The following is a 144,179-nucleotide window of genomic DNA, read 5'->3' as shown; positions in this document are numbered from 1 at the left end:
TTTTTTTAACCACTTCAGCCCCGGAGGATTTGGCTGCCCAATGACAGGGCCATTTTTTGCGATTCGGCACTGCGTCGCTTTAACTGACAATTTTGCGGTCGTGCGACGTTGCACCCAAACAAAATTGACGTCTTTTTTCCCCCACAAATAGAGCTTTCTTTTGATGGTATTTGATCACCTCTGCGGTTTTTATTTTTTGCGCTATAAACAAAAAAAAGAGCGACAATTTAGAATTTTTTTTTTTTGCTTTAACCACTTCCCGACAGCCGTACGACTATATACGGCCGCAGGGTGGTTCTACTTCTCTGGGGCGCTGTGTTTTGACGTCTGCCCCTTTCCGCGTTCCCCGCGCGCACTCCCGAGCATGCAGCGGGGAACTTCTGTGTTGGCCGTGTCCCTTGGACACAGCCAATCACAGATCACCGTGAACGGCCAATCGGAGTGGCCGTTTGCTAGGCGATCTGTGCGGCCAATGAGAGATGATCTCATATGTAAACATATGAGATCATCTCTCATTGCCGGCTCTCACAATGACAGCGTGCTGTCAGGGAGAGGAGACCGATCTGTGTCTCTTGTACATAGGGACACAGATCGGTCACCCCCCCAGTCACCCCCCTTCCCCCACAGTTAGAACACTATATAGGGAATACATTTAACCCCTTCCTCACCCCCTAGTGTTAACCCCTTCCCTGCCAGTCACATTTATACAGTAATTAGTGCATATTTATAGCACTGATTGCAGTATAAATGTGAATGGTGCCAAAAATGTGTCAAAAGTGTCTGATGTGTCCGCCATAATGTCGCAGTCGCAATAAAAATCACAGATCGCCGCCATTACTAGTAAAAAAAAAATAATAAAAAATACTAATTCTGTCCCTTATTTTGTAGGCGCTATAACTTGTGCGCAAACCAGTCGCTTATAGCGATTTTTTTTTTTTTTTTATTTTTACTAAAAATATGTAAAATACGTATCGGTCTAGACTGAGGAAATTAAAAAAAAAAAAAAAATGTAGCTATTTATTATAGCAACAAGTAAAACAATTTTTTTTTTCAAAATTGTCGCTCTATTTTTGTTTATAGCGCAAAAAATAAAAACCACAGAGGTGATCAAATACCACCAGAAGAAAGCTCTATTTGTGGGAAAAAAGGATGTCAATTGTGTTTGGGAGTGTCAGTTAAAGCGACGCAGTGCCGAATCATAAAAAGTCCTCTGGGCAGGAAGTTTAAGTGCCCAGTAAGGAAGTGGTTAATAAATATCCTCAAAAAATATATAAAAAAACTATTTTTTTCTCAGTTTAGGCCGATATGTATTCTTCTATATATTTTTGGTAAAAAAAAATCACAATAAGCGTAAATTGATTGGTTTGCGTCTACAAAATAGGGGATAGTTTAATGGTATTTTTATTATTATTATTTTTTACTAGTTATGGCAGCGATCTACGATTTTTATCGTGACTGTGTCATTATGGTGGACACATCGGACACTTTTGATGCTATTTTGGGACCATTTTTATTTTTACAGCATTCAGTGCTATAAAAATGCACTGATTATTGTGTGAATGACACTGGCAGGGAAAGGGTTAACCACAAGTGGGAGAGGAAGGGGTTAAGTGTGTCCTAGGGAGTGATTCTAACTAGGGGGGCTAGGCTTACTGTGACACGACAGTGATCGCTGCAGCTTTCAATGACAGGGAGCAGTAGATCACTGTCCTGTCACTAGGCAGAACAGGGAGATGCCTTGTTTACATAGGCATCTCCCTGTTCTGCCTCTCCGTGACACGATCGCGGGCCGTCGGCGAACATCGGTGTCGGAGTGTGCGGTGGGCACGCGCGCCCACCACATGGTTTCTTAAAGGGGACGTACCTGTACGCCCATTTGCCTACCGCTGCCATTCTGCCGGCGTATATCGGCGTGCAGCGGTCGGCAAGTGGTTAACCGGTAAACGCCAGCCGCATGTACATGTAGTCCACAGAATGGCACGTACAGGCATATGGGCGTACATGTACGTCCTCGCCTTTCCGCGGGTCGGGTGTCCGATCGGGCCCCCCCCCCCGGTACATGCGGCAGTCGGTAACCCGCGGGGAGCGATCCAGGACGACGGCGCGGCTATTCGTTTATAGCCGCCCCATCGCGATCGCTCCCTGGAGTTGAAGAACGGGGAGAGCCGTATGTAAACACGGCTTCCCCGTGCTTCACTGTGGCGGCTGCATCGATCGAGTGATCCATTTTATAGGGAGACTCGATCGATGACGTCAGTCCTACAGCCACACCCCCCATCAGTTGTAAACACACACTAGGTGAACCCTAACTCCTACAGCGCCTCCTGTGGTTAACTTCCAAACTGCAACTGTCATTTTCACAATAAACAATGCAATTTAAATGCATTTTTTGCTGTGAAAATGACAATGGTCCCAAAAATGTGTCAAAATTGTCCGAAGTGTCCGCCATAATGTCGCAGTCATGAAAAAAATCGCTGATCGCCGCCATTAGTAGTAAAAAAAAAAAATTAATAAAAATGCAATAAAACTATCCCCTATTTTGTAAACGCTATAAATTTTGCGCAAACCAATCGATAAACACTTATTGCAATTTTTTTTACCAAAAATAGGTAGAAGAATACGTATCGGCCTAAACTGAGAAAAAAAATATTTTTTCTATATGTTTTTGGGGTATATTTATTATAGCAAAAAGTAAAAAATATTGCATTTTTTTTCAAAATTGTCGCTCTATTTATGTTTATAGAGCAAAAAATAAAAACCGAGGTGATCAAATACCACCAAAAGAAAGCTCTATTTGTGGGGAAAAAAGGACGCCAATTTTGTTTGGGAGCTACGTCGCACGACCGCGCAATTGTCTGTTAAAGCGACGCAGTGCCGAATCGCAAAATCTGGCCTGGGCATTTAGCAACAAAATGGTCCGGGGCTTAAGTGGTTAAAGGGAATGTACAGTATAATAAGGCTGTTTATACATTGAACAGCCATAGCATTGTGACCACTGACAGGTAAAGTGAACAACATTGATTTTCTCGTTACAATGGCATCTGAAAGTGGGTGGGATATATTAGGCAACAAGTGAATGTGTTCTCTCTGAATTTGATGTGTTGAAAGATGAAAAAAATGGGCAAGAGTATTTGAGCGACTTTTGGCAAAGGCCGAATTGTAATGGCTAGACTCCAAAAGTGCAGCTCTTTTGTGAGGTCAGGCTCTGCCAAAAGTGGTCCAAAAAAGGAAAACCAGCAAATTGGCAACAGGGTCATGGGCGCCTAAGGTTCATTGATGCACATGGGGAGCAAAGGCTGGTTTGTGTAGTCCGATCCAATAGAAGAGCTACTGTAGCTCAAGTTGCTGAAAAAGTTAATGCTGTTAATGCTGGTTCCGATAGAAAGGTGTCAGAAGACAAAGAGCACTGCAGTGTGTTGTATAGGGAGCTGCATAGCAGGGCGCTCTCTTGCAGGCCCATGTTCACAGCCAAAAGTGCCTACAGTGGGCATGTAGGCAAAAAAAAGTTGAATCAGGTCCAAATTTTTGCCTGAATTCTTACCTTATTTGTAACCAAAGACGCACAGGACCCTTTTAAAATGCGGACCCCCAGAGCTGTCTGAACCGGTTCTATTGAGAGCTGGTCACACTCCCACCACTGTTATTCAGATAGCTGGCGCTCAGCAGGGGGCCGGACATCTGAATAGTGGGCAGCAGCGGCAACAGTACCCGCGTAAAACGACTAAAAATACCTGCGCATGCTCAGAAGCAAGTTATGAGACGGGAGCGCTCGTTCTGGTAAAACTACCGTTCATAATGGAGTAAGCACATTCATCACGCTATAACAGACAAAAAAAGCGTGAATCGTCTTTTACTAACACAGAATCAGCTAAAGCAGCCCAAAGGCAAATGGAACTTCACCTTTAAAGTGCCGTCGTACGTGTTGTCAGGGCCGGCCCTATGATGGGACCGGGTGGTACCATGGGTACCAGGCGGCACTTTTAGGGGGGCAGCATACGCCCGTTTAGCCCGCTCCGCTGCCTGTGAGGAGCGCGGCGCCGGGGCTGCCTGAGAGGGCACTCGCAGAGGGGAGCAGTCAGCGAGTGAGCGGCGCAGTGAAGAGCCTGGCGCCGCTGCTGTTAGTGGTGACAGGAGCGGGCAGGCAGAAGCGAGTGGCGCAGTGAGGAGCCCAGCGCCGCTGCTGTTAGTGGTGATAGGAGCGGGCTGGCAGAACACTGAAGGCGGGGGGTGAGCAGTCAGTGAGTGAGCGGCAGGGGAGCAGAGAGATGATGTCATCTCTCACTGCCCGCCCTGCATCAGGGCAGTTCTCCCTTCAATGTGCACTGCAGCTGCAGGCAGCAGAGAGATTACAACATCTCTCTGCTGCCTACATTTATTCTGGGACAACCCACAATGGCAGGTGATGTCATGACAATCCGCAGCGTGTGGCAGGTGGCAATCCGCAGTGCGTGGCAGGTGGCAATCCGCAGCGCGTGGCAGGTGGCAATCCGCAGCGCATGGCAGGTGGCAATCTGCAGCGCGTGGCATGTGATGTGGCAAATGACAACCCGCAACGTGTGGCATGTGATGTAGCAAATGACAACCCGCAATGTGTGGCATGTGATGTGGCAGGTGGCAATCCGCTACGTGTGGCATGTGATGTGGCAAATGACAACCCGTAATGTGTGGCATGTGATGTGGCAAATGACAACCCGCAATGTGTGGCATGTGATGTGGCAAATGACAACCCGCAAAGTGTAGCAGGTGACGTAAGTGTCCATCCACAACATGTAGCAAGTGACAACCCGCAACGTGTGGCAGGTGACGTAAGTGACCATCCGCAACATGTGGCAAATGACAACCCGCAACGTGTAGCAGGTGACGTAAGTGTCCATCCGCAACATGTGGCAAGTGACAACCCGCAACGTGTGGCAGGTGACGTAAGTGTCCATCCACAACATGTAGCAAGTGACAACCCGCAACGTGTGGCAGGTGACGTAAGTGACCATCCGCAACATGTGGCAAATGACAACCCGCAACGTGTAGCAGGTGACGTAAGTGTCCATCCGCAACATGTGGCAAGTGACAACCCGCAACGTGTGGCAGGTGACGTAAGTGACCATCCGCAACATGTGGCAAGTGACAACCCGCAACGTGTGGCAGGTGACGTAAGTGACCATCCGCAACATGTGGCAAGTGACAACCCGCAACGTGTGGCAGGTGACGTAAGTGACCATCCGCAACATGTGGCAAGTGACAACCCGCAACGTGTGGCAGGTGACGTAAGTGACCATCCGCAACATGTGGCAAGTGACAACCCACAACGTGTGGCAGGTGACGTAAGTGACCATCCACAACATGTGGCAAGTGATAACCCGCAACGTGTGGCAGGTGACGTAAGTCACCATCCGCAACATGTGGCAAGTGACAATCCGCAACGTGTGGCAAGTGACAATCCGCAACGAGTGTCAGGAGACAACCCGCATCTGGTGGTGAAGTCTGAAGCAAAACTGTAAGTACAAACACACATCACAAGTTGTATGAGACATGAGAGCCTGAGAGGGACTTGCCTTGCCCAGCCCTGATTAACCACTTAAAGAGCGGAAGGATTTGCCCACTTAATGACCGGGCCATTTTTTGCGATATGCCACTGTGTCGTTAAAACTGACTATTGCGCGGTTGTGCGGCATTGTACCCAAATAAAATTGATGTCCTTTTTTCCCCACAAATAGAGCTATCTTTTGGTGATATTTGATCACCTCTGCGGTTTTTATTTTTTTGTTCTCTAAACAACAACAAAAACGACAATTTAAATAAATATATATATAATTTTTTACTTTTTGCTATAATAAATATCCCCAATTAAAAAAAAAAAAATTTCTTCAGTTTAGGCCAATATGTATTCTTCTACATATTTTTGGTACCAAAAAAAACACAATTAGCGTACATTGATTAGTTTGCGCAAAAGACATTGTGGCCCCCGGCAATTTACAGGTCCCTTTATACTCCTGGATATATATAGAGCCCTGACAGGTCCTTTTATATGCCTATATGCATGTATAGAGCCATGACAGGTCCTCTTTATATTCCTTTACATGTATAGAGCCATGACAGGCCCTCGTTATACTCCTTTATACATGTATAGAGCCATGACAGGTCCTCTTTATACTCTTATACATGTATAGAGCCATGACAGGTCCTCTTTATACTCTTAGACATGTATAGAGCCATGACAGGTCCTCTTTATACTTTTATACATGTATAGAGCCATGACAGGTCCTCTTTATACTCCTTTATACATGTATAGAGTCATGACGGGTCCCCTTTAGTTATCGTGATATAAAATAATGAATGTGGGGGCCTTTTGGTTGGCGTGATTTTTGGGGGGGGGGGCAGCATTTAATTCTTGGTCCCAGGCAGCACAATGTCTTGGGCCGGCACTACGTGTTGTACGTCACCGCGCTTTGCTAGATAATTTTTTAAAAACGATGGTGTGTGGGCAACATCGTTTTAATTATGAAGTTGGGAAAACGTCGTTTTTTAGACATGCTGAAAAACAACGTTTTCTTTCATGCTGAAAAATGATCGTGTGTACGCGGCATTACTGACTCGCCTGCCTGCTCTATCTAAATCTAAATAAATGACACTGTCTCTCTCTGTCTGTCTTTAACCACCGCCGCAACACACTACACAAGGCCGCCACGCAGGCGACCTTATATAGTATGGGGCATGTACTAAATCCCCTGAGACATAATTGGTCAAAGTCACCCTGGCTTTGGCCAATTATGGCTCTCCGTTTTTTCCGCGCTGTGATTGGCCAAAGCATGTGGGTCATAGTGCATGCTTGGCCAATCATCAGCCAGCAATGCACTGCGATAGCTTGTAAGAACATTTGTGGTTCTGGGCACCGCCACCAATGGCTAAGGCCCAATTTTTCTGCCCCTGTTTAACATGGGCGTGTAATAACAATTTTTGATGCAATACTTTGCAGCGGGCTCTTTGCTGCGCTCCAACTAGAGTATCTGTGAGGGGTTGCAGTGTTGTGGCACCAGCACCAGTGCATAAGGCCCAATTTTTCTGCCCCTGTTTAACAGGGGAGTGTCTTCTAGGACCTGCCATATGTCCCAGAAGACTTCGGGAGGGAGAGCTTCTGCTTCCGGTGGCCTAGGCGATTGGAGTGGGAGGGGGTACCTGTCAAATTCGGGTACCTCCTCCTCCTCCCCAAAAGCTCAGTTTCACAAACAGGAGCCGGAGAAGAGGCCTTCAAGTGGAAGTTCAACTTTTGGGTGGAACTCAGCTTTAATTGAACAATCTGAAGTTATAAAAGGATTGGCTACTATGCACAGCTGCAAGACCTCCCTATAGCCCTCGGGAGCTCATTTGCAGAGACTGACCCGCCAGCGTTCTGGGTCATCATTGCTAAACTAAAGCCAAAAGCAGCAATGCTGGACATAAACGTTTGTTATCCTGTTTGTTCTGTTTATACCGGCTTATTATAATGCATGACAACCCATTTCACTGCTCCTAAGTGATTTTCTAGGAATGTAAGCATAATAAACAAGTGTGGCACCATGAGTGCCCATGCTTTGTCCTGCACTGGATGCCGCCTCATTACCTGGAGAAAAGGCACTCTTTACTTTTCAGAATAACTCCGCTTGATGAATGGGAAGAAATTGCCAAGCAAATCAGCATGCAGATGGTGCTCTGAACTCATCTATATGAAATCTGTAGGATAAATGTTCTATGAACTGAGTAGCAGACTGTGTTTCCATGGTAATCATAGGCTCCGAAATTGACCTAACAACTGTGGAGCGCAGCGGCTTAATTTCTACACTCGCTTTTTTTCCTCCTTTAGATCCGTTTGTTGTATGGTGTCGGTTGCATAATTTCTGTTTAGTGCATTTGTCTTCTGACAGGACGGTTGGAGTGCGGTGCGGGTATGTTAAACGCTGCGGAATCAAACAACAGCCAGGGAGTAACACGCCAACAAAAAATAAGTAATACTAAAAATAGTTCTAGGAGCTCTGCTGCATGAGGAAGGAGCATTTCTAATTTGCATTTCATGGAGGTTTCAGTTGCAGCTGGCAGCTGGTATTTACATTATACAGAGCAGTCATCTTAGGCCTCATTCACACTGGCACTACTGGGTTTAGCTTTCCTAAACGCAGGAGAGTATAAACAAATGTTATGCTTCCAAAATCACTTTTTTTCTGCATATGGATGTTACTGCTTTAAGGGCTTGTTTATAACACAATCCCCGCGTTCAGTGCGCTCAGACATGTTTAAAATTTCTAAACAGATCCTGGAATTACATAATTCTATTTCCCCTAAACACAGCTAAGTCCTCATGCATACTGGGTGTCTAACGCCCGGGCGCCCCTGTGCGGCAAATGCCAGCATTTTCGTCCACCTGGAAGGCAACGGTGCAACGTCCGGCCCCTCTGCCTGCAGGTTGTTAAAGTCTATGGCTTAAATACACTGCAGCTGGATGCTGTATTGTGTGGTACTCACATTTAAAGCCTCATGCATTCAGAGAAGTATTAGTAAGCCCTGGCGCCAACCAAAAACGACAACATACAAAAAAATGTGAAGCTGTCTCTATAAAGGGGTTGTAAAGGAAAAATTTTTTTTCCCTAAATAGCTTCCTTTACCTTAGTGCAGTCCTCCTTCACTCACCTCATCCTTCGATTTTGCTTTTGTCCTCATTTCTTCTGAGAAATGCTCACTTCCTGTTCTTCTGTCCGTAACTACACACCGTAATGTGAGGCTTTCTACCTGGTGTGGACAAAGCCTCTTGAGGGGGGAGTGGGTGAGCAGGCAAGTCAGGACGCTCTCTACTTTGCAGATAGAGAAAGGAGCTGTGTGTTAGTGGTCGTCCTGACACTCCCCCCTCAAGAGGCTTTCTCCACACCAGGGAGAAAGCCTCGCATTACGGTGTTGAGTTACAGACAGAAGAACAAGAAGTGAGCATTTCTCAGAAGAAATAAGGACATTTAAAAGCAAAATGGATCCCGGTCTCAGCTACATGTGAATTGAGTTTGGTGGTCTCAGCCCGGCTCCCAGTGTGTGTGCTATGCGAGGTAAGCCTGCGCTTAGTATGCCCACCCCCCCTCCCACAAAAACCACCACACTTACATGCACTCAAAATTGGGTTAACATACAGGCACTTTGACCATGCGGTCTCTAAAAAGAGAGGCAAAAGACTAACGGGGCTGGTTGAGCGGGCTAGATCCTCTCACTCCCTTATAGGGAGTCCCTCTGCCCCGTTGGGCTTCAAAGCGGAGCAGGTAGGGCGGGCTGTGTGGGAGGACCCCCTCACACACCCACCATTGCCACCCGGGGCATGGAGAAAGGTGGCAGATTGCCTCTGGGGGAGGCCTGCCTACTCCCAACTCCTGCAGTCCGGCTCCTCTCTCGAGTACACGCACAAAATACACTTAAAAAAAAAAAAAAGCAAAATGGAAGGATGAGGTAAGTGAAGGAGGACTACACTAAGGTAAAGGAAGCGATTTAGGGGAAACATTTTTTTCCTTTACAACCCCTTTAAGTAAATAAACAACCTCTAAAAAAGTAAACCAATGAAAAGCAAGGCACTAACACATATCTGATTATTGCATGTGGACAAAGGATAAAAAAAAAAGAATCCAAATATACTGAGATTCCAAAAGTGAATTTTTATTTATTTATAACAATTATTAATATATATTTTTCAGATGAAAAAAATCAGAATTTCCATTCGTCTGGATGCAATTCCGACGGACTAAAAACCATGCATGCTCAGAATCAAGTCGACGCATGCTTGGAAGCACTGAACTTAATTTTTCTCGGCTCGTCGTAGTGTTGTCGTAGTGTTGTACGTCACTGTGTTCTTGACGGTCGGAATTTGGTGTGACCGAGTTTATTTCAATGGGAAAACCGGTCGTGTGTACAGGGTTAAAATGTAATCTATTGCTAGCAGAGGACACTTCTTGCATAGCAGCTGTAGCACTAGTATAGGCAGAGTGGATCAGTCTATGGTTCATGGCTGGGGACCATGCGGTAGCATGAGCACAAGTAATAACAGACTGGAACAGTCCACGGTTCGTGGCTGGGGCCATGAAGTAGTATGAATATAAGTAATTGCAGACTGCAACAGTCCATGATTCATGGCTGGGGACCACGAAGTAGCATAAGCACAAGTAATAGCAGACTGGAACAGCCCACGACTCACGGTTGGGGACCATGAAGTAGCATGAACCCAAGTAATGGCAGACTGGAACAGTCCACAGTTCGCAGCTGGGGACCATAAAGTAGTATGAGCAAAGGCGATGGAAGACTTAAACAGTCCACAGTTCATGGCTGGGGACCATGAAGTAGTATGAGTACAAGTAAAGGCTTTACTCATTGGATTCTTGTACAGACAGTCCATATGTGCAGCCTCTGGCAAAACAGTTCAGTATTCAGTCCATAGGGCTCCAGGGGCTGGCAGCCCCCCTCCTCTAAGCTCACAGATCCATCCTCACAGAGAGAAAAGACAATCTCCTTAGGGCTCCAGACTATTTAACAGCAAGCTAGCTCCACCTGGACACTCCCCTCCCAGTGATTGGCTAGGAACTGTTGAATATTCAGGCTGAATATTAAAATTCTCCTGCCTTAAACTCTAGACATGTCCTCTATAGCAGTGGTTCTCAACCTTCCTAGTGCCTTGACCCCTTGATGAAATATCCCAAGTTGTGGGGACTTTAAGAACACAGAAAACAAAAACTCCTGCGCACGAGTGGATTGTTCAACAGTCAGTGTTCCATGGGAAAAGTGCCAAAACCGGTAACAGTGGCCTTGCTGCCCTTCATGGATGGGGAATATCCTGGTACCAAAAAAGAGAAAAGAAAAGAAATAGGCGCACCAGCCTAGTGTGTTACCGTTGACAATTTAATAGAATAAAAATGTAATAAAAAACTACTAACAAGAAAAGCAACATAACAGGCTTATCGACAACGCTGTAGTGGATACCCCTCTAAACACACTCCAAATGGGGAGGATAAAGGTGTGTCACTGCCAGCTGACGCGTTTCGAGGCTACAAAGACCTCTTCATCAAAGCCTCGAAACGGGACCCCTAACAATAACATTTTGTAGCGTGGGTTGTCAGCACCCAAGGTAAGACAAGTTATTTGCGCCCCTAACCCACGGACATATAGCGTTCCCCAAGTCTCTTCCACCTGTACAGTATTAAAACCCCTTGTGATACATTTTAGGATGTACCACTCTTTATCTTTGTTCTTTTTTCCATCCCTTTTATCTCTCTCTATCCTAATTTCTTGTTTTTCCCCCCTTATCCTTCTCTAGTCTCCTTTCTCGTTCTCTTATTCTTTGTTCCTCCCCCTCTATTCCTCTCCCTTCCATGTATTCTCTATTTTTATTCCTTCTTTTATTCCCTATTGGGGGGGGGGGGAGTTGGGATGAGTGGCAGTGCTGGCGGGAAGTTGGGATGAGTGGCAGTGCTGGCGGGAAGTTGGGATGAGTGGCAGTGCTGGCGGGAAGTTGGGATGAGTGGCAGTGCTGGTGGGAAGTTAAGATGAGTGGCAGTGCTGGCCAGAAGTTCAGATGAGTGGCAGTGCTGGCGGGAAGTTAAGATGAGTGGCAGTGCTGGCGGGAAGTTGGGATGAGTGGCAGTGCTGGCGGGAAGTTGGGATGAGTGGTAGTGCTGGCAGGAAGTTCAGATGAGTGGCAGTGCTGGTGGGAAGTTAAGATGAGTGGCAGTGCTGGCGGGAAGTTGGGATAAGTGGCAGTGCTGGCGGGAAGTTGGGATAAGTGGCAGTGCTGGCGGGAAGTAGGGATGAGTGGCAGTGCTGGCGGGAAGTTGGGATGAGTGGCAGTGCTGGCGGGAAGTTGGGATAAGTGGCAGTGCTGGCGGGAAGTAGGGATCAGTGGCAGTGCTGGCGGGAAGTTGGGATGAGTGGCAGTGCTGGCGGGAAGTTGGGATGAGTGGCAGTGCTGGCGGGAAGTTGGGATGAGTGGCAGTGCTGGCGGGAAGTTGGGATGAGTGGCAGTGCTGGGGGAGGAGTTCTGATCAGCCAACTTAGGTGCTCTTGATCAAGGTCATCTGCTGATCTGAGAACTGTAGTGGGGACTTTATTGGCAACTATAATCACAGGTAGTGTTATTCACTGCGTCTTTGGCTTCACCGTGTCTCTGACATTGCGGCGTCTCTTAGCAGTGATACATATGCTGAAATCAGGAGATAGTCTCCTCCAGCCCCTCCCACTTTACATTCCTCACCAGTCAGCTGACCTCTAGTCTCTGCCAACAAGCCATGCCAACTGAATGGGCAGCAGCAAAGAGGCAGAGTGGGTGGCTGCGGGCTCCAGGGACAGCCCTGTTGGGCAGCCGCGAGAAGCCTGGGAGAGTGGTGCGGGCTTCAGGAACAACCAAGGATTTGGGGACCCCTGGCAAATCATCATTCGACCCCCAGGTTGAGAACGACTGTTCTAGAGTCAGGGGGAAGTAATCAAACTCTCATGCCGCGTACAGACGGTCGTTTTTTGTGATGAAAAAAAACGACGTTTTTGAAAACGTCATTTAAAATGACCGTGTGTGGGGAAAACGTCGTTTTATGTCTTCTGAAAAACGACAAAAAAAAAATTCGAACATGCTCGAATTTTTTGTGTCGTTTTTCAAAACGTTGTTTTTTGTGTCAATGAAAATGATAGTGTGTGGGCAAAACGACGTTTCAAAACGACGTTTTTAAACCCGCGCATGCTCAGAAGCAAGTTATGAAGCTAGCTTCAATGGAAAAGAGTGCCGTCGTACGTGCTGAACGTAACCACGCTTTGCTAGAGCATTTTAAAAAACGATGGTGTGTAGGCAACGTCGTTTTTGAAAATGAAGTTTCAAAAACGTCGTTTTATTTCATGATTCGAAACGTCGTTTTTTTTTCATCACAAAAAACGACCGTCTGTACGCGGCATCAGCCTGTGAAACCTTGACCGCACTTAAGCAAACGATCACAGCTCTCCTATTACAGAGGGAGCCAAAAAACTAAATTTCCACGGCAGCCTAACTAAGAGCGTACTACACGGAGATTTCCCCCCAGTTCCTGTGTTATAGGATATCAGAGCTGTAGGAAGTGATGGAGACACAGACAACAACAAAAGCACTTTTATAATAGAGTGTGAAAAGTTTGGACACTTGGTGAAGGTTTTTTCTGTCTGTGCCTTCCTGCCCCTTCATCACTTGTCTTGGTGTCAAAGGGAAAAAACTCTGTGGGAAATCTCCCCAATGGAGTCACAGACAGCATTATAAACAGCAGAAGTGCAAAGTCTCCCTGATTTTGTTTAAGATGATTTTAGATATATGTATTAGTGCACTATTGAAACAACACTGTCCACAGGCCCTGGACTTTTGCCTGTCCCATAACTACTTTTGGTATAATCAAGGTTTTTTTTCCCAGAAAAGGGGTGTTGCGATGGGAGCAAAATTTGCTCCTAGCATCGCGAATTTGTTTATGGGGGAATGGGAGGACAAATCAGTATTCGCAAATAAAAAAGATGGACTGCTATTTTATAGGAGATTCATTGATGATTTATTCTTTATTTGGGAAGGTAGTGAATCGTCTTTGTTGGTTTTCTTGGATGAACTGAATAATAACGATAATAATATTAAACTGGAATATGAATTCAGCAATGAACATATTCACTTCCTGGATGTAGATGTTAGAATACAAGGTACAGCTCTGGTGACTACCATTTACTTTAAACCGACGGATAGGAATAGTTACCTACCACTAATTAGTGGACACCATCCGGATTGGTTAAGAAATATACCAAAGGGTCAGTTGATGAGAGTCAAACGAAATTGTACCACTAACGTTGATTTTGTAACCCATTCTAAAACCATAAAAGAGAGATTTATCCAAAAGGGGTACAGAGAGGAACATTTGGATAAAATAATAAATGAACTGGCTGAGACCCCGAGAGATGTCTGCCTTGTAAATAAAGACCGGCCTATTAACTCCAAACAAGAATGGAGCTTTTTATCCAACTTTCATAATCAGTACAAAGATATTGAAATAATCTTCAAACGGCACTGGCATGTCTTATGCTTGGATAGAGTGTTACAACAGGCTTTACCACCAATGCCGAAATTTATCTATCGGAAATCGCAGAATTTTGGCGACAAAGTTGTACAGAAGGTGCTAGATCCACCTAAAAGGAAGAGCATGTGTTGGCAGGTTACTGGGTTTTATTATGCAGGAAGTGCAGTTCTTGTATAACAGTGAATAACCATATCAGAGGCCTGACAGAATTTGTCTCTACTGGAAATAATAATGTCTGCAGCATCACAGAATTTATTACGTGTAATACGACACATGTTGTGTATGTTCTGCAATGTCCATGCAATCTCATGTATGTTGGTCGGACGAAGAGAAAAATGAGGGTACGCATTGCAGAACATCTGCATAATATAGAAATAGGATACAAAGACCACAGTGTCTCCCTTCATTTTAAAAAATATCATGACCAGGATCCTTCACGTCTGAAGTTTTGGGGAATCGATTGTATTCACCCAAATTGGAGAGGTTCTAATTTAGTAAGGGAAATTTCCAAGAGAGAAACAAGATGGATACATTTTATGGACACTCTGACTCCTAAGGGTATGAATGTGGAGTTAGATGTGAACTGTTTTATCAGTGATCTTTAAGGATATGGTCCAATTAACCATCTATATAAAATCTTTTTTAACTTTTTATTAAATTCCTATTGAATTTTATATACAGCTCATTTATTATTTTAATTCTATTGATAGTTCCGAGTATATCAGTTGACTTTATATTCTGATATTCTTATAAAATTGATTTTATTGTGTATTTACATATATACATATATTTGCCTATTTTTATATTTATTTTTATTTTATTTTTGTATCTACTTATATACATTTGGTTTTTAATTTATGCTATTTATGTCATGGAGTGTATAATAGAGGTAATGTTAATGGCGACATTGGAGATTACTGGCTTTATGTAGATATTCAGTTCATTATTTAGAAGCATGATAGTGCTGTGAATAAATATATAAAGAATCTGTGTATTATTAGTGGCATTCTCTGCTTTACCCAGTAGGGGGCAGAGAACGCACTGTTTACTATGTAGCCTATATAATATGCTTCAATAGGAATGAGCTATCAGAGCGGGCGTCGTATAAACTCTGCATTGGCCTCTTCTAATTAGCATAATTGCGAAGGGGGTGTGTATATATACCCCTATCAGCATCGTACAACCACACCCACAGATGAAGTCAACTCTATGACGAAACGCGTCTGGGTTGGTTGGTACGGCTGTCCATCATAGTGACGTCATCACGTCGATCGTTACTGGCGTGTGATTACACAGCGCAGCGGGAGAAACAATTTCGAACCGAGCGGTGGACGCCGCTCTGGATGCTCGTCTCCTAGATCGAATGACGCAAGCTGTTATGTACATTGCCTGACTTACTTTATTCAAATGTAAGTGCACATTTTATATATTTTTGTTTTTTAATATTAAACCAAACGGAATTATGCTATGGGCCATTGTTTGTTTCTTTTCACACATGGGAGAGGATATCTAATGAGGATTGGATTGGATTTAACCCCTACTGTGATTTAAGTTATAATACAACGCTTATTACCCAGCGTTGTCTGGTAAGAGTTTTACTTGCTCATTGCACGAGTGGTGGTGGTTTTAAAGGATATCGCTGGACTGTCTCTAGTGGGGATTTCTTAGTCTTCTCACGGAACATCTTGTTTGGGACTATTCTTTTCACCATAGGCTATTCAAATGAATTTTTGGACTGTCACAAAATAGCATTCAAATTCCATAAAGGAGCGCTGCTGTATACATATATTGTTTCTATATGTTGTTTTTCTATTCCATGTTTTTCTGTTTCCATAACAGAGATTAAGTAGCAGCTCTAGCTATCATTAGCCTGAGTGCGAGGGAGGTGCACTATAGATCTGCATATAGTCTCTCGCGCAGTTTTGGTTATATTTGTGTATTTGTTTAAATTGTTTATCTGTCTCTATAAGCGCCGAGAGCTGAGGGAAGGGCTGAGAGCTTTGGTTTGCAACACTGTTAACCACTTCAATACAGGGCACTTTCCCCCTTCCTGCCCAGGACAATTTTCAGCTTTCAGCGCTGTCGCATTTTAAATGACAATTGCGCGGCCATGCAACACTCTACCCAAACAAAAATGTTATCGATTTGTTCCCACAAATAGAGCTTTCTTTTGGTGGTATTTGATCACCATTGGGCTTTTGCTAAACAAATAAAATAAAAAAGTATGTTATAAAATTTTGTAAATAAGTACAATTTCTCCTTACTGATGGGCACTGATGGGCATTGATGAGGTGGTACTAATGAGGTGGCACTGATGAGGAACTCATAGGCAGCACTGATGGGCACTGATAGGTGGCACTGATATGCAGCACTGACGGGCATTGATAGGTGGCACTGATAGGTGACACTGATGGGCATTGAAATGCCGCACTGATGGGCACTTATAGGTGGCACTTATGGGCACTTATAGGCTGCACTTATGGGCACTATAGGTGGCACTGATAAATGGCTCTGATAGGCAGCACTGATGAGAAAGGAACTGACAGGCATTACTGATAGACACTGATTGGCAGACGAGGTATGCGGAGGCCAGGCTATCTCTTCCTATTACTACAGCGTGCTTTGGGTCTGCACGAACCTTTCCCCAGCCTACACCCTCACTAGTCAGTGGCATCCAATTCATCGGAACTTGTTAGCCCCTAAGCATTTATCGTGGGTCACAACCAGGATTGAACAGTTACTTAAAGTGGAACTAAAGGGGTTAATACTCACTTTTGCAATGGTCCCCCACCAGTGCTAACATCTTCTCCTGTGTGCCTGTCTTTGGCTGTCTCCATTGGCTAGTGCGGTATGACATCACTTCTGCGCATGAGCAGCAGACAGTGATTCCAGCACATGGAGATCAACTTAGTGCTGTAAGCTGAGCTGCGCATGGGCAGCATTTTATTGCAGAAGAGACAATGCATGTCTCTGTCTTCTGCAGTAAAAGCCTGTCTGTTCGCTATTTGTTGCAATGGAACATCAGTTCATAGCAATGCGCACAGCATTCAGTAAACACAATTCTTCCCCAATTGAGACAATAATGAGGCAAGGATTTTCCTTGCTTAGAACTTTTCTAAACTCTTGAAGGGTTATCAAATGACATCAGTCTATACAATAGTAACCCTTCAGTAAATAGTCCACAACTCAGTTGTAAGCGCAAAAATATTGCTTTCCATAACTTGAATTTTGGAGTACTGTCCCACGATGTACAGGAGGGGTGTTGTGGTGCTACTTACAGTTAAGGCATGCTGTCCATTGCTATATAGGCTGTGACAGGAAGTCAGGTAAATCTGTGGGTGTTGTCACAGACGGAACATACATTTCTGCCTTGTTTAGATAATACACCAATCGTTACTAGGCGGCGGCTGGAAAATGTAGCCAGGAAGGCTAAGGGCAGTTGGAAGACTCCAGCTGTTCAGAGTGAGGCAATTAAGGCCTCTATAAGAAGTCCAGAGGGTTACCACTAATTGCTGCATGCTGAGGCTTTCTGAGTGAGAGAGAGCCAGTAGCTGAATGTCTTCTGAGGAGGAAATTGATTTTTCTGTGTTTTAAAAATCAAAAGACTATTATTTTTCTGCTGTATGACCAGCACTGTCTACCCAGCAGTAGGCTGTGCCAGACTCCATAGATAGGTTCCTGTGTGGAAGGTAGACGCCCAGAGTGGCTAGGGTTTATTTTATGTTTGATTTTGTTTATGCTGTTTGGATGCTTGCAATTGTTTTCCAGCAAGATGGAAATGCCAGTCTGTATAAATTCAGTTTGTGGTGAACCCATCCAAGGGGTCACACACCCCGCTGAATGGTGCCCATGCTGAGCAAACAAACAAATGTCTTCAGTAAGCTGTAGGGTCAGCCGCATGGCATTGGACTTGGAAGCTAATGGAGACCACTGGATTAGTGGTGCCTACTAATGTTGGCAGGGGGATCCCACAGGTATGGATCATACATACTTACTGTACATTGGTCTAAGCTGGACCGAATTATGTAAAAATATCCATACCTGGAATTCTTCTTTAAATATATCTATGTATCTTGATTGCACACCCCAAAACCCATAGATATCAAGCAAGAGCAGAAATATCAGATGGAAAATTCCAGCTATACACAAAAGCAAGTGATATTACATTTACATTATCCGAAGATGCATGTTAATGCTTGAGATTAGATCTGATTAAAGGTATTTAACCTTTCCAGTGATACACATGTTCTTCATCTTTCTATAATCTGACTTCAGTCCGGAATAAGAAGTGATAGTGTCTATTGAGACACAAACATGGTTATCTTAATTTCTGCCTTTGTTATGGATTTACAAGGATACTTAATACTTACTCCACTAATCCACAGTTACCATGGAAACATCTCTGATATCAAAATAAAGGTACAGTATGTGTGGGTGTAGAACACAAGTTATTTTAGCTTAATGTTTCTGTTATTCATGCATACAGTACACATGTGTTGCAGTGTTCGTGTTTACATGCGGGCATATACACAGATCAGCCATAACATAATGCATTATGTGAATAGTATTGATGATCTTGTGTCCATGGCACCTGAAAGTGGGTGGGATATATTAGGCGGCGAAGTTGAAGTAGAAGAAGTAGAAGAAATGGGCAAACTTAAGAATTTGAGCGACTTTGACTAGAGACAAATTGTACTGGCTAGACGGCTGGGTCAGAGCTACTCCAAAACTGCAGCTCTTGTGGAATATTTTTGGTCTGCCAAAAGTGGTCCAAGGAAGGAAACCGGTGAACCAACGAAAGGGTCAAGGATGGTCAAAGCTCAGTGATGCATCTGGGGAGCAAAGGCTGGCCCATGTAATCCAATCCAATAGAAGAGCTACTGTAGCTCAAATTGTTGAAAAACGTAACGCTGTTTCCGATAGAAAGATGTCAGAAAACACAGCGCATGAGGCCTCGTACACACGTCGGAGGAACTTGGCGGGCGAAACACATCGTTTTCCTCGTCGAGTTCCTTGTTAGGCTGTCGAGGAACTCGACAAGCCAATTTTCTCCATTCCCGTCAAGGAAATAGAGAACATGCTCTCTTTTTGGCTCGTCGAGTTTCTCGACAGTTTCCTCGACGAAAATGTACACACGGCCGGTTTCCTCGGCAAAAAAATATCTCCCAGCAAGTTTCTTGCTGGTTTTTGCCGAGAAACTCGGTCGTGTGTAAGAGGCCTCACAGTTTGCAGTGTATGGGGCCTACAAAGGGCGTAACAGAACTGAACTTCAGAGCAATGGAAAAAGGTGGCCTGGTATGTTGATGAATCACGTTCTTTTACATCATGGGTTCATGGCATCACTTACCTGGGGAAGAGATGGCACCAGAATGTAGTATGGGAATTCCGATCCATGGAGGTCCCACCCCACAACTTATAGGACTTCAAGGATCTGCTACTGATGGCTTGGTGCCAGATACCACAGGATAACTTTAGAGGTCTAGTGGAGTCCATACCTCGACAGCTAAGGGCTGTATGGAAAGCCCTGGGGCCTATAAGACCCCCAAATCCCTCTTCTGCCTTTAAAAGCATTTAAAACACCAAGATCTGTGTTTTTGAATGTTTTTGATTTTTTTTTTAAATGGCGCCATTAACATCCGGGTAAACTGAAAATTATGTCATGCCATCACTTCCGGGTTACCATAGTGGAGAGCTGATCAAAGCCGATCCTGGCTTTGTTTGGCTGTGTGACCAGTCTCTCACTGCCCTCTTCTCTGCTCAGGAACAGGGGCAAGCTCCTTTGAACCGAGGGGTGGCAGCCTTTGGGGCAGTTATGCCAGGATGTCAGTCAGAATATATGAGAGATGGCTAGCCCTTCATTCAACTTTACAAGCTAGGCATGCAGTCGGCAAGTTCTGCAAAGTTTAGGACAAGGCATATTAATTATTTTTGTCTTTGGCAGGTTTGTTTGCGATTGTCAATGTTTCTTTGCATGTGTTCTCTCCCACCCATTTATTCAGTTGGTTAAATCCCATTGTGTGCTGACATGAGGTATGGCCAGGAGTATGGAAAATTGTTATCAAATAAATACCGTAATTTTCCTTTCCTGGCCTATCCTCACGTCAGCACAGGACTCCCTCCCAAGTGGCCCCTCCCTCACACGTTAGTGAGGGAGGGGCTGCCTTTTATTCTAGATACAGGTGGTCATGTGGGACTCTGGAGGAGGCGTTAACCCATTGTGTGCTGACGTGAGGATAGGCCAGGAAAGGAAAATTTCGGTAAGTATTTGATAACAATTTTCCATAATGTGCTAACAGTTAGGGTACATGTGCAACCAAGCATGGGCATGTTTTTCACACATCACGTGTAGGGCAGCCCATTCATTTTAATGGGCTGCCCTACGTGTAAACATAATGAAAAGTCCAGTTCGGTGTGCACGTTTGAGTGCCATTACCAATCAATAGAACTGCTGTGCATCTGATTAACCACTTAAGGACCGCCTAACGCCGATATACGTTGGCAGAATGGCACGGCTGGGCACAATCACGTACCTGTATGTGATTGTTAAATGCCCAGCCGTTCCGTGACCGCGGGACTCGGGGACCCGATCGCCGCTGGAGTCCCGTGATCGGTCCCTGGAGCTGAAGAATGGGGAGAGCTGCACCTGCAGTTATTCCCTCCAAGGGGATGGTGTGTGTATAGAGCGGGTGGGGGAAATAACTAAAACCGATCTTTTGTGGCTCTCACTGCAGCAGCTGAAAGATTGGTATCAGTTATTTCCCTCACTTGCTGCACTAATCTGGATTTCTCTCACTGCCTGGACCCCCGCAGTATTTCGAGATTTATTCCCCCACCCCCCTCTCTCCAGTAGAGGAGAGAAAAGAGGAAAGGGGAAAGAAGAGTTGGAAGAGAGGGGGGGGGAGAAAGAGAGAGGAAAATTAATGTGATAAAGGATGATCCATTTTGGTGTAAATGATTTGTTTGATTTAAATGTAATGTAATGTTTATATGTACTTTTGAAATTATATAAAAGTTTTATATGTATATAAATGTAGCGCTACCCCCACAGGAGCCGCTGGTTGTTTTGGGACCGGCGCATTATGTTACCTGTTATCGTTGCCTAGGGTGATTGTAGTGAGTAGAGCAGTATCCAATCAGCGAATGAGATTTTCTGAATGCTTTATTCCTCGGCCCAACACGACCAACATCAACATGAGGTAGAGAGAAAAGGTTGATGAAGCGAGAGAGAACTTTGCAGTATCAGGCCTGGATATGAAATGAGCAATCCTGCTCTCAGTAGTAGTAGATACAGGTCGTCGCCACTCCAGCCAGAGTGGGTGAAGTGCCCCCGGACAGACTCCCGCCACGAGTCCGGCAGCCGAAGCGCCACTTTATGGTTGCTGGGAGGAACAGGTCTCTGCCACAGACCTGGCTTTAGGGACCTCTGCCACAGGCCTAGTACTTGGATGAGCTAAATGGATTGAGCGAATCCTCCCAGTAGATTAGGTTAGGGTCACTGGGTGACAGTTGAAGTGTACCTGTCAATGTCCGGTCACCAGATCCCCGATGGTTCGTTCAAGCCCATCCTAAAGGTGGGTGCCACACCTGGTACCTGGAACCCGCGAAGAACCAAAGAAAATGGCGTCTGCCACAGATATACTCTCCCCCAGCATGTCCCGTGAGGGAAAACTCCTCTAATTGGCTGTTGGGGGAAAGCGGCTCCGCCAGAACCCCTTTAGCGCCAACTGTCACCCAGGGGTGGGATCGGCACCCCTGGAGCGCAAACTGACCTACAGGACAGTTCAGGAATGACAGTAGCCCAAATTTAACAAATTATGAATGGGAGCAAAATAACTCTCCCATTCCCCACTAACTTTAGCGTAGTGCCCATACTGAAAGTAAGGGGGCGCTACATAAAAATGTTATAAAAATAATTGAAAAGAAAGAAAATGCCAGAAAATCTCTTTTTTGACTCGAGTTTATCTTTATGACAGCTTCATCTCTTGCCCATACCTTGGCCAAGTCGAGGAAAACACTAAACAAATTAAGTGTGGCTTTGGATTGCAATGATCAGCAGGACATCGAACATGTTATTTTTAGCAGCATGAGCAGAACCATTGGAGTTAACGTACTCTGTCCCCATTTAAGTGTCGTTTTTGATTGGAACATAGATTTTCTGAGAAAGTGTAATTTTATTACTAATATGACAGTTTTGACAAAGAAGTAAATGTAAAATATCAAATGTGTCACGCTTTGACTTTTCAAGACAATAATTGTTAATCTGAAAGTCGGGATTGGGTATTTTAAACACCCACTTGTGAATATAAAGCATTTCATCCACATATTACACCGTGTTCCTGCAGGAGTTTTGATTAGTCATTCGGAATATGATTAGCTGGAACTTGGTTATTTGTAATATAAGGATTCATCTGAATTGTGCTTTATTTGTGTATGCAGCCCAATCCATCATTATGCCTCCCCTGCCTAGGAGGGGGGATGGTAAATTAAAGTTACATGTATGTAAATGAGGCCTCCCGGGAAAGCCAAGCTGATTCTGCTCCCAGAGCTGTGATGTCACCAGCAGTGATTCTAAATGCATTAAATCGGTATTAAACCCAAAACAAAAATGTTATATATTGCAGGTTACTAATCCCTAAATAGGCAAAAAGGCAAGACATTGGCCCAGATTCAAGAAGCAATTGCGCCCGTGTAACCATGAGTTACACGGCGCAATTGCTTACTTGCTCCGGTGTAACGAGTGCTCCTGATTCAGGAACCTCGTTACAACGGCTGCAGCCTAAAATCTGCGCGGCATAAGGCTCTTATGCCTCGCAGATTTTAGGCTGCATTCTTGCGGGGGCCGCTCCCATTGTGTATCAGCGTGTAGTATGCAAATTGCATACTACCACTGATTCACAATCTTGCGCGGGCCCCGCGCAAGCTAGGTACGGAGTTTCCGTACGGCTACTTTAGCGCAAGGCTGCCCTTTCTAATAGCAGGGGCAGCCTGTGCTAAAGTATACCGCCGCTCCCGCGTCGCGACGTTCAAATGTTACGTCGTTTGCGTAAGTGCTTCGTGAATGGCGCTGGACGCCATTCACGTTCACTTTGAAGCAAATTACGTCCTTGCGACGTCATTTGCCGCAATGCACGTCGGGAAAGTTTCCCGACGGAGCATGCGCTGTACGCTCAGCGAGGGAGCGCGCCTAATTTAAATGATTCCCGCCCCCGGTGGGATCATTTAACTTGCGCGCGCTTACGCCGGGCAAATTTGCCGGCGCGCCCTCGCAAGTCACGGAGCTACTGCTCCGTGAATCGAGGGCAGCGCAAAATATTCCCGACAGGAAAAATTAGAACATGTTTTCTTTTTTTATTCCTGCTGCGATTCCCGGTGATTTTTAAGCCGGCAGTTTCCATATGGGGAAAGCCTGCGATGGAGCATACACACGGCCGGGTTTCCCGACCAAAGCTCTCATGGCAGTTTTCCTGCCAGGAAAACCGGCCGTGTGTAGGGGAAAAAGATACCAAGCAGGTTCTCGGTTTTCCTTGCAGTTTTCCCAGTGGACTTTTTACCGCCCGGAAAACCGATCGTGTGTACAAGGCATTATAGTCCCTGTCAGTTTTTTTTGTCATCTGTGGCCCATAGGTGAGATTTCCCTTTACTTGCTGTCCCATGGCCAAAACTGGAAGTGAGAGCAAATCCCTCCAAAGTGAGAGAATCCCTGGTTGTCACCAAAACAAATGCCCCCATTGAAAGATTTGCCCTCTATTCCTGCTCTGGGGACAACCCAAAATTTGGGATTTTCTTTCTCTTTCCCTTTCGACGACAAAGATAAACATGACAAATAGGGAGGGTAAAACTCCATAATGGGGCCACAGGCAGCCATAAAAACCTGACAGATGTTCCAATCCCTTTCCACTCTATCTAAACAAACATTTTCCCTTAGTTATACTTCAAATGTGGTGGCTGATTATTATTTTTTTTCTTTTAGGCTTTGTTTCACTTATTTTCACCTGGTGATCCTGCTAGTAACACACTTCTTGTCTTAGGGTGGTTCCACTCTGGATGTAGGAGCATCGAAAACACCTTTGGACAGCAGCATTGTCAATCTATGGAAAGGGTAGTAGTGTTAAATGCACTAGACGATGTAGATGGACTTGACTGTCAAATCAAAGCTAAACGCCAGGTAACACTTTGTAAGCAATTACAGTGCCTTAAACAATTTCTTCATGTTACAACCAAAAACGTAAATGTATTTTATTGAGATTTTATGTGATAGATCAACACAAAGTGGCACATAATTGTGAAGTGGAAGAAAAATTATAAATGTTTTTAATTTTTTTTATAAATAAATATTTGAAAAGTGTGGCGTGCATCTGTATTCATCCCCCCTGAGTCAATACTTTGTAGAACCACCTTTCACTGCAATTACAGCTGCAAGTCTTTTGCGCTACGCCGACGTAACTCTGAGAGGCAAGAGCATGTAAATGAATTCCCGAACGAACGGCGCATGCTCAGAATCACGTCGCATATACTCCCTAAGATACGTCGGCTCAATGCTTTTGACGTGAACGTAACCTACGCCCAGCCCCATTCACGTACGACTTACGCAAACGACGTAAAATCCGACGGCTGTTCCGACGTCCATACCCTAACATGACTTACCCCTGCTTTATGAGGGATAACTATACGCCGGACGTACGCCTTACGTAAACGGCGAAGCTTACTGCGATGGGCGTAAGTTCTCTCTGAATCTGGCCCAATATCTCCATCCTCCTCCCTCACAGAACAGCAGTCTGCCTTGTTTACATGACCACTGTTCTGCCTCACCTGTGAATGATGGGTGGGGCTTCGGCGGCTTGCAGGACCTGCTGATTGGCTCCCGCTGTGTCCAATTATGGGTATTTTAAGTGTCACCGGCGCAAAAGAGACTGTGCGTGATCTGCTGCTATACTGTATAAACCCTCAATAGAGGGATTAGGTGTGCATGAAAAGAAAAAATGTTATTGCGCTGATCTAGCTCTCCAAAGAAAGTACTCTCTGGAGATGTGTTATATACTGTGAACTATTTTAGTGCACAAACAACCATATATATATATATATATAAAAAATATTATATCAGGTACAGCTATATGCCCGATATGCTATGTGAATAAACTTGTGTGAATCAATCAATCTTATGCCAAAACTAATGGATAAAAAATGCAAATAAAAAATATATACATATAAATGTGAAATTCAATACATATATATAGCATAAATAGTGCAGTGAGCTCAATACTTAGAGTGCACCCCAAAGTTTGATGTCAGCTTAAGCTTCTATACACCATAATATTCCTATATGGGAAAAAATGGCCCTTTATGAGGCTCAAGGCTGGCCACAGTGAAAAAGCCAAGACAAAAATACAAACAAAAAAACAAGAAACAGAAGCGTTGATGTGCTTCCCCCTCCGTGTATGTCCAGACAGGAAGCTGTCTGGACATACACGGAGGGGGAAGCACATCAATGCGCTGGGACCATTTGTAGTAATACGCGAGGTCAGGAGCGGGGCTTGTACACCTCCCGAGACATCACACAAACGCTGGTCAGCGGCTAGAACGGTTGACACTGCCAAAGATACTCAGTGCCGGTCAGAGGCACTCTTTTCTGTAAGTGCATTTGTTTTTAATATTTTAATAAATACATTTTACATACTACACTATGATGAGCCCCTTGTTTTTGAGGAAATAAGGACATCTTGTAAGAGGGAGAAGGAGGAATACCAGTGACGGAATGAGAAAGACACCATTGTGGGGCTTTTTATTATCCGGGGTCTGGTGAGTGTTGAGTTCAACCATTGGTGATGGTGGCACATCTTTGTCGGGTGGAAGAGACAGTTGCACCTTTCTATATGTAACCAGTATTACCAGCATTTAAACCCACATATCCTATTGGACCACATGGGGCAATAGAAATATTGACTGTTGTTTCAGGGTTGGATTCCCCAGTGCAGCCGGTGCACTTTGTATTTTACATTTGAATTTTTTTTCACTTTTCATAGCATATTTTCATAGCATATCGGGCATATAGCTGTACCTGATATAATATTTTTTATATATATATATATGGTTGTTTGTGCACTAAAATAGTTCACAGTATATAACACATCTCCAGAGAGTACTTTCTTTGGAGAGCTAGATCAGCGCAATAACATTTTTTCTTTTCTTGTGTCCAATTATGGCAGGTTCAGCTATTTCACCAGTATAGCCCTTATGAACCAGAGCAATTTTCAAACTTTCAGAGATGGTCTTAATGATTCGCCAATAACTAGACATGTGCAATTTGTTTAGTTTCTAATTCGTTTTTTAACGGAAATTCGGAAATTCGTTAATTTCGAATTTTCGTTTTAACAAATTTTTTATTTCCGAATTTTCGGACTTCCGAAAATTTCGAATTTCCGATTTTTCGGATTTCCGAAAAATCAAATTTTCGTATTTCCGAAAAATCGCATTTTCGAATTTCCGAATTTTCGTATTTCCGAATTTTTCAATTTCCGAATTTTCGGACTTCCGAAATTTCGAGTTTCCGAATTTTTTAATTCCCGAATTTCCGAATTTTTCATTTCCGAATTTTCGGATTTCCGAATTTTCGGATTTCCGAATTTTCGGATTTCCGAATTTTCGGATTTCCGAATTTTCGGATTTCCGAATTTCGGAAATTCGGATTTTCGGAAATTCGGAAATACGATTTCGTTTTTTTTTTTATTTTAAAAATCCTGAATTTTTGAAATTTCGAATTTTTCATTTTTTAGTTTCGATTTTTTCAATTTTTTCAATTTCGAATTTTTCATATTTTTTTTAATTTTCTAATTTTTCATTTTCGATTTTCAAAATTTCGAATTTTAGAATTTTTCATTTTCAAATTTCGAATTTTTCAATTTTCGTTTTTTTTTCAAATTTTTCAATTTCAAATTTTCCAATTTCAAATTTTTCGTATTTCCAAATTTTTCCATTTCCGAATTTTCAATTTCGAATTTTCGTTTTTTTTTTTTTTTTTTTTCGAAATTCAGAATTTTCAAAATTTCCAATTTTTAATTTTTTATTTTCAAATCTTTCAATTTTAGAATTTTTGTTTTTTTCATTTTTTTTTATTTTCGAATTTTTCATTTTCGAATACAGGTTTCTTCTGGATAATGTTGTATTATGTTGTCTTATGTCATATGATTTTTTTTATGCAATCTAGAGACAAAGGGTATGAAAAAACAAACTTTTTTTGGTTTGAAAAGTAATTTTTTTAAAAAGTGGTCCTGTGGATACACAGGTAGCACATTTTTTCTACAATTTGTCCTGTAAAAAATTACACAAACATTATGTTTCAATTAGGGCCCTTTCACACGGGGCGGATCAGTGATGGTCCGCCCCGTGAACCTCCGCTTGCTCAGAGGGGATCCCCGCTGAGCCGGCGGATGACAGGACGGTCCCAACACACTGTGCAGGGACCGCCCTGTCTTTTCTGCGCTCTCCTCTATGGGGGGGATCGGATGAACACGGACCATCTGTCCGTGTTAACCCGATCAGATGACGGATGAAAAAATTGGATTTTCCTCCGTCTGCAGAATCGGAGGAATGCGGAATCGGGCGAGATCGGGTGTCAGCGGATGAACATTTATCCGGGTGAACACGGACACGAACACGATCTCATAGGGACCAATGTATGTCCCTTTTTGAAAACGCGGACATACGGTCCGCCCGTGTGAAAGGGCCCTTTCAGAGCATGTCAATGTTATTTACAAATAAAATAAAGTATTTTTTCTATGTTGGCATTTTTTTTAATGTGTCGGGGAAAAAAAGATCAAGTAAAAACAAAAAACAAAATTAAAAACGTTTAAATATTAGTGGAAAAAAATGGTCAGAAAAATATTATCTAAAGGGATAAGGGGAGAAAGGAATTAATTGGGACTGATTAGTGTTAAACAGAAGTTTAATAAAAAATACATTATTTGCAGGCTTGCTTTAACTGATATATGCAGATCAAAGGACCACCAACTTTGATCTGCTATGAATGAACCAGAATAGTTACAATAAATCAATCATAATAATATCCCTAAACCATTATAGTTAATTATAGTTTCCTTCTTATTATCAGAAGGTCTAATGCTATCTATAGCAGTACTATATTGAGCAGCCACTATACATTTCAGGCAGCACTAGGTGACATCTCCTATATACACACTGCAAGGGTTAAATGCTTGTTTCATCTTAGGCCTAGTACACACGAGAGGATTTCAGCGGATTTGGATCCGATGGAGTGTACTCACCATAGGATCGAAGTCCGCGCCGAAATCCCCTCGCGATGACGTGTCGCGCCGTCGCCGCGATGATGACGCGGCGACGAGCGCGCCGCTGTCATATAAGGAATTCCACGCATACGTCGAATCATTACGACGCATGCGGGGGATCCCTTCGGACGGATTGATCCGGTGAGTCTGTACAGACCAGCGGATCAATCCGTTGGGATGGATTCAAGCGGATAGATTTGAAAGCATGTCTTCAAATTTATATCCGCTTGAAATCCATCCCAGGGGATAAAAATCCGCGGAAACAGATCCGCTGGATTGTACACACCATAGGATCTATCCGCTGAAACCGATCCGCTGAGATTTTTCAGCGGATGGATTCTATCGTGTGTACGGGGCCTTAGGCCTCGTACACACGATAGGATAGCCAGAGAACAACAGTCTGAAGGACTGTTTTCATCAGTCCCCATAGGTTAAGGCCCCATAGGTTAAAAAAATGAGAACTTGCTTTAAAATTTTACCTATGGACTGGTAACCGACAGGTCAAAACCGATCGTTAGTATGCAAAAGCATCAGTTAAAAACCCGCGCATGTTTAGAATCAAGTCGACGCATCCTTGGAAGCATCGAACTTCGTTTTTTTCAGCACGTCGTTGTGTTTTACGTCACCGCGTTCTGACACGATCATTTTTTTAACTGATGGTGTGCACACACGACACACCGTCAGCTTCATAGGTTAACCTAAGACAACGGTCCTTCAAACCGTTGTCCTCTGGCTATCCTATCGTGTGTACGAGGCCTTAGAGTATTGGAATAAGCACAATACTTATATTATGTCTCCCTCCTCTGGCAGCCGGTGCCCGTCTCCGCTCTCCATACCTCTCAGAAGCAGGCCCCTAGAGCCTATTCACGCCACACAACATTGCACCTGTGTTAATGCAGGTTAGCATGTGTTCCAATAAGGCAGTGGTTCTCAACCTTTCTAGTGCCGTGACCCCTTGATAAAATTTCCCAAGTTGCGGGGACCCCTAACGGTAAAATTATTTTCGTAGCGTGGGTTGTCAGCATTCAAGGCAAGTAATTTGTGCCCCTAACCCATGGACATTTAGCGCTCCTTGAGTCCCTTTCACTCATACAGTATTAAAACCACTTATGGTACATTTAGGGATGTACCCCTCTTTCTCTTTGTTCTCCTTTCTTTCCATTTTTCCCCACCCCCCCATCCCTCTCTCTAGACGTCTTTTGCTCCCCTTTTCTTTGTTCCTTCCCCTCTTCCTTCCATGTAGTCTCTATTTTTATTCCTTCTCTTATTTCTTGGTGGGGTAAATAGGATCAGTGGCAGTGCTGGTGGAGAGTTGGGATCAGTGAACTTAGGTGCTCTTAATCAAGGTCATCTGCTGATCTGAGAACTGTAGTGGGGACTTTTAATGGCAACTATAATCACAGGTAGGGTTACTCCGCATTCACGGTGTCTCAGACTTTGTGGTGTCTCGCAGAAGTGACACCTATGCTGAAATCAGGAGATAGAGTCTCCTCCAGCCTCTCCCACTTCACATTCCTTACGTCAGCTGACATCTAGTCACTGCCCCCCCAGCCATGCCATGAACTGAATGGGTGGTTGCGGGCTCCAGGAACAGCCCAGGATTTGGTGACCCCCTGGCAAATCCTCATTTGACCCCCAAGGGGGTCCCGACTCCCAGGTTGAGAACCACTGCAATAAGGAATCCTTTTTTGTTGGAGTTCAGCTTTAAGGACTTTGTAATGGAAAAGTAAAGCTTCTTTTTTTCCGCCAGTGATATCTTTTTTTTCTATAAATATATTAAGCCATCAAGAAGAAAGACAAATAATTGCATACAGTAATTATTATACAAAATGTCATTTATGCATTCTGTCTCTGTGACTGGAAACCCAGACCCATCCATTAGGTATACTAATTATCGGAGATTCAAGTCTCAGCTTGGTGTATTGTGGGCTGTTTTTATTTTAATAACAGATTCCACTTCCTACTCTACTTTGTACATTGCTATGAAGTTTTTTTCCCTTCTTTTCAGAACAGTTAGATCTTTGAATTTATCTTTTCATGTCTAGAGATATTCATTGCCTTTGTGACCTGAGTGATTGCAGTCAAAACACTTGTCTAGTTCTTTTTTTTTTTTTTTTTTATGTTCATCCCTGAAAATATTTAGGTCTTGAAAATCTGATTTTCTTTTATAATTACCTAGCGTTAAGCATGTGTAGCGCTACCCCTGTAGGAGCCGCTGGATGAAATGGGTCCTCCTGTTCTTGGCCTTGACCTCCTTTGAAGCTTCAACATCTCTGACTCACCTTGTGTCGCAGTCTGTATAGCAGCACAAAACCCACGGGGGCAGTGCCTGACACCCAGCAATGATGTTCTACCACAGAGAGACAAACACAAAATGATGGGTGGGTTAGAGAGTGTAGGATAGAGTCAGAAAGTGACCTTAGTATTTGAGACGGAACAGTGTCAAGGAGGCAGGTGGTTAAGTGGGTGTTGAAATTAGTTTAGCAACCTCATCTATAGTAGCAGGGTTGAATAAGGGGAGTGTTGATCGTACCTGTTGACATGGGGTGTTAAGTGGGGGGAGATACCTGTAAAATGGAGATGAGCATTTGTATGAACAGGATCCCTCACACGTGGTTAACCAACTCCATTTTCACATTGGGGACACCTGACAGTTCCATTTCTCACCAATGGGGACAGTCAGAAGGTTTAGGCCTCTTTCACACGGAGCGGATCCGTAATTGATCCGATCCGTGTGTGTCCGTCGGCTCAGCGGGGATCCCTGCTGAGCTGACGGCGGACAGGGCGGTCCCCGCACACAGTGCAGAGACCGCCCTGTCTCTCCTCCGCTCTCCCCTATGGGGAATCGGATGAATACGGACCGTGTGTCCGTATTCATCCGATCCGTTCTGCCGGACGGAAGAAAAATAGGGTTTTCTTCCGTCCGCAAAAGCGGATCTTTGCGGACGCGGATGGTTGCGGACGTTAGCGGATGCATCATCCGCTAACGTCTGCAATCCCATAGGGAACCATTACAAGTCCGTAAACGGACTTGTAATAAACGGACCGTTCGTCCATACGTCTGAAAGGGGCCTTACTTGATACTGTCTGGGGGGAAAACGCTCACTGCACGGAGCCACAAGCAGGAGACCACATAGTGTAGTATTTTTATTAAAAAGTATAGATATCACATAAAAAGGTAAATGGCTTGATCCAAATGCCAGTAAAACAATTGTCCCGACAAATGAAACAGTGTACTTACAAAGAGAGCCTCCAGTTCCAATCAGGGAAGTGGTGGCGAGATGTAAGCATGTAGCTCCTGCCTCATACACATATTTGTACTTTTTCGCTTTGGACTTTATTTACACAAATTCTTTATTATATTTAAGTATTGCGGATGTTTTTTGCACATTATGGTTCAATCTTGTAATATGCGGTTTTGAAGGCGCTGCACTATTTTCCTATCAAAATAAATAAAAGCAGGGTGAAGAGTCCCCTTAGCACACATAACAGAGCTTCAAATTACTTTATTTGAATTCAAATTTGGGGATTTACATAATGTAAAGCTTTCTGAGGAATAATATAGGGGCCGCCATTCTCATCCTACAGTTATCTTTCTAAATCTAATAAAATATATTTAGAGGTGGCCTGAAAAAGGAAACTGAATAGGAAAAGGATATTGACAGTTTGTTCTTTTTAAAGCTTGCTGTTGCCCTCCTAACCTTGCTGCCCTTGGCACTGACCCACAAAAGACTAAAGATAAAAAAAATCCCAGCAGACATGGACCGCTATGATCTAATTAGCATTTCAGAGCTATACAGCACCAGAACCAAAGAGCATTTTCCTATTAATACTGCAATTTTCTTGCATCAATAACAAGAAGATATGTATGCTTAGACTAATATAGGGAATTGGTATGTTGAAATTGCTGTGAAGGACTCAGACCATTTAATTCCCCTATAGTAAATGAAATTGACTGTTCTCTAAGTGGGTAGATTGATAAAATTAGATTCCTAGCATTCACTCATTGACAGTCATTAAACAGAGGGGCCAGTGGGGCTGCATTCTTCAATCTGCATGCAGCTCATCACAGGCAGATAGTTTCATTGGTCTCTTGGAATATGACCTTGAGAAGAAGATAAGTGAAAACAAGCTTCCTGCTGGGGCTTGAACATTGGAAAAGCAAAGGTAAGATGAGAAAGGGTCACTTCTCTACTTTGTTCTATCACCCCAACCCAAAGATTAAAAAATACACATTGATTGCGGAAAAAAAAATATCTTATCTTAGAAAAGTGATAGTCAATGTAGATAAAGAAAATACCAGCAGGTGTCCACCATCCCACAGACCTGCTTGTTTCTGTCACTAAAAACACATTTTCTAGCTTCTTGATGTGACCCTTTTAGGTCAGCTCTTCATATCCTAAACTGGCCATCTGCAGTTGGATTTTGGTTTGAACATTCGTAAAGAAATTCAGAAAAAAACATTCGTCAGAACATTGGGCCAGATTCACAAAGGGGATATGACGGCGTATCTCCTGATACGCCGTCGTATCTCTGTTTCTATCTATGCGACTGATTCATAGAATCAGTTACACATAGATATCCCTAAGATCCGACAGGTGCAATTGTTTTACACTGTCGGATCTTAGGATGCAGTACCGCGGCCGCCGCTGGGGGGAGTTTGCGTCGTAAACCAGCATCGGGTATGCAAATTAGGAGTTACGGTGGATCCACGACGGATTTTCGCGTTCGCTACGTCGCCGCTAGTCTAGTTTCCCGTCGCAAAGTTAGTCGTCGTTTTAGGTGCCCTAACTTTAGTCAGCAAACGTATTGCTGTCTAAAGTATGGCCGTCGTTCCCGCGTCGAAATTTAAAAATGAACGTCGTTTGCGTAACACGTCCGGGAATACGGAAGTACGCTACGCGCGTCGCCGTTCGAAAAAATGACGTCACGGTGCGCAAAGCACGACAGGATTTGCGAAACGGAGCATGCGCAGTAGGTCCAGTGCGGGAGCGCGCCTAATTTAAATGGCACATGCCCATTTGAATTGGCCCGCCTTGCGCCGGAGGCCGCCAGCGTAGTTTTCATCGCAAGTGCTCTGTGAATCAGGCACTTGCGATGAAAACTTGCGGTGGTGTAACGTATCTACGATACGTTATGCCGTCGCAGTTCTATGTGAATCTGGCCCATTTTTTCTTGCCATCACTGAGTCAACTAATTTCCTTTGAAAGCCCTTAACAGTTCTTCCAGATCTGCTATTAGACTGGAAACCCAGATGCATTAACCACTTCACGAGAGTACTAAAGCAGATTTATTGCTACAGGGCAGCTGTTCTGTGCAGAATCACGTATATATATATACACATGATTCTGCACTCCTGGGTAGGGGGCGCTACTGCTGTGATTAGTCACAGCAAAAGCCAATCAGCAGGTGCCAGCCAATGGATGTCCCCCAGTACTCGCTGATCCTCAAGGAGAGAAGCTGAATGGAGCTCTGCATATGTAAACAATGTAGAGCTCTGTCCTGACAGCAGGGATGTGATGGATTTTCTTTGCCTGCAAAGCATCCCTGGTTGGGCACACATTTAACCATTTGATTGCCCTAGATGTTTAACCGCTTCCCGGCCAGTGTCATTAGTACAGTGACTGTGTATATTTTTAACAACGATCACTGTATTAGGGTCACTGGTTCCCCCCGAGTTACAGTTAGTGTCCGACTGTCCACCGCAATATCGCAGTCTCGCTATAAGTTGCTGATCGCCGTCATTACTAGTATAAAAATATACACACCATAGTTTGTATTTTTTTTCAATATTGAAATATGAATCTTCCGGAGGTCAAGTGGTTAAACGAGCTTCATTACAATATTATATCTTCCCGAATGAAAGCCAAATTCACTGTTATAATTTTTGTTGTTGGAGAAAAATTTTCCATTCTGTTCCGTCAAATTTTCTCATCACTACAGCTGAAAGTGAACGTCGATTTATACCACTAACCATTAGAAAACCGAACAGAAATTTTTGAACAAAGTTCTACCAGTGTTAACAGCTGTCAGAATCACCAAACAGTGACTGTACCTGACTGGACCTCTCTGTCAAGCTGGGTGGTCCAACTCCAGTGTCCCTCTAGATGTGCAAAGTACAGTGCAAGCACCTCAAAAAATATGCAATTTTTAGAGTATTAAAACCTAAGGAACCTATAATCTGGCTTCTGCAGATTTCCTAGGTAGTGAAGGTAGTGATGCAGTTAAAAAACCAAGATGATGTGGACTGTGGGGAATCCCATATACAACTTCAAGGAAGAGGTATCTGAAATGCATAGTTTCTGAAGGAATGCAAAGTGTTCTCTGATAGGATAAGGAGGAGAGGCAGAACAGTGACATCACACTCTCCACGTTGTCCAGCTAGAGAAGGCTTTGCATTAATCCAGAAAATGCAAAGCATGCTCTGATTGGCACCAGTACTGAGTGGCCAATCTCCTGTGTTCAAAATTCATCAGGCTGGCCCCTCAACGCAGGATCCGTGAGGCCTAGTACACACGAGAGGATTTATCCGCGGATACGGTCCACCGGACCGTATCCGCGGATAAATCCTCTCAAGGATTTCCACGGATTTGGATCCGATGGAGTGTACTCACCATCGGATCGAAATCCGCGCCGAAATCCCCTCGCGATGACGTGTCGCGCCGTCGCCGCGATGATGACGCGGCGACGTGCGCGACGCTGTCATAAAAGGAATTCCACGCATGCGTCGAATCATTACGACGCATGCGGGGGATCCCTTCGGACGGATCGATCCGGTGAGTCTGTACAGACCACCGGATCATTCCGCGGGAGCCAATTCAAGCGGATAGATTTGTAGACATGTCTACAAATTTTTATCTGCTGGAATTGGGAAATTTCCACGGATAAATATCCGCAGGAATGTACACACCATAGAATCCATCCGCTGAAAAATCTCAGAGAGTCTTCAGTCATTTCCAGCTTCCAGGATGGCCGCTCAGCACCAGTGGCAGGTAGTGTTTTTTTTGGGGGGGTTGCGGAAAACAATGCACCCACAACCACCCCCCGGTTGGTTTGTCTCCTCAAAGAGGCCATGCGTCTCCTCCCTTCTCCTCCTAGGAGGCCAATAGGATCACCTGTATTTTCAGCCAACTGGGTGAAGGGTCTCAGGTCCTGCTTCCTGATTGGCTGGATAGAGATTCGCTATTGTCACACAACTGGGTGGGCTCAGGGAGCAGTGCTATTCACCTTGAGCCCACCCCTTTTTTAAGCCTATAAGAGCCTTTGGTTCTAATCAAGTGCTTTAAAAAAAAAGACCCCATTGGAATCTATGCGTCCTGCTCCCCGCATGTAGATTAGGGGGCCGGACGCATGGATGGGGGGAGGGCACCCATGCACCTCTAATGGACTGGCCGCCACTGCTCAGCACGAGACCAGGAAGCAAGCAGAGATCACTGGAGTAGCGGTGTCTACTTCAGTGACTTCCAGCTTCCAAAGGTATCAGTCAGGTATAGAATATACATAGTTATATTGATCCAGCTTGGTCAGCATGCCACAAAAATAAAATTCCTGGATTTATTCTTTAAAAAAAGTTGTATTTTCTTAATGGTTGTATTTTGCTGCTCCTCCATTTAACTCTGTCTATAAATATGTGTTTTTTACAACTATTACAATTTTTTTCAGAAAACTGTAAAAAGCATGAGGAAGGGAACTAAAGAGCTTGGTAAGCTTGCATCTTTAATAGTTAGCCAATAAAAGGTATCCCCTAAACGACAACGTTTCTAAATAAATTGATGGCCAATACAGTACAAGACTCTACTACTACTTTTCGTGAGAAAATTCTTTTTTTTTAAGACACAGAGGATCACTGCACAGGATAATAAGCATACAGACCTAGCTTTAGGGTTAAAAGGAGAGTTAGTGCCAGAGTTACAGGGAGGGCTAATGTGAGGGTTACAGGAGGGCCAGGTCCAGGCAGAGACAGTAGAGGCATAGCCTTGGGCGCCGTACTGGGTGGTGGCAGCTGATGCCTTTACATTACAACACACTACAGAAGACATGACATTAGCATACAAAAAAAACATTAGCATACAAAAAAAAAGTGTAGCTTGTCGTCCATCCTTAAGTAGACAACAATGACCTGTGATAAATTGGCAACTGGGATGCAGACGTCCATCGGAACTCTGTCCTCCCACCCAATTCACTAAGGGGCAGTTAATACCGCCTCATAACCGTTTATTCACAATCAAAATAAAATAAAAGGCAAAAAAGAAAACAATAAAACGAGTTGCAAAATGCATTGCAAGAGGTAAGAAGGAAGAAAGAAGAAATGAGGAGGAGGGAAGTGCACCGACCAGCCGATAAATATCATTCTATGCTTAGAGAGAAGGTGAAGAATAGGTGATCCCAGGTTTAAAAAATAAATACCATCTTGATATTTAATAATGACCGAGAGTCATTTGTTAATCATTATCCATGAATGCTTAGACTTCCATAGCTCAACGGGGATTTTGGGAGATTTCCAAGAACTGGCAATGGAAATCCTGCCCACTGTAAAAATAAAAGCAATTACAGTAGTCTCCTAGTGCGTCTCGGTAGTCCCTCTGGTATGCGCCCAAATAGTGCCTGCTGAGGTGATTTCACCAAATTCACTTGCGTTAGTGAGTAGATAAAATTATACACCTTAATCCAAAACCTCTGCACTTTCCAGCAGTGACCAGTGTGCTGCACCTTTTTCACCTGCAAAGGTGTTCTATTGAGATGGAAGAGGACTGATCAGGCTCGCATTTCAGAGAGTGCAGGAAATTCATCAGCTGCAAATATCGAAACATTTCCGAGTCCGGAAGTTGATACTGTTCACGTAGCCAAGTCTGTGACAAAGCACCCCTATGGTTATATAGGTCCGCAATGCAGAGTAAACCTTTGTTCACCCACCAGGAGAAATTATTTGGGTGGAGACCTGGGGAGAATGCTGCATTATGCAACAATGGAGCCAGAGGAGTATGTGGAGACTTTAAGCCATGTCTGGCCACCAATCTTTTCCACAAATCAAGGGAAAATAACAAGGTGAGGCATAGAATAAATGTTCTATCTTGTGTTTTGACTGAATTTGTGGTGCCCAGTTAAACAGCTCTTGGGTGAGCACAGTTTGGCATCCCCAGCTTGAGTGGCAGAGAACCTTGTCCCGTCAATAGTTTCAGGGAGGGTTGTAGGGAGGGTTAATTTTCGGGTTACAGGGAACATTAGTGTTAGGAGTACAGGGAGGGTTAGTGCGAGAGATAAAAGGATTAGTGTGAGTTACAGGAAGGCATGTGCTGGAGTTACAGGGAGAGTTAGTGTTGGGGTTACCCAGAGGATTAGTATGAGGGTTATATGAAAGGTTTATATTGGGGTCAGAGAGTTCATTATGGGGTTACATGGAGAGTTAGGCACACCTAACAGCTGAGGTGCAGTACATTAAATAATACACGTTTTGTCACACATCAATGTGCTCTGCGTTACACAACTCATTTAAAATAATTGGACTGCCATAAACCACAGTGGACCAGTACCCGGACCCTAATCTTTTGCCAGTGCACCACACTACAATGCACATAACAGTGTTGTAACATGTATATGCACATATTCATATAACATAAGGTTGATTTATACAATAAACAAATATAATGAATATGAATAACATATATAAAAAAATATTTATTGTTAGTCTGGCATTCTGTCAGTACCCTCAAGGTTTGATCATATAACATGTAATAATTTATTATCATCAATGGGAATCATACCGCAGGTGCCATTTGTTTTTTCCTCTGCAGGTGTCAAAAGTGTGGCTTCTTGCAAGCTCCTTTGGACTGGATTACGTCTTGGGAGGACGAGGATTGATCATGGATCCATCGGGACTATCCAATTTATTAAAATTTTCTGGTTATAGGATCTCTGTTCCAATTCCATCTTTTAGTGGTAAATATACCATTGTCGTGTACATAGATGTGTGTGCACTATGAAATTTTGAATTTTGCGTTTCTTAATGTATTTATTTTCTTAGATTAAATAACCCCCCCGAAGACCATAACAGTACAGGTCGAAACGCGCCTGAGTATCTATGTGGCTCTCATTCTGTAATGTAATGTTTTGCTCCACTGTTTAAACATCACTGTTTATGATGAAATGTGTTTTGTATTGTATAGCCAGACCTAATTTTTAATTCATACATGCTATTGGAATTTCATATGGCAATAAAAATAATTTTACAAATGTTTACCTCTTTTGATAAATTTTAACCCCTTTTTGCTGCTGAAAAAAAACCTTGGGGGAACTTTTCAATATTGCAATTTTTCGGAGTGTGCAGCCTCTTCATTTCTAAATGTGTGATTTCTCTATTGGGCGTAGTGTTACAGGGAGAATAAGAGTTTTGGGGTTAAAGAAAGGGTTAATATAAGGATTATAGGGCAGGTTAGTGTTTCCAGTAAGGATAATTTTGCTGTTACAGAGAGGTTTAATATTATAGGGGCCCACTCTCAGAAACAAGACCTCTATACAAAGAATTACTTCACACAAAAAAAGGGTAAGGCGGCAAATAATCCATATTCTTACCTCCCATTAAAAAAGTTCACATAAGCCAAAAGGGAATAGACAGCGTAGACCACATGACATTAACATTTATAGGTAAAGTTGATCCAGGGAATATCCAATTGCTTCTCAGGGGATCAGGAAGGAATTTTGGTTCCCTTACTGTAGCAAATTGTATCATGCTTTGCTGGGTTTTTTCGCCTTTCTCTTTATCAACTGTAGGTAAAGGATTGTGTATCTGAAAATAAACCAGCCTATACAGATGACTCACAGTGAAAATTAGAAATAGGTCAGGTCATAAACCAAAAGACCATAAATATGTATCGATCCCCTATTCAGGTGAGCAGAAATACTGTTACAACAAGAATGCAAATGGGCAATAAAAGATACATAGAAAAAAGAAAAAGGAAAAACCTTTTAGGCATCAATTGGGGCCATGTGTCAATTGTATAGGGCTGAAAGCGAGGTAAAAGGGTGTGTATTCTGGGATTGTATGATTTTTTTTTTTATATATATTGATTGAACTAGGTGGACTGGGGTCTTTTTTTAACCTGACAAACTATATATTGGCATGTAACCTTAGACAATGTGATCAAAAATACATCCACGTAGACCCAAATGTATAAAAATGGGTTGCTAGCTAACATATGAAAAGTGATTCCACAGCACACAATAGTAAAATCAATCTATAAACTGGTGCAGCGCTACTGTATTAAAGTTGTCCAAAAAAAGAAATTAACTTAATGACAAAGTAAAAAAATCCCCCAAAACATATAATAACGAAAACCCTCAAAAATGAGGCACATATACTGTATATAAAAGCAGATCCTCTATAAGAGTGACTTCATATAGAAACCTAGATACAGTCTCATAAAAAATTCAGTGATAAAAGATAAATACAATCTTCTATAGTAGTGACACCCCTAATCCACAAAGTGCCAAACACTCTACACCCAGTGTACTGTGAGTCTGCTTACCTCGATAATTGACCTCAAAGCTGCTTAAGAGGTCTATACAACTTTTCGCATATGTGGGTATATCATGCAGGTCTGCTTTCCATCTTTATTCCTCTGAGATACATCCACCATGGACCATGCGAGCATTAACAACATAGGACAGAAAAGGAGACTAATATTTCTCACTGTATATGTTCATTTTGTAAAAAGAAAATAAAAATACACTCACATAAAACCGTATGAATAATTTGCGTATTGCATATCAATTCCAAGCTCACCATAAGCTTCTGGTACCAAGACAAAACCGCTCCTATGTGCGTTACGCCCTAGAATGGGGCTTCTTCAGTAGGACAGGTATCACACTTCTGCCCTTCCTCCGCCTGCCCCATGCCAGTCACAGAAATGTTGGTAAAACAAATTACCATGCTGAAGCCACTCGGGCCGGGGATACCATTATTAAAGCTGGACAGAAATCAGTGGCACAGTCAATAATTTCCCTTTCGTATTATTTAAGTATTCTGAATTATGAATTAATTCTTTAAACTAGAGTTGAATTGAGGACCCTTTTTTTCCCGAAAACGGGCCACTACATTCAGGGACTGTCCTCTAAAACTGGGGACATCTGGTCATCCTATCATTGGTGGATGTTCTGAGCATTTTCCCTATGCTCCCAAAATAAATCAAGCTAAACACCCCTTTTATCTAATCTCACCAACACTGATCTAGAGATGAAACTCATTTTGCAACTCTTTTTTTTTTTTAAGTTTTCATTGCATAGCAATAGACATTTAAACAAGTGTTTATAATCTTCTTAGTGGCACTGAAAAGTAATTTAAGTCCTATCATAAATCAACAAGAAGCTAATAAAATATAACCACCAGAATCTAAAAGCCTCCATAGTGATTTTCATTTGTCTCTCATTTTCGCTTTCTTTACTTTTAATTACCTCTTGTTGTTTCAGAAGAGCGGAGTGTCATATTTACACTTTTAGATTGATTAGAGATGTAATGAAGTGGAGCTTTTCCAAAATGCATTTCTTTCATTGCTTTAGTTTGTTTTCCAGGCTGCCTTGAGATTTTAAAATCCCATTCAGGGTACTGACATATTGTTTCACAAGGGCAAGTTCATTATGCCTCAGAGCTGTCAGGGCTCGGCAGAGACACAGAAGAAAAGAAGGACATAGTGTGACAGAAAAGAGAAAAAGTACAGTACTTCTTAGAACATGTCTGCTGTACCAAACTTCTGTCAACAAATCAGAGTTTCTAGAACTATACAGACATATTAAAACAAAGGCATGGGGGTCGCTAGGCTGAACCAGGTCTGGCAACACCAAAGCTTTTCTAAACTTTTGCTTACCAAAGTTTATATAGTTCTGGTACCAATGACACTAGGCAAAACCAGAGATGGTGGCATTGACGTAGCTGGGAACTTTCTGGTTTGACCCAGCAGTATCGGAATTGAGCTTCAGTTGCCATTACTGGATTGCTTACACCCCTGAATTTTTATGTAAACAAATTCCAACATGTGAGATAAAATTTTTCTGAGTTATGCATGCTGTGCTTTGCTGGTAAATGCCAGGAAAGACAGTGGAAGATAAGCTGTGTCAGAGCCAAAGCAAGGGACACCGGGTGGGGGTGAGCTTCCCCCAGGGGGAAACAAACATCGCCAATGCCAATGTTTGATTTAGATCCCACTAATCATAAGGGGACACTTTACCAATGACCACCATCAAAAGGTGTTTTTCATCACCAATGTATTATGTGGGTTGTCTAGCTCAGAGATAGATGAATTTTTCAGTCAGTCCACAGCAGTCGGCTATTAGGTTTAAGGGCATAGAAGCCTGTTTTTATTTAAAAGGAGCAGAAATAATAGCCCATGCACACATGGATTGCCCACACAGGGGTTCTTCTCCAGTAAACACAAATTAATAATAAATACAGAGCCACCTGGTTCTTAGGCTCATTCTGCTTCAATTTGCTGTTCCTTGCTGAACAGGCCTACTCCTGGCCTTAACGGGATTATCCAGCCCCCCCTGGGGTTGCTCACTCTCCCTGAGACTTCAGGACTTCCTTCATCCCCCTTGGACTTAAAAGCCACTTCGGCTTTCCCAGCTTTCCAGACCCTCTCTTAGTTATCCAGGCCCATGTAGCCATCGCGACCTTCCCCGTCCTTTGGGCAAGAAGTCCCCCATACCAGGGATGCAGTCTCAGACAGACACAACCAGGTCTCCTGACACGGCTCTGAATCCAAATGGCAGCCACTGCACCAACTCCAACTTCCACCTCACACTGCTCTCACAAGCCCATCGTTATATGGGCTGTGTGCACCTGGGCACACACCCTGCTGGCTGTCCACAACACCCGGACACAGAGTTGGAGATTCCACCCCACTTAAGACTCTTAGGAATCTCCAAACTACAGAGGCCCATCCAGATATAGTAAAACCTGAAGAAAGCTGACAGAGCAGTTTTATCCTCTCAAAATAAGTGCTCTGTAGCCCTGCAGTCAGAAGACATGCAAACTCTGTCTTTTTCCTGGCCATCTCCATAGTGACAAAGCCTCATACTGTCACACCACCCAACCAGAAACTCAGTAAATATTTACAGTGGTTGTAAAGGTAAAAGGTTTCTTTACATTAATGCATTCTCTCCATGTCTGCAGCAGCTCTTCTTCCCTGTCTCACAGGCTTTGCTGAGAGCAGAGGGACAGTCTGATTAATATTCCTATCGTACACGTTCCTGGTAGATATAGCTCATAAAATGGTGGGTGCTGCAGCAATTACCAGTTGGGTCCTGGAAATATGTACACTTAAGAGCAGAGGGAGTCATTGAGCAGAGAGCAGGGGGTGGGACTAAGCTGAACTGTGTGTCTGAATAAAACGCCAACAGCCCACATCGGAATTAAGCATGCACGAGTGACCCCATTAGAAGCGGCTTCTTATGGGGGTCACTCGGTAGGGGTCTGCCCCCGGCAGAGGGCGAAGGTCTGCTTTAATCAGAAAGCAGAGGGACTGGCAGAACACCAGGGATTTCACACAAAGGCAATACAAAGAGAACTGGATACTTTCTCATACAAGTACATGGCACAGCAGGCACATATCAGGAATATGAAATTTTGGGCTTACATACTCTAAGATCCATGGAACTAGCCAGCTGACCATGTTGTCTTCAGGGTCCCTAGCACCAGCATGTTTAGTATGGGAAGCTGGCTGTGACTTGCAGCTTCACATATAGCTTCTCACTGCGTTTATCGTAAGCCACGCTTCGCTTGGTGAATTGTCCCGCAGCTCTCTGGGACCTGGGATGTGTCCCAGAAAGCTGCAGGCAAAGAGAGAGAGGTCCTCGATCCAAGCAGAAGAGTGAGCAGGTACCGGTAAAAAATGAGTAACCCCCCACAAAAAATAAATAAAGTGTCAAGTATGTTGAAGGCGGGGAGGCAGAAAAGTGGAACTTCCCCTTATGGGTGACGTTCCGCTTTAATGTATTTCCAGACACTATAAGGTACTTGCTTGTATCCATTTTAATTTATCTACATAGATATGTTACCATTATGTGACATGCTATGGTTAGGTTGGCTGTACCCGTAAAAACATGTAAAAACTCATATATTTATTTCCTTGGGTCACATTTTGTCACAGCTTTCTAAAATATTCAGCAGCCCCCAAGACTTATATCACCACCGGGATAGACAGTTCAAATGTTTCTTAAATTCTCATTTCCCTATTTTCAAAACTCATTTAAAAAAATAAATTAGCATAGTGCTAGAGGAATCGATTGATTGAAAAAAAATCTAAAATTGGAAAACAAAAAAACATTAACATATAAGATGACAAACTAATGAAGCTAAAAAACACATTACAAGAACAATAGTTACAAGAAAGCTTATTTAACACCTGATAAATGTGAGATGTGAGGAGCACAGTCTCTGATGAAATTGTATTTGTAAGAAAAGAACCCATTGCAGTAGTAATAATAATAATAATAATCATGTAATGTCTTTGCAATCATCTTTTTTTTGTAGTTTCCACACTTACAACTTTGAATGCCCTTGAGTTTCATATTCTTTGCAGTGACAATTCACTCTTTATTGAAAACGAGTTATGAGTTATTTATTAGCTCCAGAATGAATTCTGTCAACCAAAACAGAACCATCTTTTGGATGGAGCTAATACATTCGGGCATTATTGTTTTCAAGCCTTTACTGCAGGAAAATGTTTTCTTTTCAATTGTTGCATTACAAAGCAAGGCGACTCTATTGTCCCAGCAAGTCCCATTGGAACTCTGTACGGTGTAAGAAAGCAAGATAATAGGTGGTTTGTGGTGTGTAAGTAGGAATCTTGCGATTTCCATGTCCCAGACGCAGTAATGGAAGATGGAACTATTTGGGCTTTCTCTATTGTAAAAATGTTATAAGGGACTTCTGAAAGTGGTTAAAAATGTTTAATTCAAGTATGTAGTCTTAGGCCTCGTACACACGATAGGTTAAACAGAGGACACCGGTCTGATGGACCGTTTTCATCGGTAAAAAACGATCGTGTGTGGGCCCCATAGGTTATTTAACCATCGGTTAAAAAAAAGCCAACTTGCTTTAAATTTAACCGATGGATTCCTAACCGATCGTTAGTAGGCACAACCATCGGTTAAAAATCCACGCATGCTCAGAATCAAGTCGACGCATGCTTGGGAGCATTGAACTTAATTTTTTTTTAGCACGTCGTTGTGTTTTACGTCACCACGTTCTGACACGATCGGTTATTTAACCGATGGTGTGTAGACGCGATGGACCATCAGTTAGCTTCATCGGTTAACCGATGAGATTGGTCCTTCAGACCGTTCTCATCGGATGGACTGATCGTGTGTACGCAGCTTAAGTGTCGGTTCACACTACAGCGCAACATTAGAAATTCCATTGAAGTGAATGAGAGTCGTTTTAATGTACTAGTTTACTGAAGTAGCTCCGACTTCAGAAAAGGTTCCTGTACTACTTCAATCCAACTTGTAGGTAACTTGTACCCATTGATTTCAATGGAAGTCGCCTCCAAAGTCGGATCACTGTCTTAACTGAAGCAACTTTACAGGAAAATAAAATCGTTTACTCAGGCAAACCCCTCCCTCCCACAGAGCTGATTATTCTGTGATTGGCCACAGCCAACGTCACCTGTCCTGGAGGCAACTTTAAGTCGCGTTGTAAGTTGCTACAAGTCGCCTTGCAAAGTCGCGCTGTAAGTCGGGTTGTCCCTGTGTGAACCGGCACTTACCTCAGAAAAGTCCCTTCTATAAATCTCATACCCCCCCAAATTTATTTTTTGCTGCTGTAATTAAACTTCCGGTTAGAGAATGGTTATGTTCGTTCCTCATGATTCCAACGTAGCCACCCCACTTGCTTGCTTCTGAAATAGACTATGGGATTTGTAGTGTGAGTAAAGAAGTGTACATGACTGCAACTATTGTGCACTGCTTGTTCCAAACAAACAGAAGTGAAGAGGAAAAGATAGGCAACTCATGAAGGACATTACGAGGAGGGAGAAAAACATAGTAAAGACTCATTCACGTACACAGCAGTGCTTAACACTTTTCTGAAAAGCGATCCCCAGTTGACCGCTTTTCAGAATAGATTGACAAGCAATGGGGTTGATTTACTAAAGGCAAATAGACTGTAGTTCAGAGCTTAGTAAATGAGCTTAGTAAATGAGGTAAACCTTCACTTGTAAAGAATAACATAAAAGACAAAAACGGAGCCTTCTAAGCGTAGCAAGTAAGGAATTTATTTTTAAAATGGCAAAAGGTGTATAAAAAACCTACTCATTCGTGTTTCTTCATCATGCCTGATGAAGAAACGCGAATGTTTTGAACGCGCGCATCCTCCTGCGCCCGGAAGTGACGTCAGACACGCAGCACACCGTGGAAACAAGCTCCCTTCTCTTTGGTTCCGAAAGCGTTCGGTCCCCACCGCCGCCTGTGGCAAGGACACAGCTAGTTTCAGCACGAGTGATTACAGCCTCCACCGGGACCCTCGCGGATGACAGCTCTTATGTTCCCATGCCTAACCTAACACTCGGTTTGTGAGTAGGTTTTTTATACACCTTTTGCCATTTTAAAAATAAATTCCTTACTTGCTACGTCTAGAAGCGCCGCTTTTGTCTTTTATGTTGTTCTACAGATTGCTTCATCTGTCAGCTGGCTGCCATCTAGCAAAGTTTCAATTTGACTATTACATTGTTATGGACATTTGACATGGATTAATGCACATCCATTAACTATTTATCTGGACTCTTGTCATCTCATCACCCATTCCTCTGCCTTTCTCCCCCCCCCCCTTCCCCCCCAGTATGTATCACATACAGGTACACTTTGGGAGTGCGCTCAATTATCCGTTTTTTTTTTTTTACTTGTAAAGAATACCCAATCACAAGCAAAGAAAAAAAAAAACAGCATTAGTGCTTGCACATGATTGGAAGTCAGCAGTTTCTGTTAATTTACTAAGCTTTGGAGCAACTGCTCTTGCAGAGTGCAACTGCCTATTTGCCTTTAGTAAATCAAACCCAATAGACAATAAAAATGCACTCACTAGATAAAAGTAAATCAAGGCTTGTCGTAGACCCATATAGACCTCCAAAGGATCACTGTGAGGCTGCAGCGCTCAGCAGGCATGTGGCTAGTTGAAGTAGTTCTTGATGAAAGTGCAGCTGTTAGGCTTCAAGCCGAAACATAGGCAACAGCAGCTTCCAGAAGTGGCAAGAGGGCTGTGGCTCTAAACAGCACTTCCGCTGGGTAATGACAGAATGTGGAGGGGATGTGGCTACATGTTTCAGGGCAGACAGGAGGGCCTCTTTATTAAACCATAGGCTTGCTCTAGCTTGAAGCCTGACAGCTGCACTTCCATCAAGAACTCTGCTTCAACTAGCCACATGCCTGCTGAGCTCTACAGTGATCCCATGGAGGTCTATATGGGTCCATGACAAGCCTTGATCCCAATATTATCTAGCGAGTGCATTTTTATTGTCTTTTATACTTTTTTCTAATAAATCTCTACACCAAGATGGAGGCAACCTTTTGTATTTGTTTTTTTATATGTGCATTAGGATCTCAAGACCTACTCTGAGAGGAGCAGCATCCACTCCACCCGATGTTCCCCTGGCCCTCTTACAGTATGTGCCCCATTTATTGACAGTTGGGTTTCAGTCAGTGCAATAGCTTATTCTTTTCCCGGGGCTTTAATATTACCTAAGCCATTTATTGTAGTATGAATACAAATCCTTTAACCACTTAAGCCCCGGACCAATATGCTGCTAAATGCCCAGAGGCGTTTTTACAATTCGGCACTGCGTCGTTTTAACAGACAATTGCGCGGTCGTGCGACGTGGCTCCCAAACAAAATTTGCGTCCTTTTCTTCCCACAAATAGAGCTTTTTTTATGGTATTTGATTGCCTCTGCGATTTTTATTTTTTGCGCTATAAACAAAAATAGAGCGACATTTTTGAAAAAAAAATCAATATTTTTTACTTTTTGCTATAAGAAAAATTGAATAAACTAAATTTTAGTCGAACATTTAGGCCAAAATGTATTCAGCCACATGTCTTTAGTAAAAAAAAATCGCAATAAAAAAAAAAATTTGCTTCCTAGCGGCAACAGTGACACTAATACAGCGATCAGAAAAATGATCGCTTAGTGACACTGGCAATAAGGAGGGAAAGGGTTAACTAGGGCGGTGATCAAGGGGTTAAAACTTTATTAGGGGGGGTACGGGGCTACCCTGGACCTAACACTAACTGGCTGTCACACTAAGGCCCCGTACACACGACCAAACATGTATGCTGAAACTGGTCCGCGGGTCAGTTTCAGCATACATGTTCGGTCATGTGTAGGCGCGAGCGGGCAGAATTCCAGCAAACATTTGCCCGCCGGGCCTTTTCCCAGCGGGAAAATATTCCTGGACTTGTTTTAAAACCGTCCGCTGGAATCCTGCCCGCTCGGACATGTATGGTCATCAGTACAGACCTACCGTACATGTCCGAGCGCCCGCCGTCCCTCGCATGCGTCGAATGACTTCGACGCATGCGTGGAAGCATTTAAAAGGCAAGCCCGCCCACGTCGCCGCGTCATCGCCGCGTCATCGTCGCGGCGACGGCGCGGACACGCCCCGCGGATTGTTTACGCGCGGACTTCTGTACGATGGTTAGTACAGCCATCGTACAGAAGTCCCCGGGCAGACATGTACGGTGAAAACGGTCCGACGGACCGGTTTCATCGTACATGTTTGCCCGTGTGTACCCGGCCTTACTGTCACACCGACACTAAATGCAGTGATCAGTACATATATGATCACTGCATTCAGTGACAGTGTGACAGGGGGGTGAACGGAAGGGGTTAAATGTGCCTATGTGTACTGGTGTCAGTGTAGTGTTAGGTGCGACTTACTGTGACTCTTCTCTCATCTCGGGGGTTTGAAAATACCGCAGAGATGAGAGCTGCATCACTTCCTCTGCCTATGTTTACATTTTACAGGCAGAGGAAGTGACACGGCGGCGGCTCACAGGATTGGCTGGAAGCGATCACGAGGGAGCGGACAGAAACGAACAGCCGTCCCCTCGAGTCGGATCGCTCCCGGAGGTAAGCCGCCCGCCGCATGCAGCGGAGGGGGTCCCGATCCCATTCTGTGGACGTAAATAGTCGTGCGGCGGGCGTTAAGTGGTTAAAAATGCTAAATTATTGGCTTGCATTGAAATCAGAAAAAGGATAGAACATTTTACACATGAAAGTCTGATGATTTCCCTCTGTCAGTGATAACCAAGACTATTCTATATTTGGATGAATGACTCATACAGAAGATAAATGAGATATATCTGAACACGATAGGGATGTAACCCAGTTTAAACTGTCCAATTCAAAGACTGTGTAGCTGGATCTTTTCTTCTGGAGGGTGTATAGGAAAGATAGATTTCCCTTCTTCTCTTGCTCCTGGGGTGTATTTTAGTGTGAAGAATAGATGAACGAAGCTTCATTGGGGAACTTAGAATGAAATCCTTTAAGCAGTGAGGAGAGATTATATGATTAATGATGTTCTCCCTGAGAATTTTGTGCTGTATTTGCAGTTGGATACAATTAATGTGAACATTTAGACTGACCTGTTTTTTTCCAGAATAACACAGCTGTAGAATTACTAATCCTGTTGGTGGCAGATGTCTTGTGCATTCACACACTGGAATTACAAACACAATCATCGCCTTATCACCTTAAAGTGGACCTTCTCCCTCTTTAATCAGTTTATACAATTTTCCTCTTTCCCTCTTTCTGTTAAATAATTTTTCCCCTAAATACCTATTTAGTGGGACTTAACCTCAGCTCTGGCTTTCTCCCCTAGGCAAGAATGACATCTCCCATTGCCCCCCTGCCCGGTGCCTTCTAGGATACTGTTACTACACATCACTGGAGGCTTTTTAGGCATCTCCAGCACACTGTCCATGTGTCATCAGTAATTTGAAAGAGACAGCCAGCCCCCTGATGACGTCAGATGAGAAGATGGTGGAACGGAACCCAGGTTACATAGGTTATTAAAGAGTAATTTCAAAAGGTACAAACCATGTGATGATCTTATGACACATAAAAGGTACAAAATAAATAACCACTTAGCAAAGCAGTATAGTTAACATAAACATAAGGGCCTCGTGATGGAGTATGGACCGGTCACCCCAAGTGGGATTATACTGTGACCAAGCCATCTCCATCAGGATGGCCCCAGTTTATATACTAAAAAAGTCTTTAATATCTGAACATATAGTTATAGTTTTTTTTTTATAGTTATAGTTAGTCAGGTTGAAAAAAGACACAAGTCCATCCAGTTCAACCACAAAAAATAAACAAAAAAAAATAAAAAAAACACAGTACAATCCCATACACCCAACTTCATACCCACAGTTGATCCAGAGGAAGGCAAAAAACCCCAGCAGAGCATGATCCAATTTGCTACAGCAGGGGAAAAAATTCCTTCCTGATCCCCCGAGAGGCAATCGGATTTACCCTGGATCAACTTTACCTACAAATCTTAGTACTCAGTTATTTTATGTACATTTAGGAAAGTATCCAGGTCTTTCTTAAAGTAATCTACTGAGCTGGCCAGAACCACGTCTGGAGGGAGTCTGTTCCACATTATCACAGATCTTACTGTGAAAAAACCTTTCCGTATTTGGAGGTGAAATCTCTTTTCCTCTAGACGTAAAGAGTGCCCCCTTGTCCTCAGTGTTGACCGTAAAGTGAATAACTCAACACCAAGTCCACTGTATGGACCTCTTATATATTTGTACATGTTGATCATATCCCCCCTAACATATGTAGTTACTAATAATTGAGGAGGAGATTGTGGGAGGAGATATAATAGAGGGAAAGTGGGGGGGAGTAAGGTGTCACCTTAATGTTAGTCAATGAGTGGCAAAGGAAGAGTTCACCGAAGACTGAATTTTAAGGGTAGGTCAGCATATGTTGGGCCCTGAAGGGTCCAGTGAGGACGAGAGTGTGTGTTCCAGGAAGACGCTTGGGGCAAAAGTTGGGGTTCGCTGCTCATGAGAGTAACAGAGTATAATCTTGGAGTTGTAGGGGAGACAGCATATGTTATAGTGGTATAATATATAGCAGGAATTGAGTGATTATAACCGGAAGGAGGGCATTTCCAACTTAGGCAGGTAGGTGGGTAAGAGTTGCGGAAGATTAGTAGAATGAGAAAGATGATCCAAAAGTGCGATAATAAAGAGGTCAAACAATAGTAGAACTTCTGCTGTCTTTGATCCAGGGTTCCCAATTCTACTTGAAAATGTTTTTTTGTTTTATAAGTTCTTTAAGTCAAATAACCACTTGACCTCTAGAAGATTTACCCGCTTCAAGACCAGATCATTGTTTACTTTTTGGCACTGCATTACTTTAACTGAGGACAGATAGAGGACAGTGATATCCGAGTTAGAAAACTATCTGAACAAAGAAACTTGTTATTAATTTTCAATAATTCTCATACAAACATTAAAAGAGAAAATTATCTTCCAATAATAACTGTATACTAATCCCTATTTTCTTCTTTTCCCCCCGGTTTCCTTCTGCAATCTTCCATATTTACTTCCTCTACTCCGATCTCTTCAGTGCATTTCCTTGTTCTTTTAAATTCAATCCAGCTTTTCCAAATGTACCCTCATTTTCCACTCTCACCCCACTCACTACATCGCAGTTGTTCCATTTTATATCTATATACAACTTTTCTCATTTATTCACATATTACTGGACCCTCTTGTTCCTGCCCGTGTGGTGGGATTAAACTTTTAGCAGCATTTAATAAATGTGGTATCAGAGTATTTTTATAATGTTTGATTGGAGTCTCTGTACTGTGGAATAGGCATACCCATGGATCTTCGGGTATTTCTATTTTTATAATCTCCTTAATCAGAGATAATACTTCTTTCCAATATTTTTTAATTTTGGGACCGTCCCACCAAATGTGGGCCATATTTCCTAAAGTATTACAGCCTCGCCAGCAGTTTAGTGATATTCCTGTTTGATACTTGTAAACATCATCTGGGGTTGTATACCATCTAGGCAAACATTTATAGTTAAAGCGGTTCTCCACCCTAAAGTGAAGTCCCACTGATCGGAACCCTCCCCCCCTCCGGTGTCACATTTGACACCTTTCAGAGGGGAGGGGGGTGCAGATACCTGTCTAAAGACAGGTATTTGCACCCACTTCCGGCCCGGCATTCACGGGCAAAAGACGGGCATTCCGTCACATCCCGTCGCCCCCCCCCCCCCGTTGTGTGCTGGGAACACTCGGCTCCCAGCACACAGCGGGAGCCAATCGGCGGGCGCAGGGCGACTCGCGCATGCGCCGTAGGGAACCGGGCAGTGAAGCCGCAGCGCTTCACTTCCTGGTTCCCTCAGCGTGGATGGCAGCAGGGTGACGAGCGATCGCTCGTGCTCTGCTGCGGACGGCGCTGGACTCCAGGACAGGTAAGTGTCCTTATATTAAAAGTCAGCAGCTGCAGTATTTGTAGCTGCTGGCTTTTAATATTTTTTGGGGGTGGAACATCCGCTTTAATTTCTGTATTGTTTCTGTTCACTGCAGAACCATGTACCATTTTTAAATATTATTCCTAATTGAAACCCATACACTTGTGGTCCCAATTCATTTTCCCATTCTTCGATGTATGGCGGTTTCTCAGTTCTGGCTAACATCAGCAACATTTTATAGATTCAGAATATCCCATGTCTGGAATTTTTAGATGTACACAACCATTCTAGTGGTAATACTGCAACCAATAAGATCCGGAGAAAATGTAACAATGTCACAAAATGCCTCAACTAAAAATACCACCATTCATCGATCACCACCCATCCTTTTCTGTGCTTAAAGACCTGTAGTGTGAGTAATTCTCCATTTTCCATTATGTTTACCAACTGTGCGTTTCCTTTTCTTATTCATTCCCCAAATAATCTCCCTTTCCCAGGTGAAAAGTAACTTGTGTCCCTTAATGAGATTAATGGTGAATTAAACTTCCAATTAGCTTTTTTGTGTATTAAATCCAGAGTTTTTAATACGTCTAGTGTCAATCCATGCGTGTCTATGCCTAACTCTCTATATTGTGGAGGAATCCATACAATTTTACCCAATGGTGTACTACTCAAAGTTTTCTCTATTTGCACCCATCTTTTTTAAATTCATATTTTTTTTAGTCCACTCTATTAGTCGCAATATTAATATTGCTTTATAGTATGTTTCAACTTCCAGTAGAGTTAAGCCTCCTTGCAGTTTATTTTTACTTAAAGCGGAGTTCCAACCACAATTAGCATTTTTTAAATGTATGTCCTTTCATCCTGCGTTTTTATAATATAAATCTGGTCACTTACTATTTTACAATCCGCCGCCGATCCGCATAGATATTCAAAAAAGATAGTTTATAAAACTACATCTACACCGTTGTCATTTTGCTTGTGGGCATTGTGAAGCCTACAGGCACTTACTTCCTGGAAGTCTTGGATGGGGAGTGATAATTGGACAGCGCACTGCATCCTGGGAAATTATGACACACATTTCCCAGGAGCATTAGAGGGAGATGATGTCAGAATCCTAGGTGGTTTCAAAGGCAGATTTCGTGGGACCGCATAGCAACAGGCATTTCCAGATGAGTAAAAAAAAATAATTATTTTTCTTATTTAGTCATAAGCTACAGTTTAAAGCAAAATAGTTTTTTTGATGGAACCTCCACTTTAATACAGAGAACTGTATACTGTATATAAGCCGATTTTTTCAGCACATTTTTTTGTACTGAAAATGCCCCCCTTGGCTTATACTCGAGTCACCTTTTTGCGCCTGATCTCCCGGACTTTGGGGACCCAGTACCAGTGTGCAAAGTTTGTTGGCCGGGTAGCACCGATTTTTCAAATACTGGGCACACCTTCCATAGACTCCAATGTTATACGGTCATTTCTCTGGTGAATTTGGGGACGTGATACTGGCTGGTCGTAGGTCCGCTGGACCGGGAAATTGGCACACATGTAGCCCCACTCTTCCTCTTCCTGTGTCTGTGGGACCTACGGCTGGGGAGCACCAATTTTTCAAACCCGGGCACCCCTTCCATAGACTCCCATGTTAAACATCAGTCTAGGCATGGGCACAGTGAGGCATGCACATGGACACAGTGAGGCAACATGAGGCATGCAGATGGACACCCTAGGCTTATACTCGAGTCAATAAGTTTTGCCATTTTTTTTGTGGTAAAATTAGGTGCCTCGGCTTATATTCGGGTCGGCTTATACTCGAGTATATACGGTACTCTGTTTTCTAGTCTGCCAAATATACTTTAATATAACTGCTTTCAACATCTTAAAGTATATATGAGGTAAGGAAATTGCCAATATTTGGAATTTGTACAAAAACTTTGGTAGTATTATCATCTTTACCATGTTCACGTGACCAATCCAAGATAGTGGTCTAGTTAATAAACTTTTTATTACTGTTTTTACTTCATTAAGGAGTGGTATATAGTTGGTTTGATAGTTTCCCCAAAGATGGTGTCAGTTTTATTCCTAGGTATTTCAATCCTGTTGTCTTCCATTCTCGTTTTAATTTTGTTTGTGCTCTCTCTAGAGTCCTTATTAACAAAATATATAAAAAGGTATTAGGATTAGGGACAAGTAGCATAACATAGCGCATCCGCTGATGACGTGTTATTCTACATCTCTTGTCCTAAGATAACATTACCAAATTTAATGAAATTACTAAAAAGCTATGGAGAAATGTCAAACTTAACTGGTTGCCGACCAGCCGCCGTAGAACAGTTCTACGGCGGCAGTTTGGCTCTCCTGCGCGAGAGCCCGTAGCTCTACGTCGGCAGGCGAAGCGGCCACTAGGTGCGCGCAGTCGCCCCCCCGCTCGCTCCTGGCTCCCGCGCGCGTGCCTGGCGGTCACGATCACCGCCGGGCACCCACGATCACTCGTTACAGAGCGAGAACCGGGAGCTGTGTGTGTAAACACACAGCTCCCGCTCCTTTTAGGGGAGAAATGCCTGACCGTCTGTTTATACAATGTATGAACAGTGATCAGTCATTTCCCCTAGTGAGTCAACCCCCTACAGTTAGAACACACCAGGGGAACATACTTAACCCCTTCCCCGCTCCCTAGTGTTAACCCCTTCCCTGCCAGTGGCATTTTTATAGTAATCAATGCATTTGTATACCACTGATTGCTATAAAAATGCCAATGGTCCCAAAAATGTGTCAAAAGTGTCCGCCATAATGTCGCAGTACCAAAAAAAAAAAACCGCTGATCACCGCCATTACTACTAAAAAAAAAATATTAATAAAAATGCCATAAAACTACCCCCTATTTTGTAAACGCTATAACTTTTGCGCAAACCAATCAATAAACGCTTATTGCGATTTTTTTATGAAAAATAGGTAGAAGAATACATATCGGCCTAAACTGTGGAAAAAAACATTTTTTATATATTTTTGGGGGATATTTATTATAGTAAAAAGTTAAAAATATTAATTTTTTTCCAAATTGTCGCTCTATTTTGGTTTATAGAGCAAAAACTGAAAACCGCAGAGGTGATCAACTACCACAAAAAGAAAGCGCTATTTGTGGGGAAAAAAGGACGCCAATTTTGTATGGGAGCCACGTCGCACGACCGTGAAATTGTCAGTTAAAGCGACGCAGTGCCGAATCGCAAAAAGGGCTCTGGTCTTTGACCAGCAATATGGTCCGGGGGTTGAGTGGTTAAAAATGAATTTGGTAAAATCAGAGATTTTGAATATAAATGCAAGCAAAGAAAAAGAACAGAGGAATTAAGACATTCACACTTATATGTACAGTATAAGTGAGCCGTAAATGTACCCTTTTGCCATTTAAAAAAAAAAAGTATTTTTTACTAAATATTCTACGGGGGCCATGCTAACTATAATGCAATCATCACTCCTCGCTGGTTTCACCCTGGTGTGCTATAAATAGACGCTTGCTGTCCATGGATGGGCCATTATTTATTAAGATTCTATTCTGGTAATCCTTGAGTGAATAAAACACAGCTACTGTCCATGCAAAGGCACACAATGCCAGCGTCAATTAATACAAACACAAAGTGGATGGAATAGAATTTGTTTGGGTAGGGAGATTATAAATGTTTTCTATACATTTTACCCAACAGAGATTCTGTGTATATAGTGTACATTTCTCTGTACATTTTCCATCTCCTTAATGAAACATTTTCTATAGTTTGTGTTTCTCTTGGAGAGTTTCCATGGCAGCAAAGGTTATTCAATTTTTATTGCTTTGTCAGGCTAAAAAAAAAGCTGTATAATATATACACTGGCCCAGATTCAAGAAGCTATTGCGCCCGCGCAACCATAGGTTGCGCGGCGCAATAGCTGTTTTGCTCCCGCGTAGCGAATGCCCCTGATTCAGGAACATCGCTACGCGGACTGCAGCCTAGGATATGACAGACATAAGCCTCCTTATGCCTTCATATCTCAGGCTGCATTCTTGCGTTGGCCGCTAGGGGGCGCGGCCATTATGATCGGCGTATAGTATGCAAATTGCATACTACCACCGATTCACAAAAGTTGCGCGGGCCCTGCGCACGCAAGGTACGGAGTTTCCGTACGGCGACTTTAGCGTAAGGTTGCTCCTGCTAATAGCAGGGGCAGCCAATGCTAAAGTATAGCCGCCCTTCCCGCTCGTGAAATTTAAATTTCACGTCGTTTACGTGAGTGATTCGTGAATGTCGCTGGACGCCATTCACGTTCACTTAGAAGCAAATGACGTCCTTGCGACGTCATTTGCCGCAATGCACGTCGGGAAAGTTTCCCGACGGAGCATGCGCTGTTCGCTCGGCGCGGGAGCGCGCCTAATTTAAATGATTCCCGCCCCGGCGGGATCATTTACATTAGGCGCCCTTACGCAGGGCTAATTAGCATAGCGCCCGCGCAATTTACGGAGCTGCTGCTCCGTGAATCGCGGGCAAATCGAAATATTTGCGTGGGCGCAGAGCAAAAATCGTTGCCCTTTGCCCACGCAAATATTGCGCGGATCTACCTGAATCTGGGCCACTGTTGTTAAAAGGTATTTGCCCCCTTCCTGATTTTTTTGCATATTCCTCACCAGTAAATTATCCAGATTATCAAACACATTTTAATATTACACAAAGATAACCCGAGTAAATCCAAGATGCAGTTTTTAAATTATTACTTCATTTATCAGGGGGGAAAAAAGTTGTTCAAACCTGCCTGGCCCTGTATGTTAAAGTAATTGCCCCCTCCCATGCTGAATCATGAATGAACTTTGATTACCCTATTTTCCAGCGTATAAGACGACTGGGCGTATAAGACGACCCCTTAATTTTCCAGCCAAAATATTGGTTTTGGGATATACTCACCGTAGAAGACTACCCCCTTCCTACTAGTCATGCCTCGCCTCACGGTGCCACCATTACATGCCAGACTATGCCACTACATGCCAGACTGTGCCCCATTACATGCCAGACTGTGCCCCATTACATGCCAGACTGTGCCCCATTACATGACCAGACCGTGCCCCATTACATGACCAGACCGTGCCCCATTACATGACCAGACCTGCCCCATTACATGACCAGACCGTGCCCCATTACATGACCAGACCGTGCCCCATTACATGACCAGACCGTGCCCTTACCTTATCCTAAGACATGCGAATCACGGCCGTGCGTTTTTTCAAAAGTCGCGCCTTCTACGTCTTCTGTTCCGTGATAGGCGGAACATTCAGCTTCCCAGGAGGCACTGTGTTCAGTGTTCGCCTATCACGGAGGCCCTCTCGTCCGAGGACGAGAGGGCCTCCGTGATAGGCGGACACTAAACACAGGACGAGAGGGCCTCCGTGATAGGCGGACACTGAACACAGTGCCTCCTGGGAAGCTGATTGTTTCCGCCTATCACGGAACAGAAGACATCGGACGCGTGGCTTTTGAAAAATCGTACGGCCGCGAATCTGGGATAAGGTAAGATGTTAGGTTACCGGCGTATAAGACGACCCCCGACTTTTAAGAAGATTTTAAGGGGTTAGAAAGTCGTCTTATATGCCGGAAAATACGGTAACCACAATTTTTGGGAAAGTACAATTTCACTTGCCACACCCAGGGCTGATTACTACCAGACCTGTTGAATCAAGAAACCACATAAATAGAAGCATGCTAACAGATCACAAAAAGCCACACATCATGCCACAATCTAAGAAAATCCAAGAACAGATTAGAAACAAAGTAATGTACATGTATCGGTCTAGGAAGGGTTTCACAGCCATTTATAAGGCTTTGGAACTCCTGTGAACCATGGGGAGAGCCATTATCCACAAATAGAGTTAACTGGGAAAAGTGGTGAACCTTCCCAGTAGTGACCGGCCTATAAAAATGACTCCAAGAGCATGACGACGACTCATCCAGGAGGTCATAAAAGAACCTCTAAAGGACTGCAGGCCTCACTTGCCTCAGGTAAGATCAATGTTCATGATTCAAGAATAAGAAAGAGACCGAGCAAAAATGGCATCCATGGGAGAGTTCCAAGGCCAAAGCCACTGCTGACATAAAAGAACACAAAGGCTCATCTCACATTTACCAAAAAGCATCTTGATTACCGTATTTATCGGGGTATAGCGCGCTCCCGCGTATAGCGCGTACCCCTAAAGTTGCCCCCATTCCTGTGGAAAAAAAGAGTTTTTTGTACTTACAGTTTTGGTGTCTTGCGCGGCGTCCATCGGCGGGTCCGGCGTCCGTCTGCGGCTTCGGGTGTCCTCTTCGTCGGGTCCGGCGTCCTCCCCGCACCGAGTTTGAATACTGCGCCGGCATATACCGAGCGCAGTACACTCGGGCAGGCTCGGCAACTGTCGCGCTCACGTCCTGTACGTCCAGGACGTGAGCGCAGAAGAAGCCGAGACTGGCCGACTATACCCGAGTGTACTGTGCTCGGTATATGTCGGCGCAGTATTCAAAACTCAGCGCGGGAAAGCGGGTATCGGCGTATATGGCGCACCCACGATTTTGCCCTGATTTTCATAAATAGATAAATACGGTATCCCCAAGACATTTAGGCAAATATTCTGTAGAATGATGATACAAAAATTTTACTTTTTGGAAGGTGTGAGTCCCGTTACATCTGGCATAAAACAAATACAGCATTTATTAACATGAACATCATACCAGCAGTCAGACGTGGTGGTGGTAGCGTGACAGTCTGGGGGCTGCTTTGCAGCTTCAGGACCTGGACAACTTAACATAATTGATGGAACCATGAATGAGCTCTTACACCCCTTTCACACTGAAGCCCTTTGCAGGCGCTATAGCGCTAAAAAAAGGCACCTACAAAGCGCCCTGAGAACATTTTCCAAGGATGAGGGCTGCTCTTCAGGACTTAGTTCTTCCCACCCCTGTGCGGTAGGTGGCAGCGGTGGAGTCGAGGTTTGGGTGCGCTTCCCCAGCAGCCAATCGGGAGGGTTGAGCCTTCTTCGTCCAGTGTGGCGCCCACCTTTGGGGTGGCCGCATCATGGCGCCCCGGCGTTGTGGCCTGCCTGGCCGGGGCGTGCGTGCCGCGCGGTGTTCCTGGACCGTGTTGGCCTGGGGCGGGGACCCAGTGAGCGACTGGGTTCCCACCTTTGAGGATCCCGGGCTGTATTGCTGTTCGGTGGGGAGTCCGTCTGGGGAGCGCCATTGAGAGGCTGGCGGTCCAAAAGAATCTCGACAAACCACCGGGGATCAAGGTAGCTGGACACTGAAGGATTGATCACCTGTCAGTCGGTACCTGGGCGACATTAAGAAGATCCATGCGTAATTCACCTAAGGAGGATTACCTCCGTAACTACAATCAAAATGGGCCTGTGACAGAGGTGTCTCCCTGACGTTCATTCAGGAGGGTCTGTGGCAGAGACTTTTCCTCAAGTTCAAGTTCATTCTAAGGAGGGTCTGTGGCAGAGACTTTATCCTACAAGTGTTTGAGTGATACTCCGGCTGCCAGGTCAGTGAGAGAGGCCTGTCCGGGTACGCTAAGCCCACTCAGGCAGGAGTGGTGTGGAAAGTGTTATATATGGGAGCAGGACTTTTCCAAATACTAAGCCGGAATCTACTGTTCTCCTTCTTCTTGCAAACTCTATCCTTTCATCACCGGTTCATTGTTTTTACCCGGCTGGGTAATAAAGAGCACAGCAAAGACACTTGTTGCGGACATTCTTTTACTATATGCATCATTCACCCCTAGGAATTCGGAAGAGCCACGAGGTAAATGTGCCACCCAAAACAACCAGCAGCTCCTCCGGGGGTAGTGCTACATATATATTATTTTCAAAATTTTCGGAGTTTAATCCATCTCAGCGCTTTAGTCATTTACATTTTTTGTCATCTCTATGTAAAGCCTGGTACATACGTTCCTCCTGAACAGGCCGACTTTTGGTACATGCGTGCCACTCTATGTTCAACAGACGGCTTCTAACGACCGTCTTAAAACCAGCATTCGATCAGCACTTGCTGCCAATCGCTGCAAGCACCAATCTGTGTATTCTGGTGGGGGGAGTCAGAACACAATAGCACAGCAGCAGAGATCCCTACATCACACATCATCATTTGTTGATACGGGATCTGCAAGTCTTTTTGTTCAACCCGCTGGATGAACAACAAAAACTGAAGGTTTATACCCAAGCCTTATGCCGCGTACAGACGGTCGTTTTTTGTGATGAAAAAAAACGACGTTTTAAAAAACGTCATTTAAAATGATAGTGTGTGGGCAAAACGTTGTTTTATGTCTTCAAAAAAACGACCAAAAAAAAATGCTCTAATTTTTTGTGTCGTTTTTCAAAACGTCGTTTTTGTTTCACAGAAATTGACCGTGTGTAGCAAAAAACGACTTTTAAAACGACGTTTTTAAACCCGCGCATGCCCAGAAGCTAGTTATGAAGTGAGCTTCAATGTAAAAAAGTGGTGAAACGTAACCTCACTTTGCTAGAGCATTGTGAAAAAACGATGGTGTGTAGGCAACATCGTTTTTGAAAATGATGTTTCAAAAACGTCGTTTTATTTCATGATTTAAAACTTCGTTTTTTTTCATCACAAAAAACGACCGTCTGTATGCGGCATTAGGCTGCGTACACACGATCAGTCCATCCGATGAGAACGGTCCAAAGGATGAAGCTGACTGATGGTCTGATGTGCCTACACACCATAGGTTAAATAACCAATCTTGTCAGAACGCGGTGACGTAAAACACAACGATGTGCTGAAAAAAACGAAGTTCAATGCTTCCAAGCATGCGTCGACTTGATTCTGAGCATGCGTGGGTTTTTAACCGATGCTTTTGCATACTAACGATCGGTTTTGACCCATCGGTTAGGCGTCCATCGGTTCAATTTTAAAGCAAGTTCTCATTTTTTTGACTGAAGGATAACTGACCGATGGGGCCCACACACGATCGTTTTGGACCGGTTTTGACCGATCGTGTGTACGCGGCCTTACTCTCCATCCTATCATGTTCCTTGTTGGTACATGTTTTGATTGGCTGCTTGTGCTGATTCTCCATCTCCCAGTCTGATTACAGAGCTGCGACCTTTATATTTCCTAGAAATTCATCTATAACAAGCTATTTTTTATTTCAGCTGTAGCAATACACAGAACTGTTCACATTAGAACATGCGGCATTTCACATCTTTCCCTTCCACAATGATTGACTGGCACTCTTTTAGAAATGTTGTTCACTTTTTATACACAGCAGCCAATGTAAAATGTAGGTAGGTAAAGATGGGAGATATAATAAAGGACTGGCCGAGGTTTTATCTCTCTCCTTCCTGTATTCAGTATCAGATTTCTAAAGATACTATAAAAGGAAGCTGAAAACAAAAAACTGGTAAATGCATTTCCCAGAAGGCAGCAAGCTTGTAATGCATTCTTTTGTGGAATCCATTTTCAATCACAATCGGACATGTCTGAATCTTTAGAGACGTGTATGTACAATATACATTTCTTCATGAATTCATTACTGTAATAAAAAAAATCTCTCTCTGCATCTCTTTGCAGTAGTTGTCATGCAAGGAGAGGTGGCAAGCTTTTTAAGGGACTACTAATTAGATATTGTGGTGAAGATGGCCTTCCTGTATGTTGTAAATCAGAAAAACAAACCTGTAGTTTACAAACAGAGGCCCGGATTCACGTAGAATCGCGTATCTTTGTGTGGGCGTAACGTATCCTATTTACGTTACGCCTCCGCAACTTTTACAGGCAAGTGCCGTATTCTCAAACGAAAGTTGCGGCGGCGTAGCGTAAATAGGCCGGCGTAAGCCCGCTTAATTCAAATGTGGTAGATGTGGGCGTGTGTTATGTTAATTTTATGTGACCCCACGTAGATGACGCTTTTTACGAACCGCGCATGCGCCGTCCGTGAAATTAACCGAGTGCGCATGCTCCAAATTAACCCACAAGAAGCCAATGCTTTCGACGTGAACGTAAATGACGCCCAGCCCTATTCGCGAACGACTTACGCAAACGACGTAAAATGTTCAAAATTCGACGCGGGAACGACGTCCATACTTAACATTGGTATGCCTCATATAGCAGGGGTAACTTTACGCCGGGAAAAGCCTAACGTAAACGGCGTATCTGTACTGATACTGATTTACATATTTCTAGGCGTAAATCAGCGTACACGCCCCTAGCGGCCAGCGTAAATATGCACTTAAGATACGACGGCGTAAGAGACTTACGCTGGTCGGATCAAATACAAATCTATGCGTAACTGATTCTAAGAATCAGGCGCATAGATACGACGGCTCGGACTCAGAGATACGCCGCCGTAACTCGTTTGAGAATCCGGGCCAAAATGTTTACAATAGAGCACCCCACCTTCTATTATGTGCCTATGAGGATTTTGGTACTCGAACATGCTCATAAAGCTCATAAGCAGTCTTTTTATTTTCCTGCAAGACCCCGTTAGGGCAGTCCAATCAGGCCCGCCTCTCAGTTTTTCACCAAATCAGAATGGATCAGGGGAATGTGATAGGACAGTGATGGTGAACCTTGGCACCCCAGAAGTTTTGGAACTACATTTCCCATGATGCTCCACTACACTGCAGAGGTTCGCCATCACTGTGATAAGATATCTCCTTTTTGGAGGAAAACATTCTCCATCAATAATGAGATGTATGGCGAGTCCCTTACCCTTTCGCGCGATATTGCTCCAATGTCCATATTGCCAGGGACTTACAAATCTCGAAAAGTTAGCCTGTTGCGGTACTTCTCATCTGCAGCTCGCCAATTGACTGCTTCGTAATAGAAAACTTCCAACTCTCCCCCCATTAACCACTGGGTTTACATAGTAAACAATATCATGCAGATGGAGGAGCAAGTAGAGCAGGAATCGGATACGTGGGACAAACACAAAGTTATTTGGCTGATAATGGCGCACTACTCATCCTCTGGTTTCCTAAAGGCTCTAGCATCTGTAGATACTGCCCTAGCAGGTTCCCTGTGTGACTCAACCTCTGAGTTCTTGGGTTGATAATGGTGCAGAAATGGAAATCCTCAGATTTCCTGAAAGCTCTAGCATCTGTAGATACTTCCCTAGCAGCTTCCCTACTTTACTCAACCTCAGAGTCAACCCCCCCCCCCTCCCCCCAGCAGTTGCACAAGGACCTTTCTTAGGTCGGACATTGGTCTCTTCACCCTGTTAGCCCCTTGTTCTTTTTCTGCCTAAACCACTTTTCCCAGAGCATCCCATTCCCCCCATCCCCCCTTTTTCTTTGCTCCTTTCCTGCTTCTCCATGTTCTTCTCCACCCTCTCTTTTTGCCACCAGTATGTCATACCGAAATTGCCTATTTTCCACTACAGCTTTATCTTTAGTAAGCGCAGCTGCCCGATGTATCACAGAAAGTATCTTCAGAAATTTCTTAGGATTCTTTTATATACAGTACATGTTTATGTTGCTATAATTTTTGTATTCCTATTTCTGTCTTGGGCTTCATTCAGATGAGGCGGATCCATTCGCTACGGAGTCCACCAGCTCAGCGGGAGATCTCGCCGCTGAGCCGGCAGATGACAGGTCCCCTCTCTGCTCACTGATCGGGGAGGGGCTTGTCCAGCGCCGCTGTCTCCTATGGAGAGATCAGATGAAAAGGACAGCATGTCCGTTTTCATCAGATCTCACCTGATCCGATCCGCATGGACGGATGGGAGGTATCGCCATACGTCTGATTTTAGCCGATTGGATCGGGTCGGATTTCAGTGGACATGTCACCGCTGACATCTGACGCTCCATAGAGATGTATGGAGTGGCCGTTCAGGTCCGCCGACAAAACTGACAGGCAGACCTGAACGGTCTGACCGTGTGAAAGGGGCCTTACTGTGATATGCTTTAAGATTGAAATAAATATTCAACCTAAATCAGAAAGCATCAGTACATGGATCAGAATCCACATTAGTCTATGAGGGGGGGGGGGGGGGGGCGGGGGGTGGTAGAAAAAAAAATTATTATTATTATACACGATTTATATAGCGGCAACATTTTACACAACACTTTACAATGAATAGGGGGGACAGCACAATTCAATTCAGAAGGTACAGGAGAGCCCTGCTCGTAGAGCTTACATTCTAAAAGGAGGGGGGGGGGGTGGTACAAAAGGTAATAGTTGCAGAGAATGATTTGATAGGTGTGGCTCGGAGACAGCTGTTAGGTGGATGTGGGATAGGCTTCCCTGAATAAATGAGTTTTCAGGGATCTCCTAAATTGACTCAGAACATGGATCAGAATCCACATCAGTCTATGGGCGGACATAAATGGACTCAGAACATGGATCAGAATCTATGTTAGTTTATTGGGGGGTGGATATAAATAGACTCAAGACATGGATCCGAATCCGTATTAGTCTATGGGCTGGTGGAAAAAAACGAATTTGCAATTCTCTAAATCTGGTTACCTTTGGGTCCATCCAGATACGAAAAAATGGAAAAGGTCTGCATCCTATTCCATTTTTTTTGGACCTAAACATGACAAAGGTAATGGGATGAAAATGCACCCAAATCCGTTTACATCTGACTGCCCCCAGATCTGATAGAGAAAGCTCTAGTTTTTAAATGCACATATAAAGATGTCACAAAAGCGACATCTGTTCTAATTGGACCAGACAAAGCCAAGGGTTATACCTGCAAATATTGGTTACCTATTACCAAAATAAAACAAACTAAACCTTAACCACATGCCGACCGCCCGCCTTCATTTGACAGAAGCTCCCCTGCGTGAATCTCCATAGCAGCCGCTTTAAGGGTATAGGGGGTGCGCGTGCTGCGTCACTGAGGAGCCGATGCGCGTGCCCAGCGGCCATGATGTCCGCCGGGCACCCACGATTGCTAGTGACAGAGCAGGAATGTGGATCTGTGTGTAAACACACAAATCCACATCCTGTCAGGGGAGAGAGGAGACAGATCGTGTGTTCCTAGTATATAGGAACACTGATCGGTCTCCTCCCCCAGTCAGTCCCATCCCCCCATAGCTAGAACACACAGTGAGGGAACACATGTAACCCCTTGATCGCCCCCTGCCAGTGACATTTATACAGTAATCAGTGGCTATTTATACCAGTGATTGTTGTATAAATGTCAATGGTTTAAAAAAAAGTGTCCGATCAGTCTGCGGCAATCCGGATAAAAATCTCAGATCACCGCCATTACTAGTAAAAAAAATCAAAAAAAATCCATTAACCAATCACCTATTTTGTAGGCACAAACCAATAAAAATATGTTTATTGCAATTTTTTTTTTTTTTTTACCAAAAATATGTAGATTACAGTTTGACCTAAATTGAAGAAAAACATATTTTTATTTTTTTTGGTATATTTATTATAGCAAAAAGTACAAAAATATGTTTTTTTCAAAACCATTGCTCTTTTTTTTGTTGTTTATAATCGCAAAAGATAGAAACCGCAGAGGTGATCAAATACCAGCAAAAAAAAAAGCTCTATTTGTGGAAAAAAAAAAGGACATCAATTATGTTTTGAGTACAACATTGCATGACCGCGCAATTGTCAGTTAAAACTACGCGGTGTCGTCTCGCAAAAAATGGTCCAGTCAGGAAGGGGGTAAATTCTTCCGGGGCTGAAGTGGTTAAAGCTGAACTCCAGGCACAAAAGCATTATTTTAAATATCTACAACAGGCTGGCTGCAGAAGACTACAGGTGTGGGTGGAGACAAGACCAGTCACCCTGCATAAGGAAAGAAAAGCAGTGACCAGTCTTTATTACAGGAAGCTTCTGTACAGGGGTAAACATTCACACTGGATTAGTGCACAGATCTGAAAGAAATGCACAAAGAATAAACATGACTCCTATATATGGATAACATTTGCTAATCCCGGAGTTCAGCCTTAAAGCGTAACTCCACTTTTGTTGGGAAACAAACATTCCCCTCTGGGTGATCTATGTACGTTGCAAGGATTATAACAAACTTTGTTGAATATTCCTACCTTTTGTTATTCTGAAGAAATCCATGTGTGTTTGTCTTTGTCTCTGTGCTCAGTGTGTCTAATGGGAGTGGTTTCATAATTATCAGTCAGCTGTGGCAGCTGCAGGGCACTCCATGTAGCCATATTGCTTTGTATTTATAGAAAATTACAGCGGCTGCAGATCGAAAAGGAAAGGTAATTTTTAATAACATTCAATTACAATATGACGTGTGTCGCAATTGTACACGCTATATTATTTATTTGCTATTTTTTTCCCACACAAAAGAGGAGTTACCCTTTAAAGTAGAGGTAAACCAATCACTAAAATTGTGAATAAGCTCCACCAGGTTAATGTAATGTTAATAAAATAATACCTGCCGATGATTGTTTATGCACTTCCTATTTTAGCATGATAGGGCCCCATCCCTGTCTTTTGTGCTCCAGTGTTGTCACCCTGCCACACAGGCTTCCAATGGAGACAAGGGACTGTTGCAACACCAACTACAAAGATCAGGTCCACTGTTGACACCTTAGAAAAGAAAAAAAAACAGCCCTGAAGTGCATGTAGGCAGAAAGTGGTTGCAAAAAGCTGCAGGCGATTAGCAGCACTGCATGTTTGATGTCAGCACAAGTGATGGCAGAACACCTAATTGACTCCGCGTTCTCCCATTCTATATGGTGCTATATGAATATACTGTATAACTTGATTTCGTTTTTTTTTTTTTTTCATAGCCTTATAGTGGATGTAAACTCGATTCATGAAAGTTGAGCTGGGCACATACAGTGGGGCAAAAAAGTATTTAGTCAGCCACCAATTGTGCAGGTTCTCCCACTAAAAAGATGAGAGAGGCCTGTAATTGTCATCATAGGTATACCTCAACTATGAGAGACAAAATGTAGAAACAAATCCAGACAATCACATTGTCTGATTTGGAAAGAATTTATTTGCAAATTATGGTGGAAAATAAGCATTTGGTCAATATCAAAAGTTCATCCCAATACATTGTTATATATCCTTTGTTGGAAATGACAGAGGTCAAACGTTTTCTGTAAGTCTTCCCAAGGTTGTCACACACTGTTGCTGGTATGTTGGCCCATTCCTCCATGCAGATCTCCTCTAGAGTAATGATGTTTTGGGGCTGTCGCTGGGCAACATGGACTTTCAACTCCCTCCAAAGGTTTTCTATGGGGTTTAGATCTGGAGACTGGCAAGGCGACTCCAGGACCTTAAAATTCTTCTTACGAAGCCACTCCTTCGTTGCCCGGGCGGTATGTTTGGGATCATTGTCATGCTGAAAGACCCAGCCACATTTCATCTTCAATGCCCTTGCTGATGGGAGGAGGTTTGCACTCAAAATCTCACGATACATGGCCCCATTCATTCATTCTTTCATGTACACAGATTAGTCGTCCTGTTCCCTTGGCAGAGAAACAGCCCCAAAGCATGTTACCACCCCCATGCTTCACAGTAGGTATGGTGTTCTTTGGATGCAACTCAGCATTCTCTCCTCTCCAAACACGACAAGTTGTGTTTCTACCAACCAGTTCTACTTTGGTTTTCATCTGACCATATGACATTCTCCCAATCCTCTCATGGATCATCCAAATGCTCTCTATCAAACCTCAGATGTATGTCTTCCATTTTCTAGTTATTACTCTCACAGTTGATTTCTTCACACCAAGCTGCTTGCTTATTGCAGATTCATTCAGTCTTCCCAGCCTGGTGCAGGCTTACAATTTTGTCTCTGGTGTCCTTCGACAGCTCTTTGGTCTTCACCATAGTGGAGTTTGGAGTGTGACTGACTGAGGTTGTGGACAGGTGTCTTTTATACTGATAACAATTTCACACAGGTGCCATTAATACAGGTAATGAGTGGAGGACAGAGGAGTCTCTTAACCCTCCTGGCGGTATCCCCGAGCGTAACTCGGGGTGAGTTTTTTTGCTATAATCGGTATCCCCGAGTCACGCTCGGAGTAGATATGCAGAGCCTGCAGCGTGCGCTGGCTTACCTTGTCCTGGATCCAGCGATGCCACCGCGCTGTGTGAGCGAGCGGGACCTCTCTCGATTCACACAGCGTCCTCCTGTGCCGCCGATCTCCGTTCCCTGCGACGTTACGACGCACGGGAGCGGAGATCGGCGCCAAATTCAAAAACGTAAACAAACACTATACATACAGTATACTGTAATCTTATAGATTACAGTACTGTATGTAAAAAAATACACCCCCCCTTGTCCCTAGTGGTCTATCCAGTGCCCTACATGTTCTTTTATATAATAAAAACTGTTCTTTCTTTCTGAAAACTGTAGATTGTCCATAGCAACCAAAAGTGTCCCTTTATGTCAAAAATGGTTTTAGATCAGCTAGAAAACAGCGATAATAAATTATAATCACTTGCAGAATTGTGCGATAGTGATTTGTGGGGAAATTCGTCATAAAAAAAAAATGACAGCAGCAATTCTGCAACTGAGCAAATTTCAGTGATTTTGATTTGATTACATTATTGAATAATTTTTATTAGAATTATATTATTTTTTATAATTATTTATTATATTATAATTTATAATTTTGTTTTTTAAAAAATGTCATACCCTGGATGCCTACTAGACTCTTGTTTGGTCAGATTTAAGTGAGTTATTCCTAAGAATTACAGGCCTACAATATAAAACGCCAAATTTCCTTGCAAAAAATTGTACCGCTTTTGGTACGTAATTCCAGACAGAATCATACCGCCAGGGAGGTTAAAGATACAGGTCTGTGAGAGCCAGAAATCTTGCTTGTTTGTAGAGGAGACCAAATACTTATTTTCCACCATAATTTGCAAATAATTTTTTTCCAAATCATGTGATTGTCTGGATTTGTTTCCACATTTGGTCTCTCATGGTTGAGGTATACCTATGATGACAATTACAGGCGCCTCTCTCATCTTTTTAAGTGGGAGAACCTGCACAATTGGTGGCTGACTAAATACTTTTTTGCCCCATTGTATATCGTCAGTGTTTTGTTATCTCTCTTCAAAGAGCCAAGTCCCGTGGCTCTCTCCTGAACCATTCCTCTGTTATCAGCCTGGTAACTCCTGACAAATTCTCGGACACTTTAGACAAAAACAGCCTGAAATTTCGGTCAGGGGAGGTTGCTAAAATAGATTAGCAGGGAGCTGTGAGAGTCTCTGCCTATGATGAGAGGGGGTGTGTGCCTTTCCTCCAATCAGCAATGTTAGCTATTTTGGCTGTATGCCCAGACATCACACTCTGTGTTAAACAGGAAGAGAAGAATTTCCTAAAATGATCTGAACTTTCTAAACAGTATATAAATGTGAAGACAGCAGATATACATATAAAACCTGTGTATCATCTGAGGCTGTTCACGTCACTGGGTGTATGGAGGGTTTACATCCACTTTAAGGACATATGCACAGACTTCATTCATCCTGAACATACACACATCAAAGGAACACAATAACAGGAAACTCTACATGGAAAACACATTTATTTACATCGTCAATGATTTAAAACTTTTAACAATGCCAACTCGTATGTCAGCATAAAATGACTTCCTCACATTTTCTACATATAATTATAATAAAAAAAAATTATGTGAATAGATATATACAGCTAATCTGCAAATCTGAAAGTGATTTTATTTTTGCTCCAGTTTTGTTTGATCCAGAAAGACACTGGGGTTAAAAAAAAACACTGCTCTTACAGGCATTTGGCTTTTTTTTGGGGGGGGTTGGAGTCTGTAAAAGCACATCTATGTTGGCCTTTGTGCCCATGCACACAGAGGTGTTTACAGGCAGAAAAAAAAAAAAAACACATGGCACACCTAATCGCATCTAAACATGCGCACACAGATATACGTCTGCAGCATGGCACAGGCACGCAGACTGATGTACCTGTACGTCCCCTTTAAGAAGCGGTTGATCGCGGGCCGCGATCTCTGTGAGTGCGCCCACAGGTCCCGCAGACTCGATCGCAGCAGGCATACCCGCGATCATCTCACGGAGAGATGTTAGTGTAAACCCCGTTCTGCCTTGTGACAGTCACTGATCGTGTTCCCTGTCAACCGACACACGATCAGTGACGTGTCACAGCAAGCCACGCCCACCTACAGCAAGAATCACTCCTTAGGGAACACTTAACCCCTACAGCGCCACCTAGTGGTTAACCCATTCACTGCCAGTGTCATTTTTACAGTAATCAGTGCATTTTTATAGCACTGATCGCTGTAAAAATGACAATGGTCCCAAAAATGTGTCCGATGTGTCCGCCATATCGCAGTCACGATAATTTTTTTTTCAAAATAATCGCTCTATTTTTTCTTATAGCACAAAAACTAAAAACGGCAGAGGTGATCAAATACCACCTAAAGAAAGCTCTATTTGTGGGGAAAAAAGGACGCCAATTTTGTTAGGGAGCCACGTCGCACGACCGCGCAATTGTCAGTTAAAGCGACGCAGTGCCGAATCGCAAAAAGTGCTCTGGTCTTTGACCAGCAATATGGTCCAGGGGTTAACCACTTGCTTACTGGGCACATATACCCTCTTCCTGCCCAGGCGAAATTTCAGCTTTCGGCACTGCGTCGCTTTAACTGACAATTGCGCGGTCGTGCGACGTGGTTCCCAAACAAAATTGACGTCCTTTTTTCCCCACAAATAGAGCTTTCTTTTGGTGGTAATTGATCATCTCTGCAGTTTTAATTTTTTGTGCTATAAACAAAAAAAGTGACAATTTTGAAAAAAAAACACACAATATTTTTTACTTTTTGCTATTATAAATTATCCCATTTTTTTTTTTAAAAACAATTTTTTTTCTTAGTTTAGGCCGATACGTATTCTTCTACATATTTTTGGTAAAAAAAAAAAAAAAAAACGCAATAAGTGTATAGTGATTGGTTTGCGCAAAAGTTATAGGGGACAGAATTATGACATTTTGTTTTATTTAATTTTTTTACTAGTAATGGCAGCTATCTGTGATTTTATTGGGACTGCAAACATTATGGCGGACACATTTTCGCGACCATTTACATTTATACTGCGATCAGTGCTATAAATATGCACTCATTACTGTATAAATGTGACTGGCAGGGAATGGGTTAACACTAGAGGGGTGAGGAAGGGGTTAAATGTGTTCCCTAGAAGTGATTCTAAGGCCTCGTACACACGACCGGACATGTCCCCTGAAACTGGTCCGCAGACCAGTTTCAGGGGACAGATCCGATCGTGTGTACAGGCTAGCCGCCACGTCACCACGCTGTCTGTCCGCGGGGATTTCGGTTTGATGGTGTGTACAGCCATCAGACCGAAATCTCAGAGCGGACATGTTCGATGGTCTGTACGAGGCCTTACTGTGGGAGGAGGGGACTTACTGGAGGAGGTGACCGATCTGTGTCCCCTATGTACAAGGGACACAGATCGGTCTCCTCTCTCCCTGACAGGACGTGGATCTGTGTGTTTACACACACAGATCCATGTCCTTGGCTGTGTAACGGCCGATTGCGGGCACCTGGAGGACATCGCGGCCGCCAGGAATGCGCATCCGCACCTGAGTGACGCGGCGCTCACGCGCCCCCCAGTGGCCGGAGGAGCCGAGGACGACAATAGACGTCCTTCCGGCATTGTAGAGCCACCTTGTGGTCGTCATAGTGCAGTGGCCTGGGCTCCAAGTGGTTAAGCAGTTACGCAATATATTCAAATGTTAACCTAAATCTTACTGCCCCAGGACCAAAAGTAGATCCAATATCTTATCACTCCACCTTCTGGTGGCTATGATGATTTTGTCCACATCATATGACAAGTGCAATGTCATGTGTGAGCAGACAGCTCCAGCTACCTAGTTTCAAGAAAAAGAGGAGCAGTTAATCAGCTTTTCTGTATTTGATCCCCACTATACCCCTTAGATAAAAGTCGCACCAGGAATGTCTGTATAGGACATACACTTGCCTACTCAAGACAATACAAAAGCACATATTTATGAAGACGTGGGTGGGGTTACATGTGTACATTATGACATCACACTCGTGGAGAAGTGTGGCATACACTAAGCTTCTGCAAATAAATATATGTGCACAATTCATTTATAGAAGATCCAAATCGGTTATTTTACTTTATTTCACCTAAAATTAAAACCTGCCACTTTATCACCAACAGAGCAGGTCGCACTAAACCAGAAATAATTATTTGCATCAGGGACAACCTAGAAAAGAAACCTCCCTCAAAGCTGCATGTTTTTGTAATATTTCCCCCCAATCTTTGTTCTTTCTTGTCACTTTACATTTTTATGCATTTCAGGTCGACATTGTGACAGTTCATTACCAACAATTATTATTTAGGGAGACATTCAGGAAAATGCACCAAAACAACAGTCTCTTTTTTTCTAATCTTCATAAGCAAGCTCCAAAAATCCAGCAAGGTTGCAGGCTTCTGTCATGACTTTGATGATGGCTTGGCACTTTGGCGTTGGGGAATCTCCTGTTTGGAAGTAAAGCTATCCCAATAGCTGGGGTCTTCATCAGACAGTGGAACAGCTGAGGCCATCAGGTCTTTGTAGGTGAGAACTGTAAATGGCGCAACTGATCTCTTTACATTCTGGTTATAAACAGAAAAAAAAAACAGTACAATGACAAAATATCAACCACTTTGTAGGCAGCTTAATTGCAAAAAACAAATCGTATTCATATTTAAAATGAGCCGTTTCGGTTAGAATCTGATCTTCCTGGCCCGGATTCACAGACACTGGCGCATATTTATGCCGTCGTAGCGTATCTCCTTTACGCTACGCTGACGCAGCACAGAGAGGCAAGCACTGAATTCACAAAGCCAGTGCTTCCAAATCTGCGCTGGGTACCCAAGGCGCAAGTCGGCGTAAGTGGAAGTGCGCGTGAGCCATGCTAATGAGGCGTGACCCCATGCAAATGATGGGCCGAGCGCCAGACAGATACGTATCGCCAACTGCGCATGCGCCGTCCTGTGGTCACATCTCAGTGCGCATGCTTACAATCACGTCGGAACAACTGCCTAAGATACGTCGGATCACTGCCTACGGCGTGAACGTAACCAACGCCTTGTCATATTCACGTCCTACGTAAACTACGTAAAATACCTGGTGCAGCCCTTTGCATGGATGCTGCTGAGTTACACCTCCTTTATGTGGCATAACTTTACGCCGGACGTATGACTTTACGCGCACTGCGTCGGACGGACGTACGTTCGTGAATCGGCGTATCACCCTCATTTGTATATGTGAATAGAAAATCAATGGGAGCGCCAAATACGTCCAGCGTAAATATGTGCCCACTACGCGGGCGTAGGAAAGTTATTTCGGTCGGATGCAGCCTATTTTCAGGCGTATCTTAGTTTTGTGGGCACGGTGCACAGATACGACTGCGCATATTTGCACTTACGCTGCGTATCTCGAGATACGTCGGCGCAAGTGCTTTGTGAATCCGGGCCCCTGTGTTTTTTTTTGTAAGATGTCACCAGGACTAGATCAAAAAAAAATATCAAAATCCCCAAAAAAGGTTAGGGGGTTTTGGCAATGTGCCCCTTTAAAGCTGAACCCCAGGCAGATACACAGGACATTATTTTTCCCCCGTTGCATATTTGTTATGTTTTATGTGCAATAGGGTTCAATATTTTTCCATGCACTCTGCATTTATTGGTTAACATTTTGATCTCTTTTACTGTGAACTTGCTCAACATAAATGTATTTTATTTTTCTTATTTAATATATATATATATATATATATATATATATATATATATATATATATATATATATATATATATATATATATATATATATATATATATATATATATATATATATATATATATATATATATATATATATATATACATATATATATATATATATATATATATATATATATATATATATATATATATATATACACACACACACACACACACACACACATACACACACACATACACACACACATACACACATACACACACACACACACACATTTTTTTGCACTTTTGTAGGAATATATGTGTTGCATGGTGTATTGCATATTCATTGTTGACACTTATATAGGAATTTATCTATGGGTTAGGTCAGTAAGTTATATAGATTCACACAGCTCTGCAAATTATTGATTTTTTTTTTACTTTTGGCATACATACAGGTAAAATATACAAAATGAGAGCCGTTTTACATGGCAACATTTCTGTAGTTTGTCTTTCCATTCCTGAGCTTAACACAGATCCCACACCACTTACAATTAAAGTGCATGTAAAAACGAATACCTCGTACACACAAGCGGGTTTTCAGTCGGATAAAAAACCGACGGTTTTCCAGACAGAATTCCTCTCAGCCTGCCTTGCATACACACGCTCAGACAAAATTCCACCCGTCCAAAGTGCGGTGACGTACAACACGTACGATGGAACTATAAAGGGGAAGTTCCATTCCAACAGCGCCACCCTCAGGGTTGCTTTTGCTGATCCTCGAGTTAGTAAAAGTTTGGTGAGAGACGATATGCGCTTTTCAGTCTTCGTGCTTTTCAGTCTGTTACAGCGTGATGAATGTGCTATCTCCATTACGAACGCTAGTCTTACAAGAAAGAGCGCTCCCGTCTCATAACTTGATTCTGAGCATGCATGGTTTTCTGCCCGTCGGAAAACCACACAAAAACGGTTTTCCCGCTCTGATTTTTGGCCTGATGGAAAAAAAAAGAGATCCTGATCTCTTTTTTTGTCTGGCAGTTTTCCCGTCGGAAAAACTGCGATGGAGCATACACACGGCCGGGATGCCCGCTGAAAAGCTCTCATAGCAGTGTTCCCATCGGAAAAAACGCTTGTGTGTACGAGGCATAACAATGAACTATAGCTATACCACTGAAAGGGTTTTGCTTGCTTTCTTTTAAAAATGCAACCATTTGATTTTGCCTGATATTTATAGGACATAAACACTTATATTTCTGCATTTGCAGCATGTTACATGGATAAAACATAAGGGAATGTGAATGTAATTGCAGAGATGTATAAAATATGCACTTTTAAATTTTGCCTTGAATACACTTTTAAGCGTTAGTAAACTGCATTAAAAAAATAAAAAATTCTCTCTGCAAGTTGAATTGGAGTTCCTACAAAAAAAAAAATATTAAATGTCAGCAGCTACAAATACTGCAGCTGCTGACTTTTAATAAATCGGACACTTACCTGTCCAGGGTCCAGCGATGTAGGGGAACAAAGCCCCGCTCGTCTCCCCCTCCTCTCCGCGACGCCGGCATTGTCACTGTGGGCGCTCCGGCTATGGCTTCACTTCCGGGCACGTGACTGGCCGAGCAATCATCTGGGACCTGTGACGTGTCCCAGATGATTGTCGAGAGGGAGTGGTGAAATTCCTTTCGACGCTGCGGTGCCCAGGGAAGAAGTGGGAGCTGGAACCCTCTAAAGAGGGTTTCCACTCCCCCCCCCCCAAAAAAAAAAAAGAACAGGGCTCCCATCTTCACCCGGTCTTCCTTTTGCGTTTGTGTGCTCCAGCTGTTTGAATGTATGACCCACGCGGGAGTCACGGTCGCGGCATAGCTCTCTCAATGGACGGCACGCACATGCACCGGGTGACGTCACTGGCGCTACTAAAGTAAATGCCTTCTAAACAGTGCATGTTTGGGAGATAGTTACTGTACCTACAGGTAAGCCTTATTATGAAAAATGTATATGTCCTGCGCTTAAGATGTTTGTATGAAAAAGGCTGCTGCCCCCCCTTTTAGATTCCCCAAAGGGGAACCTGTGATAGAAGGAAAAAAGGGAGCTGCGGTGGCTCAACGCGATTGGCACTGCGCTGATAAGCCATTCACCTCTGCAGCTAGGGGTTCGGATCCCGGTCTCGGCCACATGTAAATTGAGTTTGGTGGTCTCAGCCCGGCTCCCGGTGGGTGTGCTATGCGAGGTAAGCCTGCGCTTAGTACGCCAACCCCCCTCCCACAAAAACCACCACACTTACACGCGCACTCGAAATTGGGTTATAAACACAGAGCTCCATGTCCTGTCAGGGAGAGAGAAGACCGATGTGTCCCTTCTACATAGGAACACAGATCGGTCACCTCCCCCAGTCAGTCCCCTCCCCCCACAGTAAGAATCACTCCCTAGGGAACAAATTTAACCCCTTCCTCGCCCTCTAGTGTTAACCCCTTCCCTGCCAGTCACATTTATACAGTAATCAGTGCATATTTATAGCACTGTTCGCTGTATAAATGTGAATGGTCCCAAAATAGTGTCAAAAGTGTCTGATATGTCTGCCGCAATATCGCAGGCCTGACAAAAATCGCAGATCGCCGCCATTATTAGTAAAAAATAAAATGTCATAAATCTATCCCCTATTTTGTAGGCGCTATAACTTTTGCGCAAACCAATCAATATACGCTTATTGCAATTGTTTTACCAAAAATATGTAGAAGAATACATATCGGCCTAAACTGAAAAAAATCTGCTTTTTTTTTTTATTTTATTTTTTTTAAGTACAAAATATTGTGTTTTTTTTTTCAAAATTGTCGCTCTTTTTTTGTTTATAGCGCAAAAAACAAAACAAAAAAAACCCCACAGAGGTGATCAAATAGGGGTCGACCGATATGTGTTTTTCTCTGGCCGAAGGCAATATTTAGAAATCAGGGCGGCCGATGGCAGATATATGATGCCGATTTGTGCGGCAAATATTTTAGGCCGATTTTTTTTTTTGATAGGTGGCACTGGCACTGATTGGCAGGTGGCACTGGCAAGTGGTACTGGTTGGCACTTATTGGCAGGTGGCACTTATTGGCACTGGCAGGTGGCATTGGATGGCACTGGCAGGTGGCACTGGATTGCACTAGTTAGCATTGGCAGGTGGCACGGATTGGCAGATAGCACTGGTTGGCACGTGGCACTGGATGGCAATAGTTAGCACTGGCAGGTGGCACTGGTGCAAAAAAAAAAAAAATGGTGTCACCCCCCTCGGTACAGACAACCCCCCCCTCAGTACAGACACCCCCCAGTAGTGCAGACACCCCCCAGTAGTGCAGACACCCCCCCTTACAGACCTCAGACAGCGGTGTGTGTGTCCCTCGAGCGCAGGCTCCTCCTCCTCTGTGGGTGTAAACAGAGAGGAGGGCCGCCGCTGGGTGTACCAAGATGGCCACGGCTCCAGAGCTAGACCGAAGCCGCGGCCTTTCCTAATGCTATGGCTGCGGCGGCAGTCCGCGGTCTGCAGTGTGCTGATCCGAAGGGGGTGACCTTCGGATCACGGATCAACGGTGATCCGTTGCACCACTAGCGGGCATTGTTAAATATCGGCCTAATTTGGATAAAAATCGACCGATGCCGATTTCTCCATAATGGCCGAATGTCGGCCGGCCGATATATCGGTCGACCTCTATCAAATACCACCAAAAGAAAGCTCCATTTGTGGGAAAAAAAATGATAAAAATATAATTTGGGTACAGTGTTGTATGACCGTGCAATTGTCATTCAAAGTGCGTCAGCGCTGAAAGCTGAAAATTGGTCTGGGCAGGAAGGGGGTTTAAGTGCCCAGTAAGGAAGTGATTAAGGAGCTTACAATCCAAAATCCCTAACTCACATTCATACACACACATACTAGGGCAAATTTATCCAAGAGCCAATTAGCATACCAGCATGTCTTTGGAGTGTGGGAGGAAACCGGAGCACCCAGGGGAAACCCACACAAGCACAGGAGAACATTCAAACTCCAGGCAGGTAGCATGATAGTTGGATTTCGAACCAACAACTCTAGTGCCGCCAGGCAGATGTGCTAACCACTTAACCACTGTGCTGCCTCCTTATGGTGGAAAATTTTAAAACACATGTGTGCTTTTTTTTTTTTTTTAAATAGGAAAGTCCTCAAATGTTATTTCCCTCCCCCTCTGAGGGAAAAACTTAGACAGTTGGCACTGGAACAGGTGTCCACATTAGAATATGTCCCCTCACTTCTGTGTAAAATGTTCGATTTCCCTTTAAAGGAGAAGTACAGTCAAGTCAGCTTTGGCTGTACTTATTTTGTGGATCACAGGAGTGCAAAGCAATCAGCAGTGAAAGACCAGCTCTCTGTTCACAGAGCACTGAGAACTAAAGGAGTTGTAAAGGGAAAAAAAATGTCACCTTAAAGCGGAGTTCCACCCTATTTTACAACTTCTTTGCATTCGTTTTTACACTGCCCCCTTAACCACTTCCAGACCTTAGGTGTTTTTCAGATTCGGTGTTTGCAAGACTAAAACAGTTTTTTCTGCTAGAAAATTACTTAAAACCCCCAAACATTATATATATTTTTTTCTAACACCCTAGAGAATAAAATAGTGGTCATTCCAATACTTTTTGTCACACCGTATTTGCGCAGCGGTCTTACAAGCGCACTTTTTTGGGAAAAAATTTACTTTTTTGAATTAAAAAATAAGACAACAATAAATTTGGCCCAATTTTTTTATATATTTTGAAAGATAATGTTACGCCGAGTAAAATGATGCCCAACATGTCACGCTTAAAAATTGCGCCCGCTCGTGGCATGGCGTCAAACTTTTACCCTTAAAAATCTCGATAGGCGATGTTTAAAAAATTCTAGAGATTGCATTTTTTGAGCTACAGAGTAGCTCAAGGGCTATAATTATTGCTCTCGCTCTAACGATCGCGGCGATACCTCACTTGTGTGATTTGAACACCGTTTTCATATGCGGGCGCTACTCGCGTTTGCTTCTGCACGCGAGCTCGTCGGGACGGGGCGCTTTAAAAAAATTTTTTTTTTGTTTTCTTATTTATTTTTATTTATTTTATTATTTTTTACACTGAAAAAAAATAAAAATAATAATTTGATCACTTTTATTCCTATTACAAGGAATGTAAACATCCCTTGTAATAGAAAAAAGCATGACAGGTCCTCTTAAATATGAGATCTGGGGTCAAAAAGACCTCAGATCTCATATTTGGGCTTAAATAAAAAAAATAAAAAAAATGTCATTTTTTCAAATGACCAAAAAAAAAATTTGTCTCTTTAAGAGGCTGGGCGGGACTGACGTTTTGACGTCACTTCCGCCCAGCCGAGCTATGGGGACGGGCGAAGGAGATTTTTCCTTCAGTCTCGTCCCCGCTCACCAGCCGACAGCATCCGATCGCCTCCGCCGCTACCGACGGCTCCGGTAAGCGGCGGAGGGCGCGGGAGAGCGGCGAGGGGCCCCTCTCCCGCCACCGATAACGGCGATCTCGCGGTGAATCCGCCGCGGAGACCGCCATTATCGGATTCCAGACCGCGCACACTAAAAATGGATACCTCGGTTGTGACAGCAGCTGCTGCCGTTACCGAGATATCCATCTTTAAAAATAGGACGTACATCGTCGTGCGCAGGTCTGGAAGTGGTTAAATACATTTGGGATGGTTTTTTTTTGTCTTTTAAAAACTCACATTTTTATCCGTGAGTCTCTTATTTCCCCGCCGCAGCGGAATGCCCCCCCCCCCCCGCCGCATCCAGCGCTGCTATGCCTCCTGGGATATGTGTTTCATCAATCCCAGGAGGCTGGGCTGAACATCGCAGCCGTGGATGAACATCTCGGGGGGAGGGAGGGAGGGCAGTGCCGCCCATAGAGGTGGTGTCCTTCCTCTTCTCCCTCTCCAACTCCTCCCCCGTCCTAGCTCCTCCACCCGTCCTAGCACCGCCCCCGTCCTCCTCCCTCCACCACCCGCCCGCCTGCCGTCTGTCTATGGTGCACGGAGATACAGATCATCAGACAGACAGAGCGGATCTCACTCTGTCTGATAGATCTGTATGTGAGAGCACCGAATGTAGTACAGCCCCGCCTCCCTGTACATAGAAACATCGCGCTCTGCACTGTGTGTTACAAGTCTAGTGCAGGGAAGCGGGGCTGTACTACGATCAGTGTACTCACATACAGATCTATCAGAGATACGCTCTGTATGCCTGATCATCTGTACCTCCCCCCACTCTGCACATAATGTTGTCACCGCACTAACGTCACCGCACTAATGTCACGCACTGATGTCACCGCACTAACATCACCGCACTAATGTCACCCACTGATGTCACTGCACTAACATCACTGCACTAACGTCACTGCACTAACGTCACCGCACTAACGTCACCGCACTAACGTCACCGCACTAACGTCACCGCACTAACGTCACCGCACTAACGTCACCGCACTAACGTCACCGCACTAACGTCACCGCACTAACGTCACCGCACTAACGTCACCGCACTAACGTCACCGCACTAACGTCACCGCACTAACGTCACCGCACTAACGTCACCGCACTAACGTCACCGCACTAATGTCACCGCACTAATGTCACCGCACTAACAAAATGAATTTATTGACAGTGCACATGTCTGGTATATGTATACACACCACATATATAACAAGAGATATATATCATCTTGTTATGTAGATATATCTGCACAGGAACAAATTATTTATTATATTTACTGGTTCCTGGAAGGAGGAGGGGAGGAGAGGGGAGGAGAGGAGGGGAGGGGAGGAGAGGAGGAGAGGTTTGCATAGATAAGAGGCGGTAACTTTCTCTGACACTCCCGTTGCTATTGAAACCTGATCTGAAACCATTACACTGCTTGTACAGCACTGAGCATGTGCGAGGCTGAAATCCAGGAAGTCATACAGTCTGGCTTCATGATGCCCACACTTAAGATGGCCCCAGTCAATTTCTGTTTTATAAAGTGTCTAAATGCTGTAACAACCTAACAAAACGGACCTTAGGTTTACAGACTAACTGTAGTAGAATACATTAAGCTTGTGTATTACAGGGGTTTTCATATTTAAAAAGTTTTTATTTTTAAATTTGTGGCCGGAACTCCGCTTTAATGCAATCTATGCATTAAGGTGAAAAAACATCTGCTGCTGCCCCCCCCCCCCCCCCCGAGCCCCCGTTATACTTACCTGACCCCTCGAAAGTCCCGCGCGGTCCCGATATCCTCTTCGCCGCTCAGCCTGGCCGCTGATTGGCTAGAGCGGATGGATTGAGAGCAGCGCAGCCATTGGCTGGCGCTGCTGTCAATCACATCCAGTGACGCGGCGCAATTTGTGACCACCATGCGAGCTCTCGCATGACTGTGGTTACTAATTGCGGGGAGGACCAGAGACAGCCGCCGAGGGACCCCAGAAGACATGGATCGGGGGGCCACTCTGTGCAAAACGAACTGCACAGTGGAGGTAAGTATGACATGTTTGTTATTTTTAAAAAAATGTTTTCCTTTAGTGACCCTTAAGCGATCAGTTGTCTTTAATCGCTCAGTTGTCAGTCTTAGAGCTGGCAGGGGACAGATGCAGCATCTAGGCAAGTATGATTTCTAAAAAAAAAAACAACAACCACCCATACCTCTCTTTTAAGTCTGTCTCAGTGACAATGGTCACTAGGACAAAGAGAGAGAGAAAGAGTGAAAATACCCAGTGTGAACAGAGGTGCCAATAAAAAGTTGACTGCGGTTATGAATCTTCCTTACTCTATTCAAAACAAAAAAAAGTTAAGGGGCCAGATTCAGGTAGGAGCTACGACGGCGTATCTCCAGATACGCCGTCGTATCTCTGGGTGTGAGGCGTCTTATCTTGGCGCCTGATTCAAAGAATTTAGATACGCCAGAATTTGTCTAAGATATGACCAGCGTAAGTCTCCTACGCCGGCGTATCTTAACTGCATATTTACGCTGGCCGCTAGGGGCGTGTACGCTGATTTACGCCTAGAATATGTAAATCAGCTAGATACGCCTATTCACGGCCGTCGCAGTACAGACACGCCGTTTACGTTAGGCTTTTTCCAGCGTAAAGTTACCCCTGCTATATGAGGCGCAGCCAATGTTAAGTATGGACGTCGGGCCAGCGTAGAATTTTCCGTTGATTACGTCGTTTGCGTAAGTCGTTCGCGAATAGGGCTGTGCGTCATTTACGTTCACGTCGAAAGCATAGGCTTTTTGCGGGTTAATTTGGAGCATTCGTAAAAAGCGTCATTTACGTGGGGTCACAATAAATGAACATAAAACACGCCCACATGTTCCACATTTGAATTAGGCGGGCTTACGCCGGCCTATTTACGCTACGCTGGCGCAACTTTGCTTTGTGAATACTGCACTTGCCTGTCAAAGTTGCGGAGGCGTAGCGTAAATAGGATACGTTACGCCAGCACACAAATACGTGCTCCCTACCTGAATCTACCCCAAGGTATGTGGACAGTTTTAAAAAAATGTAGGTTTGTTTTATCCAAGTAACCAATCAGCAATAGTGTCGTTTTTCTGACCAGATTGAGATGAGAAGGTGATTGGAAGTTATAGGTTATCTCACTTTGCACCCCGTAAAATGCACTTGACTGCAATATTAAATAAGGCTGCCAATGTATCAACACCCTGGTAAGACGGCGACAAGCTTTACCTTGCAGCACACGTTTACAGATGTTAGCTTACCTTTGAAGTCTGTTCTCGGTTTGTATTTGTGTCCCCCAAGGCAACAGCAACATGATGCTTGTCATCCAGAAGCATTTCCTATACAATACAATCAAAATGAATTACTGTTCCCTGAACACTGGAGTCCAACTTATCACAAAAATCTACAGTATGGTATTTGCATTTTGATGCAACTTCCGTTATTGCAAAATAAAGCTGGCACTTCTTAAAGTGAACCTGTTAGCCACGGTTTATGTAAAGGTCCTGTCTGATTGCAGAACCCACAAGAGGCCCATTACTTCTTAGAGCAAGAATAACCTCCCCATTACTTTCACTTTGATAAGAGGGGACTGTTTGTGTTCACAATGCAGCGCTTCTAAAACGCATTGCGATACAGCGCAGATGTCTGAATAGCTGGTTATTAAGGATGCCGTCATGTGCCAGCTCCTTAACAACCAGCTATTTATTGGTTGTTAAGGATATGGGCGGGTGGTTGTTAAGAAGCCAAAACCCACCAGCGTCCTTAACAACTGATAATGCCTCCTCCCAGTGGTCAGCATTAGACATGTGCAATTCGTTCTGTTTCTAATTCGTTTTTTTTACAAAAATTCGGAAATTCGTTAATTACGAATTTTCGTATTTACGATTTTTTTATTTACGAATTTTCGGACTTCCGAAAAAAAATTATTTACGAATTTTCGGACTTCCGAATTTTTTATTTAGGAATTTTTGTCTTTCCGAAAATTCAAATTTACGAATTTTCATATTTTCCAATTTTTTTAATTTTTCAAGTTTCGAATTTTTCAAGTTTCAAATTTTTCACGTTTCACATTTTTCACATTTCAAATTTTTCAAATTTCAAATTTTTCAAATTTCAAATTTTTCAAATTTCAAATTTTTCAATTTATCATTTTCGAAATTTGGAATTTTTCAATTTTCGAATTTTTCAATTTTCGAATTTTTCAATTTTCGTATTTCCGAATTTCGAAAATTGAAAAATTCGAATTTCGAAAAAAAATCGAAGTTCGAAAATTGAAAAATGTTTCAAAGTGTAGTGTAGCAGGGTGCTGTGTAATGTAAAGGGGTCCAGAGGTGCAGGGTGCTGTGTAATGTAAAGGGGTCCAGAGGTGCAGGGTGCTGTGTAATGTAAAGGGGTCCAGTGATGCAGGGTGCTGTGTAATGTAAAGGGGTCCAGTGATGCAGGGTGCTGTGTAATGTAAAGGGGTCCAGTGATGCAGGGTGCTGTGTAATGTAAAGGGGTCCAGTGATGCAGGGGGCTGTTTGATGTAAAGTTAAATTAAAACAAATTATTTGTTACAAATATTTTTTTCCTCTTTGTGTATGTTTAGGTGACCAGGGGGTGAGGGGTGAAGATGAGGGAGGGTGGGGGGTGCCACAGGATTAGCTTGCACAGGGCGCCTGAATGCCTAAGGCCGGCCCTGGAGCCAATAGATGTATATTGAGGTGTCTGGTCTTGCAGAGAATATTTACTATAAAAAGTTAGATATGGATGACATTTTTTTCTTGCTTTCTGCATTCATCACTAACTTAATATTGCCTAAGGAAAGGTAACTGTGTTTTTTTACATACTCCTGTACTTCTGACCATCAGAGCGTGTTTACATAATGATACATCACTTATTCTGACGCAGGAAAATATATACTTGAAAAACCAACAAAAAGATTAAAGTTCGAAGATCGATATGCACAGCTACCATGCAGGAATTCCTATATGAATTATTAACAGACAAAATGATTCACTTGGAAAGATGGTGAAAGCAGAACATAAATAAAACACAGAATAATGCTTAGATCTGCTGGGAGACCATCACTTTAACCACTTCCCTACGGCCGTACGACTATTGAAGGCCGCAGGGTGGTTCTAAATCTCTGAGCCGCCGTCAATTGACGGCAGCTCATTTCCGCGTTCCCCGCGCGCGCTCCCGAGCGCGCGGCGGGGAACTGCTGTGCTGGCCGTGTCCCTTGGACACAGCCAGTCACAGATCGCCGTGAACGGCCAATCGGAGCGGCCGTTTCCTAGGCGATCTGTGCGGCCAATGAGAGATGATCTCATATGTTTACATATGAGATCATTTCTCATTCCCGGCTCTCACAGACAGCGGTGCTGTCAGGTAGAGAGGAGACGGATCTGTGTCTCTTGTACATAGAGACACAGATCGGTCACCCCCCCAGTCACCCCCCCTCCCCCACAGTTAGAACACTAATTAGGGAACACACATTTAACCCCTTCCTCACCCCCTAGTGTTAACCCCTTCCCTGCCAGTCACATTTATACAGTAATTAGTGCATATTTATAGCACTGATTGCAGTATAAATGTGAATGGCGCCAAAAATGTGTCAAAGTGTCCGCCATAACGTCGCAGTCCCAATAAAACTCGCAGATCACCGCCATTAATAGTAAAAAAAAAAAAATAATAAAAAAAAAATAATTCTGTCCCTTATTTTGTAGGCGCTATAACTTTTGCGCAAACCAGTCGCTTATTGCGATTTTTTTTTTTTTTTACTAAAAATATGTAGAATATGTATCGGCCTAGACTGAGGATAAAAAATGTTTTTTTTTTTTTAAAAATTGAGCCATTTATTACAGCAACAATTAAAAAAAAAATATTTTTTTTAAAAATTGTCGCTCTATTTTTGTTTATAGCGCAAAAAATAAAAACCGCAGAGGTGATCAAATACCACCAAAAGAAAGCTCTATTTGTGGGAAAAAAAGGACGTCAATTTTGTTTGGGAGCCACGTCGCACGACCGCGCAATTGTCAGTTAAAGCGACGCAGTGCCGAATCGCAAAAAGTCCTCTGGACAGGAAGGGGGTTTAAGTGCCCAGTAAGGAAGTGGTTAATAATATGGCCATATAGAAAATTCCCAGCCCTCCAGATCTAAAATGTCGGTTTTATATTTGTTGTCTCAATCAGTCCTGTGAAGTTAGGAGAATACAAACTTGTCTAACACCTGTCCCTTTCCCCATCAATGTCACCAGCGGTGGATTAAGGCAGAATGGGGAAGCAGCCTGGGTACCCTCATCCCTTCGACCGACATTGGAAAGGCACAGAGAAGCCATCCCATTTGCATTGCCTGTACTGGTCTGCCCCATATCAAACACCAACTGCCTATTGAGTACATCCTCCCTACTGAAGTGACAGGCAGGTTGACTTTGAGGACAATCACTTGGCTCTTGTCTAGGTTGCCTTGTGAATTATCCAGGCTCTATGCCCCCCAGTGCAAATGGTTCACTTTGCCTACAGCGCATGTGTCAAACACAAGGCCTGCAGGCGGAATTTGGCTGCCACCCATTTCATATGGCCCTCGCGCCCAGGGCTTTTTATAAGCAGGAAGATGGCAGAACTTTGTTCCGCCACCTCCGACTCTCACCCTCCGCTTACCACTGTCAATTGTGGAAACAGAAGCCTTCTGTGTCTACAAGGACAGCTTTCCTCTCGACGGGTATTATAGATCCATGCCTGACCTGCACACATGGTGGGTACAAGGGAGATGAAGATGCAGTGTGGGATGAGGGGCATCCCGTGGTAGACTGCACTGTGATCCCTGCCTGGGTGCACAGATGCCAACCACTGATCTCCCTTGGAAGTGAGAGAAGTGGAACACTACATTGCTGGAAGGTACTAGAGCCAGGCAGGTAAGATGAGATGTGAGAAAGCTTTTTTTTGGGGGGGGGGGGGGGGGGGACAGGGCCATGGAGGGAGTTTTATGCAGAAGTGGGGGATGGTGGAGAGTGGTGCAGAGTTCAGAGCTGAAGAGGGGTGGAAGTGAGATGTGGACAGCCTGTGAAAGTGAGCTGCACTCTACATAGCACACCCCTAAACCCTACACTCTGTATGTAGTGCACTCTTCAACCCTGCACTCTGTACACAGTACATCTCCAAACTCTGTCCTGTATGTAGAGCACCTCTAAACTCTGCACTGTGTGCATAGGGCACCCCTAAAACTGAACTCTGTACACAACACATCTCGAAACTCTGTATGTAGCCCACTCCTGAACTCTGAACTCTGCATCGTGTGCATAGAGCACCCCTGAAACTGCACTCTGTGCATAGTGCATCCCTGAACTCCATATATAACACTCACTGGTATTTACTGCCCTTTAAGAACCTCCCACTGTTAGTGCAATTTGGTCACACCCACCGTTCAATGTGGTTCGGCACTGAGGGGGAAGGTTGAGTTCCTGCACCTGCAACCATAATGCTGATGCGTCCTGCGAGTCAATTGAGTTTGACCCCCCTGGCCTAGAGTAATAATTTCCCATAACGATTGAATGGATAGGGGAACTAAAGAAGCTACCTAACCTAAGGTTCCATTATCTGTGCCGGCCGCACTAGTTTTTTTTCCCCAGACTTTTCTTCTTTTTTTTTAACTGGTGATCACCTCCTGTTCCTTCATGTCTACATTGTTTTATCCGTGGAATATTTGGGGGCAGACAAGGTTGTTACACTGGTTGGACTTTAAACAGGTCTCCCCTTTGTTCATCTCCATTACATGGTAGACTGATGGAACCAGTAGTTTACACATTAGAGGTAAGGTTCTTTGTGCTTCTCTTCAGCTCACAGGAAGCGACTAAGGACTCTAAATCTGACAAGATCTAAGGGTGATGTTTGTACTTTTTGTTGCAGTGACCAAGGCTCTTCATTTTCAGTACTTGCTGAAAATGTTCTGAGCCTGAAAAGTGAAAACAAATGCAGCCACCACTTTTTTGTTTTTGGGCTTAGATACAATTGAATCTGTCTCTGACTCTGCATGTTATTTTAAAAGCCCATTCACAGCAGCAGCGTGCACTACCGCACTGCCACTGGAGTGCACTAAAAGGCGGCAATGCTAAAAACCTAACATGGCATGGTTTACTTTTTTTGTATGAACTTTATTGATATGTCACAAAATACATTTCATTACGTTTTATTGGCCACAGTGTGGTGCAATGCAGCGTACTGAGTTGTAACACACTGCCCTGAAAAAAAAGGTACAGTTGTTCAGTACACACCACCAAAGCATGCAGGCCTAAACTGACATGGTGGTGCACAAGGGTTTTTGCAATGTCTATGTTTTGAGACGGCGTTGGTCAAAGTTGCTCAGTACAGTGCAGCCCCAGGGGTAAACTCAGCTCCAGTGATACCTGTAAACAGCCACCTCCTTTCTAGCTGTTATATTCTCTGGTTTTCCTCTTATCTTGACAGCATAAAAATATTGGGAAAGTTAGGGCCCTTTCACACGGAGCGGATCCGTATTGATCCGCCCCGTGTGTGTTCGTCGGCTCAGCGGGGATCCTCCGTAAATCCCCGCTGAGCTGTCTGTGCAGAGACCGCCCTGTCTTTGCTCTGCTCTCCCTATGGGGAATCGGATGAATACGGACCGTGTGTCCGTATTCATCCGATCCGTTCTGCCAGACGGAAGAAAAATAGTTTTTTTTTTCCGTCTGAAAAAGCAGAACTTTGCGGACGTTAGCGGATGCATCATCCACTAACGTCTGCAATCCCATAGGGATACATTACAAGTCCGTAAACGGACTTGTAATAAACGGTCCGTTCGTCCGCACGCACGTGTGAAAGGACCCTAAAAGTGTCACTCACACCTGACTCTGATGAAAAAAACAAAAAAGAGGCCACCATCTCTTAAAGTGGTTGTAAAGCCACTTGTCATGTTCTTACAATCCACTCTGTTAGGTAACAATAAGAGTTCCCCACTGTATGTCCTTTATTTAAAAAAAAAAAAAAGCAGATTTCTACCCCCTTTCAGAGCGCCTCCCGGTGCTCACATGACTTCTCGCCTCTCTACTCTCTCAGTCTGAAAGCTACAGTGGGACAGTGGGAGGGGCCAAGAACTCCCTCTGACTTCAGCTGGGAGGAGGGGAGGAGAGAGGCGGGTGGTTACGTGAGGCGCTCTGAAAGAAGGTGGAAATCTGCTTTTTCTTTTTAAATAAAGGAGACATAGCAGATGACAGAGGCATGTAAACTGACCACAGCGTCAGGGCTCAGCAGCCATGATAAACCGTGGTCAGTTTACAAGGGGGGGGGGGGCAGAAACTGGCAGTATCAGACATTTATTTCAGGTGTTAGAAAGGGCCAACTTACACAGCACTGTGCTGTATAACATGCTTTTCTTTTTTTTTTTTAGGGTTAAAAACACTTTAAAAGGGGTTGTAAACCCTCTACCTTTTTCACCCTAGTGCATTAAGGTGAAAAACCTTCTTTACTTACCTTAACCCTTGTAATTCCTGCAACAGGAATGAGCACACCAGCTCTGGCCGGTGTCTCGTGTCCTGATTGGATAGATAGCAGTGCAGCCATTGGCTCCTGCTGTTATCAATCAAACCCAATGACGCAGGCGCGGGAACAAAGTCCTGCTGTCTGTGTCAACGCAGCAGCAGGACACTGGACCGCACCTGCATGGGTGTTCCGTAGGAGAGCGCTCCTCCGACGGTGACAATTGTGAAGAGGAGGAGCCAGGAAAGCCGCAGAGGGACCCCAGAAGATGAGGATCGGGGCCACTCTGTGTATAACCAACTGCACAGTGGAGGCAAGTATGACATGTTTGTTTTAAAAAAAAAACTGAACCTTTACAACCCCTTTAAGGCTGCATTCACACCTGAACGTAGGTTGTTCGGTCGTTTTTTCCGGCGTTTTTTTGCACGTATTCATGCTTATTTGCGCGTTTGCATACAGCGTCGTCCGACATTTTTGTACTTCGACGTTTTTTATTTTAGCCAATAGGAAAAATTATCATCTTTTCATCACTTGTTGCTATGTTGGTAGATTTTTTTTATCTTCTGCCTGGGTGAAATGTTCTATTGATTAAAGCGACAAAACGCCTGTAGCAAACGCTCGTTGTCACGCTAGTCGCTTGAATCGAGCGTTTCCATTACTTTCTATGGGAAATATAAACGCCCAAACCGCCCGATACGCGCAACAAAAAAGGGTCCGGAACTTGTTTGAGCTTCAGGCGTTCGGCTTCAGGCGTATTGGAGTGGAGATGTAAACCATCTCCATAGACAGTAATGTATTTTTTCCCCTCTAGCGTTTTTGAGCGTCGCTCTTCAGGCGACAAAACGCTCAGGTGTGAATGCAGCCTTAGGGCTAGATTCACATAGATTAGCGGATCTTTAGATCCGCGTAATCTATGTGATTTACGATCCGCCGGTGCAATTTTGCGAGGCTAGTGCAGTATTCACAAAGCACTTACCTCCAAACTTGCGCCGGCGGATCGTAACTCCCCCGGCGGAATTCAAATTTCGCGGCTAGGGGGGAGTGTACAATTTAAATCAGGCGCATCCCCGCGCCGATTTACCTGCGCATGCGCCGCCGGCGAAATTTCCCAGTGCGCGTGCTCCAAATGACAATGCTAGGACGTCATTGTTTTCGGCGTTAACGTAAATTACGGCCATCCGTATTCGCGACCGACTTACGCAAACGACGTAAAAAAAAAAAATTGACGCGGGAACGACGGCTATACTTAACATTGGCTGCGCCTCATAGAAGCAGGGGTAAGTATACGCCGGGAAAACCGCTACGTAAACGTCGTAACAACACTGCGTCGGGTCCGCGTACGTTCGTGAATTGGCGTATCACGCTGATTTACATATTTCTCCGTGTAAATCAGCGAGAACGCCCCCCGCGGCCATTTTTAAATTGCAGTTAAGATCCGACGGTGTAACACAGTTACACCTGTCGGATCTTAGGCATATCTATGCGTAACTGATTCTATGAATCAGTCGCATAGATACGACTGGCCTAAGTCAGAGAAACGGCGGTGTATCAGGAGATACACCGTCGTATCTCTATGTGAATCTGGCCCTTAGTGTAGATTTATTGGAATAAATGATAAAAACACACACTATTGCACTCACTGTAATAAAATAAAGTATTGCATGTTAAACTGTCCAGATCCCTCCATGGTAAATGGGCATCGGCTGATTTGGAGGAGAGACGGTTAAATACAAGAGAGTATGTCAGAGAAGCGGCCAGGCATAGCAGAGTAGTACATGGAAGCGGCCTGATCTGATGGCCTAACTCTCCAGTGACCTAGTCTCATTGAACAGCCATGGTAACATGCAAGAAGGGGACCCCAAGAGATGATGAAGCTTCACAGTTACCTTTCACATGCTTACCTCAAAAGACCAGTTTTCAAGCTCCTCGTCCAGCCACATTTTGGTCTCTGTGTAAACCTTACCGACCTCCATAGTTATGGGCGACACTCCAAAATCGACACGCTGCAGACTAAAGCCTAGTCCGACCCCTATGGCTTTTATAAAGCTTTCCTTTAGAGCCTAGAAGGAGAAACACAGAATCCACCAAAGTTTCAGAATTGATTGTAACAAAATATTATACATTATTTACTCTGTTCTTTTCTCTTAATAAAACCGGCACATATCTGCTCACTCATCCTTATGAATGTTGAGCTTCTTAAAATAAAATATTTATAGCGTCTTATCAGCAAAACGAAAAAAAAAAAAAAAAAAAAAACGCACACACAAGAGCAATATGTGGCTCGTGTCAGGGCTGCGGAAAACCTCTGTACTCTCCACGGTGAGAAACATATGTTTGTTTCTGTAACATTACACTGCTTAGCGGGATATTGCCGGATGATTAAGGCAAATGCAAAAAGCATGTTTAAGCACTACTGGAACAGTATGCAGATGGGATTACTGGGAAAATACAGCAACGTGTCTACAGCTCCATGAAGTCAACCAAATGCCAGATAAACAACTAAATACACATTTGAATTGCACACATAGGAGCGGTTATACCCTCCAAAGGATTTGTATTGCTGTCCAGCCATTTCTGAGATTTACACAGCCATAGAAGACAGCACAGCTGGTGACCCACCTATTTTATGCTACAGTTAGACCGAAAAACAAGGCCACCGGCTGCCCCTAGCCTGTTATTAGACATAAAAGCAACAGCAGCATGCTGCTGAAGTCGTCCATCTGCTCTCTACTCCTATCAGCATGCTTCATTATGATGCTTGATTTCCAATGCTGCACCTTCCTCTCCCAGGGCCATAACAGAGGTCAGCTACTACAGGAATGTTGAGTCTTATCCCAGGCACCAGGTCGCCACTGAAATTGCATCCTAGCTTTTTCCGAATGCTTCCACATACCCCGTGCACCCCCCCCCCCCATGGATCCCTAGCTCCGCTTGCCCATCTGATCGGCATAGCGGGTCCTGCCAAGAGGAAAGGGAGGAGAGCAAACACACGTCCACTCTCCACCCCTTCTTGTTGCTGACCCCAAAGTCACGTGTACGACGTCACTTCTGGGTTTCCATTGACAGTGTCTCCGACCATCAAGGCCTGTAAAGAATGTAATGCAGTGCGATTTGCATTGCATTACATTCAGTGGAGCCCAGAGGAGACATGTAGGGTCTTTTAGTGAGAGCCTGTCATCAAAAAAAATCATCACAAACCCATTCCCCCCCGCTTCACGGCCTACGAGCTGTGGCGTGGGCGGGCAGCGGAACAGAGGGCTGGGATCTCTGTTATATATCAATCACTAGCCCAACAAGGAAGCAAAGCCACTTTTCATGTCGGCTTGGGAAAATGATATTCAAATACAGTGGGATTTGGAGTCTTGGTCGTCTGCCTTTTCTAGAGCATACAAGGGGATCCAAAATGTCTCCCTAATTGAAGCCAACCTCAAAGTGTTGACACGGTAGTACCTCACCCCCGCCAAACTATCACTCTTGTTCCCATCTGCGACCCACTCTGCTTCAGAGGTTTGCGAAATGGTTGGATCTATGGCCCACATCTGGTGGGAATGCCCTAGAATTAGGCCCTTCTGGAAGAGTGTTCAATTTAATCCTAAAAGTAACAGGCATACGGGTCCCAAGAACCCCTGATGTAGCCCTCCCAACGCCCACATCCCCAGGACTCACAAATTCATTCAAATCTTGATCCACTTTATTTTATTAGGAGCTAAAATAACGTTAGCTAGGGCCTGGAAACAGCCCAAAGTGTCCGTTCTAGCTGCCAAACGCAAAATCTCCTGTATCATGACCCAGGAAAAACTGTCTAGCATTCTGCTCGATTCTAAAGACCGGTTTGAATCAATCTGGGAGCCCTGAGCTCATCACGTAGGCATTGCCCTCCGACCGGGCATCCCGGCATAATGCCCACGTAAGGTCTCTACTTAGTTGGTCAACGTCCCGTAGTCTGGCTCTACCCCCTCTTCCTATCCCCCATTTCTACTCCGTTTCCTCTCCCCCTCTGTTCTCCTTTTTCTTATTGTTGTTGACCTCTTACCATGTGGTTGTGACGGGACCCCCATTTTTCAGCAGTTGCTAGTCCATGATCCGGAGGCCCCGGTTAGTCAGTTCTAAGGGCTTCTTTTAGAGGTATACAGGATCGGTGTCCACATTTCCTTCTTTTTGACTAAAGTGTTGGGTTAGCCATGATTGTTGGTTACTTTTAGAGTAAGATGACCAGATTTTTAAAATGAAATCCGGGGACATATTTTTTCTTTACTAGTAATGGCAACAATCAGCGACTCTCTGCCCGTCGCCACCCGCCTCACAAGTCTTACTATTCAGGCCCCGGCTACTACTGGATGGGGAGCGGAGGAAGATCACTCCGCCAGGGAAGGCAAGGAGATAGGCAGGTGGCTGGCCAGGATTTGAGCCAAGGCAGAAGAACATGCGAGCGGAGCTGAATGGGCATGCGCCCAAAACTGAAGAAATATTCCCTCCGCTCCGAACCAGCACATAATCATCAGAAAGGGGCACAGATAATGGAAAAAATACTACCCACCCCTATGCAGGTAGGCACAGCGGGGCGGGTGTGTAATTATAATTTTTTTTATTTTAATTCTGGACCGATTGTCTTTGAAATTGCCCCTGCCCCCTATTAAATCCAATCTGGGGACAAAACCAGGGACAGACTTGGTCCGGGGACAGTGTGCTTTTGCGCAAACCAATTAATATACGCTCATTGTGATTTTTATTACCAGAAATATGTAGAAGAATACATATCGGCCTAAACTTAGCTTTTTTTTTAAAAAAAAATTGGGGATATTTATTATAGCAAAAGGTACAAAATATTGTGTTTTTTTTTTTCCAAAATTGGTGCGCTTTGTTAATAGCGCAAAAAACAAAAATTGTAGAGATAATCAAAATACCACCCAAAGAAAGCTCTATTTGTGGAGAAACAAGGACGTCGATTTTGTTTGGGTGCCACGTCGCACGACCGCGCAATTGTCAGTTAAAGCGACGCAGTGCCGTATCGCAAACAAAATGTAATTGAAAAGCATTTTCTGAGATATCAGATAAACCTTTTCTCTATGTGCTTCTCTGGTATACGATGGTACAAAGCCCAGGCCCTGGGGTGACATGATGAGGAGTATATGAAGCCCAGACCTTATTTATCAGCTGTTCCGGAGCCTGCGATTTACCCAGTGTCTGTAGAACATGTCTAGCTGAGCCCAGTCGCCGGCCATGCTCTTGATGGAGTGCCATTCCCTCTCGGTAAACTGACGATGCATGAGACGAAAGAACTCTTCGGTCGAGCCGCTGCCTGCAGAATTGCAAACATAAATTTAAATGGTGCGGGCTAAACACAATATTTTTCACTTTTAACAAGTAAAATGTGACCTTGCAGTAATATTGCTCTGGCTCAGTAATGGGCGAATCAAGCTGAAGATTTATCGTAGCGCTCCTTCCCTGTAATTTATATAAATGACTTTGTATAGTACAGTATTGGGAGCCTCGGTCTGAGAGCAGGACTAATGGCACCTGGAAACCCAGCCAGGCTCCGCACTGTAGTATCAAATAAAATATGGCTTAGGCATGGAGGGCTTGGAAAATTCATCCACTCAAATAAGCTAAAAATAAAAATATCACAGCAATAAAAAGTATGAAATGGCTCATAACATAGCTCAGATCCAGGCGCATATAAAAGATACAAATTCATGCAGCTGTGTATTCAGTAGATGTACTTTAACCACTTAAGGACCGAGCCTCTTTTTCAGATTTGTTGTTTACAAGTTAACAAACACATTTTTTTTTTTTGCTATAAAATTACTTAGAAAAACATGTATAATGTTTGGGGGTTCTAACACCCTAGAGAATAAAATGGCGGTCATTGCAATACTTTATGTCACACCATCTTTGCGCAGCGGTCTTACAAGCGCAATTTTTTTTTTTTTTTTATATTTTAAAAAAAGACAACAGTAAACTTAGCCCAATTTCTTTCAATATTGTGAAAGATAATGTTACGCCGAGTAAATTGATACTCAACATGTTACCAGGCCCATAGCGACAAGGCAAGCAAACCAAGCAATTGTTTGGGGGCCCGAGCTGGCCTGGGGCCCCAAGCAGGGTCCTTGCCAAGCTTCCTATAAATGCTGCAGCCGCCTGAGCGCTCTATAGAGAGCCTCAGGTGGCTGCAGCACTGCTGCCTCTCTCGTCACTTCTTCCCCTTCCCTGTAGCGTGGCCGAGCTCTTCTTCCTTCCTCCTGTCAGTCCGGCCGGGTACCGCACGGTACAGGAGATTCAGTTTCCTGTTCCCGGCCGGACTGACAGGAAGTGCACACTGAGTGCTCACTTCCTTTCAGTCCGGCCGGGAACAGGAAACTGAATCTCCTACCGCGCGGTACGGTAGGGAGGGGAGGGGGGTAAAAAGAACATAGGGAGGAAGTAAGGACACAGGGAGGGTGGAAAGGGGAGTAAGGAGGACACAGGGAGGGTGGAAAGGGGAGTAAGGAGGACACAGGGAGGGTGGAAAGGGGAGTAAGGAGGACACAGGGAGGGTGGAAAGGGGAGTAAGGAGGACACAGGGAGGGTGGGAGGGGAGTAAGGAGGACACAGGGAGGGTGTGGGTGAACTTAAACTGTATCGCTGTGCTGTGGTTCCTGTAGGCTTTGCGTTCGTGCCGGGGGGGGCAGATTGGGGGGCCTCCATGTCCATTTTGCTTGGGGCCCCCAAATTCCTTCAAACAGCCCTGCATGTCACGCTTCAAAATTGCGCTCGCTTGTGGAATGGCAACAAACGTTTACCCTTAAAAATCTCCATAGGCATGTTTTGAGTTACAGAGGAGGTCTAGTGCTAGAATTATTGCTCTCGCTCTACAGATTGCGGCGATACCCAACATGTGTGGTTTGAACACCATTTTCATATGTAGGCGCTGCTCATGTATGCATTCGCTTCTGCATGCGAGCTCGGCGGGACGGGCGCGTTTAAAACTTTTATTTATATTTTACCTTTTATTTTTTACACTGTTCTTTAAAAAAAAAAAAAAAGTGTCACTTTTATTTCTATTACAAGGAATGTAAACATCCCTTGTAATAGAAAAAAAGCATGACAGGTCCTCTTAAATATGAGATTTGGGGTGAAAAAGACCTTATATCTCATGGGCGGGATAAAAGCTAGATAGAAAAGAGCTGCATCCAAATTTGCTTGGAATCTAGGAGCTAGCTAAAAAAGTTAGGAGCCAGAAAACGCACCCCGTCCTGACGAGCTTGCGCGCAGAAGCAAACACATTCGTGAGCAGCGCCCACATATGTAAACGGTGTTCAAACCACACGTGAGGTATCGCCGCGATTGGTAGAGCGAGAGCAAAAATTCTAGCCCTAGACCTCCTCTGTAACTCAAAACATGCAACCTGTAGATTTTTTTAAACGTCGCCTATGAAGATTTTAAAGGGTAAAAGTTTGTCGGCATTCCACGAGCGGACGCAATTTTGAAGCGTGACATGTTGGGTATGAATTTACTCAGCGTAACATTATCTTTCATAATATTAAAAAACATGGGGATAACTTTACTGTTGTCTTATTTTTTAATTTAAAAAAGTGTAATTTTTTCCCAAAAAAGTGCGCTTGTAAGACCGCTGCGCAAATACGGCATGACAGAAAGTATTGCAACAATTGCCATTTTATTCTCTAGGGTGTTAGGATAAAAAATATATATAATGTTTGGGGGTTCTAATTAGAGGGAAGAAAAATTACATTAAAATTGCTGTTTAACTTGTAATGCTTAACTTGTAATACCAACGGCCACCACCAGATGGCGCCAGCTCACACATCTGGTGGTAATAACTTGTAATACCAACTGCTTACCACCAGATGGCGCCAGCTCCCCTTCCAAGCCAAATTGCCAGGACCCTATTTCTAGTCGCCATGGCGACCCGGCGCCCAGGATTTGTCGAGCCCTGCTGTAATGAATAATAATGAATGTATTATGGAGGTCTTGGAGAGTCTGGGCTCAGAGGAAGTGGGTTGCATGATGTTGGCCATCAGACTGAGGGCACCTTGTGTGTGTGTGAAGTACTGCAGGGCACAACTATTAATTGAAAATAAATATTGCAATAAAACCAGCTTGCTTGATTTCTTTTTAACGGGCTATTAATTATCTTGTTTTTGGGTGGAGTTCTCCTAACCTGTTCAATCAATATCCCCGTTTGGCATCTGCCTGCCACTACAGAAGTGGATTGAGTGACTCATATTGATGGGATTCTATCCAGGAGAGCTGCTTAGTAATTAATAACCTTTATCCCATCACAATCCACAGAGAGCTGTTTGAAGTCTAAACCCGTATCTGAAAATCGGCTGCACTGATCAGACTGGTAACTAGGGGAGGTGCTGCCAAAGATACCCATCCAATCATGTGTGTACCTACTGCACCACCTGTTCCGTCTAACCAATCTGCCCATCATCTCCACAGAAAGATGGAGGCGGAAGCAAGCCCCTTTTTCTGTATCCAAAAATCATCCATGAATATTTCAACTGAAAGAACAAAGGCAATACAGAAAACCTGGAGCGGAGCATGCACGAACCCCACCGTTTAGAGAGGTCTGCTAAAATGCATTTTTTAAAGGCTTTACTGCAGATTTAGCTTATTAGTGAAATCAATAGCTCATTTTGCAGCAAATCAATAACTTCGCCATGGCCATGGCAAAGAAAGATTACTGAGAAATACCCAATAGAACATGCCAGGTAATGAATTAGGAAAAAGAAAAACTACCAGTGTGCTTATATTTGCTTCTAGCTATAAAGCTGAACTCTGGGAAAAAAAAAAGGATTTAAAGCGGTGTTTCACCCTAAAAAACAAGTTTCTAGCATGCCATCACGCATACTAGCGCGATCTACAGTACGCCTTTATTTTTTTGTTTTGCCCCGTACTCACAGTTTAATCCTGTAGTGAAGTTTCAGACTCCCCGCGGGGAATGGGCGTTCCTATGCACAGGGAAGATGATTGCCGGCCGGCTATGGCGCGTCACGCTTCCCGAAGATAGCCGAAATAGGACTTGCCTCTTCACGGCGCTATACGGCGCCTGCGCACAGACATCGGAGCCGACTGTGCAGGCGCCGTGAAGAGGCAAGTCCTATTTCGGCTATCTTCGGGAAGCGTGACGCGCCATAGCCGGACGTCAATCATCTTCCCTCTGCATAGGAACGCCCATTCCCCGCGGGGAGTCTGAAACTTCACTACAGCAGTAAACTGTGAGTATGGCGCCAAAAAATAAAAGAAAGGCGTACTGTAGATCGCGCTAGTATGCTTGATGGCATGCTAGAAAAAAAAAATGTTTTTTTTAGGGTGAACCCCCGCTTTAAATCTACAGTGGGTCCTCCTCCCACTGCAAGAGATAGCTGCTTACTTTGCCACGGGGATAATGAATAAGATGATATACAGTATTTATTGGCATATAACACGCACCTTCATTTTAAGAGGGAAGTTTCAGGAAAAAAACGTAAATTTTAAATGAAGAACTTTGAAGCAAAATAAGGGTCAGTGGCCATCAATGCAGCTTGATCAATGCCCATCTGCAGCCTCAAAATTGCACATCAATGCAGCCTGATCAATGCCCATCTGCATCTTCACAATTGCCCATTAATACAGCCTGATCAATGCCCACCTGCATCTTCACAATTGACCATCAATGCAGCCTGATCAATGTCCATCTTCATCTTCACAATTGCCCTTCAATGCAGCTTGACCAATGCCCATCTGCATCTTCACAATTGCCCATCAATGCAGCCTGATCAATGCCCATCTGCATCTTCACAATTGCCCATAAATGCAGCTTGATCAATGCCCATCTGCATCCTCACAATTGCCCATCAATGCAGTCTGATCAATGCCCATCTGCATCTTCACAATTGCCCATCAATGCAGCGTAATCGATGCCCATCTGCAGCCTCACAATTGCCCATCAATGCAGTCTGATCAATGCCCATCTGCATCCTCACAATTGCCCATCAATGCAGCGTAATCGATGCCCATCTGCAGCCTCACAATTGACCATCAATGCAGCGTAATCAATGCCCATTTGCAGCCTCCCCATTGCCATGAATGATCAGCCTGATCAATGTCCATCTCAGGGAGGGGGCGGGATGAGCGACGTCAGATTACATACAGCGAGAATCTCCTGTTTACTCGGTGGCCTCTTTAATACAAAGTCCCGCCTCCTGGACCGGCTTCTATGATAGACAGGACATTGGTCCAATGCTGGCCCAGGAGATGGGACTTACTATTACAGAGGCCGCAGAGTAAACAGGAGATTCTCGCTGTATGTAATCTGATGGCGCTCGTCCCGCCTCTCTCCTCGTTCTCGCAGCCCAAATTGCATTACCGGCGTATAACACGCACATGCCATTTGCAACTGATTTGCAGGGTGAAAAAGTGAGAGTTATACGCCAATAAATACAGTACTTACCTTTTCCCCTAAATCCCTTGGCAGTCGGCGCTGCCACTGCTGTCAATCAAATCCAATGATGCGGGCACCAGGGGTGGGGCCGAGTCATACACTCAGCGTCTAGGTACGCCGAGTGTATGACTCGGGAGCGCGCGCACAAGGTAACCCCCTCGAGAGAGCTCTTCTCCAAGGGGGTTATCTAATGTAGGGGGAGCCGCCAAAGCTGCCGAGGGACCCCAGAAGAGAATGTTTGGGGACACTCTGTGCAAAACCAGCTGCACAGTGGAGGCAAGTATCACATGTTTGTTATTTAAAAAAAATATATTTAAAATGAACCTTTAGTGCAGGGTTTGACAAATTTTCTTGGAATCTAGGAGCCAGCTAAAAAAGTTAGAAGCCAGAAAACGCACCCCGTCCCGACGAGCTTGCGCGCAGAAGCGAACACATACGTGAGTAGCGCCCGCATATGTAAACCGTATTCAAACCACACACATGAGGTATCGCCGCGATCGTTAGAGCGAGAGCAATAATTCTAGCCCTAGACCTCCTCTGTAACTCAAAACATGCAACCTGTAGAATTTTTTAAACGTCGCCTATGGAGATTTTAAAGAGTAAAAGTTTGTCGGCATTCCACGAGCGGACACAATTTTGAAGCGTGACATGTTGGGTACGAATTTACTCGGCGTAACATTATCTTTCACAATATAAAAAAAATAATTGGGATAACTTTACTGTTGTCTTATTTTTTAATTAAAAAAAGTGTAATTTTTTCGCCAAAAAAGTGCGCTTGTAAGACCGCTGCGCAAATATGGCGTGACAGAAAGTATTGCAACAATCGCCATTTTATTCTCTAGGGTGTTAGAATAAAAAATATATAGAATGTTTGGGGGTTCTAATTAGAGGGAAGAAGATGGCAGTGAAAACTGTGAAAATGTACACATTAGAACTGGTTTTACTTGTAATGCCAACAGCCACCACAAGATGGTGCCAGGTCACAGAAGGAAGCTTGGGAATTCACAAGGCCGCAAAGCCGCGGCCTCAATTACCGGCCTGTATAAAAATTGGTTCGGAGGTCCCCAAACCAAAGAGACAAATATGGGGGGGTTATTTGGGCCGCCCAGTATTTGGCTCTTTGGTTTGGGGACCTCAGAACCAATTTTTATACATCTATACCCTGGATGATGGTACGCCCCCTTAAGTGTTTATTTATTCATATCACTCAATTACCGGCTGTCTTGGGTCCGCCGCGATCACGCGGCTGGGGAGCACGGAGACACAGGGTCCTGTGCCTCCGTGCGCCACCACCTCCCCCGCCGTGAGACCGCGGCGGGCCCGCAACGGCCAGTAATTGAGGCCGCGGCTTTGTGGCCTTGTAGTGGAAAAAAATGCAATATTTTTAACTTTTTGCTATAATAAATATCCCCCAAAAATATATAAAAAAAAATTGTTTTCCTCAGTTTAGGCCGATACGTATTCTTCTACCTATTTTTGGTAAAAAAAAAAAAAAATCACAATAAGCGTTTATCGGTTGGTTTGCACAAAATGTATAGCGTTTACAAAATAGGGGATAGTTTTTTTGCATTTTTATAATTTTTTTACTACCAATGGCGGCGATCAGCAATTTTTTTCGTGACTGCGACATTATGGCGGACACTTCGGACAATTCTGACACATTTTTGGGACTATTGTCATTTTCACAGCAAAAAAAGGAATTTAAAATGCATTGTTTACTGTGAAAAGGACAATTGCAGTTTGGGAGTTAACCACAGGGGGCGCTGATGGGGTTATGTATGACCTCATCTGTGTTTCTAACTGTAGGGGGGTGTGGCTGTAGGTGTGACGTCATCGATTGTGATTCCCTATAAAAGGGAACACACGATCGATGACGGCGCCACAGTGAAGAACGGGGATGCTGTGTTTACACACGGCTCTCCCCGTTCTTCAGCCCTGGGGACCGATCGCGGGACTCCAGAGGCAATCGGGCCCGCGAGTTCCGCGGTCACGGAGCTTCGGACCGGGTCGCGTGCACCGAAATCTGCCGACGTATATCGGCGTGAAGAGGTCCTTAAGTCAGGGCTCGACAAATCCCGGGCGCCAGGTCGCCATGGTGACTAGAAATGTGAGCTGGCGCCATCTGGTGGTGGCCGTTGGTATTACAAGTTAAAGCGGTTGTAAACCGCATAAACTTTTTTTTTTTTAAAACCTGCAAGGCAAAAGGCATAAGGCATAATCAGCTAGTATGCACCGCATACTAGCCGATTATGAAATACTTACCTCGGAACGAGGTGAATTACACTTACCTGGTCCACGCCGAGCGAGATGTCATCTTGCTCCGGCGTGTCTTCCGGGTATCGCCGCTCCAGCACTGTGATTGGCTGGAGCAGCGATGTCACTCCCGCGCGAGATTTAAAATCGGCAGGGTCCGGCGGATGCCGGTCCTTTTGCCGTGGATCCCCCCCCTGCGCATGCGCCGCCCGCATTGCGAGGGGAATATCTCCTAAAACGTACAGGTTCAGGAGATATTCTTTATACCTACAGGTAAGCCTTATTATAGGCTTACCTGTAGGTAAAAGTGAAAAAAGTGGGTTTACAACCACTTTAAACAGCAATTCTAATGTAATTTTTCACTATTTTCACTGCCATCTTCTTCCCCGCGCAGCGGTCTTACAAGCGCACTTTTTTGGGGAAAAAAATCACTTTTTTTAATTAAAAAATAAGACAACAGTAAAGTTATACCCATTTTTTTTTTATATTATGAAAGATAATGTTACGCCGAGTAAATTCATACCCAACATGTCACGCAAAATTGCGTCCGCTCGTGGAATGCCGACAAACTTTTACCCTTTAAAATCTTCATAGGCGACGTTTAAAAAAATCTACAGGTTGCATGTTTTGAGTTACAGAGGAGGTCTAGAGCTAGAATTATTTCTCTCGCTCTACCAATCGCGGCGATACCTCACATGTGTGGTTTGAACACCGCTTTGCATTGCGGGCGCTACTCACGTATGTGTTCACTTCTGCACGCAAGCTCGTCGGGACGGGGTGCGTTTTCTGGCTCCTAACTTTTTTAGCTGGCTCCTAGATTCCAAGCAAATTTGTCAAACCCTGACTTAAGTGGTTAAAATGCAAATCAATTTATAAAACTTTTTTGAAATGCGTTTTTTTTTTTTTTTTTTATATATTTTTGTTGTTATTCTGTCTCTCACTGTTAAAATAAACCTACCACCATTAAAATTATAGACTGAACATTTCATTGTCAGTGGGCAAATGTACAAAATCAGCAACTTTACTGTAAGTTTATCTGGCTGTGACAGGGTCTCTTTATACACCAGGTAATGGCAGTAGTCCAAACAAACAATATTACATATATCATATAAACATCAGCTGTTACAAGAAGCTCAGTCTGAAAGATTAAAAGAATGCCAGTCTGGTATAAATTCATGGGCACCGAGGGACAGTAAAACCGTCAACAAACACAGATTGCATATTCTCCGTTTTTTATTTGTGCCCAAGAGAAAAACCTAATTAAAATGCTTTAGTATATCCAATCGCTCTTTCAGATAAAACATACGTGGGGGAAAAAAAAAAGGACGTCTTCTGTGCTTTCTACCATAGAAGCACAACTTTTCCAAGCCGCGATTTTCCACTACAAAGGCTGTCACAACAAACCTCCTTATGTCAGGCCCGCAGAGGGCACTGCACATGATGAAAGCTGCAAACAGCAAGTCTCTGCAGTCAACAAATGCTGACAGCAAAAGGTTAGATGGCTGTGGACTTTCACCACAAAGGAGTGCGAGATAAAACCGCCAACTTCCTAATACAGAAAAAAAAGCTTTTAGCGCTGTCACGCTTTGAATGACAATTGCGCGGTCGTGCGACGTGGCTCCCAAACAAAATTGACGTCCTTTTTTCCCCACAGATAGAGCTTTCTTTTGGTGGTATTTGATCACCTCTGCGGTTTTTATTTTTTGCGCTATAAACAAAAATAAAGCGACAATTTAGAAAAAAAACAAAAAAACACATTGGGCTAGATTCAGTAAGGATTTACGCCGGCGTATTTATAGATACGCCGCGTAAATTCAAAGCTCTTCTTTCTGTATTCAGAAAGCAAGATACGCCGAAATTAGCCTAAGATCCGACTGGCGTAAGTCTCTTACACCGTCGTATCTTAGGGTGCATATTTACGCGGGCCGCTAGGTGGCGCTTCCGTCGTTTTCGGCGTAGAATATGCAAATGACCTAGATACGCCGATTCACAAACGTACGTGCGCCCGGCGGAATTTTTTACGTCGTTTGCGTAAGGCTTTTTCCGGCGTAACGTTGCTCCTGCTTCTATGAGGCGTACGCAATGTTAAGTATGGATGTTGTTCCCGTATCAAATTTTGAATTTTTTACGTATGTCGTTCGCGAATAGGGCTGGACGTAATTTACGTTCACGTCGAAAGCAATGACGATTTGCGGCGGAATTTCGAGCATGCGCACTGGGATTCTTTCACGAACGGCGCATGCGCCGTTCGTAAAAAAACGTAAAATATGCAGGGTCAACAATTCTTTAAATAAAACACGCCCACATGATCCCCATTTGAATTAGGCGGGCTTACGCCGGCCCACATACGTTCTTTATGAATACGGAACTTGCGCCCTAATTTACGGCGGCGTAACGTATCGGAGATACGTTACGCCCGCACAAAATTACGCAGGGCTACCTGAATCTAGCCCACTATTTTTTACTACAATAAATATCCAATTTTTTTATTTATTTTTTCAGGGCGATACATATTCTTCTATATATTTTTGGTAAAAAAAAAAAAAAAAAAAATCGCAATAAGCCTATAGTGATTGGTTTGCGCAAACGTAGGGGATATAATTATGACATTTTTTTTTTTTTTTACTAGTAATGACGGCGATCTGCGATTTTTGTCAGGACTGCGATATTACGGCGGACATATCGGACACTTAACAAATTTTTGGGGCCATTCACATTTATACAGCGAACAGTGCTATAAATATGCACGGATTACTGTATAAATGTGACTGGCAGGGAAAGGGTTAACAGTAGGGGGCGATCAAGGGGTTAATGTGTGCCCTGCTAGGTGATTCTAAGTGTAGGGGGAGGGGACTGACTGGGGGAGGTGACCGATGGTTGCCCCTATATACAAGGGACACACCTACAAGGGACACACCATCAGTCTCCTCTCCCTGACAGGACGTGGATCTCTGTGTTCACACACAGAGATCCATGTCCCTGTCTCTGTGACTGCCGATCGCTGGTGCATGGCGGAACATCGCGGCCGCCAGGCAGCGCATCGGCACCCGAGTGACGTGGCGGGCGCGTGTGCCCCCCAGCGACGGGAGGCCGTATATTGACAGCCTCCCGGCATTTTACAGCCACCTTGCGGCCGTAAAAAGACTACGGGCGGGTGGGAAGTGGTTAAAGTCCAACTTTCTGCATGAATAAATCCTTGCCCTCCTGAAGATTTACCCCCCTTCATGGCCAGGGCATTTGTTGTGATACGGCATTGCGTTATTTTAACTGACAATTCCACGGTCCTGTGATGCTGTACCCAAATAAAATTGATGTCATTTTTTCCCCCATAAATAGAGCTTTCTTTTGCTGGTATTTGATTACTTCTGCGGTTTTTATTTTTTGCGCAATAAACAAAAAAATACTGGCAATTTTGAGAAAAAAAAAATATGTTACTTTCTGCTTTAATACATTTTCAAAAGAAAAATATATATATTTTTTTTTAAAAAGTCCATAAATTTATCACGTAGTTTGTAGACGCTATAACTTTTGCGCAAACCAATCAATATACGCTTTCTGCGCTTTTTTTTTCTACCAAAAATATGCAGCAGAATACATATTGGCCAATATGTATTCTGCTACTTTTTTTGGTAAAAAAAAATCTCAATAAGCATATATAGATTGGTTTGCGCTAAAGTTATAGCGTCTACAAACTATGTGATAGATTTTTTGGAATTTCAATTTTTTTATTGTTCTTACTGGTAATGGTGCGATCAGCAATTTTCAGCAGCACTGCGACATTGCGGCGGACAAATCTGACCCTAAGTAACACTTTCTGGGGACCAGTGACAGCAATACAGTGATCAATGCTAAAAAATTTGCACCAATCACTGTATAAATGGCACTGGTAGGGAAGGGGTTAACTACAGGGGCGATCAAGGGGTTAACTGTGTTCCCTCAGTGTGTTTCTAACTGTGTGGGGGAAGTACTGACAGGAAGAACACAGAGATCGCAGTTCCCGATTACTGGGAACAGACGATCTCCATGTTCTCCCCTGTCAGAACGGGGATCTACCTTCTTTACATAGGCAGATCCCCGTTCTGCCTCTGTGTGAAACGATCGCAGGTGGCCGACTGACATCGACTCCTCCTCTATGCATCGGGCACGTGTCCACACTATCTATTGCATGAAACAACGTAAAGGTATGTTGTTTCACGCAATAGAGCCGCCCTGCCGTAGTATGTATGCAGTGGGCGGCCGTTAACTGACACTTGTGCGGTCATGCAACACTGTACACAAATTTAATTTATGTCCTTTCCCCCCCACAAATAGAGCTTTCTTTTGGTGGTATTTGATCACCTCTGCGTTTTGATTTTTTTTACACTATAAGCAAAAAAATAGACAATTTGGAAAAAAAGAATTATATTTTTTACTTTCTGCTTTAAATCATATCCAAAAAAAAAAAAAAAAAAAAAAAAAAATCGAATTTCTTCATAAATGTAGGCCAATATCTATTCTGCTACATGCCTTTGGGAAAAGAAAAAATCCCAATACGCGTATATTGATTGGTCTACACGAACATTATAGTGTCTACAAACTATGGTATAAATGTATGTAATTTTTTTTTTTTTTTATTATTTTATAATAATAATGGCGGCAATCAGCCACTTATAGCGGGACTGCGATATTGTGGTGGATGATTGGACACTGGCACTTTGTGGGAACAAGTGACACCAATACAGTGATCAGTGCTAAAAATATGCACGGTCACTGTACTAATGACACTGGTTGGGAAGGGGTTAAAGACTCCGCCCCATGCCAATATAAGTAGTGGCAAACCTCGCTCCCAGCATTAGAGAGGAGTCAACATCGGAAGAGGAATAGAGGGAGAAGACCCAGGAAAAAGAACGAGAAGACAGCAGACAAGGCCTGGCAGAGTCAGAAAACAGCGGACAGAGGGAGAAAACCGGAGAGGGTTAGAAGACATCAGTGGAGAAGACCCAAAGAGGGGAGAAGACATTAAGAGGGTGAGAAGACATTAAGAGGGTGAGAAGACCCAGAGAGGGGGAGAAGACCCAGAGAGGGGGAGAAGACCCAGAGAGGGGGAGAAGACCCAGAGAGGGTGAGAAGACCCAGAGAGGGTGAGAAGACCCAGAGAGGGTGAGAAGACCCAGAGAGGGTGAGAAGACCCAGAGAGGGGGAGAAGACCCAGAGAGGGTGAGAAGACCCAGAGAGGGTGAGAAGACCCAGAGAGGGTTAGAAGACCCAGAGAGGGTTAGAAGACCCAGAGAGGGTTAGAAGACCCAGAGAGGGTTAGAAGACCCAGAGAGGGGAGAAGACCCAGAGAGGGTTAGAAGACCCAGAGAGGGTTAGAAGACCCAAAGAGGGTTAGAAGACCCAGAGAGGGTCAGAAGACCCAGCGAGGGTCAGAAGACCCAGAGAGGGTTAGAAGACCCAGAGAAGGGAGAAGAACCATCAGAGGCAGAAGATGTCAGCGGAGGAGGCAGAAGAGCCGGAGAGGGGAGAAGAAGTCGGAAAAGACGCCGGAGAAGCCTTAATAAATTACTTTTAAAAACCTGTGTACTGCGTTTTATTTTTGACACTTTTTTTAGGTGAATGTTAAAGGGGGCTTCCAGATTCCGATAAGCCCCCCGCCCGCAGACCCTGACTGAACGTAGGCCGGTTTAATCTGTACCTGGCTCAGCTTTGGCCGATATTCGGCCCACGTGTATGGGACTTAAAACTTCAATGCAACCCCTAAATATAACTATTTCCCATTATAAGCTGCCTGCAGAAAACTACAGGGGAGACATGTTCAAGACTAGTCACCCTTCACAAAGTGAGAAGGCAGCAGTGACTAGCAAAATACACTATATTGTCAAAAGTATTGGGACACCTGCCTTTACACACATGAACTTTAATGTCATCCCAGTCTTAGTCTGTAGTGTTCAATATTGAGTTGGCCCACCCTTTGCAGCTATAACAACTTCAACTCTTCTGGGAAGGCTGTCCACAAGGTTTAGGAGTGTGTCTATGGGAATGTTTGACCATTCTTCCAGAAGAACATTTGTGGGTCATGCACCAATGTTGGACCAGAAGGCTTGGCTTGCAGTCTCTGCTCTAATTCATCCCAAAGATGTTCTATGGGATTGCAGTCAGGACTCTGTGCAGGCCAGTCAAGTTCCTTCACCCCAAACTTGCTCATCTCTTCTCGTTGTGCCACTATAAGAAGCTGCTTTCTATTGTGAAACACCTGTGGGCTCGATCCCGAGCCACGCTATCTATCTCTATATACAAAGACAGTGCGGCTCTGCCCTGCCACCCCCTACATCGTCACAAGACTTGATTGACAGCAGGAGCCAATGGCTCCCACGACTATAAATCTACCCTGTGAGGAGGGAGAGAGACGCTGCTCTCGGGCACAGGTATGGTTCGGGAATGGGCTCAGGTAAGTACAAGTGGAGTTGGGGGGGGGGGGGGTAGATTTGTTTACATATGCAGAGCTCCGTCTTTGGTCTCTCCTTGGCGATCAGCAGGTGTCGGCGGACAACCATTAGCTGGCACCCGCTGATCGGCTTCTGCTGTAACTAATCGCAGCTGAAGTATTGCACCCTACCCGCAAGTACAGAATCTCATATATTTTCCGGCGTATAAGACGACCTTTTGCATCTAAAACAATGCCCCAAAAGTCGGGGGTCGTCTTATACGCCGGGTACCTGTGTGTCAGACGGCGGCCATCCATTATTCAAAAGCCGCGCCTCCTCCTCAGACTGTTCCGTGATAGGCGGAACACTAATTTTCCCAGCAGAACCTCTGTTCAGTGTTCCGCCTATCACGGATGCCTTCTCATCCTCGGCCTCGGACGATTCTGTACTTGCGGGTAGGGTGCAATACTTCAGCTGCGATTAGTTACAGCAGAAGCCGATCAGCGGGTGCCAGCTAATGGTTGTCCGCCGACACCTGCTGATCGCCAAGGAGAGACCCAAGACGGAGCTCTGCATATGTAAACAAATCTACCCCCCCCCCCCAACTTCACTTGTACTTACCTAAGCCCATTCTCGAACCGAACCTGTGCCCGAGAGCAGCAGCTCTCTCCCTCCTCACAGGGCGGATTGATAGTCATGGGAGCCATTGGCTCCTGCCATCAATCAAGTCTTGTGACGATGTAGGGGGTGGCAGGGCAGCCGCACAGTGAGGCATGTAATAACGGCACAGTGAGGCATGTAATAACGGCACAGTGAGGCATGTAATAACGGCACAGTGAGGCATGTAATAACGGCACAGTGAGGCATGTAATAACGGCACAGTGAGGCATGTAATAACGGCACAGTGAGGCATGTAATAACGGCACAGTGAGGCATGTAATAACGGCACAGTGAGGCATGTATAATGGCACAGTGAGGCATGTATAATGGCACAGTGAGGCATGTATAATGGCACAGTGAGGCATGTAATAACGGCACAGTGAGGCATGTAATAACGGCACAGTGAGGCATGTAATAACGGCACAGTGAGGCATGTAATAACGGCACAGTGAGGCATGTAATAACGGTACAGTGAGGCATGTATAATGGCACAGTGAGGCATGTATAATGGCACAGTGAGGCATGTATAATGGCATAGTGAGGCATGTATAATGGCACAGTGAGGGGTCATCTTATACGGTGAGTATATCCCAAAACCAACATTTTAGCTGGAAAATTAGGGGGTCATCCTTTACGCCCAGTCATCTTATACGCCGCCAAATACGGTATATGTATATATACACACACACACACACACACACGATTGTGCACATAATGGCCACCCTGTAGTAGTAATTCTGCTATGGGATGGTCGGCAAGTGGCTAAACAAGCCTGTCACAAGAGTAACAGGGAGGTTGGTGGCCGTCATGCTACCCCACTAGGTTTTCAGTCACTGGTCAGAAACAAGCATGCAGATAAGGACTTCCGACATTTCTCCGGTTTCCATAAAGAGCCAACATTTTGCGACTCAGTGATACATAAAGTACTAAAGCCGGTGCATCAGCATAATTAGCCAGTTGAGTCCTCACACATTTCTCACTACTTTAATCACACCTCTTGGCCCGATTTGGGAACCGCAGCATAAAGAAGCCAAGAATCATTCCACGATATGTTATAAACTATCTGGAAGAAATGCCAGCGATTTCAATTCACCAAACAGTCCTAATAAGTCTATTCAAACGACTGTATAAACTTGTGATTTCTAGAGCGTAAACAGGATAACAGCGTGATGTAAAAGATGTATCAGCAAATTAAGCTCAATACTAACCATTCATATTGCAGGATATAAAAACAAACATTTAAAGGACAGAACAGAAATAAATTTACATTTACAGTGCAGTATGTTTAATTCCTAAAAAGCGGCTGCATAAAAAGGGGCAATGGCGCCACCCAGTGGATTTCAACACAATGGCAATGGCTAAGCAATCACAGATAATGAAAAAAGTTTAGATAGTTTAGAATCATTGGTTGCTCAACCTGTGGCCCTCCAGCTGTTGCTGAACTACAAGTCCCAGCCTTTGGGAATCATGCTTGTAACCGTCAGCCTTGCAATGCATCATGGGACTTGTAGTTCTGCAACAGCTGGAGGGCCACAGGTTGAGCACCCAAGGTTTAGATAAGGATGATTTTAAAAGCTGGCAGGGTATTCAAACCCAATCAAACTGCCAGTACCTGAGCAGGCATGTCTATGCAATGAGCAATCAGCCCTTTCTAAGTTGTGGATGGCTTTGTAAGTTATTGTTAGTATCTTGAGTTTAAAGCGGATGTTCCATTACAAAAGAAAAAAAAAAAAAAAGTCAGCAGCTACTAACACTGTAGCTGCTGACTTTTAATAAGGACACTTACCCGTCCTAGCCGCCAGCGATGTCAGCCCCCGCCGAGGCCGATTCTCGATCCTGGCAGCTCTAAGCGCCGCCATCCACAGTAAGGGAAACAGGCAGTGAAGCGGTACGGCTTCACTGCCCGTTTCCTACTGCGCATGCGCGGGCGGCGCTTTGTGAATGGGCCGGCTGCTTTCTGGGACACACACAGTTCCCAGAATGCAGCGCGCCCCATTCACAAGAAGACACCCAGTGTAGGAGGAGGAAGAGAATCCACCGCGGAGGATGAAGAGGCAGATTCGGCACTTCTGCATAGCAACAACGTTTTAGGGTGAGTAAAATATATATATTTTTTTCATTTATTTTCTTTTTTTTTTGATTTTTGGTGAAATATTTTTATTTTAGGTGGAACCTCCACTTTAATTTGTTGGGTGAGCGGAAGCCAATGGAGAGATTAGCAGAGAGGGGAAGCAGGCACTGAGCAGTTTGTAAGGTAGATGAGCCTGGCAGCAGCATTCATGATGGACTGAAGGGCGGATAGCCTATGTAAAGATAATCCAATCAGAAGGAAGTCGCTGTAGTCGAGGTGGAAGATGACCAGGGAGTGAATTAGAAGCATTGTCGTGCCATTGGTTAGAAAGGGTCAAATTTTGGGGAGGTTGAGGCGGCAAGCTTTAGACAGTGATTGGATGTGGGGCCGAAAGAAGAGTTCAGAGTCCAAGATTAAACCTAGCACCCTGGCACACGGGGACAGGTTGATAGTAGAGCCGTTGATTTTGTCCAGGGAATGGGGCACGTGGGGGAGGAAATATTATGAGCTCAGTTTTGAAAAGATTGCATTTGATGAAGTGGTGTGACATCCAGACCGATATGTCCGTTTGTGAATTAATGATGTGCGAGCAGAATGATGGAGTGAGCTGAGGGGTAACTATGGGTGTCATTGGCATAGAAATGGTAATTTCTATGCCATTGCAGGCAATCAATTGACCCAAGGAGGAAGTGTAGATTGAGAATAGGAAAGGTCCAAGAACAGAACCTTGGGGGACCCGACAGAGCAGTGGTGGCTGGTGCTCAACATTTTTGGGGGGGGGCGCAAACGAAAAAAAAAGTTGCAGCCTAACTGTGCCCATCAAACGCAGCCACTGTGCCATCAATTGTCACCACTGTGCCATGCCATCAAATGCAGTCACTATGCCATCAATTCGCACCACTGTGCCATGCCATCAAACGCAGTCACTGTGCCATGCCATCAAACGCAGCCACTGCGCCATGCCATCAAACGCAGCCACTGCGCCATGCCATCAAACACAGTCACTGTGCCATGCCATCAAACACAGCCACTGTGCCATCAATTGTCACCACTGTGCCATGCCATCAAACGCAGCCACTGTGCCCCTCAATTGTCGCCACTGTGTCAATTTTCACCACTGTGCCCTTTAATTGTCGCCACTGTGCCCATTGTTGCCACTGTGCATGTCACTGTGCCCTTTAATTGTTGCCACTGTGACCATTGATGCCACTGTGCATGTCACTGTGCCCATTGTCACTACTGTGCCCATTTTTGCCACTGTGCATGTCACTGTGCCCTTTAATTGTTGCCACTGTGCCCATTGTCACCACTGTACCCACTGATGCCACTGTGCCCTTTGTCGCCTCTGTACCCATTGTCTCCACTGTGCCCTGTAAAATGCACTTACCTTACAACTTTCACGTCCTTCGATGTCTTCTCCCGCCTTGGTAAAGCTTCAGCCAATCAGGTTACCGATAACCAGAATCGGGGGAGCCTGATTGGCTGAGACGGCCGTCAGTCTTATCTAAGGAACGCACCCCCCGTACGTTCCGAGGATAAGACATCCGGGAGACGAGCGCTGGCTCTGATAGGCACTTCCGCACAGCCAACCAGCTGCCATTATTCAGGTGGCCGGCGCTCAACATCCGGCCACCTGAATAGACCAGCGGCAGCTGGCAACAATAACATACATTCATGCAATGCATGAATGTATGTTATTTGCAAGAGCCAGAGGGGGCGGCGCATTTTAAGGAAAAAAAAAATCCTTAAAGGGCCCGTTTTATTTTTTGGGACTACAGGAGGGGGGGGGGCGGCGCCCGGGTGCCCCCTATGGATGGGCCGCCACTGCGACAGAGAAAGGAAGAGGAGAGGAGGAAGAAGTAGAATTGTAAGTGACACTGAAGGTATGGTGGGATAGATAGGATGATAACCAGTGTACAGTACAGTCCCAGAGACCAAAGGAGTAAAGTTTTGGAGAAAGAGGGCGTGGTTAAACCGTGTCAAAGGCAGCAGAGAGGTCAAGATAGTTGGTAGATAGTTTGTGAGTTTAGGTAAAGCAGTTTCTGTGGAGTGTTGAGGGTGAAATTCAGACTGAAGGGGGATCAAGAAGTTTGTTCTCAGTCAATTGTAGACTAGATATTCAAGGAGTTTGGAGGAAAAGGGGAGTAAGGAGATGGGGCGTAGTTTGTTAAGATTTGTGGGGTTCAGTGAGGCCTTTAACCACTTGCCGCCCGCCAATAACAAATTGACATCGGGAAAGTGGTTGTAGAATCCTGACTGGACGTCATATGACGTCAGGATTCTGAGCCGATGTGCGCCCCCGGGGGCGCGCATCGCGGCGATCGTTGTTGCAGGGTGTCAGTCTGACACCCCGCAACACCGATCAAGGTAAAGAGTCTCTCACGAAGACTCTTTACAACGTGATCAGCCGTGTCCAATCACATTTGTAATTGCAACAAAGATTCATTATCTGACAAAAATGCAGGGGTGCCAATATTTTTGCCCATGACTGTAGAGATATATATATATATAGAGATATATATATATATATTTTTTTTTATTTTTTTTTATTATTATTATTTTTTTACTGAGGTAATCTCTTTCATAGGTTTATGCAACGCCTCGTACACACGATCAGAAAATCAAATAAATTGTGACAAAGGGTCAACCATGAATACTTCTCATACAGGGCTAGACAAATTTGCTTGGAATCTAGGAACCAAGTAAAAAAGTTAGGAGCCAGGAACGCGGCCCGTCCCGCCGAGCTCACGTGCAGAAGCGAACGCATACGTGAGTAGCGCCCGCAATGAAAAGCCGTGTTCAAACCACACATGTGAGGTATCGCCGCGATTGGTAGAGCGAGAGCAATAATTCTAGCCCTAGTCCTCCTCTGTAACTCAAAACATGCAACCTGTAGAATTTTTTTAAACGTCGCCTATGGAGATTTTGAAGGGTAAAAGTTTGTCGCCATTCCACAAGCAGACGCAATTTTGAAGCATGACATGTTGGGTATCAATTTACTCGGCGTAACATTATCTTTCACAAAATAAAAAAAATTGGGCTAACTTTACTGTTGTCTTATTTTTTAATTAAAAAAAGTGTATTTTTTCCAAAAAAATGCGCCTGCAAGATCGCTGCGCAAATACGGTGTGACAGAAAGTATTGCAACACCCATCATTTTATTCTCTAGGGTGTTAAAGCGGGGGTTCACCCTAAAAAAAAAATAATTAATATTACATTGAGCTCACTTCAGAGATTGACCGTATGCTGATCTTTTTTTCTTTTTTTGCCGTACATACCGTAGAATCGCTCTTTTCCCCCCCGGCTTCCGGGTGGTAAATCCGGCGGGACTGGGCGTTCCTATCCAGCAGGCAAGTGATTGACGTGATGACGAACACTACCCCGTCGCATACGGAGCGTCACAAGTTGCCGAAAGAAGCCGAACGTCGGTGCGCAGGCGCCATATAGCGCCGACTCGCCGTTCGGCTTCTTTCGGCAACTCGTGACGCTCCGTATGCGATGGGGGTAGTGTTCGTCATCACGTCAATCACTTGCCTTCTGGATAGGAACGCCCAGTCCCGCCGGATTTACCACCCGGAAGCCGGGGGGGAAAATAGCGATTCTACGGTATGTACGGCAAAAAAAAAAAAAAAAGATCAGCATATGGTCAATCTCTGAAGTGAGCTCAATGTAATATTTTTTTTTTTTTTTAGGGTGAACCCCCGCTTTAAAATAAAAAATATATAATGTTTGGGGGTGAACCCCCGCTTTAAAATAAAAAATATATAATGTTTGGGGGTTCTAAGTAAAGGGAAGGAGGAGGGCGGGCAGTGAAAAAACAGGCAGGGGAAGCACCATTAGCATTGCTGGTTGTCTTGTCATACCAACGACCACCACAAAAGGGCACCAGAGAAGCATAGGACTGCAGAAGGCCGCAAAGTCGTGGCCTCAATTACCGGCCGGCGTGGCCCAACGCAATCGCGCCGGGGGGCGCACGGAGAGACAGGATAGCCCAACTGTGCCACCCCAGGTGACAGGTCGCAATTATAGTTGCAAATGTGACCTGGCGCCCGGGGTTTGTCGAACCATGTTCTTATATGATACTAGATCATACAATTTCCATTTAATCTGCACAATATTCGTCAAAAAAAAAAAAAATTGGAAGACCAAGAGTACACATGCTCAGAAACAGAAGAATACAATACAATACATAACTTCCGAAGGTGCATTCTGTTGTAGGAGAATTTTCGGAACTCAGTAACCTCTTAATTTTCGATAGGAGACTAGCATGCAAGAAAAAACACCATTCATCCAATAATGTCATTGTGTGTACCAGGCTTAGGAAATGTTTGTTCCCATCGTCCTCCTTTAAATAGAACATAGAGCAATGTAGCGGTGACGTGTGAATTCCAATGCAGTCGCAGGCTTCACAGTGATCTAAGCCTTCAGAGACAAAGCTGAACCACTAGACATAAACTCCCTCTTCACGCACACAAGCCATAAATTATGTCTATTAAATATATTACAATGTCCCGCTAGGAGGAAGGAGATTGCTATTTTTGACTACCGACGTCACTTGCAATGCTTGGAGGCTGAACTGAATCGATAATCATTTTTACAATTCTGTGCTCTGACTGCAGAGAAGGAATGAGAGAAAAGCAGTAAAGAGGTCTCCAGGTCTTGCATAACAATAGCGTACTATGTAGGCCGACAAATACCGATCCAATGTAGATTCGTGGCTTCAGTACTTTGCGAGTCATTGGACAAATATACAGATCAGCTACTCTGACTTCTCTGGATGCATTCTGATTCAGGCCAGGCACTAAGCATTTTCACAAGGGCAGCATTACTATAAAATCGGAACTTCATCCATAATAACGTGGTAAAAAATTATGTTCTTTAGCAAGGAACATAGGGGGTAATCCACAAAGATCCGGTGTAACGTAAATTTTCCCATTTAAGTTACACTGCCTTAAAATTTCTACCTAAGTGCCCGATCCACAAAGCACTTACCTAGAAATTTTTGGCTGTGTAACTTAAATTCTGCCGGCGCAAGGCGTTCCTCTTTTCATGGGGGCGATTCCCATTTAAATTAGGCGCGCTCCCGCGCCGGCCGTACTGCGCATGCTCGTGATCTCATTTTCCCGACGTGCATAGCGCGAAATTACGTTACGCCGAGCTTTGTGGATCGCGACGGGTCAATAAAGTTGCGTCGAAAAAAAAAAAAAATCACGTCGCTGGACAGAAAGGTCTGCTTTTACATGGTGTACTAACTTTACACCTTGTAAAAGCAGCCCTAATTTTGCGTTTGCAAACTAAAACTTACGGAGAAAAAACGAAGCTGAAAAGCTTCGTGGATCTCCCTAAGTGCTAATTAGCATACCCGAGGCGGCATTTCGACACGAAATGCCCCCAGCGGCGGATGCGGTACTGCATCCTAAGATCCGGCAGTGTAAGTCCCTTACACATGTCGGATCTTCTGCCTAACTATGGAAAACTGATTCTGTGGATCAGTTCCATAGTTAGAAACAGGGATACGACGGCGTAACAACAGTTACGCCGGCGTATCCCTTTTGAGGATCTGGCCCATACATTCTATATTAATAATTATGCCACCAAAATGAGTGTGTGCTGTAAATTGCCTCCAGCATTTCTCCTGCTTCTTCTTGCTAAAGGGCTGACATTTTGTTAAAGCCCAGAGCCCCCGAACAGCAGTAAATCAAAGCAGAACTAAACCCATCAATTTAACCGTTTAACCGGGATTGCCAGCTGCCATATTTTCTTGTGTCCTCAACCAAACTGTCAAACCATCCAATTGCTGGTGTCATAAATGATCACATGGGCAGCACCATGGCAGTTGCAGATCAAACAGACGCAGCTTCCTTGGCTGTGAAGGATAGGAGGGTTTAATTCCGCTTCAGGGCCAATTCACACTGCTGCGTGCAACTCAAATGCGATGGTCGTGCGATGCGAATTCGGCCACACAGATATTATGGCTGAATTTACATCGCATTCGGACCAATCTTGCACATAACCCTTTTTTTTGGTCTACAGCAGAATCGCATTGCATGGGTGTTCACACTAGGGTTGTCCCGATACCACTTTTTTGAGACCGAATACAAGTACCGATACTTTTTTTCAAGTACTCGCCGATACCGAATACCGATACTTTTTTTTAATGTCATGTGACAGTGGCGGTATTTTTTTTACAATTTTTTTTTTTCACAGTGATTTTTTTGTGGGGGGGAGGAGTGAATTGTCAGTGTGTTTGTTTTTTTTTTTATTTACATTTTATTTTTAAAATATTGATTGCAATTTTTTTTTTTATCAGCCCTGTCAGGGGTCTTTGGTGAGATATCAGGGGTCTTAAAAGACCTCTGAAATCTTCCCTTTAAGACAAAGAAAGGGACTAAGGACACAGATTCCCCAGTCCCTTTCTCTGCAGCCTCAGCTGAAATGAATGGAGGGAAGCTCCTCTCCATTCATAAACTGAAGCATCGTAAACACAGGTTACGATGCTCATTTATGTGAATGGACAGAGTCAGTGATCACTGACTCTGTCCATTCGGAAAAGGTAGGAGCCGGGTTTAGCGGCTCCTACCTCCGCTCTCCATCCTCACAAATTGAGGGGGGAGAGCGGCACGGACGGGGGGAGAGAAGAACGACACGGACGGGAGGGAGAGAAGAGCGACACGGAGGGGGGGGAGAGAAGAGCGGCACGGATGGGGAGGGGGAGAGGAGAGCGGCACGGACGGGGAGGGGGGAGAGGAGAGCGGCACGGACGGGGAGGGGGGAGAGGAGAGCGGCACGGACGGGGGGGGGGGAGAGGAGAGCGGCACGGACGGGGAGGGGGGAGAGGAGAGCGGCACGGACGGGGAGGGGGGAGAGGAGAGCGGCACGGACGGGGAGGGGGGAGAGGAGAGCGGCACGGACGGGGAGGGAGAAGAGCGGCACGGACGGGGAGGGAGAAGAGCGGCACGGACGGGGAGGGAGAAGAGCGGCACGGACAAGGAGGGAGAAGAGCGGCACGGACGGGGAGGGGGAGAGAAGAGCGGCACGGACGGGGAGGGGGGAGAGAAGAGCGGCACGGACGGGGAGGGGGGAGAGAAGAGCGGCACGGACGGGGAGGGGGGAGAGAAGAGCGGCACGGACGGGGAGGGGGGAGAGAAGAGCGGCACGGACGGGGGGGGGGGAGAGAAGAGCGGCACGGACGGGGAGGGGGGAGAGAAGAGCGGCACGGACGGGGAGGGGGGAGAGAAGAGCGGCACGGACGGGGAGGGGGGAGAGAAGAGCGGCACGGACGGGGAGGGGGGAGAGAAGAGCGGCACGGACGGACGGGGGGGAATAGCGGCACGGACGGGGGGAGAGAAGAGCGTCACGGAGCAGGGGGGGGGGGGGAGGAAAGACTGCACGGAGCACGGGGGGGGGGGGGGGGAGACTGCACAGAGCACGGGGGGGGAGGAAAGACTGCACGGAGCACGGGAGGGGAGGAAAGACTGCACGGAGCACGGGAGGGGAGGAAAGACTGCACGGGGCACGGGAGGGGAGGAAAGACTGCACGGGGCACGGGAGGGGAGGAAAGACTGCACGGAGCACGGGAGGGGAGGAAAGACTGCACGGAGCACGGGAGGGGAGGAAAGACTGCACGGAAGGGGAGGAAAGACTGCATGGAGCACGGGAGGGGAGGAAAGACTGCACGGAAGGGGAGGAAAGACTGCACGGAGCACGGGAGGGGAGGAAAGACTGCACGGGAGGGGAGGAAAGACTGCACAGAGCACGGGAGGGGAGGAAAGACTGCACGGAGCACGGGAGGGGAGGAAAGACTGCACGGAGCATGGGAGGGGAGGAAAGACTGCACGGAGCACGTGAGGGGAGGAAAGACTGCACGGAGCACGGGAGGGGAGGAAAGACTGCACGGAGCACGGGAGGGGAGGAAAGACTGCACGGAGCACGGGAGGGGAGGAAAGACTGCACGGAGCACGGGAGGAGGAAAGACTGCACGGAGCACGGGGGAGAAGACTTGCAACTCCCCTGCCTGCCCAGGTATCGGCTGAGGCATCGGAGCATTTCCCCCGAGTACAAGTACTCGGAGAAATGCTCGATATCGGGACATCCCTAGTTCACACCCATGAAATCTGATTCCTGTCCGAATTTGCAAATCTCACTGCGATATGCAAACTGATTTGGGAGTGTTATTAACTTTAATTGACACTCCCAGCAGTTCGCATAGGGCAGTGTGAACTGGCACCGGGAGACATGCGATGCAGGAACCCGCCGTGGATTCGTAGGGTTCCCGCATCGCTGCAGTGTGAACCGAGCCCAAAAGTGGAAGTAAACCCTCTTATAGTTATCAGCCAAGGAAGCTGCCATCTTGGCCTTTGTTTGATACTTCAGTTCAATCTTATTTTTTTAAAAGGTAAAGCAAGATAGGAAATAGTTACATTGTTACAGGATACAACGGTGTGGCCATATATACGTATTGTATAAAGGATAACAGATACAAAAAAAAGCTTGTTTTCGACTCTATATTTGAGTTCGATTTGGCACTTTGATTGCCAAGACAGTATGTCCACTGGTTTAGAGGTTTAAAGCTATGAATAAGCACTAAAGTTTGGTGTGAAACGCGTCAGGTTTTACCCCATCTGCTGTGGCATGCGTTTTGTGTGTTTTTTGATTTTAAAATAAAAGCAATTTATTTTTGGAGTGCGGCTGTTCAGAACATTTTCCCTTCATTTTGCATTCACTGGTTTAGAGGTTAACCACTTGGGGACTGCCGCACAACGATATACGTCGACAGAATGGCATGGCTGGGCACAAGGGCGTACAGGTACATCCCCTTTAAGAACCCAGCCGTGGGTCGCGATCGGGTCACAGAGCTGAAGAACGGGGAGAGGTGAGTGTAAACAAACCTTTCCCCATTCTTCTCTGTGGCAGTGATCGTCTGTTCCCTGTCATAGGGAACGACGATCAGTGACGTCACACGCCCATCCACGCCCCCCTACAGTAAGAATCACACACTAGGGCATACTTAACCCCTACAGCGCCCCCTGGAGGTTAACCCCTTCACTGCCAGTGTCATTTTCACAGTAACGGTGCATTTTTATAGCACTGATCGCTGCAAAAATGGCAATGGTCCCAAACATGGGTCAAAGGTGTCCGATGTGTCCGCCATAATGTCGCAGTCACAATAAAAAAAAAAATCGCTGATCGCCGCCATTAGTAGTAAAAAAAAATAATAAAAATGCCATAAAACTATCCCCTATTTTTGTAGATGTTATCATTTTTGCTCAAACCAATCAATAAGACCCACTTTCACAAACAGAAAATGCCCTCATGTATCCACCCTAAATTTCCACACATTTTTACAGCAAGTTCATCGGCTAAAAAGGGTGGAGTACTTACTGCAATTAGAGACACAGTGGCATTCTCTAAACACAACGAATTGGCTGACCCCTTGGGCCGGTATCACATTCTAGTATGTGATATTGCCTCTACTACGTACACCATAGTCAATGTCTATGCCCCCAATAACCATCAGATCCGATTCCTTCACCAAGTCCTTAGGAAGGCTAAGAAAATTCAGAAGGGCTATCTCCTTCTCTGCGGAGACTTCAATCTTCCCCCTGACCCACTAATGGACTCAACATCTGGTACAACCCGGCATCGCCATTCGCTACAACCACTCCTTCATACCCAGGAACTCTACGATGCTTGGAGGTGTCTCAATGGCTCAGAAAGGGACTTTTCCTTTTATTCATCAAGTCACCGAATTTACACGAGACTGGATCTCTTCGTTACAAACCAATCAATAAACGCTTATTGCAATTTTTTTACCAAAAATATGAAGAAGAATATGTATCGGCCTAAACTGAGGGAAAATGTTTTATATATATTTTTGGGGGATATTTATTATAGAAAAAAGTAAAAATAGATTTTTTTTTTCAAAATTGTCGCTCTATTTTTGTTTATAGCGCAAAAAATAAAAACCGCAGAGGTGATCAAATACCACCAAAAGAAAGCTCTATTTGTGGGGAAAAAAAGGACGTCAATTTTGTTTGGAAGCCACATTGCAAGACCGCGCAATTGTCAGTTAAAGCGATGCAGTGCCGAATTGTAAAAAGGGGCCTGGTCCTTAACCTGCATAATGGTTCGGGGCTTAAGTGGTTAAGGAGGAATTCACTAAAAACATAACTGCATGCCCAGCAGTGTCCTGTAGCGATCCGTGCAGGTTTAGGAGATATCCGGGGTAGCTACAGGTAAGCCTTATTATAGGCTTACCTGTAGGAAAAAGTGGATTGTAAGGGTTTACAACCACTTTAACCCAGTATTCCCCCGATTCATACAGTGCAGAGCCGTTCTCTACTCACTCAGAGCTGTCAAAAAAAGCGCCGGCAAATGTTTATCAAAATTGTCTGCGCTGGGAGATAAATATAAACAGTATCTTTTGGTTCTTTTAGATCAAAGGGAAGAACTTCAGTCTGTGTAAATGAGGTCAGTTTAACCACTTCAGCTGGAACCCTTTTTGCTGGTCGAAGACCAGGCCACTTTTTCCGATTCGGCACTGAGTCGCTTTAACTGACAATTGCGTGGTCGCGCAAGGTGGCTCCCAAACAAAATTGGCGTTCTTTTTTCCCACAAATAGAGATTTATTTTAGTGGTATTTGATCACCTCTGCGGGTTTTTTTTTTTTTTTGCACTAGAAACAAAAATAAAGTGACAATTAAAAAAAAATAAAAAACGCAATATTTTTTACTTTTTGCTACAATAAATATCCCCAAAAAATATATAAAAACATTTTTTTCCCTTAGTTTAGGCCGATACTTATTATTCTACATATTTTTGGGAAAAAATGTAAAAAAAACGCAATAATCGGTTTGCGCAAAAGTTATAGCGTCTACAAAATAGGGTATAATTTTATGGCATTTTTATTAATATTTTTTTTTTACTAGTAATGGCGGCGATCAGCGATTTTTATCGTAACTGCGACATTATGGCGGACACATCAGATGCTTTTGACACATTTTTGGGACCATTGTCATTTTTACAGCGATCAGTGCTATAAAAATGCCCCGATTACTGTGAAAATTACACTGGCAGTGAATGGGGTTAACCACTAGGTGGTGCTGTAGGGGTTAAGTGTGCCCTAGTGAGTGATTCTTACTGTAGGGGGGGATGGGCCGTGTGTGACAAGACATCGATCACTGCTTCCGTTTATAGGAATCGCGATCACTGTCATTGTCACTAGGCCGAGCGGGGAGATGCTTGTTAAATCTGTAAGGTGAACTTACACTGAACCCCCCCCCCTCCTCCAGGGATCATGGGCGCCGCCAACCAATCAGAACCTGTATAGCCCGTCCTGTCAGCGCTAGAGAAGAGGCGGGAAGGCCCCAGGGATTTCAAATCCCCGGATCGGTAAAGCAGCTATCTGACATGTTAGAACGGGTGATCGTGGGACTGCAGGTCAGCGTCACTGGGTGCGATGGGGAGGGTGTCCAATGTAAGTTCACCTTATAGATTTTCTGTAAAGGTGAACTTACATTTTAACCACTTAAAGGCCAAACCTTTATCTGAAACTTGTTGCTTACAAGTTAACCACTTAAGCCCCGGATCATATTGCTGGTCAAAGACCAGAGCACTTTTTGCGATTCGGCACTGCGTCACTTTAACTGACAATTGCGCGGTCGTGCGACGTGGCTCCCAAACAAAATTGACGTCCTTTTTTTCCCACAAATAGAGCTTTATTTTGGTGGTATTTGATTACCTCTGCGGTTTTTAGTTTTTGAGCTATAAACAAAAATAGAGCGACGATTTTGACAAAAAATTAATATTTTTTTACTTTTTGCTATAATAAATATCCCCCAAAAATATATAAAAAAAACATTTTTTTTCCCTCAGTTTAGGCCGATATGTATTCTTCTACATATTTTTCGTAAAAAAAAAAATAAAAAAAATAAAAAAAATCGCAATAATCGTTTAATGATTGTTTTGCGCAAAAGTTATAGCGTTTACAAAATAGGGGGTAGTTTTATGGCATTTTTATTAATATTATTTTTTAACTAGTAATGGCGGCGATCAGCGATTTTTTTTCAGTACTGCGAGATTATGGCGGACACATCGGACACTTTTAACACATTTTTGGGACCATTGGCATTTTTATAGCGATCAGTGCTATAAAAATGCATTGATTACTCTAAAAATGCCACTGGCAGGGAAGGGGTTAACACTAGGGGGCGGGCAAGGGGTTTAGTATGTTCCCTGGGTGTGTTCTAACTGTAGGGGGGGTGGGACTGACATGGGGAAATGACAAATCGCTGTTCATACATTGTATGAACAGACGTCAGACATTTCTCCCCTGACAGGACCGGGAGCTGTGTGTTTACACACACACAGCTCCCGGTTCTCGCTCTGTAACGAGCGGGCGCCTGGCGGTGATCGCGACCGCCGGGCGCGGGAGTCAGGAGCGAGCAGGGGGCGCGCGCCCCTATTGGCTGCTGGGAGAGATGACGTATAGCTACGTGCTCTCGCCCAGCAGAGCCGACCTGCCACAGTATAACTGCGGCGGCTGGTCGTCAAGCAGTTAAAAATCAGTATTTTTTGCAAGAAAATTACTTGGAACCCCAAACATTATATATATTTTTTTAGCAGAGACCCTAGAGAATAAAATGGCGGTTGTTGCAATAATTTATGTCACACTTTTTTTGAGCAGCGGTCTTTCAAACACAGTTTTTAGGGAAAAAATACCCTTCAAATAATTTAAAAAACTAAACAGTAAAGTTAGCCGAATTTTTTTTGTATAATGTGAAACATGATGTTATGCCGTGAGAATCATGATCTTTATTCTAAGCAAAATAATAGTGATTCTCATTTTAGCCCGAATCGTAAAGGTCTAGTAGCTGATGACTTTTTGGGGGGGAGACTTGAGCTCCTCTTTAATTCCTAGGCGAATCATTCAGTGTTCTTCGCCCGCGCCTTCCTTCTACACAGCATTCCATCAAGTGCTAAAATATAACTGCACTTTAAATATTAAGCTGGACATTGCCTTTAACAGCAACTCGTAGAGCTGTGATAATAGACGACCTGAGGAATAAAAGCGGAACATGGCACCATATTTTTTCTGATCCCTCTGGAAGATCCAAGGAACGGAGGTCTGAATAATTAATAAAAAGGATGTCATAGATCATCTGGGCGCTTATAGCGGTACAATGAAGATGAAAATGTCAGCTCAGAGAAGGTGCTACAAAAAGTTAAAGAGGGCAGAGCAAAATGATTTCCAAAATAAAAGATGTCAGTGTGATGAATTGCTGCAATTTATTCTTAGCTGGAACATTTTAGTGATGCAGACAGTGAGGAACGTTCTGGCTTAGCGTGTGAAAAGATCAATTTTAAGTGAAAACTGTGAGTCCCCCCTCCCCCCTCATCAATGACTGTTCTATTACTGCGTATAAAGTTATTCCAAAATTAATAACTCAAAAGAAACTGGAGAAAAGAACACGAGAACTGTCAGAAACACTGAGGCTTGTGACTACCCAAAGCTGACACAGGTGTGTAGAGCTGATTATTATAATCTTTTTATTTATTCCATCAGGCTTTGTTTCCCTGATTTTCCCCTGGTGATCCTACCGGTAACACACTTCCTCTCCTAAGGTGACACTGCTCAATCACTGTTGTCACCCTAGGCCAGGGATCCTCAAACTATGGCCCTCCAGCTGCTGCGGAACTACACATCCCATGAGGCATTTTAAAACTCTGACATTCACAGACATGACTAGGCATCATGGGAATTGTAGTTCCTGAACAACTGGAGGGCCATAGTTTGAAGACCCATGCCCTAGGCTGTGCTATTGATTTGGACTACAGAAGACCTCCCCCATGTCCATAACATTGTTATGTTGAAGCGTTTTGAAAGAAAAGCAACTTTTTTTTTTTTAATCCTGACTCGGTTTTCAAGTGTTGTCTCGCAAAACAAGCAGATTTCAAGCTAATGGGGTGTGCAGTACCGCATTTGGCCAGAGGTGCGGAGGCGCCGGTGACATAAGGAACGTTTCGGAGCCGTTTGGAAATACTCCATTTCCGAGGGTTTCCAAAATCAGCCGAGCTGTTCCCGAATATTTCTAAGGCTCTCTGGCGCCCCCCCACCTCTGGCCACGTGCAGTGCTGCATGCCATATAAGTCAATGCGGAACAAATTATCTTCATTTCCATCTACTTCTATGGGGAGACTCGCTTTGATAAGCGAGTGCTTTGGAATACAGTCTCAAAGATATTCCAATTGCACACCTTCCTGGAGAGTGGCCAATGAGAAAAGAGGGTGCTGAAGCGATCAGCAGCTGGGAACTGGAAAAGCAATCATGTAGATATATTCGCCAGCACACAAAGGATCGTTTTAAAACGTACAAAAATAATTTGATGCATAGAAACGATCACAGAAAACAGCAACGTTTCGAAGTCGCACAGGACCTCTTCGTCAGGCAAGTGATGATGCTTTGGAATACAAGCATTCTCCTGGAACGGATTATGCTCGTAATCCAAAGGTTCCACTGTACTATTAAAGCATATGTGTTTGACAGTTCATTCAGCCAGAAATCCTGTAAACCAGTGGTTCTCAACCTGGGGGTCGGGAGCCCCTCGGGGGTCAAATGATTATTTGCCAGGGGTCACCAAATCCTGGGCTGTTCCTGAAGCCCGTACCACTCTCCCAGGAAGGGAGATGATAAGAGGGGGAGGAACAAAGAAAAAGGAAGAGAAAGGAAAAAAAGAGAGCAAGAAAGACAGTTAGAGGGAGGGATGGGGGAAAAACAAGGAATTAGGATAGAGATGAAAGGGAAAGAAAGTTGAACAAAGAAAGAGAGGTACCGTATTTATCGGCGTATACCGCACATTTTTTTGCCCTGAAAATCAGGGCAAAATCGTGGGTGCGCGATATACGCCGATACCCACGCCGAGTTTTGAATACTGCGCCAACATATACCGAGCGCAGTACACTCGGGTATAGTCGGCCAGTCTCGGCTTCTTTCGCGCTCACGTCCTGGACGTACAGGACGTGAGCGCGACATTAGCCGAGCCTGCCCGAGTGTACTGCGCTCGGTATATGCCGGTGCAGTATTCAAAACTCGGCGCGGGAAACGAGCGGGGAGGACGCGAGGACGCCAGACCCGACGAAGAGGACACCCGAAGCCGCAGACGGACGCCGGACCCGCCGATGGACGCCGCGCAAGACACCAAAACTGTAAGTACAAAAAACTCTTTTTCCACAGGAATGGGGGCAACTTTAGGGGTGCGCGCTATACGTGGGAGCGCGCAATACCCCGATAAATACGGTACATCCTAAAATGTACTATAAGGGGTTTTAATATTGTACGAGTGGAAAGCACTCAGGGAGCGCTAAATGTCCACGGGTTAGGGGCGCAAATTACTTGTCTTGCCTTGGGTGCTTTCAACCCACGTTATGAAAATCATTTTTACTGTTAGGGGTCCCCACAACTTGGGAAATTTTATCAAGGGGTCACAGCACTAGAAGGTTGAGAACCACTGCTGTAAACAAATGACTTCCTGTGCTCTCTGCCCCTGGACTGGTATCAGTTAGAATTGCTCCCTGCTATCTCCTTTGGACTTCAAAACTCCTCATCCTGTTATGGAGAAGAGAAGGGGGTTTTATGTAGTTCTAACACACTCCCTGTCCTAGGGTGACAACCAGGGGCGGCTGGTGCTCCATTTTTTTGGGGGTGCTGCAAACAATCCCCCAGCTGCCGGGTCTGCACTTACCCCATCCATGATCAAGGCTTCCCCTCCTCCACGGCCACCATGAGGTCTATGCACAGCAGATGGATGAAGCAGTAGGAGAGCAGCCAGAGGATAGAGCCGGGCCGCGGCACGCTCCAACGACAGAAATCATCATCTTTCTTCTCCCAGCTCAGCTGCATGGCAACTCTGCACGTCCCCGCCAGACACTGCACGCTCATTGGTTGCCGCCAGCTCCCCCCTGCTCCTCTACTACTCCTCTCCAACCACCGCCGCTCACATCACACAAGTGGGCGGGCTCTGCTCCCAGACCCCACCCTTTTTTAAAGACAATTAGAGCCTCTGGGTCTAATCATGTGCTTATAAAAAACTTTTTTTTTTTAAATCCATGCGTTTGGCAACCCGCGTGGAGATTAGGGGCCGGGCTCATGGATGGGGGGGGGGGGCACGCCCATAATGAGCGGACACTGGTGACAACATTGTTCAGTACGCTAGGACAGGAAGTGTGTAATGGTGATAATCGGGTTAAAATAAAGCAGGGGTGTCAAACTCAGTTTCATTGCGGGCCCCATCAGCATTATGGTTGCCCTTATAGGGCCGGTTGTATCTGTAAGGGCTCATATAACGGCTAGTTTACACTTGCTTTAAAACAAGGCTTCGGACAAGCTTTAACAGTCAAAGCCTGTCACTAAATAAAATGATTAGCTTACAGTCCTGTTTACACCTTGTGTTTGCTTTGATTCAAAAATTACATCCCATGTAGCTTTAGTGGTGCTTCAAAGCGTCTTCAAAGCTTCCATAGAAGTCTATGGCAAAGCTTGGTGAAGCCACAGCGAAGCCTCATCGAAGCCCCATCGAAGCCCCCCCCCCAAAGCAAAAGCAAATGTAAACAAAATTATAAGCTAAATCATTTTATTTAGTAACAGGAGATTTGACTGGCGTTCAGAGAGATTTAACAAAGCCTGTCCAAAGCCATGTTTTGAAGCAAGTGTAAACTAGCCCTTATGATGTGTTTGTGATGCTTCGATGAAGCTTTAGTGATGCTTGGTAATCCTCTTTTAAAGCTTTGTTGAAGCCTGGTAAATGCCCTGTGTGTGTGTGGATATCTCATACCTGTAATTTCTCCAAAACAAAGCGAAGCTAAAGCTGAATTGAAGCCTCTCAAAAGCTGCAGGTGCTTCCAGCAAGCTTTAAGGGAGCTTTGCCATAGACTTCTATGGGTGCTTTGAAGCACCACTAAAGCTACATAATACTATAATTTTTGAAGCAAAGCCGAAGCAGAACAAAGCAAGATGTAAACAGGACTGTAAGCTAAGAATTTTATTTAGTGAATGGAGCTTTGACTGGCGTTCAGAGAGCTTTAACAAAGCCTAGCAATACTCAGCTTAAAGCTATGCATTGTAAAACATATGATAGCTGACAGAATAAAATCAGTAATTCCATTATACCTGGGAAGTCTGTCTTCATGATATCAACTCCAACCTGTAGCTCAGGCTCAGCAGCAAGGACAGCATAATCGCCTTGGTGGGAGACATTGAAGTTAAAGTTCGGGTGCTCATGAGAGACATCATTGGCCAGGAACGGCTTTCCTTTTGCTGTTCTTTCCAGGCGTATCCTGTCCCAGGGTATGTGAAGATTTTCCGCAATTAACTTTCTTATCAGAAGACGACCAGCCTACAAAAGAACAGATTATGAGATCCAAAATTAATGTATATAAAATAGACATCAAAAATATTCAAGCTGAGGTAGAAAAACACAAAAACAATGAAAATACATCAACAAAACTCCTAGGGAATATCTCCTGAGCCTTGTCCCTCCATGAGGCTCCTTGGCCACTTTGCCAGCAAATCCCTGCTTTAAAAATGACAGTCAGGACTTGCTCGGGGGGACAGGAGACAGCCGGGGCTTGCACGGTGGGACAGGAGACAGCCGGGGCTTGCTCGGGGGGACAGGAGACAGCCGGGGCTTGCACGGTGGGACAGGAGACAGCCGGGGCTTGCACGGTGGGACAGGAGACAGCCGGGGCTTGCACGGTGGGACAGGAGACAGCCGGGGCTTGCTCGGGGGGACAGGAGACAGCCGGGGCTTGCACGGTGGGACAGGAGACAGCCGGGGCTTGCACGGTGGGACAGGAGACAGCCGGGGCTTGCACGGTGGGACAGGAGACAGCCGGGGCTTGCACGATGGGACAGGAGACAGCCGGGGCTTGCTCGGTGGGACAGGAGACAGCCGGGGCTTGCTTGGTGAGACAGCCGGGGCTTGCTCGGTGAGACAGCCGGGGCTTGCTCGGTGAGACAGCCGGGGCTTGCTCGGTGAGACAGCCGGGGCTTGCTCGGTGAGACAGCCGGGGCTTGCTCGGGGGGACAGGAGACAGCCGGGGCTTGCTCGGGGGGACAGGAGACAGCCGGGGCTTGCTCGGGGGGACAGGAGACAGCCGGGGCTTGCTCGGTGGGACAGGAGACAGCCGGGGCTTGCACGGTGGGACAGGAGACAGCCGGGGCTTGCACGGTGGGACAGGAGACAGCCGGGGCTTGCTCGGGGGGACAGGAGACAGCCGGGGCTTGCTCGGTGGGACAGGAGACAGCCGGGGCTTGCACGGTGGGACAGGAGACAGCCGGGGCTTGCACGGTGGGACAGGAGACAGCCGGGGCTTGCTCGGGGGGACAGGAGACAGCCGGGGCTTGCACGGTGGGACAGGAGACAGCAGGGGCTTGCAAGGTGGGACAGGAGACAGCCGGGGCTTGCTCGGGGGGACAGGAGACAGCCGGGGCTTGCTCGGTGGGACAGGAGACAGCCGGGGCTTGCACGGTGGGACAGGAGACAGCCGGGGCTGGCACGGGGGGACAGGAGACAGCCGGGGCTTGCTCGGGGGGACAGGAGACAGCCGGGGCTTGCACGGTGGGACAGGAGACAGCCGGGGCTTGCACGGTGGGACAGGAGACAGCCGGGGCTTGCTCGGGGGGACAGGAGACAGCCGGGGCTTGCTCGGTGGGACAGGAGACAGCCGGGGCTTGCTCGGTGGGACAGGAGACAGCCGGGGCTTGCACGGTGGGACAGGAGACAGCCGGGGCTTGCACGGTGGGACAGGAGACAGCCGGGGCTTGCACGGTGGGACAGGAGACAGCCGGAGCTTGCTCGGTGGGACAGGAGACAGCCGGGGCTTGCTCGGTGGCACAGGAGACAGCCGGAGGAGGAGCATCAAAGAGGGACCCAAGAAGAGGAGGATCTGGGCTGCTCTGTGCAAATACACTGAAACACGGCAGGTAAGTATGACATGTTTGTTATTAAATAAAAAAAATAAAAAAAAGACGAGACTTTAGAATCACTTTAATATGCGAGTTCTTTATGGTATTTTTATTAAAACCTGAAACTTTAAAAAAGGAAAAACACCCAAATGGTTTATCCATAATTGTTGTTGGCATTAGGCCAATATTGTTTTTTTTTTTCAAAATTGTCGCTCTACTTTTGTTTATAGCGCAAAAAATAAAAACCGCAGAGGTGATCAAATAACACCAAAAGAAAGCTCTATTTGTGGTAAAAAAAAAAAAAGGACGCAACTTTTGTTTGGGTACAGTGTCGCACGACCGCGCGATTGTAATTTAAAGCGACGCAGTGCCAAATTGTAAAAAGTGCTTTGGTCAGGAAGGGGGTAAAATCTTCCGGGGGTGAAGTGGTTAAAATGCAAATCAATTTATAACTTTTTTGAAATGTGTTTTTCTGGATTTTTGTCATTTTTCTCTCACTGTTAAATTAAACCCATCAGTAAAATTATAGACTGGTCATTTCTTCAGTCAGTGGGCAAATGTACAATATCAAATACCTTTTCCGCTTCACTGTAATTTTTATACACAATATATCAATAAATATATATATATATATATATATATATATATATTAAATATGGATTAGAATATAACATATAAATACAGGGCTCGACAAATCCCGGTCACCATGGCGACTAGAAATAGCATCCTGGCGACTTGGCTTGGAAGGTGGGCAGAATTTTTTTTTTTTTGTGTGTAAAGTCCCCAGCTCTTCCTTGTGTGAGCTGGCGCCATCTGGTGGTCGCCGTTGGTATTACAAGTTAAGCATTACAAGTTAAACAGCAATGCTAATGCCATTTTTCACTATTTTCACTGCCATCTTCTTCCCTCTAATTAAAACCCCCAAACATTATATATATTTTTTATCCTAACACCCTAGAGAATAAAATGGCGATCGTTGCAATACTTTCTGTCACGCCGTATTTGCGCAGCGGTCTTACAAGCAAACTTTTTTGGGAAAAAATTACACTTTTTTTTATTAAAAAATAAGACAACAGTAAAGTTATCCCAATTTTTTTTATATTACGAAAGATAATGTTACGCCGAGTAAATTGATACCCAACATGTCACGCTTCAAAATTGCGTCCGCTCGTGGAATGCCGACAAACTTTTACCCTTTAAAATCTTCATAGGCGACGTTTAAAAAAATCTACAGGTTGCATGTTTTGAGTTACAGAGGAGGTCTAGGGCTAGAATTATTGCTCTCGCTCTACCAATCGCGGCGATACCTCACATGTGTGGTTTGAACACCGTTTACATATGCGGGCGCTGCTCACGTATGCGTTCGCTTCTGCGCGCAAGCTCGTCGGGACGGGGTGCGTTTTCTGGCTCCTAACTTTTTTAGCTGGCTCCTAGATTCCAAGCAAATTTGTCAAACCCTGTATAAATAATATATAAGCTATAAATATACAATATAGCAGTGATGGTGAACCTTGGCACCCCAGATGTTTTCGAACTACATTTCCCATGATGCTCATGCACTCTGCAGTGTAGTGGAGCATCATGGGAAATGTAGTTCCAAAACATCTGGAGTGCCATGGTTCGCTATCACTGCAATATAGTATATAATACAATAAAATACATTATATAATATAGAAGTATATAATATAAAAATATACCATATTATAAACCGTTTTTAAAATATGTCATATAATTTAAAAATATAAATCACATAATTTAATATATTATATAAACCACGTAGCATAATATACAGTATATGATAAAATCTATAAGTATACTATATATATATATATATATATATATATATATATATATATATATATATATATATATACACACACACCATATAATCTACAGATATAGAATGAAAAAAGCATATATTAATATACTATATATACACCATATAATCTATAAATCTAGAATGAATAAAGCATATAATAATATACTATATATAAAGTACAATACTCCATATACTCCATGATCTAGGTATACCATGGCAGCCTTGGCATCTCGTGTGAACATGAACTGTCCAATCCTCCTCCTCTCCTCAGGCTGAACACATCGAGCACAGAGCAGCCAATCATCCCGGCCCGGCGCCCACCGAGCACAGGGGAATGCCCACCTCACCCCCTCCATGGGTACCAGTCGGCACACCGCCCGCATTCACCACTTCATCGGCAACCTCGGCAGGCAAAAGACAGGCGCAACGCCTCGGCTATCACTTCTCACTTCTTTCACTCGTTCCCCCTCTAACAGCAAACTTCCATCCTATTCCCAGCTACATTACTTTGTGAAAGATGACATCGCAACAAAATGTCTCCAGGAGAGTGTTCAGTTCACGTTTGGCGGCCATTTTCTTGAAGCCAAGATATATGACGGGAATAGCAGATATCACCAACAACATGGCTCCTCCAGAGAAGACAGCGTCTTCCTGGGTAATTGACGATGTGTACATGCTTTTTTTTAAATGTTTGGCAAAACTTTATTATCTCGATTTGGAAATTTGTATAGAGAGGATCGTTCTGTCCCCTGTAATAACCACATTGGGGATGAAAATGTTAGTAACGTACATTGAGATTTGTCAGAATGTTTTTGATTAGTCTCAAGTGCAATGGCAAATATTATGTATTAGAAATACACCCTGTTTATCTAAACGTTTATACCGTTTTCATGATTACCAAATTTCCCGGGATTTAGAGCCTTTTCCTGGATCCCGGATTTTGCGATTCCCAGGAAATGTCCCAATGTATTCCCGATTGCCTGGTGTAAGGAGGGACTCTACTGGGATTGCCTGGTGTAAGGAGAGACTCTACTGGGATTGCCTGGTGTAAGGAGGGACTCTACTGGGATTGCCTGGTGTAAGGAGGGACTCTACTGGGATTGCCTGGTGTAAGGAGGGACTCTACTGGGATTGCCTGGTGTAAGGAGAGACTCTACTGGGATTGCCTGGTGTAAGGAGGGACTCTACTGGGATTGCCTGGTGTAAGGAGGGACTCTACTGGGATTGCCTTGTGTAAGGAGAGACTCTACCGGGATTGCCTGGTGTAAGGAGGGACTCTACCGGGATTGCCTGGTGTAAGGAGGGACTCTACCGGGATTGCCTGGTGTAAGGAGGGACTCTACCGGGATTGCCTGGTGTAAGGAGGGACTCTACCGGGATTGCCTGGTGTAAGGAGGGACTCTACTGGGATTGCCTGGTGTAAGGAGGGACTCCGCTGGGATTGCCTGGTGTAAGGAGGGACTCTCCTGGGATTGCCTGGTGTAAGGAGGGACTCTACTGGGATTGCATTGGTGTAAGGAGGGACTCTACTGGGATTGCCTGGTGTAAGGAGAGACTCTACTGGGATTGCCTGGTGTAAGGAGGGACTCCGCTGGGATTGCCTGGTGTAAGGAGGGACTCTCCTGGGATTGCCTGGTGTAAGGAGGGACTCTACTGGGATTGCCTGGTGTAAGGAGGGACTCTACTGGGATTGCCTGGTGTAAGGAGAGACTCTACTGGGATTGTCTGGTGTAAGGAGGGACTCTGCTGGGATTGCCTGGTGTAAGGAGGGACTCTCCTGGGATTGCCTGGTGTAAGGAGGGACTCTACTGGGATTGCCTGGTGTAAGGAGGGACTCTACTGGGATTGCCTGGTGTAAGGAGGGACTCTACTGGGATTGCCTGGTGTAAGGAGGGACTCTACTGGGATTGCCTGGTGTAAGGAGAGAGTCTACTGGGATTGCCTGGTGTAAGGAGGGACTCTCCTGGGATTGCCTGGTGTAAGGAGGGACTCTCCTGGGATTGCCTGGTGTAAGGAGGGACTCTACTGGGATTGCCTGGTGTAAGGAGGGACTCCGCTGGGATTGCCTGGTGTAAGGAGGGACTCTGCTGGGATTGCCTGGTGTAAGGAGGGACTCCGCTGGGATTGCCTGGTGTAAGGAGGGACTCTACTGGGATTGCCTGGTGTAAGGAGGGACTCTACTGGGATTGCCTGATGTAAGGAGAGACTCTACCGGGATTGCCTGGTGTAAGGAGGGACTCTACTGTAGGGTGACCAGACATCCCCGGTTTCAGGGGACAGTCCCCGGATTGAGGACACTGGGCCAGATTCACAAAGGAGATACGACGGAGTATCTCAGATACTCCGTCGTATCTCTCAGAGTATCTATGCGACTGATTCATAGAATCAGTTACGCATAGATAGCCCTAAGATCTGACAGGTGTAATTGCTGCTAGTCTAGTTTCCCGTCGCAAAGTTAGTCGTCGTTTTTGGTGTCCTAACTTTACACAGCACACGTATGTGCTGTATAAAGTATGGCCGTCGTTCCCGCGTCGAAATGTGAAAATTTTTCCTGCTTGCATAAGACGTCCGGGAATACGGAAGTACGCTACGCACGTCGCCGTTCGAATAAAATGACGTCACTTCGCGCAAAGCACGGCGGGAATTTCGAAACGGAGCATGCGCAGTAGGTCCGGCGCGGGAGCGCGCCTAATTTAAATGGCACACGCCCATTTAAATTACGCGGGCTTATGCCAGAGGCCCCCAGCGTAGGTTTTCATTGCTCAGGCACTTGCGATGAAAACTTGCGGCGGTGTAACGTATCTACGATACGTTACGCCGCCGCACTTCTACGTGAATCTGGCCCACTGTCCCCGAACCAAGTCTGTCCCCGGTTTTGTCCCCGGATTGGATTTGAACAGTGGCTGGGGCAAATTTCATAGACAGTCAGTGCAGAATAAAAATAAAATCTGAATTACACACACCGCTACTACTAGCTTAGAGGGGTGTATTTTTTCCATTATCTGTACCACTTTCTGATGATCGTGTGCTGGTCGGAATGGAGGGAATATTTCTTCAGTTTCAGGTGAATGTCCATTCAGTCCCTGGCAGACGCTTGCCTGCTTAACCCTTTTCCTTCCCTGGCGGAGTGATCTTCCTCCCCACCCAGTAGTAGCCCAGTAGTAGCCGGGGCCCAGAGAGTAAGACTTCACAGGCTGTGAGGTGGGCGGCGGCGGCGATGGACAGAGTCGCTGATTGCCGCCATTACTAGTAAAAAAAATGTCCCCGGATTTCATTAAAAAAAATCTGGTCATCTTACTCTGCCGGATTGCCTGGTGTAAGGAGAGACTCTACTGGGATTGCCTGGTGTAAGGAGGGACTCTACCGGGATTGCCTGGTGTAAGGAGAGACTCTACTGGGATTGCCTGGTGTAAGGAGAGACTCTACCGGGATTGCCTGGTGTAAGGAGAGACTCTACTGGGATTGCCTGGTGTAAGGAGAGACTCTACCAGGATTGCCTGGTGTAAGGAGAGACTCTACTGGGATTGCCTGGTGTAAGGAGAGACTCTACCGGGATTGCCTGGTGTAAGGAGAGACTCTACTGGGATTGCCTGGTGTAAGGAGAGACTCTACCAGGATTGCCTGGTGTAAGGAGAGACTCTACTGGGATTGCCTGGTGTAAGGAGAGACTCTACCGGGATTGCCTGGTGTAAGGAGAGACTCTACCGGGATTGCCTGGTGTAAGGAGAGACTCTACCGGGATTGCCTGGTGTAAGGAGAGACTCTACCGGGATTGCCTGGTGTAAAGAGAGACTCTACCGGGATTGCCTGGTGTAAGGAGAGACTCTACTGGGATTGCCTGGTGTAAGGAGAGACTCTACTGGGATTGCCTGGTGTAAGGAGAGACTTTACTGAGATTGCCTGGTGTAAGGAGAGACTCTACCAGGATTGCCTGGTGTAAGGAGAGACTCTACTGGGATTGCCTGGTGTAAGGAGAGACTCTACCGGGATTGCCTGGTGTAAGGAGGGACTCTACTGGGATTGCCTGGTGTAAGGAGAGACTCTACTGAGATTGCCTGGTGTAAGGAGGGACTCTACTGGGATTGCCTGGTGTAAGGAGAGACTCTACTGGGATAGCCTGGTGTAAGGAGGGACTCTACCAGGATTACCTGGTGTAAGGAGGGACTCTACCAGGATTGCCTGGTGTAAGGAGGGACTCTACTGGGATTGCCTGGTGTAAGGAGGGACTCTACTGGGATTGCCTGGTGTAAGGAGGGACTCTACTGGGATTGCCTGGTGTAAGGAGAGACTCTACTGGGATTGCCTGGTGTAAGGAGGGACTCTACTGGGATTGCCTGGTGTAAGGAGGGACTCTACTGGGATTGCCTGGTGTAAGGAGGGACTCTATTGGGATTGCCTGGTGTAAGGAGAGACTCTACTGGGATTGCCTGGTGTAAGGAGAGACTCTACTGGGATTGCCTGGTGTAAGGAGAGACTCTATTGGGATTGCCTGGTGTAAGGAGAGACTCTATTGGGATTGCCTGGTGTAAGGAGGGACTCTACTGGGATTGCCTGGTGTAAGGAGAGACTCTACCGGGATCGCCTGGTGTAACGAGGGACTCTATTGGGATTGCCTGGTGTAAGGAGAGACTCTACTGGGATTGCCTGGTGTAAGGAGAGACTCTACTGGGATTGCCTGGTGTAAGGAGAGACTCTACTGGGATTGCCTGGGCGGGTGGCTCCCCTAGAATCGCCAAATCTAAGCTTCAGATGCCGGTGATGAGGGGGGGTCTCTCCTTACCCTGTTTTCGTCAGTATTACTGGGCGGCGGTCCTAGTGACCGTACAATGGTGGTTTGCACAGACCAAATCAAACCCTGCGGTCAACCTTGAGGCGGCTATTTTAGGCTCCTATACTACCCTGAGTAATCTTGTATACAGAGGGCTGAAGGCCCACATGGAAATGACCACGTCCATGAAAACCACGGTCAGGGTCTGGGATCAGATGTCTAAGGCTGTGTGTCCCACTCAGGTGGTGTCCCCTCACGCTCCACTGTGGAGGAACCCGCGGTTTCCGCACCTGCAGACTGTGCCTTTACAAACCAATACTGTGCCATATTGCCAAACATATATGTATATTTTTTCATCCTAGGTACAGTGTTACACACCCCCGAAGAGCGAGCTGGATCTTGCAAAACTAGTCGGGTAGTATGATGCCCGTGTACTCTGACCGATACTGCATTTATGTACCAATATTTTTTGTTTATGTATCTTTTTATTGGCAACTGTTGGTGTTATCTATGCATGTAAAGAATTTTACTTGAATAAATTATATACTGTAATAACTATTGTTATTCTTACTGGCGGTAACGGTACCCACTTCATTTAAAGTCCCGGGGTGAATCCCTTTGTTTGACTATAGGTGAGATACAGGTTCAGATCTGTTCATTGTCCTGCACTGCAATAGAGATTATACCTGTGCTCCTATCCCAATATCTGAGCACATATTTTTTACAGCCTAGTCACATAGAGGTAGATTCACGTAGGGGCGCCTAAAATTAGGACGGCCTAGCCTACTCTTTTTAGGCTACACCACCATAAATTATTTAGGTTAGTAGTGATTCTCAAACCACTTACCTTCAAATTTTCGGCGCCGTAGCCTAAAACGAGCGGGCGTAAGCGCGCCTAATTCAAATGACTGGGAGGGGGGCGTGTAGTATGGAAATGAGGCTTGACCTCACGTTTTTTTGACGTTTTTTACACTGCGCATGCGCCGGGTGACTACATTTCCCAGTGCGCATTGCGGCTAAGTAGGCCGTACGGGCCTATTGATTTAGACGCGTACGTAAACAACGTAAATCCCGATTCGTGGATGACTTGCGCAAACAACGTAAAAAATTCGAACCTCGCGGCGGGAACGGCGGCCATACTTAACATTGTTATTCCACCTCATAGGTGGAATAACTTTAGGCGGCCTATCGCGTACGGAAACGACGTAATGTGACGGTGTAGGCCCGGCGTACGCTCGTGAATCGTCGTGAATCGGCTTATCCCTCATTTACATAATCTAGGCCGGCCGCAATGTAAGTGCCACCTAGCGGTAAGCCAAAACATTGCAATCTAAGATAGGACGGCGCAAGCCGTCCTATCTTAGATATGTTTAAGTGTATCTCTGTTAGAGAATACACTTAAACATAGGTCGGCTTAGATTCAGAGTTAGGTCGGCTTATCTGTAGATAAGCCGGCCTAACTCTTTGTGAATCTACCTAATAGAGTAGATGGGCCCAAAATCCAAGGAGCATCTTCAAACGTTCTAGGAGCATTACGGATTTAATTTCCTGACTACCTATCACATTTATGGACACTGACTGGCTGCACTGTTAAGGCTCATTCACGTGTGAGGTTAGGGGCTGGTAAAACCGTGGCTTAACCACAAGGTTTTACCCCCAGCTACCCCTTTAGCTGTAGAGGCAGTGGTCAGAGGTGTACACATGCCTCGGCTGCAACGCTTCACTTTGCACTCATTGCAGGAATTCCACTGCTGTCGCTTCAAGTGAATGGGTATGCTTGTGCAAGGTCCAAAGAGTTAAAGCAGTAGCAAGCACTCTATATACCTTCACAGCCTATTACTGTAACAGGGTAACAGCACAAAGCCTGCAGGAATGCAGCTTCAATCCCAGCAAACGCAAGGAAATTGGCCCTGTACCCCGCTCTGTGATCCCACTGCATGCTCTACTCTAGGAGCCTCCCATTTTTCAAATGTTATGTATATTAAACACATTCTAACTGGCCACTGTATTAAAACTGGCATATGGGGGCAGGATTGATGTGGAAGGCATGTATATATGGGCCCCCCCATTCCTAACCCCCTCATCAGATGCTGCTGCCTCCCCTTCTACCCACAGCTCAACTCCAGATCAGATGGAGCTGCTCCCTCCGCTCCTTACCCCCAATAGGACACTGCTGTTCCTCCTGCCAGACCTCTCTCTTCATTGACTCCTCCTCTGTCATCTGCATCCTCTCCCTGCTGTCTCCCTCCTCCTCCTCCATTACTTTCTCTTTCACCTCTCTTGTCACCAGCTCTTTCTCCTCTGTCATCTTCTCCTCCTTTCCAATCCCGCTGTCCTTCTCCCTGCTGCCCTCCTCCTCTGTCATCTGCATCCTCTCCCTGCTGTCCTCTTCCTCTATTATTTTCTCCTCCACCTCTCTTGTCACCAGCTCTTTCTCCTCTGTCATCTTCTCCTCCTTTCCAATCCCGCTGTCCTTCTCCACCTTCTCCCTGCTGCCCTCCCTTCTCTTTCTTCCTGCTACCCTCCTCCTCCATCCTTTTCTCCTCCATCTCTCTCTTCAACTCCTCCTATGTCATCTGCTTCCCTTCCCTCTTCCTGCTGTCCTCCTCCATTACTCTCTCTTCCAACTCGCTCTTAATCAGCTCCTTCTCATCTGTCATCTTCTCCTCCTTCTTAATTCTGCTGTCCTTCTCCACCTTTTTCCTGCTTCCCTCCTCCTTCCCTTTCTTCCTGCTGCCCTCCTCCTTCCCTTTCTTCCTGCTATCCTCCTCCTCCTCCATCCTTTTCTCCTCCATCTCTCTCTTTTTCAACTCCTCCTATGTCATCTGCTTCCCTTCCCTCTTCCTGCTGTCCTCCTCCATTACTCTCTCTTCCAACTCTCTCTTAATCAGCTCCTTCTCCTCTGTCATCTTCTCCTTCTTTTCTAATCCCGCTGTCCTTCTCCACCTTCTCCCTGCTGCCCTCCTCCTCTTTCTTCCTGCTATCCTCCTCCTCCATCCTTTTCTCCTCCACCTCTCTCTTCAACTCCTCCTCCCGAGGGCTTTCACACTGGAGCGGTGCGCTGGCAGGACGGTAAAAAAAGTCCTGCTAGCCGCATCTTCAGGCCCAAGCCATTATGCAGGTAAAGGACCTGGCCCCTTTTTGCGATTCGGCACTGCGTCGCTTTAACTGACAATTGCGCAGTCGTGCGACGTGGCTCCCAAACAAAATTGGCATCCTTTTTTTCACACAAATGGAGCTTTCTTTCGGTGGTATTTGATCACCCCTGCGGTTTTTTATTTTTTGCGCTATAAACAAAAATAGAGCGACAATTTTGAAAAAAATGCAATATTTTTTACATTTTGCCATAATAAATATCCCCCAAAAATATATAAAAAAAACATTTTTCCTCAGTTTAGGCCAATATGTATTCTTCTACATATTTTTGGTAAAAAAAAAAAAATCGCAATAAGCGTTTAATGATTGGTTTACGCAAAAGTTATAGGCCCAGATTCTCATACATTAGCGCTGCTCCTGGGCAGCGTAATGTATGAGCTCTACGTTACACCGCCGCAGGTCTACAGGTTTAAATCCTGATTCTCAGAACACTTACCTGTAAACTTGCGGCGGTGTAGCGTTAGATTGCTCGGCGCAAGCCCGCCCAATTCAAATGGGGCGGGCACCATTTAAATTAGGCGCGCTCCCGCGCCGAGCGTACTGCGCATGCTCCGTCGGGTAAATTACCCGACGTGCATTGCGCTAAATGACGTCGCCCCGACGTCATTTGCCTAGATGTATACGTAAATGGCGTCCAGCGCCATTCACGGACGTCTTACGCAAACGACGTTATTTTTATTCAATTCGACGCGGGAACGACGGCCATAGTTAACATTGGTTGCGCCTGCTAATTAGCAGGGGCAACCTTACGCGTCGGGTACGCTACGCAAACGACGTTAATTCGCTGCGTCGACCTCGCGTATGTTCGGGAATCGCCGTACTTACCTCATTTGCATAGACGACGGGGAAAAGCGACGATGCGACACCTAGCGGCGGGAAAAAAAATTACTTTTAAGATCTGACAGCGTAAGAGCCTTACGCATGTCAGATCTAATGGGTACCTATGCGCAACTGATTCTGAGAATCAGTCGCATAGATACCCGGGGCCAGATGAGGTGTTACGACGGCGCAAATGGTGTTGCGCCGTCGTAACGCCTTTGAGAATCTGGGCCATAGTGTTTACAAAATAGGGGATATGGCAATCATGGCATTTTTATTATTATTTTTTTCTACTACTAATGGCGGCGATCAGTGATTTTTTTTTGTGACTGCGACATTATGGCGGACACATCGGACACTTTTGACACATTTTTGGGACCATTGTCATTTCCCCTTTACTGTAGGGGAGCGTGGCTGTAGGTGTGATGTCACTGATCGTCGTTCCCTATGACAGGGAACAGATGATCAGTGTCATTGCCACAGAGAAGAACGTGGAAGGTGTGTTTACACTCACCTCTCCCCGTTCTTCAGCTCCTGTGACCTGATCGTGGGACACCGGCGGCGATCGGGTCTGCAGATCCCACGGGCGCGGTCACGGAGCTTCAGACAGGGTCGCGTGTGCGCCGGCGGCGCACGCGTGACCCACGGCTGGATACTAAAAGGGCAATGTACCTGTGCCCAGCCGTGCCATTCTGCTGACGTATATCGGCGTTAGGCGGTCCTTAAGTGGTTAAAGCTGAATGCAGAACCACGTCACAAGGGATCTGGTCCTAAAAGGTGCTGTCTCACTCACTGGACCATGTCCAAAGCAAGCTGAAAGGTAGGTAGCTGTGCTGAAGGCTTCTTGGCAGTGACCTGAAATTGATCCCTGCGACTGTGTGCTGGAAGCTCCACTGGGTACAGGTAGGTGTGCGTTGGCACATAGTAACCAGATACCCAAAACTTTGCTCCACAGTCTTCAGCTCTTCTGACACAGACAGCGGGACTTGCTGGTACATAAGAATTCCAAAGACTTGCCGCCACTTCTCTTGCTAAAACCGTAAGTAACAGCATCTTTGCGATTTGTGTGTAGCGCCTGTGTACTTTCGGTACAGGTGCTATTCTAAATTTAAAGGGGATGAGAGAGTTAGTTAGCTCTCATCCAAGTGATTTGTACAAATTGGGTCTCTGATTCAGCTGGGCTGTACTGTGGGTTCATTCTGTGTTCCTGAGGTGCTATTCCACCCCAGGGCGACAGGTGGCGCCAGTAGAGTCTAGGTGGGGGTGCCTCTTGCCAGCAGCCAATCAGAAGAGGTTTTCCCTCGCAGGGCATGCTGGGGGAAGGTACCTCTGGAGCAGACGCCACTGGGCGGGGTTCTTCTTGTTCCGGGGTGTGGCACCTACCTTCAGGGTGACCACACATCACGGCCCCTGGGGATATGGCCTACCAGGCCAGGGTGCACGTGCCACGCGGTGTTCTGTTCCTGGTTCCGGGACCATGTTGGCCCGGAGCATTGAAGCTATGGCGGGGCCCCAGTAATCGACTGGGTTCCCCATTCTGAGAAGATCCCAAGCGAGATAGCTGTTCGGTGGGGAGTCAGCCTGAGGAGAGCCAAGAGAGGCTGGCAATCCAATAGGGCCTCGACAATCCACTGGGGATCAAGGTAACCGGACACTGAAAGGTTGGATGTCAGCCACCTGTCAGTCGGTGACCAAGTTGAGAATTACCTGAGGGAGATTCAGGCACCAAATACTTCTGAGGGGAATCTTCTCCAAAATCTACATTCTAGGGAAGGGTCCGTGGCAGAGACTCGTTTCCCTCAAGTTTTCCGAGTGATACTCTGGCTGCCAGGTCGGTGTGAGAGGCCTGTCCAGGTACACTATACCCCCTCAGGTGAGGGGCGACGAAAGTAAATTGTCGTTGGAAGCAGGGCTGTTTCTGTTCTGTTAGGCCTGAATCTGCTAATCCTTCTCCTCATCCATCTTTAATCTATCTACCTCAAATTTACTGTTTGCCGTGTTGGGCAAAATAAAAGCACAAGAAAGACACTTGCTGTTTGGACATTCCATCATTGCTACTCTCATCAACTACCCCAGACGTCGGAGCCATAGAGGTAACAGGCCATCCCTATTCTATCCAGCGGCTCCATTGGGGGTGAGCGCTACATGTGTATCAGAAAAGGAAATGAATTTCCAGACGCAACGTATGCAAAGATGAACTGAAAACTGACAAGCTCAGCAATAAGTCTGAAAACTGGAATTCAGAAGTCGCTTGGGATGAAAATCTCTGAAAACTATCAAAGTATTTCAGAAACAATCAATCAGCTAAGAGAAGAAAAAAACAACGTGATTACCTTACTGTTTTAGTTTTACTTTAAAGCGGAGGTTCACCCTAAAAAAATGATCTACCATCCCATCCAGCATACTTGCGTCAGCTACAGTATGCTTTTTTTTTTAATTGTTGATTTTCTTTTCTTCTTCCCGCGGGGAATAGGCGTTTCTATGAAGGGGCGTAGATGATTGACGTGCGGCTAAAGCGCGTCACGCTTTCCGAACGGCGCCTGCGCAGTCAGCTCCTAGTCTGTGCGCATGCGCCGTGAAGAGCCGAGTCCTAGTCCGGCTATTTTTGGAAAGCGTGATGCGCTTTAGCCGCACGTCAATCATCTACGCCCCTTCATAGAAACGCCTATTCCCCACGGGAAGAAGAAAAGAAAATCAACGATTAAACGGTAAATACAGCGGAAAAAAAAAAAAAGCATACTGTAGCTGACGCAAGCTGGACGGAATAGTAGATAATTTTTTTAGGGTGAACCTCCGCTTTAAGCCCCTTTCACACTGGGGCGTTTTTCGGGCATTATTCGAATATTTTTCAGGCGCTTTGGCGTTAAAAAAAAAAAAAAAGCCTGTAAAGCGCCTGAAAGAAGCCTCATCTGCAATCCCAATGTGAAAGCCTGAGTGCTTTAAGAGCCCTTTCACACACTGGCAGCGCCCGAAAAATGCTGGTAAAGCTCCGCTAAGACCTTTCACATTGGGATTGCAGATGCAGCTTCATCAGGTGCTTTACAGGCACTTTTTTTTAACGCTAAAGCACCTGAAAAATGCCCCAGTGTGAAAGGGGTCTTAGTGTTAAAAATAGCGCTATTAAAACGCTCATAAAACGCTCTCCATGCATCTCAATGGACCCTTTCACACTGAGGCGTTGCGCTGGCGGGGCGTTGAGAAAAGTCCTGCAAGCAGCATCTTTGGAGCAGCTTTTAGGGAATGAAAAAAACGCTCCAAAAATGCCCCTCTTCATTGAAATGAATTGAAAGCGCGGTAAAAACGTCCGAATAGCGCCTATAATCCGCTCTGTAGAAAAGTCACATGATCTCCCAAAAATGTAAACATGCAAAAGAGCCTCTACAACAGCAGGACTGGAATTGCCTGTGCTTCAATAACGCTGGAAAAACGCCTGCAGCGTTGCGTTAATTTTACTGCTAGTGCCCTACAAACGCGGTAATAGCGCTAAAGGCATTTTGGGGCGTTTTTGCAGCGCCTTCGTGTGAAAGGGCTCTATAGCGGAGTTCCACCCAAAAGTTAAAAACAGTCCTATAAATGAGGACAGAGAATCAGACAGTCCTATACATGAGGACAGAGGGAATCAGACAGTCCTATAAATGAGGACAGGGAATCAGACAGTCCTATAAATGAGGACAGAGGGGATCAGACAGTCCTATAAATGAGGACAGAGAATCAGACAGTCCTATACATGAGGACAGAGGGAATCAGACAGTCCTATAAATGAGGACAGAGGGAATCAGACAGTCCTATAAATGAGGACAGAGAGAATCAGACAGTCCTATACATGAGGACAGAGGGAATCAGACAGTCCTATAAATGAGGACAGAGGGGATCAGACAGTCCTATAAATGAGGACAGAGGGGATCAGACAGTCCTATAAATGAGGACAGAGGGAATCAGACAGTCCTATAAATGAGGACAGAGGGAATCAGACAGTCCTATAAATGAGGACAGAGGGAATCAGACAGTCCTATAAATGAGGACAGAGGGAATCAGACAGTCCTATAAATGAGGACAGAGGGAATCAGACAGTCCTATAAATGAGGACAGAGGGAATCAGACAGTCCTATAAATGAGGACAGAGGGAATCAGACAGTCCTATAAATGAGGACAGGGAATCAGACAGTCCTATACATGAGGACAGAGGGAATCAGACAGTCCTATAAATGAGGACAGAGGGAATCAGACAGTCCTATAAATGAGGACAGAGGGGATCAGACAGTCCTATAAATGAGGACAGAGGGAATCAGACAGTCCTATAAATGAGGACAGGGAATCAGACAGTCCTATAAATGAGGACAGAGAGAATCAGACAGTCCTATAAATGAGGACAGAGAATCAGACAGTC

The 144,179-nt window shown here is 44.8% G+C and overlaps 1 protein-coding gene across 1 annotated transcript; it reads right to left on the bottom strand.

The window, feature by feature from the left end:
* Positions 1 to 71,760: 71,760 nt before the first annotated feature.
* AASDHPPT (aminoadipate-semialdehyde dehydrogenase-phosphopantetheinyl transferase) lies at positions 71,761 to 131,567 on the bottom strand. Its single transcript, XM_040340242.1, has 6 exons — positions 131,262 to 131,567; positions 127,434 to 127,659; positions 93,633 to 93,754; positions 90,357 to 90,515; positions 82,246 to 82,323; positions 71,761 to 72,397 (listed from the first exon to the last, which is right to left on the bottom strand). Exons 1-6 carry the CDS (start codon positions 131,430 to 131,432, stop codon positions 72,236 to 72,238), a joined length of 918 nt encoding a protein of 305 aa, XP_040196176.1. The 5' UTR covers positions 131,433 to 131,567; the 3' UTR covers positions 71,761 to 72,235.
* Between the last annotated feature and the right edge of the window lie 12,612 nt (positions 131,568 to 144,179).

This window comes from Rana temporaria, chromosome 2 (genome assembly GCF_905171775.1).
Source record: "Rana temporaria chromosome 2, aRanTem1.1, whole genome shotgun sequence".
Lineage (NCBI taxonomy): Eukaryota > Metazoa > Chordata > Amphibia > Anura > Ranidae > Rana > Rana temporaria.
Note: the sequence above shows the minus strand (reverse complement) of the source record. Positions and strands in the feature narration are given on the sequence as shown.

What these genes read in the sequence shown, in the direction of transcription:
- AASDHPPT (XM_040340242.1), bottom strand. Translation starts at nt 131,432, where the DNA reads ATGCGGGCGGTGTGCCGACTGGTACCCATGGAGGGGGTGAGGTGGGCA. An exon ending in CATGAAGACAGACTTCCCAG is followed by an intron (nt 93,755 to 127,433) that starts GTATAATGGAAT and finishes GCAATTCTGCAG; the next exon opens with GCAGCGGCTCGACCGAAGAG. An exon ending in TTGAAAACTGGTCTTTTGAG is followed by an intron (nt 82,324 to 90,356) that starts GTAAGCATGTGA and finishes TGTATTGTATAG; the next exon opens with GAAATGCTTCTGGATGACAA.